Raw genomic sequence first — 144,179 nt, forward strand, 5'->3', positions numbered from 1 at the left:
GTCACACATCGGTGCGTGTATTCGAGTGCAACGGAGAGCGGCTATAACTAAATTATATATCCCACAGCTTTTACTTACAAGGAAAAATCGCTAAGTACGAGAACCTGCGTAGAACTTCCGTAGAGCTTAAAATACAAGTGTAAATTGAAAATTCATAACACCCCCGACAAGTGAAGGTTACAGTAACTAGAAAAGAGCTGATAACTTTCAAACGGCTGAACCAATTTTATTGGATTATAACTAAGAACACTCTCGATCAAGCCACCTTTCAAACAAAAAGAAACTAAATTAAAATCGGTTCATTATTTTAGGAGCTACGATGCCACAGACAGATACACACGTCATACTTATAATACCCTTCTTTTTGGGTCGGGGGTTGAAAACCAAATAAAAGAACCCAAATAGTGAATTTCGTTAAAGCAAAAGTCTCCTATATATTCAACACTATGTACTTGGGAATATATTAAAACATTCCTGATTCATGTTCTTACAGGGGTGTTGGCAAAGCCTTTTTTGCAGATATTCGTCGGCAAACCTGTCTCGCCGATCAAACAACATCTCCGATGGAATATTTGCTTGTGTCGCTCGACATTCTTGTATTATTTGTGGCGTAAGTAAGAAACGAAATGTGAATTAAATTGCTATCAACTACCTGGTGTCTACGACGTAATTCGCGTAGATTTAGGTTTTTAAAAATCCCGTGGGAACTCTTAGATTTTCCGGGATAAAAGGTAGCCTAATCACTCTCTAGGTCTTTTTATTATGCCCTGCAAATAAACACCTCAATCACTGCGACGTGATTGAGGAACAAACTAAGAAACCAATAAACCAACAAAAAAACACAGTTTCGCTTTTATATGTAATATAATATAGATAGTGACAACGAGCTTTAGATCCTCAGAAGAACTAGCATCACTAATAAAAATAAGTTATAAGGCTTGGATAAGTCATGGGAACAATTGGGTCTCAATAGGGCTGAAAAATTCAGAAGTGAAGATCGCTAGTGTGTAAAACATGGTCAACGGGTGTTATGAAATTTTGGCGAAAAAGAAGATCTTACGAATATCATTTAGTTCCCTGGTTTCAATGCAAAAACAAAACAGTTAATCAAAATATTTGATTTTTATTCCAATTACGAAAATAATAATCAATTTTCATCCAAATCGCTGTTATTTGATAACTTAAACCAAAGCAAAAGATAGGGATCGTAGTGTTGAAAATGTTTTCACTTTTCTACACCGTTGAGCCGGATACCATGAATACATACGGGAAGTTTGAAAGTGGGAATCATCCGGGGCAACTGCATTTTGAAATTTTAACGTCCCGGCTTCAACTTCCGGCACTGCGCGTGATGTTGCTTGAACATGGAAATGGAGATTTTTAAGTTGTATTCATATTCTTGGAAGGAAGACTCAACTATGTCTCGACGTGTGGGTGTCATTTGAATAAACAGCAACGCTTACCGTTCCTTGTATTATGTCTTTCATATTATTTCCTACCTATAATATCCTACCTGTGTTTTTATCTAGTATAATTTGAAACTATCTAAGATGCAAAATTGTATGCTTAGTAGGTACTTCCTCGAACCTTATTTTTCATTTAAATATTTATCCATTAAGTATTTTTACTTAAATTTTGGTACCATACTGTACGATAGGTATACGAGCGTAGTCAACGTTTTGAGTTGAGTTGGCGTTGAGACGTTTAGGTATGCATTTAGTTCAAGTAGTAAAAATCAATGAATATTTAATGGATTTGGATGGATAAACCATTGCTTTATTTGAGTCGTCAACACAGTTTTCTGAGTCTGCGGAGTCACTTGTAAAAGTTTAATTGAATAAAAATATATTGTAACACCGATTTTAGTACTCGACCCGAAGACTAGATGGCGCTAGTTACCCGGTAGTTCGCGTTACCGTGAATCATGGGTCAGTTGTATATATCGGCTAGCATATGTTTGTAAATTCATTCCAATCAATGCAAAAGCAATTCTAATCAAATCAATCCAATCAATTCCTAATGAATTCCGAGTCAGTTCCGGATTCCTTCGCTCGGTACTCAAACGAGTTACGAACTCTGCATCCACATCTGTTGGGACAGAGTTAAACGCTAGTTTCAGTAGTACCAACGACATAGGTGGCACGAACTCCTGCATCCACATCTGCTGGAACAGGGCGTTCTGGAAGCCTACGAAGTGTCAAGCTATAAGATTGTACCTAAACTAAGTGGTGAACCAATATATATAGTTTCCGTCTAGTTCGACCTCGTGTTTTCTTCATCGCCTGCCTAACCTCCTCTACAAATTGGCGATCCAACGTGCGGCTGGTCCAACACTTCTACAAATTGGCGCTCCAACTGGTGGCCGATCCGACGCAACGGCCGACGTGACTACAGGCGACATATGAAGAACAATGAGGATCTTGCCAGACAACATCTTTGAACTCTGTGAAGAGAGTTTCTGAACTACTTTGATGTCACTGTTGTCACTATGCGTTCTGTTAGAATGGAACCAGTATCTTCGCCTCCGCTTCATGAAGATAGTCAGACAAATACACTGTCAGACTAACCTTATAGTCCGCTCATCTCTTTGACACTCAGCCCACTGAAGAGGAAACGCTCTGAACTTTTGATGATTACTATCCTGTACTAGATGCTCTATATGAAAATGCGGTGGAAAGCTTGAAAAATTATGGCGACGCACCCAAATTTTTTCTTACCAAGAACGAAGACGTGTTCAATCCTAATGGGAAGCAAGCTACTTTGTCCTTGGAGCAGTTTCAGTGCAGGGGGAGGGTGGATAAGCACTTTGTTAACACAAAGCCTGAACGAAGATTTAAGAGATTGGATGGACGAGAATAATTCCTTACCAAGGCTAACAACGAGAATTCCTCGATGCCATCGAGTAAGATCTCCAAGGAACGACTACAACTTCCTGTCTCTCTCGTCGGGACGACTTCGCAGACAGAGGGGGAGACTGTAACACCGATTTTAGTACTCGACCCGAAGACTAGATGGCGCTAGTTACCCGGTAGTTCGCGTTACCGTGAATCATGGGTCAGTTGTATATATCGGCTAGCATATGTTTGTAAATTCATTCCAATCAATGCAAAAGCAATTTTAATCAAATCAATCCAATCAATTCCTAATGAATTGAGTCAGTTCCGGATTCCTTCGCTCGGTACTCAAACGAGTTACGAACTCTGCATCCACATCTGTTGGGACAGAGTTAAACGCTAGTTTCAGTAGTACCAACGACATAGGTGGCACGAACTCCTGCATCCACATCTGCTGGAACAGGGCGTTCTGGAAGCCTACGAAGTGTCAAGCTATAAGATTGTACCTAAACTAAGTGGTGAACCAATATATATAGTTTCCGTCTAGTTCGACCTCGTGTTTTCTTCATCGCCTGCCTAACCTCCTCTACAAATTGGCGATCCAACGTGCGGCTGGTCCAACGCCTCTACAATATTGATTTTTATTTTGATTTCAAAGATGCGGAGGTCCAAAGAGTGGCAAGCGAGCCGTAGATGGTTTAAAGTGTACTATGCGTGGGCAAGGCACGGTCTACGCGTCGTACCTACATTCTTTTAAGTTATAGAAATTTTACTGTACTATTAAATACTTTGAGCCGAGTTAGCGTTGAGTCGTTTGTGCGACGCGACGGCTCTAATTTAGTATAACAAGAAGTCATTAGATAAATTCAGTGGATAATGGGATAATCCATTGATTTATGCTATCACAATATATTACAATGTTAACGGCCTATATCATTGTAACAGCGTTAGCTAAGTTAGGTTTAAAAGCGGTAATAGCTCTCTAAGTTGCCAAGTAAAGCCTAATTTACGACTCCATTAACTGCACAATGTAGCTAACTGTACAGGCGCTGTGTACAGGCCACAATGTTGGCCCATCATCGTTTTTGTTGCCATGAAATAACACGAGATAGCGCAGTGGTCCATTAATAACCTGGTTCAAGCTCAAATTATGCTTAGATAGGCTAATTAGGACAAGGTAGCAGCAATAACGTAGGTCCATTATCGTAGATACCAGGCCACAGTAAATACATACTTACCTATAATTTTTTATCACACTATCACACTAATATTATAAAGGCGAAAGTTTGTATGTGTGTGTGTGTGTGTGTGTATGTTTGTTACTCCTTCACGCAAAAACTACTGGATGGATTTGGCTGAAAGGAATGGAGATAGATAATATCCTGGATAACAAACACATAGGCTACTTTTTATCCCGGAAAATCAAAGAGTTCCCACGGGATTTCAAAAAACTTAAATCCACGCGGGCGAAGTCACGGGCATCGTAAGGCTATCGTTGTCAACGATCCCCCGTCGATTTCCTACGTATGATATTATTGTTCTTATCTCTATCTGCCCTGGTTCGTGCATTCTCGGTTCCTAGATCGGTACATTTGTGATAACCAATTGAAATTGCTGTGATTGGCTGAATTTACCATGTTCTTGCTGCGACAGTGAGTTTGAGCCACTAGCGGAACAATGTTAGCCGGTCAGAAATGATTGCAATTAGTCAACCTGTTTGACGTCCGTGTTCTGTTTTCGATTACAAAAAAGAAAAAATTGTTGTTGCAATCACCAATTTTAGCAAATAGTGAAAGAGAGTCGGCCAATCAGAGGTCATAACTACCGTCACACTTTCTGTCACACTATGGCAGTAGGCATACCGAGTAATGAAAACAATTTTTAAATTCTGTCTAGGAAGTAGTAGGGTTGCCACCTGCCTCTTTTTGATTTACAGGCTACCACCATCAAAAATACGGGGTTTAGATTTGAAGAAATTTGAAAATTTGAAGTATTTAAAGAAATAGGCGGTGGTTCTCTCTGAAATGCATGGAAAGCCTATTTAGATATTTTAGTTTATTTGTAAGTTTTGTATTTTTTCTCCGTATGTTGCCGTGTCTTGATTGGTGAACAATGTTTGCAATGTGGTTTTAAATAAAAGATTTATTTATTTAAATAGCTTTTAAAAACTCTTAAGTTTTGTAAAGCAAAATGTTATACATTTCATGCATACAATCTTTTCATTTTAACTTAAAATTACATTTAATTTGTAATTCCACCTTCACAGTATCAATACTATGGCCGTAGCCAGGAATCGATTGCGGGAGAGGTTTTATCAGGGCCGGAACTGAATCCTGTCATGAGGAAAAAAACATTCGCTCAACTTTAGGGGCTAATTACCTGGTTAGTGGAATTTCGCCTTTCAATTTGTCAGTGAGATAAAATACAACAATAAAAAAGCGCGAGCGCAGTGAGCGTAAGTGTTTTTGGTTCAATACAGAAAAAATTAAAGTGAAAGGGAAACGAGTTTAGCCATAGCAAGATTATATTTTTAAAGCTTCCTATCCATACTAATATTACGAATACAACAGTATATCTATTTGCCTATCTACCCTTTCACGGCCCATCTTCTTTACCAAAATTTTGGTACTTACTATTCAGAGGTAACTTGCATCCCAGACATTTTTTTTTAGGCGGCTTTTTAGCCCGGAAAATCCCCCACGGAATTTTTTAAAATCTAAATTCATGCAAACGAAATTGCGGAGTTTACACCAAGTAATACAAATTCAAAGCGCGAGTGAAGTGAGCGCGAAATGTTTGATATATTTCCAAAAAAAATTGGTAAGCAAATGCAAGAAATAGTGTAAGTATTATTTTAGGCTTAGGTTTTTGACGGATTCCCAGGCGCAGTCGCCATTTCTAAATTTCTGGTCTGATGGGAGGCTTCGGTCATGGCTAGTTATATGGTTACTATGGCCCTAACGGCCAAGAAATTAGACTGCATCATCACTTACCACTAGAAAAGATTAAAGTCACGGGCTAACTTGTATAAAAAAAGGCTTACATCCTCAAACCAAGCCCCGCTGCCTTGGCTACGACCATGATCAATATCGAGTGGGTTTCGGCTACGCATTGCCGCAAAAGGAAAATATTCTTTCTACTGGACATAACGTCAGTGTTTGATTTCGCCAGCCAGGTTTCTGTATCCCGAAATACGGGGTAACCAGTAAAATACGGGGCCTCTGGCAACCCTATTCGGAAAACACTGTCACATTCAAGTTAATGTCAAATATTTTGTTTTCAATTACAGAAAGCTGCATCAATCATTATTACAATATTTTCTTTGTTATGATTGGCTGAATTTTTGAGTTTGAGCCAATAAACAGACTGTTTGCCAATTAAACGTCATAACAATATAAATGCCAGAAAGTTTAACCAAATAAAACAAACTTAATGAGAACCTAGTGAGAATGCAAACGGCACACAATTTATAATACATATTATGTTAGTCGTATATAATAGATATTATAGTAGTCGTTCACTTTGGTAATAGTCAGATTGTCATCAGTAAAATTGATATTGGTTGATGTATCGTAAATTATTGTTTCGGTGACAAATATTTTTATTATCTATTTATCTTTGAACAGAATGGAATAGAATGAAATGGAATGGAATACAATGATAAATTTTTATTCCTGTAAACTTTTAGGTAAACTTCAAAGTGTTTTTGGATGGTCAGACAAATTTACTACTGGTTCGGAATGCCGTTCCTACGTTTTCTAGGGTTTCGTACCTCAAAATGAAAAACGGAACTCTTATAGGATCACTTTGTTGTCTATCTGTCTGTCTGTCGTGTGTGTCAAGAAAACCTCTAGGGTACCCGTTGACTCAAAACCATGAAATTTGGCAGGTAACCTAACTGCGTAATTTTGGGTAGTTTTTTTAATCGATAAAGAAAGTTTGCGACATTGTTCAATAAAAAATTTGGATTCCAACTCCTCAATCCTGATGTTGCAGGGGACCTGACTACTAAAGCTAATGGGATTTAAAAAGTGTCGATTATTAATTGATATTGAAGGTATAGGATGCTGTAAGAAATTGCATTCCTAAATCCTGGTGATCCCTCGGGATTTGAAAAGGATCATCCGTTTAAATATTCTTACGTGATACAGAAACAAGTTGCATCCCGGGGACGGGCTATTACGGAGAGGCAACTTTTGTTCTGGGAAATGAAAGGATCGGGATTTTTAAAAACCTAAATCCACGCGAGCGAAGCTGTGGGCATTAGCTAGTTGTAAATATATTTAAAAGCTACTATAAGATAATAGATAAGGTACTTATTTCCTTATATTTTTATTGTATGGCAGCGCGCGGTTTTAAATTATAAATTGCACGTCCTGTCCTTTTCTGTAATACATTTTTTTCTCAATATCTACCGCTTTATCTCATAGCAAGAGTCCGTAAGACATAATACAGTGAAAATAAGCAAAATATACAATTTTTGCAGTTTCCACGTCAGTACCTGTCGAATTTTTCTAACAGTATAAGCAGCAGAGCTGAGTTTACCATCAAGTGTTGATATGTGGGTGTTCCATAGAAGCTTTGCATCTAACATTATACCGAGAAACACGGGGTTCTCCTTTATTTTCAACATATGATTATTTATCAATGAATTTATGTCATTTAAGGTCCTGGTATTGGGCAGTGTGAATTCAACACACTTAGATTTCTTTGCATTTGGAAGTAAATTGTTAGCAATAAATCAGAGAGTGACCTGTGATATGGCATTACATATAGTATACATTGTCAAAAATTATAATATTAAAGCTGTGCGTATTGCGTGAGGAATAGGTTGCAAGAGAGTTGCAACTTGCAGGGTTTGATGCATGCGCTATTGCCAGCAAACATGAGACATATTTTTATCTACAGGCAACGTCTGAGTAGGTAACGCATACGTCTAACGCAAGTTGAAATGTACCAGTGTATTTAGTTAGACCTATCGACAAGTTTGGAGTTGGGTGCAGTCTAAATGTGGCCCGTGTGTTTAGACTGTCAGTTTCTGTCAGTTTCACGTGTCGTCCCCCGCACTTCACCACCCCGCTTGCACAAATCGAGACAGCACGAAATTTTCAAGATTTCTGGGTGTAATTTCTGGTTTTCGTAGTTCCCACATAATTATAACAATATAAAATATATAACGATAATTTTTTTACTACATAATATTCATTAAATTTTCTAGGTCTGTGGTTTTTCCAAATTTCATTAAATTGCTTCGTTGTCTAGAAAAACGAGCACAAAGTTGGGCCTTTTTTTAAAGAAAAATACAAATCTTTGAGCCCCTGTAATTTTAAAACTACATATTTTTAGAAAAATCTAAAACACCACAGACACAGATATTAGTTTCTAGACTATGTCTGCAAAATTTCATGGACTTTGGTTGCTTAATATTCAAATGAAATGGGAACTACGATTGTATGGAGTAAGTGACGGAGAGAGTCCTGTTAAATAAACATCCATAGGTACCTATACCTGCTGCTAATATTATAAATGCGATATTGTGATTGTTTGGTGGTTTGTCTTTCAATAACGATGTAACGACGTAAGCAACGGATCTAGGTTTTTTGCATGAATATACTTAAAGATTTGGAGAAATACATAGGCTATTTTCTTCATACCGCGCAAGAAAAGAATTCCCACGAGATTTCTAAAAACCTAAAAGTCACGGGCACCAGCTAGTAGAGTATACTTATTTATGCTCGCGACTTCATCCACGTGGTCTACGCTTTCAAACCCCTATTTTTCCCCTTAGGGGTAGGTTTTTAAAAAAAATCTTTCTTGACGTGTGTCTACCTGCATGCCGAATTTCAGCTCGATTCGTCCAGTAGTTTGAGCTGTGCGTTGATAAATCAGTCAGTAAGTAAGTCAGCTTTTCCTTTTATATGTATACTTACACTATTATTTCAACAGACAATTTACATTGCGCCGTTTTCATACTAACCTCATTCAGTTTCACAGTCCGTCGCAGTCACAAAGTAGGTAATACTCGAGCAGACTTGGAACGCGTTCAGACTGTAGCAGTTAGATCAGGATCGTCACTGCAAACTTGTTGGAATGAAAAACTTTAAGGGTCGTTAAAAGAGCCGAAGTGGGTTACTTCCCGTTTATCTCTACTCTGTAGACCATTACACTTTCCGTGCACAAGCATAATTAATTATTCTACAAAGAATTGGTATCAAGAAATAATAGGTAAGTACCTATTTTCAGCCCTTTACAAATCTATCCTGGAGCAAATTCGTATCAACACTAGACTTTTAACGATTTGGCCAAAGAATTAATTGATAACGTAAAATTATTACGTCATCTATCAATAATCTGATTGGTTTGGTAAACAAATATCTTACTTACTTTGGTGGATACGGGACCTAATGGCGTAAACGTAGTAAAATATATGAAGATGGATAAGGCATTTTTATGCAAAGCTTTTAAAACACTTAAGCACAGAATATTATTAGGCTTTAAAGCCAATTTATCAAAGTAAACTGTAAGTGTAATTTTAAGTATGGATTAGCGTTAAAGATGTCCGTCCAGTTTATAACCAAAATAATAATACTAATTGGTTTGGTCAAGATTTTTCATTAATTATTTCACTAATAAAGTTTAGGAATGAAAATAAAGTAAAGGGTTTATGTCCGGCCATCATGCTAGAGCGTTGACCAATGGCCATTTGCATGACACTACACCGTTTGATCAAAAAATTGTTTGGTACATAATATGAGATATAGCGATTATATCAGTGTAATAGCCTAGTGACTCCTAATTAGCCTAGCGCCTGTAGTCGAAATTCCATGGATATGTACGTATTGATTGAACCGAGATTAGGAGAACTAGAGTAATCGACATAGCTCAATGGGTTGCGAAGCTGAAGTGGAAATGGGCAGGGCATGGTTCGACAGACCAATAGATGATCCCAAGATGCTATGGTGGTATCGCACCGGAAAGCGCAGTATTGGAAGACGACATAAGGTGGACAGACGAGATCAAACCAGTCGCAGAGAGCGTTCTGGTTCACAGTCTTGCGCCGCCGCTTGAATCTACGAATGGATGGGCCGTGTGGTCCCTACAAGAGACTTATGTCCAGCAGTCGACGACTAACGGTTGACTTTGATGATTACAATCATAAATCATGATGATGTAACTGTATTTAATCTTTTCTTTAATTTAATCTACAGGATTTGTTATAAGTGCTTCACAAGCGGCCCGGAAAATAAAAGCAAAAATAATTACTAGTTTGAGCTTATTTCAAATCGTTTTTTAACTTTACGTTCAAGATGTAAGGTTTTATGGTAGGTATTATAGGTGATTGAAGTACATAGATGTGTACTGTATGTGTGCAAATCTGACCACTTGAAAGATGCCATTTTGCTCGTGATTTGTACCACAGCATAATCGCCAATATTAACTGAAGTTTCTAGGTTTACGGCTTTATAACGACGCGCTAAGCGGTGAAATATGTGCCAGGGAATGTGTCGCATGATTATTTAGTACCAGCAGTAGATTGTAAGAGGTATTTATTATGTAAAGTTTTCCCTAACTCAGAAATGAGGTTAAAATGTGAAAGAAGGAAATATTACGTAAGTTTGTAATACTTGCAATGATTTAGGCGCTTAAAATGTGTTTGGGTAGAGATTTTACTGAATTTGCCTAGTACTACCGGAGGCATGACGGGGTATGTTACACAATATATGTAATACAGACTAATTAATTTTTACTGGTTGGTAATCTATCTAATTCACGACTTGAGTCAAAATAAACACATCACACTTCCAGACTGAGGCTCATAGTCAGCGGATGACATTACGTTAGGTGTGAACGCTCACTGCCGTAGAGGTGATGGCCGTTGGATCCAGAAAGTCCTTGAGGGGATACCGAGTATAAGCAAGCGTAGTGTGGGACGCCCTCCAGCACGATGGACTGACGATATAAAGCGGCTGGCGGGAAGGAGCTGGTATGGTGGCGGTCTTTAGAAGGCCTATGTCCAACAGTGGACATCCACAGACTGAAAATGATAATGTTGATGAACGCTCACTATTAAGATGTGTTAAAATATCGCTATATGTAATGTACTCTAAACATAACATTGTAAGTAAATTGAGAGATAAAATTTTGCATTTCCACAATGTTGAGCGTTAGTTCACGTTCGCTGAAGTGCATTCGACAATTTCCACTTTATCGCCAATACGTGTATACTCGGGACGAACCAAGGTAAACTTATCTCAACTTTCAAGTCAACTATCAGGCGATGTAGATTAGAACTTGTGCTAGCTTCGGCAATGTTCGGATAACTTCGGATTGTTATAGAAAACAACGAGGAGAAACTAGTGTTTGTTTGTTTTAATCGTAACGCTTCTTAATTTGGTTTTGTTTTAACGATGTTGGTATCTTCAGTTTTAAACTATAGTAAGCGTCAGGTCGCGATGGCAATCGAGTTTGGGACGCCCCACACAACCACACAGCCACGTGCGGGATTGTAGGGCGCCCCCCACCTCATACCCCGATTGCCATGTCAACCTGTCGCGAACTATAGTTCCGTTTAGACGTTTTCCCGCAAAATGCAATCCGATTTAGGTAACCGCTAGCTGGTACTGACGGCTTCGTAATGGAGGGGATGGGGGAGCACTGATTGCTGGATCACATGAGAATTTAATTTTGTGTTGATATTTATTGAACAGTGCATGGCGTAATGCGGTCACTGATTGATGAAGCTTGTTTTAAAGTTATTGGTTGACTATAAAATATCAGGTAGAGTTGTCTAATTAATAAATTTTTATAAGCAACAATTACTTAAAAAAGATCCACGCACAATTTATTGTAGCCGTACTCATCTCTTATTCTGGATATTAGTTTATATCCGCAACTTCGTCACACGAATTTTAGAACCCCTATTTTACCCCTTTAGGGGTTGAAATTTCAAAAATCCTTTCTGAGCGAATATTTACGTCATAATAGCTATCTGCATGCCAAACAGCCCGATCCGTCCAATAGTTTGAACTGAGCGTTGATAGATCAGTCAGTCAATCATCTTTTCCTTTTTTTGAACCCTATCCTCTCCTCGAAAACAGCAGGAGGCGGCTGGAGAGGGAGAATCGCATAAATGAATGCGTATTGTATCATCACTCAGTTCTCGCTGCCGCTCACTCTCTACCTCTGACTGTCCTTTAAACCGCAGCCTCAGATTTAAGATTGAGCTAGAATCGTCCTACCCGCAAACCCTGGCTTCCAAGAGGACCTGTGGATGATGGATATGGGGCATCATCAGCAGTGGGATGGAACTTCGAGAGTTATTAGTCGGTAGGAGTCCGACATAACCACTGTAAGTACTCTCCCGCGGCCGGTAGTATCCATAATGGGTTTTCCTCACGGGGGAAAAAGCTCTGTGCGTCAAGAGTCTAACAGGTTTGGTTTGAACCGTTTTTCTCATCTCAGTTCGAATCTCAATTTGCTATAACTATGTCATCGGCAAATCGAAGGTGAGAGGTGTACTTACTTGCCGTTGACATTAATGCCTAGTCCGTTCCAATCTAGGGGAGCCGCTGAATTCAGACAGCGCAGCTACCAACAAGAGGCTTATGTCCAGCAGTGGGCATCTTTCGGTTAACTCAGTCACTCAAAATCTACGATGATGAATCAATCATTTGAAATATGCTCCAAATGTATTAAAATAGGTTAACCTACTTCATTCAAAGCGTAATTATTATATGAATAAATAAATTAATGTGCCATTAATGTGCCTAGTGAAAATGGATTCTGAAAACTAGTTCAAAAGCATTCGCGTGAATTTCATAATACTAGGTATATCGCATTACTTTTAGTTCAATAAATAGTTCTTTGAAATCAAATTAAAATGAGAGGCTTCTTTGTGTACAGCGTTTCTACAAATTAATTTAAATCCTGCTCATGAAAGCTTTTAATGTTTCCCAGAACAGTTCTTTCTACTATTTTTTTTACTCCTACAACTTTTGACTGCTGGTTTTTCTGCATTCTTTCAAAGTTTTACCTGTCGAAGGCAAGGCTAACGATAGTCTAATTAATTGAGTAAGACATGATTCTCTATTTTCAGTGAAATTGATAACTTTTTATTTCATCACAGCAGTTTTTTTCTCTCTCCTTAAACAAAAATTTTAATATAAATGTATAGTCAGAGTCACAAAACTATAAGGTAGGTAAGTAATAGAAATGATAGCTAATGTCTTTAATACGGGTAGGTACCAACCACAGATCTTTAGTACTCACCTGTACAAAATACCTACCAATAATTCCGTAATTCCGCATTCAAAGTAACGTTCTAAGGAAATAAGTCTAAGTAATCTTATAATAAACCTTTTTAATGGGTGGTGCGCCTCTTTAATACTTCTACACTCGTTCTGATTTCTGTGGTCAGAGTGACCTGTTTCGTAAACTAAACTCGTTACTCGTTAACTGGAGTAAAAGTTACTTTTTTCAGCAAATTGTATGGTAAAATGTACAGCGTTGAGTGGACCATTTTGAAAGAGCTGGTATTCAAATAGGTCAACTGTAATTTATGATTTCAATTCACTCAAAAGCTCAAAGCTCTTTGATAAATATAACAAGAGTAAATGATTTAAGCAAAGATTATTGTAAAACTCCAGATAGGTAGAGCGCTACATTTGTATTTTAAAAGTGAAGACAAATCTTTTCATAGGATTCTGTACCCGAAGGGTGCCAACGAGACCCTATTATTATTAAACCTCCGTTATCCGCCCGTCATCGGTCCGTCCATCCGTCTATCTATCAGCGGTATCTCTTAAACCGTGATGAGCACAGAGTCCGTCATATTTCTGTTGCCGCTACACCTATTGTCTGTCTGTCTGTCCGTCTGTCGTGTCTGTCAAGAAAACCTATAGGGTACTTCCCGTTGACCTAGAATCATGAAATTTGGCAGGTCTTAAAGTACAAGTAAAGGAATAAATCCGAAAACCGTGAATTTGTGGTTACATCATTAAATAAATAATTAAAATGTGTTTTCAAAGTAAGATAACTATAACAAGTGGGGTATCATATGAAAGGGCTTAAACTTGTACATTTTAAAACAGATTTATTTTTATTTTTATACACATTAGTTTTTGATTTATCGTGCAAAATGTCGAAAAAATACCCGAGTACGGAACCCTCGGTGCGCGAGTCCAACTCGCACTTGGTCATTTTTTTCCAACCCAACTCCCAAGTAAAAGTATACTTTGTATTTACAAACAATTACGTTATTCAGGGCACTATCTTCAGTGGATGTAGTTTGGTTTGCTTAGGACCTGTTTGCTTAGACACGGCAAACATTATCACAATATCGAGCGGACATCTTTATGATAATCTCAGATGGAGCGATTTATATATGAATTTTTGATAGGTTCATAGTTCATACTATTATGAAAAGGAGGATAAGAGAAGTGTCCCCCGACAAGTGAAGGTTACAGTAATTAGAAAAGAGCTGATAACTTTCAAACGACTGAACTGATTTTCTTGGATTATAGCTAAGGGCACTCTCGATCAAGCCACCTTTAGTTTAGGAGCTACGATGCCACAGACAGATACACAGATACATAGAAACACAGATACACACGTCAAACTTATAACACCCCTCTTTTTGGGTCGGGGGTTAAAAATGAAAGAATTTTTAATGAAAAATAACGAATGCTTTTGTGTAAAATATAGTGTCTACTTTGTGGTTGCGAAGCTGAAGTGGCAATGGGTAGGGCATACCTATTTATAGTTCGAATAATTCTTCGGTTTTTCAAAGTATGTGCCCTACCCACTACCTATACAGGAGCAACGTACCTAGGTTGATTCCAAAAATTTAAGATTTTGTATGTAATATTATATTCCCTCTATAGTAATGGCAGGGTAGGTGCATAGTTCGAAAAACCGATAGATGTTGGGGTCCCAAGGTGCTTGAATGGCGACCTCGCACCAATAAGCGCAGTAGTGGAGGACCTCCCACTACGAACGGACGAAATCAGGCGAGGTGGAGCCGCTGCATTCAGGCGGCGCGCAAGACCGTGGGGTGTGGAAGTCCTTACAAGAGACTGATGTCCAGCTGTGGACGCTCGGTTGTTGATGATGATGATGATAGCATAAACGCCTACTGAAAGGAGAAAATCCAATCGAACGTAGCCAGGGTCGGTCAGCAAGTAAGCAATGAACACGGCTGGACATGACTACTAAAAACGAAGCGAGTTCAATATTGTAGCTGGAACGCGTGCAAAGCTAATTGCTTTGGCTTGTGGCTTTGTTTCATATGAACCAGTTGTTCGAGCGGACAATACGCTAAAATTGTACATATAGTGCGTAAGATTTGACAAAGGATTCGCCATTTTTGCTGTAGGTATCTGTTAACTGTCACGTTGACAGTACGGTATACCGTACCAAATCATTATCTTAACAAAACAGTTGACACATTACACATAGAATGTGAAGATTCTGGGGTAATATTAGAATTCATAAAATACAAGTGTAAATTAAAAATTTATAAAACCCCTGGCAAGTGAAGGTTACAGTAACTAGAAAAGAACTGATAACTTTTAAACGGCTGAACGGATTTTCTTGGATTATAGCAAATAACACTTTCAATCAAGCCAGCCACCTTTCAAACAAAAAAAAAACTAAATTAAAATCGGTTCATTAGTTTAGGAGCTACGATGCCACAGTCAGATACACAGATACACACGTCAAACTTATAACACCCCTCTTTTTGGGTCGGGGGTTAAAAAAAGTAAGTATGTAATTTATAATAAATTATATTGATAGCGAAAAAATAATACATAGGTAATATGCATGCATAAGTACTTAAGCCTGACCATAAACAAGCATTTATTAAAAACGCACACGGTGTGCGAAATATGAAACAGTCCGAATATTGTTCCAATAAAGTAGGCGAAGCGATGCGGTTTCGTTTATTTAACACAATAAGCGTAGTGTGTTAAAGGACATAGGACTTTTTTTCATTTTTTTTAAAAATGCTATCTACATTTTAATTTGGAATTTGGAATTGAGATAGATTAAATCCTGGATTAACACATAGGCTACTTTTATCCCGGAAAATCAATGAATCCCCACGGGATTTTTAAAAACCTATATCCATGGGAACGGAGTCGCGGGCATCAGCTAGTAACAAATAATTTTATTGATAGGTACTAGTAAAATTTACTCCCAATGGATTTTGCCATTTATCTAAATACTTCAACTAGGTTTACCAAAAATCTCCATAACCGTTTCACGCTAGGCACACGGAAATCCGTTTATTTGGCCAAGTAATCCCATCCGGGTTGAAGTACCTCTGGTAACACGAGATTTACGACTCGAACCGCCAATATTTGCTCAGGCCTGGCGAAATATGAGATAATGTATTTGGACTGCAATATTAGTTGAGTTGAACAGCGGTGCGAGCTTTCTTCTCAATGTTACTTTTGGATACACTGAGTAAAATCTGAGTTTTTTGATTTTTTAATCAAAAAACTCAGATTTTACTCAGTTGTTGTGAAATCTGTTCACTTTCCAAGTTAACCCACTTCCAACTTTGGCTGCATCATCCTTTACCATCGTGAGATTGCAGTCAAGAGCTATCAAAATAAAATAAAAACATTATGGATGCTGTGTCTATCCAATTCCCTAATACGGCGGACGACCCATTCGGATCAGCTTCTTCATGATTTTTAATAGAAAATTTATATTTTCAAATATTTCAAGCAATAACATTATTCTTTACACTCAGCAATACGTTGGAACCCCCTTGAATTGCAGGAAAAGTGTGTTAAAAATTGAAAGGCTTTCCTCGATGGAGTCTAAAGGGAATTAATTGAGTTTGTCTCAAGGGAGCGGCTCTTCCGCTTTGCATTAGACCCATTCGCGTATTGCTAATAAAGTTATCTTCTCTTTTATGTAACCATAGAGTAAATATTACAGAATTTCGGACCGAGATTTGTGTTTGATGACATCAGTTTATTCTGTGTAGCTTTAATTAATATTATTTATTTATATGATGCATATAACGCCTTTGTCCCTACAAGCGTCCTATGTCCAGCAGTAGATGTCTATCTAAGATGTAATATGAATGTTATATTTTATTATATAAGTAGTATAATTGCCTGCAAGCCAATAAGTACCACGGGAATAAGTTCTTTATTCATATAGGTAGCTCTCCTATCGTAGGAATACTTACGAAATTTTTGTTTTCTTTACTTAACCTCATGCATCAACCAAGTTTTCCTGGAACGTTTACCTCTTGTTTCGAATGTATAAGTAATCGCGAAACCGCGCCACTGATAAATGAACTGGTTAGCTGTTTATCTTTCCACTAGTTACTTGTACAGTCTACACGTTACAGTAACCATATAAGCGATGAGCGATTCATTCGAAAAACAATCGAAGTATTCAATAGGTGTTATTATTCGATAACAATTGAACAATCGAAAAACAATCGATTTTTTTAATTGTTTAATTGCTTTTTTGCAATAATCACCATCGCTAAGTCATTATAATAGGTCGTTACAGCTAAATGGGGTTTTCTGTCAAGAAATTTTCTGTAATTAAGTATTCTGTTTAACTCGGATTTAGGAAATTGGTGGTGTTTCATCCCCATGCTTCAGAGAGCATGTAAACTGGTTGCTCTAATCTCTCTCCGGTCGTGACGAAGTGCCGTCCCTGGGCTGAAACCTATGAAACCGACCAGAGATAATTTAGAAATTCAGTGAGTCTAGTAGGCAAGGGGAAAAATCAGCACTTTCAAGAAATGAAAAAATAACATTTTTTTAATTTATTAGGTACTAGCCGATGCCCGCGACTTCGCCCGCGTGGATTTAGGTTTTTCGAAATCCCGTGGGAACTCTTTGATTTTCCGGGATAAAAAGTAGCCTATGTGCTAATCCAGGATATTATCTATCTCCATTCCAAATTTCAGCCAAATCCGTCCAGTAGTTTTTGCGTGAAGGAGTAACAAACATACACACACACACACACACACACACACACACACACACACACACACAAACTTTCGCCTTTATAATATTAGTGTGACTAGTAACTTATTTGAATATAAACACAATTTCAACTCGGTAATAGGTACTATAAATAACTAAAAAGTCATATTTTTGCCACGCCTGCAAAATTGACGAATTTAAGTTGTTCCCTTTTTTACCCGAGGCACTGAATTATTATTCCCAAATCGCCTCAGCCGGGAACCTACTCGCTCTGTTCTGCTCTCACTTTCAAGGCAACACTGCACCATTGCGCCAGGGAAATAGTCGAATAACCAAGTTACCAACTACCAACTATTACCTCGCAGCTGTGGTGAATGTATAAGTAATTAAGCACGGAAGAACGACAATGATGGATGGAACTGTTTCATAAACAAGAATGTACATTGTACTTTCCTTTCTCCTATCATTTTTATTTTCCTTCCTTATATTCGTGGAGTATTTTTTCGCTTATCGATAAAATCACCTGTACGTTAAAATACCCGAATGTCGTTGAAGATATTGAGCCTATAGACCAATATTTGATCCAATCTATACTAATATTATAAAGAGGAAACCTTTGTATTTTTGTATGTTTGTATTGAATAGGCTCAAAAACTACTGGACCGATTTCAAAATTTCTTTTACCATTACTTAGAGGGATTCTTCCGAATCCGTATAGGCTATATTTTATCCCGGAAAATAGAAAAAATAAATGTCCACCCGTGCGAAGCCGGGGTGGGTCGCTAGTACTGAATGTATTGGATCAAATATTGGTCTAAAGTTTGTTAGAGTTTTTTAACAGGCAAGCTCAGGCAAGCACGCCAAGAGCATCCAGAAACACAGAAATGTTTTGATTTTAAAAAAAAGCCTTTTCATTTAAAAAAAGCTTCCTTTATCGAATATCGACCGAATCGGATTTAAATTAAAAAGCAAAAAGCGCTGTTAACATTAAATTGTTAGTTAGAAAAATATCGTACCTGCGAAGAAAATAATTATTAGGTATAGGTACGTAAGTATAATTAGGAGTCTCCCTTTGAAATAAGTCCGTAAATATTAAATAACATTTTCAAAACGTATACTCATACAAACCAACTCAACTATAAACGCTGTCTTATTTACCTGTTATTCACGAGCATTTCTATTTGCTGTTAGAAACGTACATTTCATATTGAATTTAAGTTTCATAAACATAATTACTAGCATATTTTGTATAATGTATTCGCTACCATATTCGCTACGGATAGAAAGCGCGCTCTTACGGAAAATTGTAGAAACTCACGCGGGCGTGGAGTATGCACGTCGCGTCCTCGCAAACTTTTCGCTTGCTTATTTTTTATGTTTTCAAAAAGGAACGTCTATTGAATAATGAAGCTGTGACGCTAGAGTTTCGAGCTCCAGTGCTTGCAAAATTTTTGAATTTCGAACATTCAATTTTATTTATTGTTCGCTTGTTTTAAATGGCACTATGGCTGACAAGTATTTTTTTTTAATTTGTGTGTGACAATCAAGAATTCATATACCTATGCTGATACCTATCAGGACCATATTAGTAGTCATCCAAGATACACCCAGCTGTTAGAGCTGTTTATTGATATTAGATAAGTATGTCAGATGTCAGTTATAGAGGTTGTCAGCCAGATTTCCTTGTTAACCCCCAACCCAAAAAGAGGGATGTTATAAGTTTGACGTGTGTATCTGTGTATATGTGTATCTGTTTGTGGCATCGTATCTCCTAAACGATTGAACCGATTTTAATTTAGTTTTTTCGTTTGAAAGGTGGCTTGATCGAGAGTGTTCTTAGCTATTATCGAAGAAAATCGGTTCAGCTGTTCGAAAGTTATCAGCTCTTTTCTAGTTACTGTAAACCTTCACTTGTTATAAATTTTTAATTAACATTCGTCTTTTCTTATTTGGATGATAAAGTCGCGGTAAATACAAACATAGTGCATTAAACTGACGTTTTGAAAAAGTTTTTCAATTCTTTGAATTATAACACCGTTCTATTATAAACCACAATAATATAATATGTATAAACGCCGAGTTAGGGGCATGAAAATTTGATTAAAATTATGAAATTTTCATGACCGCCGTAGTTCATACTTATAAAATAATTCATAGTTGATACGAGAGGGCTAGGGTTAAGTGCGCATGTCAGCGACTAACTTGTTGGCTCAGTGTATCCGAACCGCGGCAGTGCGGCGCGGTCGGACACCCAGCGCGCGCTCACGTTCGAAATTCGAACGCCGCGCTTCCGAATTCGAAAACCGTATTGCGAGCTTTTGTTAGTTCCAAATCTTTTTAAAAAATTTTGAGTATATTTTATCTTTATTTTTTTGGATTAAAAAATAATATTTTGTTTATTAAACTCATTAATTTTAGTAAAGTAAACTTAATTTGAATGTTATTTTCTTGATATTTTAGCCCCGACCGAAAAAGACGGGTGTTATAAGTTTGACGTGTGTATCTGTGTATCTGTCTGTGGCATCGTAGCTCCTAAACTAATGAACCGATTTTAATTTAGTTTTTTTTGTTTGAAAGGTGGCTTGATCGAGAGTGTTCTTAGCTATAATCGAAGAAAATCGGTTCAGCCGTTTGGAAGTTATCACCTCTTTTCTAGTTTTCTTATAGAAGTTTTTGTGTTGGGGGTTTTTTAAATTTTGAGTTATACAGCGTGTCCCATAAATAATGGATCAAACTTAAGCGGAAGATACATCACCTAATTATCTAAAACTAATTTGATCAGTTTAAAAAAAAACCAAAGGGTGACCAAGTTTTTGTGTTTTTTTTAGTTTGTCCATTTTTTCTATCCTAAATCAGTTTTTTTAACGCTGTAGCTGTAATAAATAATATTTTTTAGATCTGATTTTTGTTAAATATTGTTTATTAGTTTACCCATGTATTATGAAAACCATTTTAGTAAATAATGTTTTATTTGTTTCGGAAAAAATGTTTGAATCGAATAAATAATTTTCTTTGATTAAGACAACCCAAATTAAAAACAATCTCCTGTAAAAAAAATGTATGACACCGAAGTGTACCATTATTTTAAAAACTTGTACACTTATCAAGGTTTGCAAATTGGTATAAAACTTGCATCTGCTCCTTGTCGTTACAAAGATGCTGCCAAAAATCTAAGGGAGGTGCTGAATTATCAAAATTAAAAAAAATTGAAAAGTGTGCACATTCTAATTATCTTACTTTAAAATGTTTTATAATGTCTGTTTTCTTACCTAAATCACTAAAGCAAGCATTTTTAACCGACTTCCAAAAAAGGAGGAGGTTCTCAATTCGTCGGGATCTTTTTTTTTTATTTTTTATGTATGTTCCCCGATTACTCAAAGACCCCTGGACCGATTTGGAAATATTTTTTTTTGTTTGAAAGGGTATACTGTGCAGGTGGTCCCATATAAATTTGGTGAAGATCTGATGAATATCTTCGGAGATGGAGAACAGAACTCCTCAATGGATAAGAGCAAATTGCTCGCGATCACTGTAATAGCTTAGTAAACAGTAGGGTTTTAACTGGGCATAGCATATTATAGTACAGTGGGGCCACTAAAAATTGTGAAATAAAAAAATTTCAAAAGAAAAATAAAACCGACTTCAAAAACCAAAAACACTAAAAAGTAGAAAATAATTTTTGTTTAGCTACACATGTAATGTACCTAGGTATGAAGTCGAGCGAGCATATTAAAACAAAATTAGAAATCCAAGAGTGAAGCTCGCCCGACTTCATACCTAGGTACATTACATGTGTAGCTAAACAAAAATTATTTTCTACTTTTTAGTGTTTTTGGTTTTTGAAGTCGGTTTTATTTTTCTTTTGAAATTTTTTTATTTCACAATTTTTAGTGGCCCACTGTACTATAATATGCTATGCCCAGTTAAAACCCTACTGTTTACTAAGCTATTACAGTGATCGCGAGCAATTTGCTCTTATCCATTGAGGAGTTCTGTTCTCCATCTCCGAAGATATTCATCAGATCTTCACCAAATTTATATGGGACCACCTGCACAGTATACCCTTTCAAACAAAAAAAAATATTTCCAAATCGGTCCAGGGGTCTTTGAGTAATCGGGGAACATACATAAAAAATAAAAAAAAAAGATCCCGACGAATTGAGAACCTCCTCCTTTTTTGGAAGTCGGTTAAAAATGCTTGCTTTAGTGATTTAGGTAAGAAAACAGACATTATAAAACATTTTAAAGTAAGATAATTAGAATGTGCACACTTTTCAATTTTTTTTAATTTTGATAATTCAGCACCTCCCTTAGATTTTTGGCAGCATCTTTGTAACGACAAGGAGCAGATGCAAGTTTTATACCAATTTGCAAACCTTGATAAGTGTACAAGTTTTTAAAATAATGGTACACTTCGGTGTCATACATTTTTTTTACAGGAGATTGTTTTTAATTTGGGTTGTCTTAATCAAAGAAAATTATTTATTCGATTCAAACATTTTTTCCGAAACAAATAAAACATTATTTACTAAAATGGTTTTCATAATACATGGGTAAACTAATAAACAATATTTAACAAAAATCAGATCTAAAAAATATTATTTATTACAGCTACAGCGTTAAAAAAACTGATTTAGGATAGAAAAAATGGACAAACTAAAAAAAACACAAAAACTTGGTCACCCTTTGGTTTTTTTTTAAACTGATCAAATTAGTTTTAGATAATTAGGTGATGTATCTTGCGCTTAAGTTTGATCCATTATTTATGGGACACGCTGTATTTTATCGCAACACAAACAACACTTTTGTAAAGTTACATTTATATTTATTTGCTTAGATTCAGACGTGACGCTACGTAAGAGATAAAAATTGTCGATATTGGACAGAAAAAAATGGATACTACATAGTTGGTTTTGAGTGGACGGTGCGAAAATGTATTCAAAAGTGAAACTGAAATAATCGAACAGTGTACAATGGCGTCCAAAAGGCTCGTTATCGCTTGGGCGGTCTGGCTCGCGTTGCCCCTGGCAACGGGCCATCTCAACGTGCTTATCAGCCAGGCAGAAGTTATGAAATTGTTAGGTAAGTTTTTTACCAATTAAGTATCTATTTTTACGACGTTAATTGAATTGGAACTGTGTATTTGTCAAGGTTGATTTTTAATTGAATGTTAAGTTTTAAGTTAATTAACTTATGTTTTTTTTATACACCACCGTTCTTGTATTGTGTACCACGTTATTATATATGCATGAGTATGTAGGTATGTGTGTGTATTAATGTGTGTATATAGGTAGGAATGGTTGTTTGTAAGTTCGGATTATGGAGTTACAGTTATGATTTTAGGAAACTTTCACAGGATAAGATTAGACTAGCTGATACCCGCGACTTCGTTCGCGTGGATGTAGGTTTTTCAAATTCCCGTGGGAACTCTTTGATTTTCCGAGATAAAAAGTAGCCTATGTGCTAATCCAGGGTATAATCTATCTCCATTCAAAATTTCAGCCTAATCCGTCCAGTAGTTTTTGCTTGAAGGAGTAACAAACATACACACACACACACATACAAACTTTCGCCTTTATAATATTAGTGTGATTACCTGAATATTTTAAAACATAAATCTACAAATTTTGTATAAATTCATAATCATTATCTCAAATCTATACCTATTTAGGTATAGGTTTTTAAAGTTATGGACCAACAAAAATGTTTGGTCCATAACAAACACCTTTATAATTGTAAGGTATTTGCTTCAGTAGTAATATGAACATACCTACACTCTACCTACTTGTTTTCTTTACATTTTCTTGCCTTTACGCTCCAGCGGGCCAGTCCTTTGAAAATAACTCCTGAAGATGTGACATTTGTGTGGCTTTTACCGTCGTACATACGAAAATTATATTCAAAAGCATTTACCTTTATGACAATCGTTGCTTTAAACTGTGGGTACGAAACTGTGTGTTCGTTTGTTTGGGCGTCACTCATAAACTATTAATTACAATAGATTTTGAAAATTTTGAAAATTAAAAGATGTATTTAGTAACTCAAGAACACAACGCACCTATAAGTTGCTAATTATTTTTTACAACGGTGAAGGAAAACATCGTGAGGAAACCTGCATGCCTGAAAGTTCTATATAGTTTGTAGATAATGATGATAATCAACCCTTCAGTCCTAAGAAAATGAACACAACTCTTTCTTGCGGTTTTTTGTATCGATAAAACTTTGCAAAAGCTCTATAAATGCAAAAATTATGAGCTCCGTGCACTGCAGTGATAAATTGAGTGGCTTGATTGTAACTCGGACTGCTGGACAAAATCATGTTGTATGTGTGTGTGTGTGTGTGTGTGTGTGTGTGTGTGTGTGTGTGTGTGTGCGTGTGTGTACATCTCACTATCACACTAATATTATAAAGGAGAAAGTTTGTATGTGTGTGTGTGTGTGTGTGTGTGTGTGTGTGTGTGTGTGTGTGTGTGTGTATGTGTGTGTATGTTTGTTACTCCTTCACGCAAAAACTACTGGACGGATTGGGCTGAAATTTAGAGTGGAGATAGATTATACCCTGGATTAGCACATAGGCTACTTTTTATCCCGGAAAATCAAAGAGTTCCCACGAGAATTTTAAAAACCTACATCCACGCGAACGAAGTCGCGAATATCAGTGCTACAATAAGAGCCATCATATTCTTTCAACATACTTCAATCAGAAAGCGAAACACAGACTGTCCGCAGAAAATAAATAATTTATTTATTTGCCCACGTCCAATATCTTCGACACTATCAAAACACTAGCACAAAGACTTGACACTCCGTGTGACGTCATCCCCCGAAGATCAAAAAATGTAATTATCTACCCCCGATCTACCCTCAACCATTTATATTTGTTCTACAAATTCGACGTATTTCCTTTACGCAATTGAGTGCATTTCTGTTGTTGCACGACACGACTTTTGCACTCGAAATAGGTACTTTAAGAACCTATTATTTTAATTATTGTAATTTAAATGATCTTACTTAATATTAAGTAAGTAGGTATAAGTTTTAAATCCATAACGTAATAAATACGAAAGTGTGTCTGTCTGTCTGTCTGCTAGCTTTTCACGGCCCGAAAGTTGTACCGATTTTAATGATACTTGACACAAAGTTAGCTTACATCCCGGGGACGGACATATACGTAGCTACTTTTTATCCCGGAAAATTAAAGAGTTTCCACGCGATTTCCAAAAACCTATCCGCTAATCCAATTTATATGAAAGGTACCGAGGTAGCAAGCTAACTGTAATTGGCATAGGCAACTCTTTATCTCGGAAAATTAAACAGTTCTCACGGGATCTCTAAAAATCGCGGGCATCCTCTAGTAAGATAGTAAATTAAAACATACCTAATATTTAGAGGTACCTAAACATTTTTATATACTTACCTAATTAAAATGGAAAAGGAACAAGTTGCGGTACAAATAAATACACAACATTGCGACTAGCTAAAGCTGGAGTCCGTCTTTCTTATAAATTATTCGGGTCGCTCCGAGGAATGAAAACGTACCCACACTGTACCAGTGGTTTATTACTTTAGGGAGCCCGCGACGTGGAATCGGGATCTTATTAGAGATAGGAGCCGTTTGCCACTGCAGTGCATACGCAACGTAACAAGCTGTCGAGATAAATGAGATGGAATAATATGACGGACATGACAAAAATAATGAATTACCATTGTATAGTTAAAAGCTTTTAATAGTAGAAGTAATAGTAGGGTCTGGGACCTACCTGGTCCAAAGGTCAATCGCTATTCAGCGTGGCAATGCTGCCAGCTTCTTGGGCACCTTTGACCCAGGGGCACCCCATGGGCACCCCGGGGGCAACTGGTGGCGGTCTACTTGAAAATGTATAATTTTAATTTATTTTATAATTAGTTAACTAATGTATAAATTTAAGTTAATTTATAATTAGTTAGTTTTCAAGTATTGACATTATTAACTAAAAGCTTTTAATTAGTTTTATGTAACGTTATATCGTTAGAATTCGTGCTCGGTGATGAGTAAGACAGGAGATAAAAATGCATGAGAATAGAAGAGATAGCGCACTAAGTGTAAACTGAGTGTCCAAGTAATTATATTATGTCTTCACTTTAGATACGCATGTAACACAATTATCTACTTTTTTAACCCCCGACCCAAAAAGAGGGGTGTTATAAGTTTGACGTGTGTATCTGTGTATCTGTGTATCTGTGTGTCTGTGTATCTGTGTATCTGTGTATCTGTGTATCTGTGTATCTGTCTGTGGCATCGTAGCGCCTAAACGAATGAACCGATTTTAATTTACTTTTTTTGTTTAAAAGGTGGCTTGATCGAGAGTGTTCTTAGCTATAATACAAAAAAATTGGTTCAGCCGTTTAAAAGTTATCAGCTCTTTTCTAGTTTTCTTGTAGAAAAGAAGGTTAGATAACCCTTAGGTTCATAATATTCAAGTGTCAATTGACAAATGTCAAGTTGTCAAGATGGACGTTGCCTAGATATACATAATTATTTATTTGAAAATGATTTGTCGGGGGTGTTGAAAATTTTTAATTTACACTTGTTTAACATAGATAATATTTAGTTATGAACATGAATATTTAGTTATGAGTTAGAACATAGATAATACTTAGTTATGTTATGTATTTTATCATTTTGACTCATTCGGTATGTCGTCATTCCATTGTAATTAGTACTGATTTTTTGGCTACTTCTAACTGTCTGATTGAGTTAGAGACACGTGCGGTTTAGATGACCCAAAGACGATGCCCAAAGATAATAATTATTATGAGATGAGAGGAGATTAAACTATTTAATTTTAAGCGTTAAAAAGTAGCCTATGTCCGTTTCTAGGGTGCAAGCTATAAAATATTTACTGTTTTACCTGAAATTAAGCTTGGTAAGTATTTAATTAGTAGGTACTTACCAAGCTTTAATTTAGGAAAATTTATAAAATATGCTCCTCAATGTAGAGTGATGGGAGATAGATTTGATATAATTAAGTATAATACCTAATAATGATATAAGGGGAACTTTTCTATGCATAGACGCGCGAAATATAGGCTCATTGTATTCCAAAGTCATCTTAGCAGAATAAGACATCTGATAAATACAATAAATCAAAAGCAAACCATGACTCACCCATTTCTTACTTATAGGTACTTAACTTTTTTAGATGAGTCTCATGTCGTATCAAAATTGCCTTTTCAGCAGGAAAAATCGGTCTACAAATGAGCGAAATAAATCAAAAGGAAATAATGAAAAGCATGAGTCATGTTACGAGTCACTAATAATACTTTAAGTACACAAGTTTTATTGATTTCGTTCTCCGATAAGACTTTCTTCAGTCTGGCCCTGTCATTACATCACCCCCCAACAAGTGGTTGATATCCAGCTAGGAAATGACCTAATAAATACCTACTTGCTATGCTGGAAATACGCCATTCAATAATTTCACAGCTTTAGTGGCTAATAATTTTATGACCATCAGTTACCGAAGCGGAAATTATAAGTATAGGTAGTTAATTCTTGCAAATGTTTGACGATGTTTGTATTGTAAAGAATACCGGGCATATATTTTTTCATGACATAAGATTGATTGGGTTTCAACTCGCTTAAAACCCGACGAGAGTGCGACCAAATTGGTACAATTTGCAAGATTCTTAGGGGTGTGATTGACTGCTCTGAGCTGCACAACAAGCTCTGCTCCGTTTACGCACCCACTGATTATAGCTACCTCCGCCGCCGCCGCAAGTTTTTCGTGAGTCCGTTTAGTCGCACGGTAGCGCGCGCCAGGTCTCCCATACCGCGCACTTTGGCAGCGCTGAACGCGCTGCTGAAGGAGTCCCCTCGCTGTGACATATTTGCTGACAAATGGGCTGACCTCATAGGTCAGATCCTGCACTTTTGTGAGAATTTGTAGTTGACATATTTGATTATTGACTTTTTTTTTCTGTATTTATTTTTATTGTGTAATTTAATTTAATTAGTGTAATTGGACTTAAAAGGTCCGTTCTAATTAAATAAATAAATAAATAAATAAATTAGAAAAATAATTTCAAAAGGTTTTTCTTCTAGAATACCCGACTATCCTGATCCATCCATCCAATTCCATATCCAGAACCAAGGTGCTAGAATGGCGACAGCGTTGGACCAGGTATTTTTTCGACATTTTGCAAGATAAATCAAAAACTGTTTGTGCATAAAAACAAATGAAATCTGTTTTAGAATCACACTAATATTATAAAGGCGAAAGTTTGTATGTGTGTGTGTGTGTGTGTATGTTTGTTACTCCTTCACGCAAAAACTACTGGACACATTTGGCTGAAATTTGGAATGGAGATAGATAATATCCTGGATTAGCACATAGGCTACTTTTTATCCCGGAAAATCAAAGAATTCCCACGGGATTTCGAAAAATCTAAATCCACGCGGGCGAAGTCCGCGGGCATCGGCTAGTGTACAAATAAAAACCTTTCATAATATAACATCCCACTCGGTATAATTATTATCTTACTTTTAAAATTCAAACCTCCGATTCACGCCCCCCCCCCCCCCCTTTAATAAACCAAAAAATAATTTTCGGATTTTTTAATACCGATGATGTTGATGAATCTTGTTTTGGTAAAATTTGAAGATACTTAAATAATCGTCTGTGACAGACGGACAGACGGTTGGATAAAGTCGCATCGCAAGGGTTCCTTTTTACCTATTTTGGAACCCCAAAAACTGAATAGTCTTTAAAATGTATCTATTAGATATCGCAGACACGCAGCAAGATGAAAGAGATCTTAGTAAAAACAGATTTCTCAAGAACAATAAGCGCTAAATAGAAATCATGATGAAATGACTTAATGAACTATTGAAGATTTTCTTTTACATTCATTTGTTTGCCTTTATGGGATGGTGTCTAAATTATTATATTCTTTTCCCAAGGAGCCATCCTGGTTTTGCTCGGGTAGAATTATCTATTTTTTTTTAAAAAGAATTTTAGCCATGCTTATCATGACTAATACTCCCCTTTCCCCTCCAATTAAGCGTAAAGCTTGTGCCAGGAGTGGGTACGTCAACGTGCAACGGCTGGGGTTTGAACTTCCGACCTTTCGGAATTCAGTCCGCTCCTCAACCGTTGAGCTATCGAGGCTAATTATTCTAGGAGGTATTTGGATTTTGAAAAATTTGGACAGGACAACTAGTTCTAGTTGTAGTTTTAAATAAAATGTTTACGTTTAAAATTATCTTTTTACTAGCTGATGCCCGTGTCATATCAAGATAATTTTATGTCTATATTTAATATGCTAAAATTGACCTAATCATAAAGTTGAAGACTAAATTAGATATTTACTGTAATATTTATGCGGAAACGTTACTATTCCACTACTTGATCCAGTGTCAATGTACTGCCTAATATTAACAATTGTAGTTAAGTCCGATATTTAGGAATAAGACAATATGTAAAATATTATGATGTTAATTATCAATACATGTCACTAATTATTAATTGTAAATTAAATACTGTCACTATACTAGGGTTGACATTATACTGCCGGATGTAATATACAGTTGTTAAGTTATTATGTGAAATAATATGTAAACCTTCCATTTATTATATCATTAATTATTGTTGTCAAATTAATAATATGTAATCCATAAATACAATGTGACTAGTGAAATTATTAATGTTAATTAAATATTGTCAACATACTGTTAGGTTGGTAGTTGGTACATTGTTGATACAATGTACCAACCTTCAAATAAATATTAAGATCACGTGACTGCCGACTCCCGCCGTTGTTTGCGATGACAGTAATTATAAAAGTACCCTACCTCGACAGAGGAGGCTCATTCTAGTCTTATAATTCAAACAGTACGCACAGTCTTGTATTATAATCCAAAACGGTGAAGTCCTTCACTTCAGAGCAAACAAGGGCGGCAGGCTATACCAAAGTTAAGTATTCTTATATTTTATTATAATTAATATAATTAACAAATATCTACTATTTATTGTATGTTGTAATGGTTTTTAAAAGGACGTGTGTCGTGGAGTTTCTTTGCCCTTTCTTCTCCACGACTAAACACCTTTGCGAAACGGGCGGTAGATTCATTTTTAAATAAATAGATCTATGCTGAACAATATAACAAAATACAGATAGATCTATAAAGATTAAAGTAAGAAAGATATCTGAATAAACGACTAATTATTTATTATTCTTGGTTATTTTACTTATGTGTTTACTACCTACCCTCTTTTGGTAATTAATTACTTTTATCTATTGAAATGAAAGTATAGGTTAGGATATCAACTTACTTTATTTTGGAAACCAGTTTAAGATTCTTACTTTTACGAAATAATACAGTAGTTGCTTTGCTCTGATTTTAATTGTTAAATGATTTAATATTAAGGCTTTACCTGACAAAATCATAGCTACCTACAAGTTTAAATAAAAGGGTAGATGTTAACTTTAATTAGTCATCATTTAAGCCCACTCAGTAACCCCAAATCTAACATCAGAAGTGGGATACGATAAATTCTTGTCAAGATACTAATACTTTTCAAATACTTTCAGTAATCGTGGATGCGGCCTCTCCTTGAAACGACAGGCTGCTGCCTTTCGTCAACGGCATTTGGTGCTGTCGATCCGATGGCCAGAGAGCGATGGGCAACCCTGTCGTCAGTGGCACTTGGTGCTTGTGTAGCACCGCTAGTTAAAACGTCGCTCCGTTTATGAAACTCAACACTACAGCTAAGTTTTAGTGTTTAATTTTTTTTTTTTTGTAATGAGGATAGTCATAGAAGTTTTAATCAATTAACTAAACCACGTGTTTGTGGTATAATTTTATTTAGATAGTGATAAATCTAGTTAGGCGTCAGATTGGCCGAGCGTTTTGATAAAAGTATATAAACAATGTTGAATTAATTAAAAAAAAAATTATAATGTACCAAAACTAAAAAAAAATAAAAAAAAAAAAAAAAATATATATATTGTACATAAAAAAAAAACAATGTATATTTATACAATAAAGAATTAATCGTTAAAAACAAAAAAAAAACAGTAATAATTGTATATTATGTGGTACATTGTTTTATATCAACAAATAAAACAAATTCTAATCTGTTCTATTTCTGTCTGGCGTCTAGCTCTGTGTAGTCGTAGTTTTGATGACAGTTACATTGACATTGAATCTTTGAATATTGTGTTACGAATGACACAATCATACTTAATTTATATATTTTTTGTTTGTCGGTACTTTGTTACGAATGACACCATTTTTTTTTTTTTTTAAGTCGGTATTTTTGCTACCGCAGTTTATTTAATTTCACTGACTACAATGTTCTTTCTTCCTATGTACTTCGAGAGCGAAGTACTTATAAGAATGGCCGAGCAATATATAAAATATACTAATAATCTAAATGCTAAATGACACAATCTTATATTTTTTTTAAGTTGGTATTTTTGTTGCCACAATTATTAAATTTCACTGGCTGGAGTATTCTATTTTCCTATGTACTTCGAGAGCGAAGTACTTATCAGAATGGCCGAGCAATATATATAATATACTAAATGCTAAATGACACAAAAGAAAGAAAAAAAAAACAAACAAAAAAAAAAAAAACAAACAAAAAAAAAAAACAAAAAAAAAAAAAAAAATTGTGATAAGTACAAATATTAAAAAAAAAAAAACAACGCAATAGTTACAACTGTAACTGTACAAATGAAAAAAAAAAAACCAAAAAAAAAAAAAAAAAAAAACCAAAAAAAAAAAAGAGATTCCCGAATGGGACAAATACTATTGAGATTCCCGAATGGGACGAAATTGAGATTCCCGAATGGGACAAATTCACATACTATTGAGATTCCCGAATGGGACGAAATTGAGATTCCCGAATGGGACAAATTCACATACTATTGAGATTCCCGAATGGGACGAAATTGAGATTCCCGAATGGGACAAATTCACATACTATTGAGATTCCCGAATGGGACGAAATTGAGATTCCCGAATGGGACAAATATTATAAATGTTTTTATTCTCGAATAAGACAAAAAAAAAACCAAAAAAAAAAAACCAAAAAAAAAAAAAAAAAAAAAAAAAAAAAAAAAAAACAAAAAAAAAAAAAAAAAAACAAAAAAAAAAAACCAAAAAAAAAACTATATAATGTATAGTCTCCCGAATGGGTAGATATTTTTATTACTTTATAACAAAGTACTTGCCAGTATGGCCTCTCATATCACGATGATTTTGATGTCTATATTATTTATACAAAAATTTATTTTTCCCTATGTACTTCGAGAGCGAAGTACTTGTCAGTATGGCCGTGTCATATCAAGATAATTTTATGTCTATATTTAATATGCTAAAATTGACCTAATCATAAAGTTGAAGACTAAATTAGATATTTACTGTAATATTTATGCGGAAACGTTACTATTCCACTACTTGATCCAGTGTCAATGTACTGCCTAATATTAACAATTGTAGTTAAGTCCGATATTTAGGAATAAGACAATATGTAAAATATTATGATGTTAATTATCAATACATGTCACTAATTATTAATTGTAAATTAAATACTGTCACTATACTAGGGTTGACATTATACTGCCGGATGTAATATACAGTTGTTAAGTTATTATGTGAAATAATATGTAAACCTTCCATTTATTATATCATTAATTATTGTTGTCAAATTAATAATATGTAATCCATAAATACAATGTGACTAGTGAAATTATTAATGTTAATTAAATATTGTCAACATACTGTTAGGTTGGTAGTTGGTACATTGTTGATACAATGTACCAACCTTCAAATAAATATTAAGATCACGTGACTGCCGACTCCCGCCGTTGTTTGCGATGACAGTAATTATAAAAGTACCCTACCTCGACAGAGGAGGCTCATTCTAGTCTTATAATTCAAACAGTACGCACAGTCTTGTATTATAATCCAAAACGGTGAAGTCCTTCACTTCAGAGCAAACAAGGGCGGCAGGCTATACCAAAGTTAAGTATTCTTATATTTTATTATAATTAATATAATTAACAAATATCTACTATTTATTGTATGTTGTAATGGTTTTTAAAAGGACGTGTGTCGTGGAGTTTCTTTGCCCTTTCTTCTCCACGACTAAACACCTTTGCGAAACGGGCGGTAGATTCATTTTTAAATAAATAGATCTATGCTGAACAATATAACAAAATACAGATAGATCTATAAAGATTAAAGTAAGAAAGATATCTGAATAAACGACTAATTATTTATTATTCTTGGTTATTTTACTTATGTGTTTACTACCTACCCTCTTTTGGTAATTAATTACTTTTATCTATTGAAATGAAAGTATAGGTTAGGATATCAACTTACTTTATTTTGGAAACCAGTTTAAGATTCTTACTTTTACGAAATAATACAGTAGTTGCTTTGCTCTGATTTTAATTGTTAAATGATTTAATATTAAGGCTTTACCTGACAAAATCATAGCTACCTACAAGTTTAAATAAAAGGGTAGATGTTAACTTTAATTAGTCATCATTTAAGCCCACTCTGTAACCAAAAATCTAACACCCGCGACTTCGTTTGCGTGGATATAGGTTTTTAAAATCCCACGAACCAGGGATTTTTACGGGATAAAAGTAGCCTATTTGTTAATCCAGGGTATAGTTTATCTTCGATCTAAATTTCAGCTAAAACAATCCAGTAGTTTTTGTGTGAAAGGGTAACAAACATACACACGCACATACCTAGTACCTACACACATACATACACACAAACTTTCTCCTTTATAATATTAGTGTGTAATGGTGTGATGTTATTTGCTAATGAGGCGTTATACGAGATAAAAACTTTATTTTCTGTCATATTCTTTCAAAACAAAATAAGTCTCTACCCGGTATTTTATCTACAGCGTGATTTAAATATAACCACAGCTCCACAGCTTGTAAATCATAAAAACCATCATCTGTCATAACACGAGACGCTACAAATCACAATAGTAATTAATAACTTAACCGGAGTCAGACCAATTTGTATCGACTACAAACTCACTCTGTAACACGTCGCTATGAATTAGGCTGGGCACACATTGGCTTCCCTATCGCCTGAAATGTTACTCTAGCACTCATAGCGCTTAAACGAAAAAGGTCGAGCTTCTTTCGGCAGGTATGAAATGATCAAAATTTGCCCTCAAGAGTCAGCCAAGGAAGATGGACTAAAGCATAATATAGACGAGCAGACTTTTTGATAACAACTTAAACTTGGCTTTATGTTCTTCGACATATAAGTAAAATTGGTGTACTGAAAACTAAACAAGGAGGTGACTTACAGTAGCCACTGTTATGCCAAAGTAGATAAAGCTCAACGTAAGCTGTTGTTATCAAGGGAGACGTTGCACCTCGGCTCTCCTCCAATAGGATCTGGGTAATACTTAAGCTGATACAAGTGTAAATTAAAAATGTATAACACCCCCGACAAGTGAAGGTTAGAGTTACTAGAAAAGAGCTGATAACTTTCAAACGGCTGATTCGATTTTCTTGGATTATAGTTAAGAACACTCTCGATTAAGCCACTTTTCAAACAAAAAAAAAACTAGATTAAAATTGGTTCATTAGTTTAGGAGCTTCGATGCCACAGACAAATACACAGATACACACGTCAAACTTATAACACCCCTCTTTTTGGGTCGGGGGTTAAAAACAGACACTTCAGCTGCTTTAAAGAAGCGATGGACATTTTCTTATTACCCTGGAGACAGGATTTTTTCTAACGTCATGATTTTTTTTTGGATTGCCTCCAAAAAGAATTCATGACGCTTTGGCTTGTAGGGCAAAAATTTTATGGAGTTAGTAGGTAGTTAAACTAAGTAAAGTCGATTTTTCTTTAATAGTATTTCTAGGAAATGCCCTGATCGGTTGCTCAAGCGATAGCCACCGATATGCGCTCAGCCTTACTACGGGTTCAAAACGTATCAATCTGTCGAACAGTGTCCAATTAAAAAGCAACGTAAAACGTGCTAAATTGACGGGTATTATTCAAATTCTCGTGTGTCAGTTAATATTTAGTGTAAGGGTATTCTGAAATGAACTACGTTTACACTGTAACCCTAAGTTATTAAGGAATCTGGGGTTTTAAAAATTAGAATAATAATAAATAATTATAATTAATGAAATTTTTTGAAACAGAAGATTAGCTTCAGTTATCTCTACTCTATTCCAAATTTCTTTAAATATTTCGATCTGATTTTTTCTGATATTGAAATTTTCGATATTATAATATTTTTAATAGACTTTTTATAGAAAAAAATAAGAATAATTTATGCAGAAGTTAGAAACCTTTGATATTACTTAACACTGTACCTAATATTAGTGTCATAAATTGCAGTAATGAGTTTGCTAAGTTGCTACAAGTAATAATAACTAATTGTTTATTATTATTTAAAGAATAATGCCCTGAACTAAAGGTTCGCGAAAGGTCGACATGGCAATTGGGGTATGAGGCGGGGAGACGCCCCGCACACCCGCACAGCGGCCGCCCTATCCCACACCGGGTTAGGGCGTGGGGGCAATGCAAGGCATCCCTTTCCAAAAATCATCCTTCTGAAAACACGTTCCACCACAAAAAAGCCACAGGCTGTACAACATGACACCAACAAATCGGAATAGCTAATGAAGTCGGCCAGTCAAACCAATTTGTATCGACTACACCCACTCCATCATACGTTGCGATGAATTACGGGTCCGGATACGTTGCAATCTGTCAGCCGGGTGTCCAATTAAAAGGCAACGTAAAACGTGCTAAATTGTTGGACATTATTAAAATTCCTGTGTCAGTTACTGAACGCTGGTAAGGAAAATGCGATTTCGAGGGTCGATTTCAAATAGTTACGGTACCAAAATAGGTAAATGAATTTTCAAGTGAATTCATTTGTTTTAAGACGTCGATTTCCTATTCAGGGATACAGCATTCAATACCAGGTCAACATTATAACTGTGCGTTTTATGCTATTATCACATACTAGACTAGCGACTTGCCCCGGTTTCGCACGGGTAGGTTATTACAATTTTCATCAGGTTCTCAAATTTTTTTGAAAATAAAATGTAGCCTAAGTTACTCAGGAATAATGTAGCCTTCTACTGGTGAAAGAATTTTCAAAATCGGTTCAAAATCAGAGATTACACCCTACAACCAAACTACCTTTTTATAATAATATTAGCATAGATCACTTGCTTTAACGGTGAAGGAAAATATTGTGAAAAATGCGTGTCTGAGAGCGCTCTATAATGCTTTGCCAATCCGCACTTAGCCAGCGTGGTGGACTACAGCCTAATCCGCTCTCTTTTTGAGAGTAGACCCGTATACAGCAAAGCCCTGGCGATGGTTTAGTGATGGAAGAAAATAATTTCTTTAGCAGGTCACGAAAAAATACAAATTATTTTCATTCTCTTCATTTGAGACAAAAATAACAGTTGTATTCGTCAAAAATAATAGACTAAAGCGACATCTGTCGGGGTGGGGGAATTAATGGTAGTTCAAACATCAATTCGGGAGCAGTCTTATCGCGAGCCACCAGCGCGAGGGTGCAATGTACCTACTTGTACTTTGCACATGGGATTTTGTTTGATGCATCTAATTCTCGCTAAGTAAGATATCGGGAGAGGAAACAGGTTTGATCTCGAATCGTATTATAGATGTCTTTATATTAGAGAAGGGCTACTTTTAGGTAGACTAATTCTATATTTTTGGGTCCTGGAGATTAGGGTAATTCGACCCGTCTAGTTACTAGTGCGGTTCTCAAGCTTATGCCAAGATTACCACGTCTTTTATTTAAACTAAGAAAGTATTTATTGCTTAGTTACAAGTGTAAATTAAAAATTTATAACACCCCCGACAAGTGAAGGTTACATTATATAACTTTCAAACGGCTGAACCGATTTTTTTAGATTATAGCTAAGAACACTCTCGATCAAGCCACCTTTCAAACAAAAAAAACTAAATTAAAATTGGTTCATTAGTTTTGCTCTGTAGTTTAGGAGCTACAATGCTACAGACAGATACACAGATACACAGATACAAACGTCAAACTTATAACACTCCTCTTTTTGGGTCGGGGGTTAATAAATTCTTCGAATCAGTGGATTAAGCTATTCAATAAATAAAGTTTGCTCGTAGAACATAATAATAATTATTATATTGTATTATTTACATACCTATTACACACCTACTAGGTCAATATTTAAGACTATCCAGTTTTTTTTGTAAAGACATAGATTACTTACCGAACAATAGGTACCTACAAATAAAACTGAGTCAAATATTAATTTTATTTATTACATCCGTGACATGGAAAATCGTTTAGATTTTCACCCAACCCATCGACGCAAACCACCAACCACAAGCCTCGATTTATAATTCGTACAATAATTCAAATATAAAATCATGGCGACGCATTAATCAGCAAAAGGAGATAATGTATCCCAATAGTCCTTCGTTAGCAAAAATGGCGTCAAAATACACGGGCACAAAATAGCCCGTGAAATATATGGATGCATTTATCGCGCTTATCATTTTTGGAGCGTACACCTTGTCCACTGGGGCTCGTTTGATTTGACAACACGAATTATCAATGTGTTTGGTTGTTTTTCTGTACTCAGGCACTAACAGCTCGTTCACACAGCCTGCGTAAGCGTAGACGTAGCGCGTACCATTGCGTTGTAATGTATGGAACTGTATGAGACATGGCATACCGCTTGTGTGGCTTGTACGTTCGCGTCTGACGTAATGCATGCAGTTATGTCAACGGAGTCACGCGCGGCACTACGCACGTGTCACTTGTACGTGCTTGGTGTGAATCGGCCTTAAAGCTTCCAGCGCATTGGGCGACCACGACCGCGACCATAGTTGCAACGTCCAAAGTTTTACGTTATGATTATTATTACTCAACAGTGGATAGATATGGAATTTTATTGTATAAGAAACGTAAGTGATCCACTAATTAAGCTTTGTAATTTTAATATGGAGATGGTTTAAGAGTGCGCAATGTATGGAATTTAGTTAATTGGATATATCTATCTATACATGACACACTGTGGAGAAGGAAACTGAATAGACTATTATAAAAAGCAGTGACGAGTAATTTAAAAGGCGTAAATTTTCAAAGTAAACAATAAACACACTCGGCCGTTACGCTAAATTTAACGAGGTGCAAACTGTTTACATTTACACCACGCCCGAGCAATACGATGCTCCACTGATGGAAATATTGCTTTGTTTAGTATACTTGCACGTGCAAGTTCATTACAAGGGTTAGTGCAAGATACTTCTTTTTCTTCTTGTTGAGTGGCGTTTCTTAGTAACAAATTAGCACAATGCACCAATCTCAAGTAACTTTAAAGAAATACCTACCTTGGTAGGTATCTCTTTCAAGATCATCGAATCTCAAGTAATCATCGAATCTCGGGTCGGATCATCGGATCGGAGATCGGCTGATAAAAATTAGCTAGTTTTCCTTAAGGCTTAGGCCAAATAAAAGCAGCAATCGACACACCTATCTATGATCCAATCCAATCAACAGGAAGTAGAGAAAAATGAAAGAACACCGCAGCAAGAATCGTATCAAAGGGAATTCACCATCCTCAAAGCTGAGGGGATGCAGAAAGGTTACTATAGCTCCAACATTCTTACATAAACAATGGTTAACTTAAATTTTCATGAAACAATTAGGTTAAAGATACTTTTGGCTTTCCACCTGTTGCAAATGGACGCACTTGCGTGCGAAATCCACTTAACCCTGAAGTAATGTCATTGTTATCCCCAAAGCGGGAATGTTACGACCTTTTATTAGGAAACTAAGCGGAAATCCGATGGAATATCAATATCGGGTAATATCTTCGAGATTAATAGACGACTTTGGCAAATGTCGAGGTCAAAGAGGGAGTTTGTTTATTTGCCGATCGTCGGGTTCCGGCACTGTGCGGCGAGGCGGAACAAATTTGGGCAAATAAAAGCACGTACAGTATTTGATGTCGTGGAGGCATTTCATTGGTTGATTGGACATATCAATTTATAGATATTTATTTTGGTTCGAAGCTAATAAAACTTGTATTAAGTAAAGCATATAAAATTAATAAGTTATAAGCTTTACGCTGTAATATCATTAATAGCTAAGTTGGGCTTATTTTGTTTGCAAGGAGCAAACAAAATAAGCCCAACTTAGCTATTTACTTACTTAGTAGGTAACTAATAACGTATTTTTTCGACTTGTTCTACGTGAATTTACTTTTTTAAAGTTCCCTTTGGAATTTCTCAATTTCTTTACATTGACCATCTCTAGAATGCATAGGAAATATTTGTACTGCAGCATTACCAATCTCTCTTAAGACTCTTTAAGAGCTGGGATAGATAGTACGCTTTTAACCAGACTAAGTGTGGAAGGGCTTAATACACCGTAAATAACCGTCTGTCACTTGCGGTAACGAAAGCTTTCATAAACAATTCAACATCAAATTTAGTTGCACGACAACAATTGTTGCATTGCGATGGGTACTGAAAATGTTTTTGCTCGTTCACAAGATTTGACTAATGGCGCATTTGTCGTGAGCATGCACTTCATGCGACCCACTATTAATTTTTATGATACTTCTGGATACATTCTTTATGGAGTGCAAATACCATAGTTGACAGTTTATTGCTAAATTTGCATTGCAACGTTGGTATAGATACTTACGCTTCAGTAATGAAATATTAACCAGACTAAGTGTGGAAGGGCTTTAATATACCGCAAATAACAACCGTCTGTCACTTGCGGTAATGAAAGATTTCATAAACAATTCAACATCAAATTTAGTTGCACGACAACAATTGTTGCATTGCGGTGGGTTCTATACGTAATAATGTTTGTGCTCGATCACAAGATTTGACTAATGGCGTACTTGTTGTGAGCATGCACTTCATGCGACCCACTATTAATTTTTATGATACTTCTGGATACATTCTTTATGGAGTGCAAATACCATAGTTGACAGTTTATTGCTGCATTGCAACGCTGGTATAGATACTTACGCTTCAGTAATGAAATATAACAAACTAAGTGTGGAAGGGCTTTAACAGGGCTCTCTCCGTCACTCGTTTCATACAATCGTAGTTCCAATTTTATTTGAATATTAAGCAACCAAAGTCCATGAAATTTTGTAGACATATTTTAGAAACTAATATCTGTGTCTGTGGTGTTTTAGATTTTTCTAAAAGTATCTAGTTTTAAAATTACAGGGGCTCAAAGATTTGTATGAAAATTTTTAAGACCGCGTTACTTTGAAACCGAATATTTTAACAGAAATCTAGAAAACCATAGACATATTAGTTTCTAGAATATGTCTGCAAAATTTCATGGACTTTGGTTGCTTAATATTCAAATGAAATTGGAACTACGGTTGTATGAAACGAGTGACGGAGAGAGCCCTCTTAATACACCGCAAATAACAACTGTCTGTCACTTGCGGTGTACGAAAGCTTTCATAAACAATTCAACATCAAATTTAGTTCCACGACAACAATTGTTGCATTGCGGCGGGTTCTAATAATGTTTTTGCTCGGTCACAAGATTTGACTAATGGCGCACTTGTCGTGAGCACACTGCGGCTCCCACGACTCTTTGTAGAATGTAATTTGCGGTTCCTTGTACCTACATGGCAGGTTTAATTTTAATTTTCATGACACCATTTGTTTCATTTCAAACGGGGTCGCGATTCTAAAGCGTGATTTTCACATTAGATGGCTTTGTGTGTTTAATTACGAATAGAAGTGGAGAGCTGCTTTGGTATGAGACGGAGTATGTTTTCACTCATATTACTTAACTTTATAAAAGTTGAGACGTAACCTGCGATTTCATTTGTTTAGATTTGTTTTTTTTTTAAATCCCGTGGGAATTCTTTAACTCTGGAGACAGGTATGTCTCCAGGATATGAACTATCTCTGTACCAAGTAGATGATGCCCACGACTTCGTCAATGTGACTTTAAGTTTTTGAATCCCGTGGGAACTCTTTGACTTTTCGGGACAAGAATTTGTCTATGCTCGTCTCTGGGATGTAAGCTATCTCTATACCTGGGCTGCAGCTGGCTGATTTTCAAATTCGTGAAAATCAGTTAAAAGAATGGGTCATGAAAAGGTAACAGAAAGACATTTCGCATTCATAATATTAGCGTGGATATGGATTTTCTGTAAGCGATGTTTTAGCACTTTTCCATAATACCACATTATAATATATAGATAGGTACAGTAGTCCAACGCCTTTAAATTCGTGATAAATGACTAAGTACCAAGAAATCACACGGTTACTGTGTTTAGATGCCTTTGTCGAACCTTTGTATGTAATTCTAAACTTGACAACGTGTGGGTGGTGATGCATTTACGATGAAACGTGCGAAAGATAACAATTTATATGGAAAGAAGGCACTTAACCAAAAGCAGTTACTCATCTTTTACACAGCATTTTTTTTTTTTGGTTTTTACACTCATATGTTAACATAATTTTTTCTTTTTCCTTTTTTTATTTAAGGGTTTTTATAGCTCATAGTTGTAACATTATTCTATAGAAGATACATAATGGTCAGAATAACTAATAATATTTCACCTTTTCCGAGCAGGTACGGAACATAACGCAAAAATTTACGCCGAAGCCAAAACAGCTACATACATATGCACATACAAAATACCTTCATCAGCATATTAAAGAGAATCTAATTACTTAACAAAATTAAGCCGCAAGCGCCGCGGTGCCTGGAAAGCGTTGAGTCATTTAAGAAATTAAAAGAAAGCATAATACACGCGTTATGAATAATCCATGGAATTTTACGCGCGAGGTCCTTTCTTACACCGTTGGCAGGTTTCATTACAATTACAAACGTGAGTGCGTCATGACACACGGTGTAAGTATATAATTAAGCACCATCATCATTACCATAATCAACCCATCGCCGGCCCACTACTGAGCATGAGTGTCCTATCAGAATGAGAAGGCTTGTAGGCGATAGTCTGCCACGTTGGTCCAGTGCGGATTGGCAGACTTCACACACTTTAAGAACATTATGAAGAACTCTTATACAGGTTTCCTCACGATCTTTTCCTTCACCGTTGAAGCAAGTGATATTAAATTGCTTAAAACGCGCATAGTTCCGAAAAATTTGAGGTGCATGCGTGGGATTGAACTCCCACCTCCCAAACAAAAGGCACACGTCATAAAACTATTAGGCTACCACCACTCATATACATAGTTAACACAGCATTAACGGTATGTAAATTGTAACTACAATATAGGTCCGTGTTAAGTACCTACCTGAGATTGCACAGTTATGGCCCGACATGCCATCACGTATTCGTCCAATTTGCATGATGGCCTGCAGAGGCTTGGTCCAATTCGGTAGTAGTCCAATATATGCTTGTTAGACAGACTGATATTCCCACACGATAAAGATCTTCGCACATTACACAGACTCCAATCCAACACCGTTCCAACTCGGTTGGCTATGGTCATAAGTGAACGAAACGTGGACCACACTAGGTCCAGCATCGTACTTTACATTAAGTGTTGAAAATCGGATTTCAAGGAACACGATATAAAGCTCACATTTCCATACTTAACTGTGAGTTAACTCGGAAAGGTGGGTTTGGGATGATCTACGTCATCCCAATCCGGTCCGCAGTGCAACACGGTCTAGCATGCAGTATCGTAACATGATATTGTAAATTGAAAAGAGCAACCGCCGAGTTTCTTGCTGGTTCTTCTCGGTAGGAACGGCATTCCGAACCAGCGGTAAATTATTTGGCGATTGAAAAGCCCCTGTAAAAATTTATTTGAATAAAAATCTATTCTATTCTATTCTATGAAGTAACATACAATGCCATGTTACGATTCTTTGAGTAATTCTGGCTCGCGCATAGTATAGGTAAGATAAATGCACCCAAACTTGAAGTGTTATGATGAATAGTTCCCACAATAATTGTTCCACGTTCATACGATCTACGTCTGGTATTTTCAGACAAAATTTCGATCCTTTCGAGAAAGTTCCAGACTGGAAAAACCTACTAATAAATACTTAATACAAAAGAAACTTTTTCTTTTGATGTGGCATAAAGTACTATAGGTAACAACAGGTGTTTTGCACAAAGAGGAACTCTACCAATTAAAAAACAAAAAACACTACAACATAATATTTTTTGTTCTGCAAATAATATTATGATCAATTTCCAGTTCCGCGGACTTCAAAAGGACTTTAATTTTAATAAAAATCATCGTAACGAGGCAAAAAACTTTACAAAAGGGTTTCCAGGGAAGAGGCGATAATTTAAAAACAAATGGGACAGGTTCAAAGTGGAACGATATGAAACTCTTCTCTTCACTCTTTTTTACCCGACTACGGCAAAGCCGAAAGGAAGGGTTATGATTTTAGAACTTATCGGGTTTGATTGTTATTAATTAACAAAATAGTTTTGTTTAAAAAAAGTTGTTTTGTAATGATACTAATAATTGAATTGTATATTTTCGCGAACGAAGTTTCTCTGTCACTCTTTTAAATGTTACCAGGTAAGAAAGTAAGAAATAATATGAAAACAATGGAATATCTGAATCATTGACCTAAGAGAGGTAAACCCTAGTGCACTCTTCGTAAGTTTAAAGCCGGTGTAACATTGAAACTACACATAATTTTTGGGGAAATCTGATAAACTACAAACACAGATATTTGTTTCTAGCACGTATCTACAAACTTTCATTGAGTTTGATTGGTTCATATTCAAATGAGAACGCACAATTTTTATGTGGCAAACGATAAGGAGTATCCTAAGGTTTCTCTAAATAGTCGATCATAGCCTCATTTGAGCAAAATATAAGTATTTTAGCTGAAAAACCGATGCCGATGGCCAAAGTTAAAGTCATTTATTCAAATTGAGTGCTATTGTACATTTTCTGATTGCCAAAATTAGCTTGATTCAAGAACTCGATCAGTATTTAAAGTTGTATCCAAAGTTCAGTTTATTTTTACCGACGCTTTCTGGTAGAGTGGTGAAAATGCATCTGAATAACTATCAAAAAACACACAGCTGTGTATAATTTTCTACGAAGGCTAGTTGCTATGAACTTATGAAATCCTATTTCTTTGGTGTATGCGTCAGCCATGCTCCTTTGATGTGCGGAATGTGCTCTACTTTGGCTTGCAAAGCCTTACTTGGTCTAGATTCTAGAACTCTAGAAAGACCAGTCACAGTTTGTTCAGTAAAGGACACCATTAACAAGTATTTTAATCCATACTTCCATACTAATATAATAAATACGAAAATATCTCTAACTGTATGTCTATCTTTTATTTTTACACAGCCCATCTCTTAAATCGATATGACGGAATTTGGTAAAAGAGATAGGCGCCACCTATATCCTGGAGATAAACATAGGCTAATTTTTGTCCCGGAAAATTAAAAAATTCCCACGGGATTATTACAAATCCTGAATCTACGTGGACGAGGTCATGATCATCATCTATTTAGTACAGATATTATGGCTTGCATCGCACATATCCATAGCTTACTTTTGTTCCGGAAAATTAAATAGCTCTTAGGGGATTTTTGAAAAACTTAAATACAGATGGAGAGAAGTCTTCTATTTAGGTATTACAAGGACAGATTGCATCCCGGAGATGGCTTTATACGCTACTTGTTATCCCAGAAAATCGAAGAGTATCCACGGGATTTTAAATAAATCTAAATTCATGTGGACGAACACGGGGGCATCATCTAGTCTAGTATAAAAAAATTACAATTAAAAAAATGCTACAAGTCAAGTCATCCATAATCCTAATAAACCATTATTTGTAAGCTATAAATTAAAAAATTTAGATTACTATCATTACTAACATTAAAGATAAAATTACACCCAAAATTTCTAAGGATACTACATCAAAATGTCCAAATTATAAAATGCCCGGCCACACAATTTATGGAGCCCACCGAACTCCGTTATCATCACGATAAATTTCAATTTGCTTTGGGCCTCATTTTCGGAGATAAATCCTTTATTTTGCGCCGTCTTGTGTACTGTAATTGAAAATTACTGGCGTTGTAACACTTCTAAGTTGTAATCCAGCTGATTTACAGTTATCTTACTTATTTGTATAAAATAATTTATTAATTGACTTAAGATGAAGGTATTACTAGCTTCGCCATCATCATCATCATCATTTCAGCCTGCGGACGTCCATTGCTGAACGTAAGCCTTTCCCAAAGCCTCAATAGCTCAACGGTAGAGGAGCGGACTGAATTCCGAAAGGTCGGCGGTTCAAACCCCACCCGTTGCAATATTGTCGTACCTACTCCTAACACAGTTTTGCGTTTAGTTGAAGGGGAAAGGGGATCATACGCTAATTAATTTACGATTTACGAGTATATTTTGAAACTAAAAATAATTTACGCGCAGAAAAATGTGGTTAGGAAACTCGTAAACGTTAAATACGTCCGGATTTCATACGAAAGGGAAATATTAGCCATGATTATCATGGCTAATGATCTTAAAAAAAAAGAAGCGTCATCCAGCTACTTCCCGCCACTCTTCTTATATCGTGGGTCCATTTTGCTGGAGAGCGCCCCACACTACGCTTAGGTACTTATTGGTGGTCTCCAATCCATAACTTCCCGGCCAACAATCGCGTCTAAGCTACGGGAAGCATGACCAGCTTAACTCGCTTACTAAATATTAAATTATTATGATAAGAAACTATGGAAAGTAAGAAAGCACGAACCGAACTCCGTTATCGTTACGATAAATTTCAATTTGCTTTGGGCCACATTTTCGGAAATATATATTTCCGAAAATGTGGCCCATGTGTGTGGTGAGGCGTAGAGGGGTGAAATTCCAATTTCTTAATTTTCCTGTAGTTTGTATGCAATTTCTAGTCTACATACCAAATTTCAGTCTTCTAGGACTTTGGGAAGTACCCTAGAATTACAGACTCGAAGTTTTGACTGTCAATAAATCTGAAACTATAAAAGCTAGACAATCGATACTCAATGCGTTTAATAAATCTGCCAAGGACATCTTATCCTGAAAATATTCTAGCAACAGAATTTACAGATTTGCTTTTCTCATAAGAGGCGTAGAGGGGGGGAAATTCCAATTTCTCAATTTTCCTGTAGTTTGTATGCAATTTCTAGTCTACATACCAAATTTCAGTCTTCTAGGACTTCGGGAAGTACCCTAGAATTACAGACTAGAAGTTTTGACTGTCAATAAATCTGAAACTATAAAAGCTAGACAATCGATACTCAATGCGTTTAATAAATCTGCCAAGGACATCTTATCCTGAAAATATCAGCATTCTAGCGACAGAATTTACAGATTTGCTTTTCTCATAAGAGGCGTAGAGGGGGGGAAATTCCAATTTCTCAATTTTCCTGTAGTTTGTATGCAATTTCTAGTCTACATACCAAATTTCAGTCTTCTAGGTCTTCGGGAAGTACCCTAGAATTACAGACTAGAAGTTTTGACTGTCAATAAATCTGAAACTATAAAAGCTAGACAATTGATACTGAATGCGTTTAATCAATCTGCCAAGGACATCTTATCCTGAAAATATCAGCATTCTAGCGACAGAGTTTACAGATTTGCTTTTCTCATAAGAGCCGTAGAGGGGGGGAAATTCCAATTTCTCAATTTTCCTGTAGTTTGTATGCAATTTCTAGTCTACATACCAAATTTCAGCCTTCTAGGACTTCGGGAAGTACCTTAGAGGTTTTGATGATCATCAGTGAGGGACGAAAACGGCGTATTTTAGGTATCAATAAATCTGTAACCATAAAAGCTAGATATTTGATACTTAGTATATTTGGTAAATTTGCTGAGGACACCTTATACTGAAAATTTCAGCTTTCTAGCGTCATCCAGACCGAAGTTATGACGGGTCGAAAATACGGCGAAACACTTCGAGAAAAAGGTACGTAGAGCCCCGGCCGCCGTTTGGCTCGTCTTGGCGGGGGCACTGCCGTGCCCCCTGATCAGTAGACAGACCAGATATTTTTTTTGCATACTACTTAGTACCCATATTATTATAAATGAGAAAGTATTCCTATTTTTTGCCGCGACGCAGCAAGAGATCAACGTGATTTTTTGCATGGATATTAGATAGGCATAGTTTGTTAGAGATCTGGAGAGTGATAAGCTACTTCGGATTCCGGGAAATCAAAGAGTTCTCTCAGAATTTTAAAATCGTAAATCCCGCGGACGAAGTTGCGAGTAACAGCTAAATTATATGGATAGAGGAAGTGTGGATTGCTGTGTTACTATAAAAAATATACAATGGAATATATCAGCTAACTTAATTTTATTCGGGTACAGTTAAAATTTCCATTATTTGCATACAAAATTTTGCAGCTTTTGTCACGTCCACCGAAACAAACTAGATAAACTCCGAAATGGTAAATTCAAACGCCCGTAAGCATTCGTTCGCGTGTATTTAACAAAGAACGAAACAATAAATACACGGTTATCGCCATTTTAATAAATGCCCCTGAAACTTTGCGGTGTAAATAAACTAGAGGGGTAATAACGGCTTATCTTTGAATAACGGTATGTAAAGATACACTTGTATATGATGTCTGGGATGGCTTTTGTAGAGGGTAATAAGTGGCTATTTATTTGAGAAGACGTGATTCTAATATTTAAAAAAGAAATACCTTTTCACAAAAATTCGATATAAATAAACTAGCGGGGTAGTAACGCCTTACCTTTGAATAACGGTATGTAAAGACACAGTTGTATATGATGTCTGGGATGGCTTTTGTAGAGGGTAATAAGTGGCTATTTATTTGAGGAGACGTGATTCTAATATTTAAAAAAGAAATACCTTTTCACAAAAATTCGATATAAATAAACAAGCGGGGTAGTAACGCCTTACCTTTGAATAACGGTATGCAAAGATACAGTTGTATATGATGTCTGGGATGGCTTTTGTAGAGGGTAATAAGTGGCTATTTATTTGAGAAGACGTGATTCTAATATTTTAAAATAAAACATACTTTTCATAAAAAAAATCACCCACCCACAACTCCCACACAAACAAACTCGAGTGGTTTTGAGATTTGTGTGGTGTTGCGTGGTGGTGGTGCGTGCTTGGTGGCTGGCTTTTCCTGCATGTTTATCAGCGGGAGGGCGGGCGGTGCATGTCGCATGCTGCATGTTGCACCATACAGATTTCTTTGGTTTGGCGGATTATAGCAAATTAAGCTTTTGGTTCTTTGAGTTTAAAGTACTTTAAAGCCGTGCATAAGTAAATAATGTAAGCGGACTCTGTTATAGCATTACCTATTAAAAGCGCGGACTAGTGCTCAGTAAAATGACCCAAATTACAGACTCAATGGAACCGCACTGTCCGTAATTACGTGAAATGGCTCATTACACTGAAACCGGAGTGCGTGTCGCCGCCTGTTAAAGCGTATTTATGAACACTTTGCTCTCCAGGGCTCTTGAAATCCACTCTTTTTAGATGTCTATTATCCATTATATTATTAAGTACACGTGTACTTGATAATGTCATAGTAAAATTTTCCTTTGCTTTATACATTTAGAAAAGAGGGCGTGTTGACTTACTTTAGTAAAAACTACTTATAAAGAAATTAATTAAAACTTCCAAAGTGTTATTTGATAAGATATTGACTCAAAGGCCGTGTTAAAAAAACCTTAAGTACTGCAAAAATAGGTTATATTTTTACAATAAAAAAAGCTGTGCGTGTCACCCGTTTGCCTACTATTAGAATTATACGTGACATAACTCGTAGTAATGAAAGCTAACATGACTCGATAACGTAAACCAGTAAGTTAACGAGCAAATATACTATGGAAAATGTATGGAAAAACAAAACATGAAATGAAGCTAGCGTAATATAAACTAGCGACAGTCTTCCAACAAAAAGTCGCTGTCATATTGTTTGGTTGTAACAATGTAAAGCACACAATGGTATTATGTCACAAAAAATGCATTATTTCTTTTCATTTTTCTTTTATTCTTTTTACCGTAAGATTTTGAAAAATTCGGCTGTATTCTTTATCTACGTCAGAAATAGAACCTCTGTGCTAAATTTTAGCTATCTGGGTCCAAGGATTTGGGCTAGGTAATGATCAGTCAGTCAGTCAGTAAGTCTGGCTTTTCTTCTTGTATAAATTACGGGCTTTTGCAGGCGACTTCGTTCGCGTGGGTATATTTTTTAGGATCCCGTGGAAATTCTTTAATATTCCGGAATGAAAAGTAGCCTATGTGTTAATCCAGGGTATAATCTATCTCCATTCTAAATTTTAGCCTAACCCGTCAAGTAGTTTTGCGTGAAAGAGTAACAAACAAACACACACATGTATATTGTATACAAACTTCGATACTTTATGATATTAGTGTGATTTAGATGAAACAAAACTCTTTGTCGTGCGTCATGAAGGCGTCATGTCGCTAGTATGGTTTTGCGCTAACTGCACATGCCTAGTAAGGAGGGCGCGTTTTCCGTAGCACCCTGGTAGTACTAAGGGGATCTCATTAACAAGTTCCTAGATTGAATCTTGTAACGAGGTGCATATTCGCGCTGCTAACAAAGGAATCGCCGCGGGGATGCTCATCTGTTCGTTAGTACGTTCGCATATAATTAGAACGTGATTGTTTCAAAGGATACAAATATTCCGTTCTATGGGGTAATGTCTTTGTTTTATTTTTCATAAGTTGTATAATAATCAAGATGTTTAATTAATTATTTTTATCTTAGAACGTCGACGTAATTCTTTTTGTTAAATTAATTGAATAATATTTTATTTCAGACCAAGAAGTCCATATACAAAGTTAGTGTGTTAGTAACAATAATTCCTTATTAATTATGTTAGTAATGTAAGTACAAAGCAAATAAATAGAGTAGCCACAGTTTTGTGTTGTGTTTTTTTTAATAATATATTTTTATCATCATCATCATGATAAAATCATCGCCGGCTTACTACTGAGTACAAGTCTCCTCTCAGAATAAGTAGGGTTTAAGTCATAACCTAGCGGACTGCACTTGCAGATTGGCAGACTTCAGACACCTTTAAGCCCCAATAGCTCAACGGCTATAGGAGCGGCCTGAAATCCGAAAGGTCGGCGGTTCAAACCCAACTCGATGCACTATTGTCGTACCTACTCCTAGCACACGCTTAACGCTTAGTTAGGAAAGGGGGATGTTAGTGATGATTAAAAATGGCTAATATTCTTTTTAAAAAAACCAAAAAAACCTTTGAGAACATTATGGAGAACTCTCAAGCATGCAGGTTTCCTCACGATATTTTCCTTCACCGTTTAATAAAATATACATTTTATTATAATTTAGACTACTTATTATGCTGTTGCCCATAGATGTTATGGTCCCTAAGTCCTAGAATAGCCACCTCGCAACTGAAAACGTAGCGTTGAAAGATTTCCCACTAAGTGGACAGACGACATCTAACAAGTCGCAGGAAAGAGCTATAGATTTCGGCGGCGGAAGACCATGGCACGAGGAAGTCCCTCTAAGAGACCTATGCCCAGTGGTGGACGTTTGTCGGTTGATGATTAAGTAATCAAGATGTTTTAGTTATAGTATAACATCGACGTAGAACGACGTTGTACGTTAATTTAATTTGATAGATCTTTCCATTTGATGTAAAATATAAAAACCAAGGATACTTTCTCACCTAACTACACCTACCTTTGAGACCCCAATAAAGTGGAAAACTCAGTGTACCTAAATCTCAAACTACAGTTTTGTAGGCACTAATTAAAATATTCATTCATTTGACAAACTACAACATCCATAATTATTGTGAGTACCTAATTAGATGCTTGATAAAACTTGCTATTTTTTTAACACAAATAACAACATCAATAATATTGTAATGAATCTCTTCATAAACGTTTAAAATGGAAGCTCATATTATTTTTTACTTTCTGTGAAGAAATAGCTACAACAATTAAAGTGAATTAAAATCTTAGGTTCTTAAGCAAGGAATTTTAAGTCTTGCTTGAGTCCTTGAGAGGTTATTTATTATTTTCTTGATTTCTCGAGTTTACTGAGCACCTTTTTTTACATTGTATTTTTCTGTAAATCATTTAGGTATTTTTTTTGTTTTTGTTTTTAATGCGTAGAATTTTTGTCCTTATGTATCTACATCCTGATGTTGCTTTGCTATAGACATCTTGGATATATAGATAGGTACCTACTTCGGATCCGTGATAATGGTAGATTTTGACTCTTGAAATAATCAATGTTTTCGAGGGTAATTTATGATGATTGTAAATAATAAAGCGACATAGTCACTTAGTGACTAAGCTTTTCAATAAAGAGTAAAAAAAAATGTTAGAAAATTGATAAGTACCTAATGCGTTGAGCATGCATTCTTAAATTATGGGCTATCAGCTGAAATTGATGATAATCAATCTATCTTTAAACTATGCCACATTATTCTTTGTCCAAATGTACTAGTATGATAATGGATTGTCAATTTTTTCTGAATTGAATAAATCAGTGAAGTTACAAAACTTGTACCCTATACTTAAATTGAGCTAAATTCTAACTAATCTCATATACTCTTCTATAGATCTGTAGATTCAACATTACATTAATTGGTTTAAAAAATAATAAATCGATTTATAATTGATTGATTGACATATCAACGTACATAATATCTACAGTGTAAGCCACTAGGTCTAAAAACTCATTATTATACATGTGAGTTTCTTCTGTGACGTAAACCGCGGGTTAAGAATGGAATTTCAGACAATAGGGTATTTTACTCAAATTTTTTAATTAAGTACTTTAATTATAAACTAGGATAAAAATAATGACGTAAACTGAAAAAACCAATTAAATCGATCAAATAAAAAAAAGTTATAAGCATTTATATATTTCAGATTAGACAGAGATAGCGATAATAGCATTATGACGTCACTCCGTCACTAATGCCATAGTAGCTTCGTGCGGTTTCATACAAATTTTCGTTTTGCGAGAAAGGGATAGAAGACCCTCCCACTCCAAAATTAAAATGCCTATAACTTTGTAAATCATTGTTGGATTTTAATATTTTTTTCAGCGTACGTCATTATTTTTATCCTAGTTTATAATAAAGTAATAATATTTATCAAATTCAAAAGTAGGCAAATACCCAATTCTGACCGAGAAAGCCGGGGAAATTTAGCTAGTCAATTATAAATTCATTATCCCCCCTAATGCCAGACAGATGCGTAGTCGTACAAACAGATAAACAGCGTCGCTCTCAAAGTGGCTACGGGGATGTCTAGGGTGTCCGACGTCTATATTGTCTGAAAGTATAAAGGAGAATGGGGTGCGTGCTGTTTAGGGTTGTCGACATGAAAAAATTTATAGCTCTAATTTTTAATTGATCACTATTATTTATCTATCGTGATAATATCACGATAGATAATAATTATTGTTACCTATTAGCCTCGCTTTGGTAACATGTTATATCGGCAAGATTTCTCGTAATAGCTTGGTAAGTACCAAGATATTTTTTTATATAACAATCATGAAACATAATAGTTTTATTATTCCTATGTGAGGTGAAATCGTTTCGATATCATTCATATTTTCACAAAAAATCATATAATAAATTTTGCTGCGTGGGTGGTGGTGGGCGTGGTGGGAAAGTTGCTTATAAAAAATGTACAGTAATGTAATGTGGTAGTTCTACTGGCTGCATTTCCACGCTGGACATCCAGGCTTATTCTTTGCGCAAAAAATTAACCAGTCCTGTCACCGATGAGGCTATTAACTGCGGTGAAATGTCTCGTAAAATTATTGATTGAATGAACTTACCTGTAAATATTATTCATCAATCGATCAGTTATATGGAAGACTTCTGTGTCGTGATTTGAATATGATTTTCCCTAAGCCGTCAACCCTACAAGCTATATGTGTATGTTCAAAGTAGGGGTAGTGATTCATCAATTGTGCAAAGTGCCACTTCATATTCAGTCCGTTTGACAGTCGCGTCCGCTTTGCCGCCTCCAAATGAAGGCTGATTGGATGATCCGCCATTTTAATTTTAACTTTTTTTAATCCTAGGAATTTCAATGCCAAAGCTAATATTTCCGCGAGCACTTATGGATATTCTATACGGGGATTTGTTATTGCCTCTATTAATTTTTTCGGTTGCGGTCATTGAAAAACTTGCTTGTATTTTATTTAGAAAGTATTTTTTTACTACCGATACAAAATGACGTTGTGATAGGTACCTATAGCACATGGTTGTAAGTAAGGAAGTGTTTTGGGGGTTCAACCTTTCTCTACCCGAAGAGAAATAATTTTTAAAATGGATACGATACACACATGTTTGAATTCCATAAATTTATTTTCACGCTTCACAAAACTATTAGGTACCTATATCCGTAAAAAAGTACGTTTAACCATCTCTCCGAAATTGTTACCCTCTCTCGACTCACGTAGCAATTTTGTTGGACAAAAATGGTAAAGTACCAAAATTGTTCGGACGTAGGTATACTCTTTTCTTTTTGGCTTAGCAAATGGAGTTAGTTGGATAATTTGACGCACTACGCCCGCAGGGAATCGAACTGGCATCTGGGGAGGTGGACCATTTGTACGGTGCATTCATTCCTCTGTATCCAACTTAAAATCGCATATCATTTGCCTGAAGATTTTGAACTCTATGCCTGTTGGTTTAAGGGGTTTACGTTTGGAGTATATTTTATCCATTTCCGAAATTAGAATAATGCAATTTTTTGAGCGAATGCATTTGAAATATTGATGAGTTTCTTAACATAATATAGATATAAATAGACGGCGGTGTTAGTTACCTACTTCCATTCCGATATTATTAGTAGTAAATAGAAAGGAATAACATAAACTATATATATTACCAATAAAGTCCCTCACATTGTGATTACTGATATTGAATAAAAATTCAGTTAAATTATTTTTCAGGGGGCTCCCAAAGGAGCCGAAACAAATTTTTTTTTACTCTAGTATGTGGGGTATCATTGTTTTAGTATAGTTGCACACGCCAGGTATCCGCTAGTCTTATCTAAAATTGGGTGTTGTCATTGTTACAGGTTTAGACGCGGAACTGTACTACGTGCGAGAGGGGGTGGTGAACACCTATGCCACTGGCTTCATAGTTCCCGTGCCGGCTCACATCGCTGACTTGGAGTTCATGTGGCAAGCGCTTGGCAGGAGACCGGTAAACCTTTCATTTTTATTATGTTACGGAAAATATCGCTAACTAAACAAAAACTTTAGTGAAACTTGACTTTAGGAGTTTTATAACAAAAAATAGAGGGAAATACAACTTCGAATGTATGGTGAAGAAATTTTAAATTCTTCACCATTTAATTTTTGAATTCCTTAAGGATTTTTTTGCATTGGGAAATTCTTCTTTATTCTTTATCTATGGCTGTTTTATTACATGTTAATAAGTACTTACCTACCTTAAATGTCAATTCATCGGAAAATAGAAACTGCGAAGCGATATAAAAATATTAGCGTTCTGATAATATTCTAGATGAATTCCGCGTCCGCATGGATTTAGATTTAAAGAAAAATCTATTTTTTACCCCCTAGAGATATTTTTTTGTTCGTTACTTATTTAAAGTTTTAATATGCACATATAGCATTGAATTAGTCTTCCATTCAGCAAACACTGTTTCAAATAACAACTTTAATTGTTCCGATGTTGCTTCCGCACTTTCCAATTTGGCTGTAAAGCGATTTAATTTTACATAACAAAAGACCAGATTAAGTCGTCGTTTTTCATTGAAATTCTGAAGCGGATTCTGTGTTCCAACTGTGTTTATTGAGCGATTTATTTGATAGATTGTTTAAGTAACGAATTTAGGTACGATTGTTGTTTTAATTACAGAGCAAAACGATTGTTAACATAAAATAATATGTGTGTTTGTACTTAAATGTTTGTTGAACAATTATTGAGGCAACAATGCAATAATACGTTGTTAAATGTATAATTCATGTGGTGTGATATGTTGTAACTTAGAAGAGTAGTTTAAATGTTCCAGTAATAAAATCAAAATTTTAAAATGCAAAAAAAAAAACATTTTTGTGAACTTTGCTCTTAAATATATTGTTTTTGCAAATGTGGGGTCAATGGAGACTTTTCACAATTCATTGATAATGGTGCCCCCAACATTCGTACCAATATTTTTAGCTCTACGCAAATTATTGTGATCTTGAATGTCTATTTATACCGGGCTATGCAGTTACTAGTACCTACCTATAAAGTCGATTTAACATAAGTAGTATAAGTACGTCATTCTATTCCTATAAAATAAAATCATAGAAATAAAAATTCTAAGCAAACAGCGAAGACAAATTAAAAGTCTAACTATAAAATTTATCACAAAACTAAGAGTTTGCAATGAAAATTCTTCTAACGTCTATATTATTTCACAGCTAAATGCTCGGGGACTTACGTGGGGGATTATTCACTCCGTTGTTTGTAATTCCAAGCACTAGCTGTACGTGATGGGTAATCTAGACCCGCCATTCTGCTGTGCCATATATAGCCATTACAGTATCTAGTATGATCATAGAGTATAATGATGTTGGATATTTGATAGACAATAATTCTTTTTTCTTATTATATCACCAGATGATGCCCGCAACTTCGTCGCGTAGATTTCAGGTCTTCAAAAATCCCGAGGGAACTCTTTGTTTTTCCAGTATAGAAGATAACTTATACCTATCCGTCCCCTAGATGCGGGCTATTCCTGTACAAAATTTGGTAAAAATTCTTCTAACGTCTATATTATTTCGCAGCTAAATGCTTGGGGACTCACGTAGGGGATTATTCACTCCGTTGTTTGTAATTCCAAGCACTAGCCGTACGTGATGGGTAATCTAGACTCGCCATACTGCTGTGCCATATAATATAGCCACTGCAATGTCGTCAAAGATTATATATCAACTTTCAAATAAAGTTTGTTTGAACATACAATCAACCGCAAAACATTTTAAATAGACCAAAACCTTAAAATATTTTACTTCCGGTTAGGTATATCAATCTAAAACAATAAACTGCCTTTTGTCGACCTCCCTATTTCTTTGGTGAGCTATCTGTGTTCTGGTCTGGTCTGGTCTGGTAGAAAGAGGGCGGCTTGCCGTGGATAGTACCTCCCTACCGGTATAGACAACGTTCTTAACCGACTTCAAAAAAAGGAGGAGGTTCTCAATTTGTCGGAATCTTTTTTTTATATTTTTTATGTATGTTCCCCGATTACTCAAAGACCCCTGGACCGAATTAGCGTTCCGGTATGATATACTACCATTTTAGATTGCATCATCGCTTACCACGAGCTATCATGAATGGAAAATACTTGTGACTTGTTTTGCATTGATAATTACTCTGCCGCTTCAAATGTTTGAAAGTAACGGTAATCCCATATTATTGTAGTCACATAACATTTTTAAACATTAGCTCTTTAGCGATAACGTCTTCTTCAAACCTTAGACATTACCTAGAACCTTAGAAACCAGGATAATGAGAAATTCCTCGAACCCGGTATCTCCCATTTATAAAACCACAAAGAGATGCCAATTTTTTTTACTAAATCATAAAATACAAAAACTAATAAATTTTTTATACAAACATACAACATCAGAGTCTTGAGAATTAAAATTTAATCGTCTTCATTAAACCCCGTTTAATTATTTTACTCCGCTAAATGAATCCAGAGCTATGTCAGCAATGCGTTATTCATACAAGTGTTGTTTGTAATTCCGCGCAGTTGCCGTACGTGATGGGTATAGACTACGAGAGCAGAGGCGCCATGCTGCCGCCGCAAGTCAATATCTCCGAGCGGGGCTACGTGCCTACGACGCTACAGACCTTTAGGTAAGATAGGTTTATTCAAGGTCAACTGTCTCCTTACAAATCGATACTCTGCAATAGAATATATCATCAGTGTGGGACGACCTCCTGCCCGCTGGACCGATGACCTGAAGAAGGTGGCGGGGAGCGGGTGGATGAGGAAGGCGGAGGACCGTGTTTGGTGGCGCGCTCTTGGAAAGGCCTATGTCCAGCAGTGGACGCATACAGGCTGATGGATGGATGGAATAGAATATATCATACAGTGCTACGAAAAGTTGAATTTTATGATGGGTATAGGCTACGAAAGCCCAGGTGCCACGCTGCCATCAAAAGTCAATATCTCCGAGTGGGGCTACGCGCCTACGACGCTACAGACCTTGAAAAGTTGGATTTCATGGTGGGTATAGACTACAAGAGCCGAGGCGCCATGGTGCCGCCGCAAGTCAATATCTCCGAGCGGGGCTACGTGCCTACGAAGCTACAGACCTCTACGCTTTAGGTAAGTTACGCTCATTCAAGGTCAAACGTCTCCTTTCAAATCGATACTCTGCAATAGGATAACTTACAGCGTCATAAAATGTTGGATTTTGTGATATGTATTAGACTACAGAGTATAGACTTAAACAATAGGAGCAGAGGCGCCATGTTGCCGCCGTAAGCCAATGTCTCTGTACGTGCCTACGACGCTACAGATCTTTAGGTATGTTACGCTTAAGTTTATCGTCTTGTGACGTCACTGATCACCTTCTGTACAACTTGACGTTAATAATAATTAATTATGTTAAAATTTTCAAAAATCTATTTTATTTTTAATAACGAATTCTAGTCCCCATAAACTACCGCTATATAAAACATCACATTATTTTATTACTACAGTCCAAGACCCTATTGCTGCTAACTAAAAGCTAAAAGCTACTAAAATTAATGTACCTTCTCTTTGTCCAGAGTTCGGCTACCGTGTACGGGTTCAAGAAGTGCAGAAATATTGGTGACCATGCAGTTGAACATTTCGGCACCTGATCGTATGCATAAGGACGTACGGTTGACTTTCAAAAGAAACAAGATTTGCTTGAAAGGTAAGGTCGGTTAACAGGTGGTTAGTAATGATACGTCTTTAACTATGCTGGTTACCTTCTCATTTATTTTACGAATTTTGTAGTGTTACGTGCGCTGCAGCCCAAGTGCGACAATTAGTACGGCAACAATTTTTTTGCATGTATTGCCAAAGCGTTACTAGATTCGCGAAAAGCGTACATCGGGATTTTTAAAAACCTAAATCCTCTTTCTCAACTTAACCAATCGCCGGCCCACTAATGACCACAGGTCTCCTCCCAGAATGAAAATGGTTGAGGCCTCAGTCCACCACACTGGCCCAGTGCGGTTTGGCAGACTTCACAGACTTTTGAAAAGATGGAGAACTCGCAGGCATGTGGGTTTCCTCACGATATTTTCTTTCACCTTTAAAGCAATTCAATATTCAATTGCCCCTGAATCTATATATACGAAGATGAAATTGCGGAAAAAATTTACTAGAGAATGTAAAATAAAAAAATTTGCAGACATACTCGTAGGTATAAAGTATTCGCTAGCCACCGCAGACGTACGGAAATTTAATACATAACCATTATCGTATATCATCATAGAAAATAATGGATTCAAATATAAAATAATATTACCATTTTCTTATCTCCGCAATTTGAAAAATGACAAAACTTATATCATAGGAGGTAATACTTCCCCTCAAATCTCCTTATAACAACCAATGGATACACTAAAAACACATAAAGCAATATAAAACTAAAGTTTTCCCGAACACTTTGTCTGTGGCAATAATAATAACAATAAATTCTCCAGCTCGCAACTGCCGTTGGCTCAATAAGAGGGCTTCTATCATCCTGTTTATTCAGAATAACTGGTGTACACTCGGTTTCGAATAAAGATTCTAATAATAATTTGTCCCATGAAGAATGAAAAATTCGATGCATTTGGTCCGTTCGGGTCTTTCGCCTTGAAAATCGCACTATTTTCAGCCCAAAGTTTTCAGCGTTCCAATTCCGGAGTTTCAAAAAATCGCTGAAAAAATTGAATGTGATTAAATAATGCGTTTGATTTGAATATTTCTTGTGCTTATATGAATGTTCAGTTTGTTACGATCTGGTGAAATTAATTAGTAAAATTAAAAACTTTTACTTTAATAAAAAAAATTAGGTAGGTAGGTAGGTACCTCTTGTCAGTGTAATTCAATTCGATTGCATTAATCTTTCAGAACATTTTACGAATAATATATTTAATACTAAGTATTCTAATATCCATACGAAGCAAGGGCGGGTCAAGTAGTTTTATACTAGTCTTATTCATAAAAATCCCTTATTATAGGTTTTAAACCTTCATTAGCTAAAATGCTCATTAGGCCTATTAAACGTTTCATAACTTTCTTTATTCATAAAGGTTCAATAAACCTCTCACAACTAAATTCTCGCTATAGGCTAGTTTCGCTTTGTTATGTTGTCGTTCTGACGAATTCATAGACAATATTGCAAAAAAACTGGGCTCTACACAGAAAAGTGACGCAGGTATGACATTTGTTTTCGGTCAATTGTCTGAGTTCTGGAGGATAGTTAGGTATTATCGTTCGTAGTTTTGTTCCGATTTATTTAATTGAAAATGGAAACAGGAAGGAATTTAGAAATTAGCGTTAAATTTTACTATACTATTTAAAAAAAACATGTATTAGGTAAAAATATGTATTAGATACACCTGGACATTCATGGAATAAAATCCTTTTTTTTAAATTGAAAATATTACAATAAAACTTAAAGCTAGCCTTATCTAATTACTATACAAATCATGCCCGTGTGGAATGGTGCCAAGAATACTGGCTGCATTTCCACGCTGGACAGCCAGGCTGATCCGTTGCGCAAAAAATGAGCCAGCCCTTTTTTTTACCCAAATCCTTCTCGGTTTATGTAGTTAGGTACTGAGCTGCATCACCGCCATATTTCTTACGTTAGAAGAAATCACATACCTATGTAAAGGAATGATTACATGAAAAGAAACTTCGAAATTAAGTAGGAACTTTTAGGTACCTACTTCCCGACGTCCCTAGCATCTTATGGCAGTTAAAACTTGCAACTCTGGTTAATTACCACAGCCTCTCGAATCCAGAATAAATAACGTACAAATAATAATTACAACGCAATGACACTAGAATCAACCAAAACAAAATAACCTCACTTCAATCTTGCATATCAAACAAATTATCAGCTGTTAAGACAAGACGGCGGCCATGTTGTTCTTTAATAAGGGTTTATAGTAGGGTTCAGCCTGTTATAAGTTATGGAGCCGTTATTGAACACTTTTAGCACTATTGAACGTTTATGAATAATGTTTTTGAGAACTTTGCTTATAACAAGCTAATAAAGCTTCTACAAATTTTTATGAATAAGACTGTTAGTATTTGGATACGTGATCTCTACCCATGTTATAAATGAGAATGTGTGTTTGTCTGTTGGTTTGTTAGTTTATTAGTTTGTTAATTTCTTTCAATCAAAACTGAGCAATGGATCGATGTGATCTTTTATTAGGGTATAGTTAAGGACTTAAAGAGTAACATAGGCTACTTTCATCTCGGAATTTCAAAGTTTCCACGGGATTTTAAAACCTAAACCCACACGGACGAAGTCGCGGGCATCAACTAGTAATATTGTAATCAGCATGGCTTCTATAATTTTTCAAAATGTAGCGGTCTACGAATGAAAACTGAACACAGGACCACAGACACACAAATCGGATTGTCAAAATATTTGCATATACGAAGAAGACAAGTGGAGTCAACTTTTAAAAGCCACTTTATTTCGAGTATTGCTACGACTTCGTGTGTCATAAAATATGGACGAACTTTACTTCTCGTATAACAACTTTGCATCATATTTAATACTAGACAATGCCCGCGACTACGTCTGCGTGTGTTTAGGTTTTTAAAAATACTGTGGAAACTTTTACATTTCTCTATCTCTGTACCAAATGTCAATATCAGTTAAGCAAATGGGCCTAACAGGCAGATGCCTAGATAGATCGAAAGACTTACGCACTTATTCAGGCTATACTCACGTATATAGTCGAAGCCTGACTAGTTTCGAACCCATCCGGGGTTCTTTTTCACAGGGCCTCAGCTCGCTACGCGTCGTTGAGACCGTAAGCGGCTCGCTCAAAATCGGTTGAACAGATGGGCCGTGAAAAGCTAGCAGACAGACAGACAGACAGACAAACACGCTTTCGCATTTATATTATTAGTATGGATGAGAATGAAACTACGTTTGAATGGAACGAGTGATGGCGAGGCCTATGTTAAGTAGGCATAACATGCATAAAGGAAAAGGTTACATAAACCTTTATGACTGATTGTACATTACCGTGTCGTATCGAACGTCATTCTGATAGCATACTCGATTTCTTCTCAGAAAATTCCAATGCATTTTTCGATATTTTAATACTGGTAAAGAGTTCTACTTCGCACGGTTAAATCATATGACAGCAAAGTATGACAACTTTCTCATAACATAACTTATATCTATACAAGTGTAAATTAAAAATTTATAACACCCCCGACAAGTGAAGGTTACAGTAACTAGAAAAAAGCTGATAACTTTCAAACGGCTGAACCGATTTTCTTGGATGATAGCTAAGAACACTCTCGATCAAGCCACCTTTCAAAGAAAAAAAAAACTAAATTAAAATCGGTTCATTCGTTTAGGCGCTACGATGCCACAGACAGATACACAGATACACACGTCAAACTTATAACACCCCTCTTTTAGGGTCGGGGGTTAAAAATAATTTGAATAATATCAGAATCGAAGCAGTAACGCATCCGCGCGGATGAAATCGCGGGATGAAATTATATTATTTTGATAAATAAGCTACCCACTAAACTGAAATAAAGCTAGGTAAGTACCTATACCTATTCTTGCTCCTTGAAAGAACTTGCAAAACTTTTATTACTTAAATCGTAGTAAGAAAAAGTAAAAGAGTGAAGAATTCCACTGCGCTAAAGTGCCTAAATCAGTTGAATCCGCAAACCGCATTGCGTTTTTATACATTTAAATACCTACTTGTGGAGAGATTAAGAAGGTATATTACATTACTAGCTGTGCCCGCGACTTCGTTCGCGTGGAATAGTGACTTTTCGGGCAGCATATACTCTGTACGTTAAAAATGTTCGCCGTGATTCTTTAAATTGACATAACTTTTTTATTTATGAACCGATTGACATGAAATAAACACTAAATGTTAAGTGAAGCTTACTACAATATATTAGTGAAAACCGTATCTAAATCGAATAAGCCGTTTCTAATATTAGCGTGCACAAACACACAGACAAACAGACAAACAGACAAACAGACAAAAAAAAATTAATTACAATTTCGGGTTCGGCATCGAAATAATAACAATCCCTGCTACTTTTTTTTTATATATTTTCACTGTACAGACACCACTTTTCTACAATTTTATTATATGTATAGATATAAATATTAACAGTTTTTGATGTTTGGTTCAGAAATGCTTACATCTAAATTATTACAATAAAACCTAAAGCTAGCCTTATCTAATTACTATACAAATCATGCCCTGGCTGTATTTCCGCGCTGAACAGCCAGGCTGATCCGTTGCGCAAAAAATGAGCCAGCCCTTCTGTCACTCGCTGTCATAAAGGACTGGTTTTCACCAGGCAGACAGGCTGGCTTTTGATAGAAGTCATCACTTGTCAGGAATCTTCAATAAAATCCCCGATTCCTTAAAAATGTGTAAGGTATACCAGAAAAAAAATTTAAAAGAAAATCCCTGTTCAGTTCATACCATTGTTTTGGTTTATCGGTTACCTTTACGATATTTTTTATGTATCAAGGCGCCCCAAAAAACGGTTGATTCTCTCACAGATGAGCGGCTTCGAGTTTACTCGAACAAATCACTCCCTTTGATTCTTTATTAGCATGTAGACGATTCTGTAGACGCAACCCGATGATACACTAAAATCCAAGATACAAAAAAATACTTTTTAACCCCCGACCCAAAAAGAGGGGTGTTATAAGTTTGACGTGTGTGTCTGTGTATCTGTCTGTGGCAGCGTAGCTCCTAAACTAATGAACCGATTTTAATTTAGTTTTTTTTTGTTTGAAAGGTGGTTTGATCGAGAGTGTTCTTAGATAGCTAAGAAAATCAGTTCAGCCGTTTGAAAGTTATCAGCTCTTTTCTAGTTATGGTAACCTACTTGTCGGGGGTGTTATAAATTTTTAATTTACACTTGTATAGTAGTATAGTAATATTTTCAAATAGATTTAAAAAAGTTACATTATATTCTAATAGGTATATCGCCTGTGCGATAAAAATAACTTGTTTGTCTTATTTTAATCAATGTTATCTAATTGCCCGTTACGAAAAGCCTGTAGTTAAATAAAGAAAAAAAAAAATCTCTAAAAGAAAACTCACTGTCTTTCTTTTATCATATTTTTTTTAAATATCAATGATGCAACAGGATATTTTGCAAGGGATGAAGACGTATTATGAGGGTGTACTCCGCGCCCCTCTTTAATGTGTTTACAAGGAAGTATCGATTGTTCTATTGTACTTTTATTTGACTTGGAAATTTACGTTCCCTCCAGCGCCAAGTTTATTGTGCCTTTTATCAAATTCACGTTGCAAATGTAGCTAAGTAAGGGAAGCAATTGAAAGAAGATTGGAAAATGATTGGACGTCGCTTTTATTGTTGTTCTGGGAGCTTTTAGATATGATATGAGTTTCTTCAAAGTTTTGTACCAATATGTGCTGACCAAATGTAGTTAAGCCTTGTAAGGCGTATAATAACGATTTGTTTTTATACCTAATTCGTGAGATGCTTCCTCGTTTCTAATACGCACTGCTAGAATATGAAATGCCCTTCCAGCTTTCGTTTTTCCTGCTAGCTATATTGGTACCTTCAAAAGAAGAGTGTATAGGCATCTCCTAGGCAGGCGTACTCCACCTTAAGGTGCATCATCTCCTGCTTGGTGTGATTGCAGTCGAGCGCAAGCCCATTTAGTTGTAAAAAAGGCCGCCATTCCAGTGCCTTGAGACCCCAAAATCTATCGGTTTTTCGAGCTATGTGCCCATTGCCACTTCAGCTTTTTGATGCAGTGTTATTGTTGTTGTAGGAATTAGGATGCAATGACGCCTCCAGGTGGGTTGTGCTGCCATATTAGTAGATATTTAATCAATCAAAAGTTTTTTTTTTCTTCTTTCGTCTGGCTTTACAAAGATTAGCCAATGTCAAGTTTGTAGTTATTTGTAAGAAGTTAGTTAAACTGTACAAGTACGGACCCCGTCTGTGCCGGTGCTCGCCGACATACGCACGGCACCCCCTTAGAGCTCTTTCCAGTCAGTTTTAACAAAAAAAAAAAACACTCCAAAAAGACAGAGTACGCCCGCCAGCTAACACCAACACAGACGAAGTCCCAATCAAAAGTTACAGCAATATAGTCCAAAATGTGAGCTTTCAAATCTATGACCTAACAAACTACAGCCCTTATAAAAGCCATAAAAGCCTCTAAAGGAATATGATTTAATTTCCATATGATTTAAATTCCATACTAATATCAGAAGTTAGGCTCATAATTATGGGCAGTATATTTTAATTGCACTTTCAAATTTTCTAACGGGATGCGCTAACTAAGTATTTTAGTTTTGTAAATGAGAAATTCCGTACGGAACTAGTTTGTATTGCCGCGTTTAAAACTTTCGATTTATTTATAGCTTCGCGAACGTTCTGGAGATATTCTAGCACGTTTGTCGCTGTTAGTTCATTGATGTTGGTAGAGTTATTTTATGGTTACAACATAAGATTTGTTTTCGTCTACGAGGACCACACAAATTTCAAACCCTTATTTTACCTCCGTAAGGGTTGAATTTTCAGAAATTCTTTCTTAAAGTGTGTCTACGTCATAATAGCTATTTGTATGCCAAATTTCAGCCCGATCGTCCGGTAGTTTCAGTTGTGCGTTGATCAGTCAGTCAGCTTACTTTGAACGACTATTAGTATAAACTGAACCATATTCAGAGGGGTGTTGTAAGTTTGACGTGTGTATCTGTGTATCTGTATCGTAGCTCCTAAACTAATAAACCGATTTTAATTTACTTTTTTTTTTTGTTTGAAAGGTGGCTTGATCGAGAGTGTATAGCTATAATCCAAGAAAATTGGTTCAGCCATTTGAAAGTTATCAGCTCTTTTCTAGTTATTGTAACCTTCACTTGTCGGGGGTGTTATAAATTTTTTATTTATACTTGTATTATAAGTTCTTACTAAATAAAGGTATATCACAAAGACAATAAAATCCTCATTGTACGCTTTTCTACTTAATCTAATCTTCAACTTGTAAAGTTTTTCACTCGGTTTGAAAACGAGACGATATTTAATAAAACCTACCTGGATAACTGCTATTACATCCCGTATTTCTCCCTCCTTTTCTTCAAAGTTTTTCTATTATCCCTAATATTTCATTTACTGGGCTTCACTTAATATTGCAGGGGATTCGCTCGGTGAATACTTTTCGCGCTTATGAAAACAAATTAGGTGGTTTATTGAATGGTAGGTAAATAGTAAAGGTATTAACCGCGAGCTTACAATTTACATAGTTCATTTAACACTTACGATGCAATGGAATAATGTAATCAAAGCGAATTAATGCATAATCTGTACAGACTAAACCTATTAAGAGGGCTCTCTCCGTCACTCGTTTCATACCATTTCATACAATCGTAGTTCCAATTTCATTTGAATATTAAGCAACCAAAGTCCATGAAATTTTACAGACATATTCTAGAAACTAATATCTATGTCTGTGGTTTTCCAGATTTCTGTTAAAATATTCGGTTTCAAAGTTACGCGGTCTTAAAATTTTCATACAAATCTTTGAGCCCCTGTAATTTTAAAACTACATATTTTTAGAAAAATCTAAAACACCACAGACACAGATATTAGTTTCTAGAATATGTCTGCAAAATTTCATGGACTTTGGTTGCTTAGTATTCAAATGAAATTGGAACTACGATTGTATGAAATGGTATGAAACGAGTGACGGAGTGAGCCCTGTTAAAAGGCATTCGTTGTCAATCGATGATCCACTGCTGGACATAGATATAGGGTTTTAACACACGCACAACAGACGGAAACGTTTAAGTGCGGAAACCAGCCCAGAGAGAAGAAGAGGGTTTTAACACATCACAATCTATTCCAGCTGCTCCCTGTGGCTAGTTTGATATCATCTTCCCAACTAGTGTTGAGTCTGCCAACGCCACGCTTGCCGGTGTAAGGTCGCCTAAAAAATTCCAGCACCTAAAAAAACCTACTCACCATTGCTAATAGCACCATAAAGTGTGTACCCAGAACGCTATTAAAACTTAGCGTTTTTATTATAATATAATACCTTAACACAATCCAATGCCTTATCTTGTAGTTTAGTGTACTGATTTAGAATTTTTAAATCTGCATTATATAGCGTACAAAACTTGGGTCAACTCCTCCTACGACGCGATATTGACTTCGAGTGACCCATTTACGGAACGTTCGTTGACCCCTAGCGTCAGTCAGATGTTTTATTTGCAATATATTGCGAACTTTTAAAAAATACAGCGGTTTAAAATTTTATTTTTTCGTGATTTTTTTTTGTGGTACCTTTACAGTAATCATCAGTACTATCACCTGTTTTGGCTAGCGTTTTGGTTACACCCTGTATTTAAACAAAACCTTTTTTCACAGGCCTATCAACAATAGTAACGCACAACGAAACAGCAAGACTAGCAGGCGATGCCAACAGAAGCTCAGGCGGTGTGCTATTCGCCGCTGGAGGCTGTGCTGCAGCAGCTTTGGCTCTGCTGGCAGGAGCCGCTGCAGCTGGGACTCTGTACAAGCGAGGAAACAAGGCTCGCCACCATGATTCCATACAGTAAGCATCATTTTCTAACTCTTTCTCTAAGGTCTAGGGTGGTGTCGTAAGTCCATAACTTGGTTAGACTCCTTAGTGCAGATTCTACTATATGTACTTAACAGCTGCTGGTAGTACTTCACAAGAACGCAAGAAGTACTGCCTACAGGCTGGGTGAAACACCATGGATTTTTACAAAATACCCGATCACCCTCATCTGATGCGTTAAAAGCATCGATGTGTTAAAAGCCATGCACAACTTATGAATGTAACACTTTATTTGACGACCGCTGGTAGTACTTACTTCAAAAGAATGCATTATGTCTTCAATTTTGTAGCATCTGTATTCTGTAGGTATGCCCACTTGAAAAAAATTGAGGTAGCACGTGTTTATAACAACCTATCATCAAAATGGCAAGACTAATGTAACTTTTGATGTTGATGTTATATCGGAACTTTTCAAAATAGTTAACAAAACCATGCCTTTAGAACCCATTATTTATTTATCGTAGTTGTTAAAATTATTTTAAATGCATTTTTGGCAAAACGTAGTTTATTGATAAAGCAGTCATCCACATTTGCCACAAAAATTATACGTATGCTTTAATTCAACTGGGGCAAAAACATGGGAATGGTTTGGACGGCTATAAAGCTCCGACCGAAATAATGACGCTGTTATAATAAAATTTTCATAAGGCACTCCGCCCACGTCAGACTTTTTAGGTTTGATAATCGGGCAGTGTTTCGTCAACTTTTAAGATTTTGCGGCTGATTTAATGCACACGTCCGTCCGTCCATTGTCGGTGGCTATCGTGGGAAGTGCACGTTATGAATTTATATTTTGTTATAATTGAGAAACAGAAAAAAAAGAGGTCTGGGTTGATCCAACAATTTCTCAGAGATTGTTATTAGGGTTGTTTTATGCTCATCATGCAGCCCACTGTCGGTGAATAGTATGCGTTAATGCATACATTTACTTTCCATTTTCAACCGCCAATCAAATCGGCCGGGATGCACCGATTTTGTTTTCGACTGTATTTTGGTAGGACGTGTGCGTTTAAATATTCCCATTTGTATGCCCCATTTATACCGACAAAAGTCGGCCACCAATTGTCGGACGTGGGAGGAGTGTCTTACAGATTCCAACTCCACAGTTGCTCTAGTTTTCAAACATCTACAATACTGAATGTAGGCGCGTCAAAGTTAAAATGTATTCCGCTGAAAAAATACTTCGCATTTTATTATTTTCATAAAGAATTTCTACAGTATATAGAATGAATATTATTTCAGTATTTTTTTAAAACAAAACAAAATAAAAATGATCTGTGGACTATTATAATAGGTTTCGTTTCATTTTGGTTCAAATAAAACAAAGTAGGTAGATAACATTCGTAGTAATTTTGTGAGATTTATGTTAGTTACTAAAATCGTTTTTTAACTATACCTCTATGTTATAACCATTGATTTTGAAAGAGCCATTTATTCTAGGCTTATAACCATAAAAAGATATTTTGATCGTTTCTTTTGTTTTAATGCGAAACTTATTCTTTTCGGGTTTCTGTTTTTTATTTAAATTGCTGGCGTGAGAATGAGTTACACTTAATTCTAAAGAAATAGAAGAGCTCTTAATGAAGTTATCTTACTTTTCAACTTTAGCAAATTAATTAAAAGAACTTTAGCTAGAATCATCTTCAAAACGAGACGCTGTCAAATGGGAAATAATTAATAGGAAATTTTCGGCAAGCGTTTTATGAGTTGTACTATAAAGAATTATTATATTTTATGAAAGTTTTAATAGCTTATCTTCAAAAACTTTTGGAACGACTTTGGAAATTTTTATTTATTTATCTTGTGCTAATTGTGGTTGGTCTTCTGAAACATAGAACATCACGGTAACAGAGAGACGCAAATTTTGTCTATTTTGAAAATTATTATCTTCACCCCAAAGTAAACCTACGTGACTTTTTAACGTATCTGAAAGCATGGTTGATCTTCTGAAACATAGAAAAGAATAAAATAAATATAAAGTCAATGGTCAAAAGCGGGCCTTGACCTGTGTTACAAAAAGAGGTCAAATAAATAAAAATCATAAATTTGAGTTATAAACTGTGTTAGCAACAACAATAAAATGTGTTATAAGTTTGATCTGTCTGTAGTATCGAAGCTCCTAAACCGATTTTAATTTGATTTTTTTTGTTCGAAAGGTGACTTGATCGAGAGTGTTCTTAGTTATGATCGAAGAAACGGCCGTTCAGCCGTTTGAAAATTATTGGCTCTTTTCTAGTTTTTGTGTCGGGGGTTTTTTTAAATTTTGAGTTATATAACTGCAGTCCAAAACTCTATTGTCTGAAATTTTTAGTGATAATGAACTCTATCAAAACGAATGAAGTTGTCTTCAAACTCCGGAAATATAATATATATAACATATAAATATCGCTCACCCTACTTTTAAATTTCACTGTTCACATTTAGATGTAATATAATATTATATCTAAGTGTAAACAGTGACATTTAAAAGTAGGGTGAGCGATATTTATATATTATATTATATTCCGTAGTTTGAAATCAACTTTACTGTTTAGAAGTTTTGTACAAATATGCAGCCAGTCATTAATATACAAAAGTTTCCTTCTCCAATAATCGAGTTGGTACCTACCTACGTACAAACCATTTTTCATTGCGGAACTCTAAAGCGGTGCGCAATTAAACGTCACTGGATAATTTATTATCTATCGATAGAGCCTTCCGTATCATCCATCAAGCAGGGGGTCGGCCAATAATGTTTGTACGAGTAATACCGTATGTTATTCGATATTATAATGTGCAATTTCGCCTAACTTTATTTAGATTTATTTATATAGTTCACCGTGTACTTAGTAGTTAGTAGTTCAGTTAGCTTAGTATTCTGTACATAATAATACAATCCAGTACATGATTAGTTTTAAAGCTTCGCTTATGATGCTAGATGATATCCGCGACTTCGTCCGTGTAGATTTAGGTTATTTTTTAAACCCCGTGGAAACTCTTTGATTTTCCGGGATTTAAAGTAAAGGTAAAGACCTGAAGAGTGAAATAGGACACCTTTTATCCCGGAAAATTATAGTCCAAGCACTATAGTATATACCCACACAAAAAATCATGTCAATCCGTTGCTTCCTTTGAATCGTGACGGAAGGACAAACCTGGAAAAAAATAAATCAACAAACACATTTTCGCATTTATAACATAACTAGCTAAAGTCCATGACTTCGTCCGCGTAGTTTTTGAAATTCCGTGAGAACTCTTTGATTTTCTTTTTTCTTTTAAAAAGTAGCCTATGTCACTCTTCAGGTCTTTAACTATACCAATGCAAAAAAACACGTTGATCCGATCCGTAGATCATTGCGTCGTGATTGAAAGACAAACCAGCAAACAAACACACTTTCGCATTCATAACATTAGTGTGATATTATGATGGGTAGTGATAATAGGCTTCCCGAACTGAAATAAGCAAATTTTCCCATAATATAGCTAGTTAAGGTAGTACTCGTAACAAAATGTTCGCAAATGTTAAACACGATACACATACATTGTACTTCCCTATTCCCTTTTCATTTCCATACAAAGCGATAGCACCAAACCTCAGCCGTGCGGCTTGTCTGGATTTGGAATCCAACCTCAAACCTTGAAAGGTTTCGCGTATCGTTTTTCTTTGGCAGGTTTTTTTGCACTATACCTTTATCATTATTTTTCATGTATTTTTGTGGGATTACAGAATATATGTACCGACTCGTATAGGTATGATATTAATTTCAATAGGATCAATAACTTTTAACTGGCTTCATAGTAAAAAGCAATATGTCATTTCTCATAGAGCTGCATTGTAATATGGGCCTTTGGTAGTAGTTTGGATGACTGCAAAGTGTCGCTACTAGATGGCATTAGCAGTTGCTTCAGTACTGAAGAACATACATACATTTAACAAATTTCGTCACAGGCAGCAAGCGAACCGTGGCTTAGCGGTCAGAGCGTCGGGCGCGAACCCTGAAGACGCAGGTTCGAATCCTGCCGGTTCCGCAATATTTGATAGTAGCTGACGCCCGCGACTTCGTCCGCGTGGATTTAGGTTTATCAAAATCCCGTGGGAACTCTTCGATTTTCCGGGATAAAAAGTGGCCTATGTGCTAATCCAGGATATTATCTATCTCCATTCCAAATTACACACACACACACAGAGGTGTTAATCAAATAATTTATTTCCAGTACATCGTATACTACCGCGGCATATGGTAGCCATCAGAACGTGCTGTTACGGCTAGACACGCTTGGCAGGCCGCCCAGCTCCACGGGCTCCTACGCAACCATAGCCAGTCTGCACAAGTTTCCTTTCGGTAAGTAGCTACTTTTACTATTTTAATGTTTCCTCTTTTTACCCGACTGCGGCAAAGCCAAAAGGATGGGTTATGATTTTAGCAGTCTATGTACTCGTATGTATGTATGCTTGTAACCAGATTCTGCGTGTTCCACCGTAGCGCTTAAACTACTCGGCCGATTTTGATGAATGAGGTGTCAATTGATTCGTCGTAAAGGTCCGGGTGACATAGGCTACATTTTATACGAAAAAAATTGACCTAATGGATGTTACATCAAGAAAGGTGGAGGTCTCCAAAATTTTTTTTTGCTATTGTATCGAGTGCGATGTCAAATGAAAGACAAGACAATTCTGATGTACTACAGCATTAAAATATACCAAGCGACAGAAAAACAATTTTATTATAATTTTTCAGCGTTTATTAAGACGATCTCAGTGGGTTTTAGTTTTCAACTTTATCTTGTCCCATTAGATTTTCACTTTAAAAATATTGGCTAGCCATATAGGGTTCCTTACCACTACACAATAAAAATTTTCTAGTAGGTAAATATCTGGCTAGAAAAAAAATTGGCACCCTATGAGTACAGCACTACATAGTACTCGCGACTTCATCCGCGCAGATAGGTCTTTTAATAATCCCATGGGAACTCTTTGATTTTTCAAGATATTTTTTTTTAATTTTATGAATTTCAAAAAATTTTATAAATGTATTTTATTTTTATTTTATACTGTTAATGAATTAAGAATTAAAATTATATATCTTACTATGGAGTGGTAGACTTCCTACAATCTGACCAATTTTAAAAATTATATATTCAACGTTATACGTATTCAACGAAAATAGAGCGAAAGCCTGAAACAAATATCATTAAAAATGCTATTTTAACCGACTTCCAAAAAAGCAGAGGTGGAAGGAAAATAATACTACGTGAATAGAAGTAGCGTAAATAATTACTTTAATTTTTATGCGAGTGAAGCTTCTGGGAAATTTTATAATCATATGCATTTTTTCACTACTCCAAAGTTATTCCATACTGTTTTAATATATATTTTTGAATCGCTATGAAAAAGAGAATTTCCACTAGCGCTTTTCAAAAAGCTGATTATGAATAATGAATGATTGCACAATATGGACCCCGTACTATCCTTTTATCGATATTAAAACGGGCAGGAATTAAATTTTTGTATTGCACCTTTATCGGCTTTCAGCAGCGCCAGTTCAGTCTATTATTATTTATTCATTTGAGAACAATTTCAGTCGAAATAATCAATTTGCATTTGTATGTAGTTCCTTTGTGATGTTTTAGTCCATTGCCAATCAATGTACCTACCTCTGGCTTACTTAATTTAAATTAGTTATTTATCATTTCAAGCTTTCATTATAATTTAACAAGTGTAAATAAAAAATTTATAACACCCCCGACAAGTGAAGGTTACAGTAATAACTAGAAGAGCTGATAACTTTCAAACGGCTGAGCTGATTTTCTTGGATTATAAGCTAAGAACACTCTCGATCAAGCCACCTTTCAAACAAAAAAAAAAACTAAATTAAAATCGGTTCATTAGTTTAGGAGCTACGATGCCACAGACAGATACACAGATACACACGTCAAACTTATAAAACCTCTTTTATGGGTCGGGGGTTAATAAATAGTAGGTAACAAGTACATTTCACGATTAATTTGCTAACTTTATTTGACGATATTTCGAACCAGTTGCATGGGTCGTGATCACGATTGGACTGCAGTCCTGCGAGAGATGACTTCGAGCCGTCATGGGCAAACTACCCTCTTTCTTGTTCTTTTCGCTGGAACTTCACGAGCTGAAAGAGGGTAGTTCGCTACTGCCCATGTAAGCAGTACTTTCTGTCTATGTAAAGGACTATGTTTTAAATCTTTCCTACTCTTGAAATCTTAAGTAAATAAACAAGATAAAGTTGAAAACTAAAACCCTCTTATCGTCTTAATAAACTCAACTTCAAAAAAATAACTTAATATTATAGTAAAATTGTTTTTCTGTCGCTCAGAATTTTTTTCCTTTTTCATTTGACATCCCACTCGATACAATAGCAAAAAAAAAATTTTTGGAGACCTCCACTTTTTTTCCTGATACATCCGTTAGGTCAATTTTTTCGTATAAAGTATAGCCTATGTCACCCGGACCTTTACGACGAATCGATTGACACCTCAAACATAAAAATCGGCCCAGTAGTTTAGGCGCTACGGTGGAACACACAAAATCTGATATATACCCACATACATACATACATGACTGCTAACCCTTCCTTTTGGCTTTGCCGCAGTCGGGTAAAAAGGTTTTTCACGAAAATATTTCTTTCAGGAAGTCGAAGATCGCCGTCCCCGTACGCTACGACTCACATCGGCGAGCACATCTATGCCAAGCCAGAGTCAAGGGTTTCCTACTACGCAGCTTCCAATCTCACACATGTTTCACAGGTAATGGTGCAGCTTTTTTTTTCTCTCTCGTCTGGCCTTACAAATATTAGCCAATGTCAAGTTTGTAGTTATTTGTAACAAGTTAGTTAAACTATACAAGTATGGATCCCGTCTGTGCCAGCGCTCGCCGACGCACGCACGGCACCCCCTTAGAGCGCTTTCCAGTCAGTTTTAACTTAAAAAACACTCCAAAAAGGCAGAGCACGCCCGCCAGCTAACACCAACACAGACGAAGTCCATGGTGCAGCTTTTTTCGAACGTAAACACCTTAGGGCTCATTCACACGAGAACGGTTCTTGTTTTTGACGTATTGTCATTTTTCACGTTTTGTTCACACTATCACGAATCGTGAAAAATGACGAATACGTCTTAACTTAACGTACTGTGGTTTACAAATCACGAGTCGTCAATGGCAACGAATCGTTTAGTTTCGTCAGACTGCTGAACCCCACTAAAGTTTTCACGGAAACTTTTAAAACCTTAGTGCACGCAGAAAAAGTCGCGTCTAGTCAACTACCTAATGGTAGAATTAATACAGACCTAAATCAGCGGTCTTACAAAATGAGAACACGTGCTATTTATTTAAGGAAAACATAATAAGTTACCTTAGCCCCAAATTAATCTAACACCTGAGTAATGTCCGACCTATAAGAACAGGTAGTTTAAGAACCACAATTACCGACCAACCTTACTCAATTCCTCTAATAAATTAGAACCTTACTACCTACTTCGCGTCTTTTATAGATCGACTCAAATAAATTAAAGCACTCGTACATAGTCTATGGTAAGTGGAGTTATGCTACAAGAATACTAAATCTATTATTCTGCTACGAACTTTTAAATTATTTGAGCAGAGATAGCCTAGAAGTTATTCGAGAGATCAGGGGTTCGACCCCTGGCATATAAATCTACAACTTTTTGGAATTATGTCTGTTTTAGGCAATTAAGTATCACTTGCTTTTACGGTGAAGGAAACTAATAGCTCGGTTCCGTATAACCTGCATTAATCATTATTACAATCGCAATTGTTGTTATTGGCTAAAATGTTATTCTTTTGGCAACAATGCATTGTAGCCAATAGTGAGCGAGCATCAACCAATCAGAGGTGATTGCGATCGTGACATTGTAGCTGTCATTCTACCGCAAACAAACTGCTGCATGTCTGAAAGTTCTCCATTATGTTCTCAAAGGTGTGTGAAGTCTGCCAATCCTCACTTGGCCAGCCTTGTAGACTATGGCCAAATTAAAAAAAAACCCTTCACATTCTGAGAGGAGGTACATATTCAGCCGTGTGCCGGCGATAGGTTGATCATGATGATGATGAGAAAATCAACAGATTATCTACAGATAGGATTGGCCATTAATTTCGGGCGTAATTAACAAACTTATGATAAGATCAGCAACATATCACTAAACCAAGTATTCTAGGCAACAAATACCTGCACCACGTACCTAGGATACCCAATAACCAATAAGTAATTTATTACTTACTATTTTTATTCCTATACAAGTTAGCCCTTGACTGCGATCTCATCTGATGGTAAGTGAAGATGCAGTCAAAGATGGTGGCGGGCTAACCTGGAAAGGGTATGGCAGTTTTATTAAAGCCATACCTTTGGTTTCTTCCAGGTTAGCCCGCTTCCATCTTAGACTGCATGATCACTTACAACCAGGAGAGATTGCAGTCAACGTTGTCCTTGTATCTGAATTTTAAAAAATACAGCAGAATTTTAGATACAGAAGATTTATCCCGCAAAGACGTTAAATAAATAATGACTCTTTTTACGACGCAATAAAGTGCTATTCAGATCGAGCAGCACAGCGGCCGAGTTGATTCCGTTTGGATCTCGGCTTTAACAATAGCCTATCAATTTTTTCACCTTTGTCAGACTGCCAATTTTCACATAGGATACTAGGTACGGTTTGTCTACTGTCTGGCTGTTCCGAAAGTATTTCCCCTGAGGGTAAACTTCTAGCAAAACTTTCTATCATAAAGGGAAAATATTATTATGATGACGTATTTTTCAATACAATCAAGTCTGATATACCTAATTCTGTAGTACTACAAGTATAAATTAAAAATTTATAACACCCCCGACAAGTGAAGGTTACAGTAACTAGAAAAGAGCTGATAACTTTCAAACGGCTGAACCGATTTTCTTAGATTATAGCTAAGAACACTCTCGATCAAGCTAAATTAAAATCGGTTCATTAGTTTAGGAGCTACGATGCCACAGACAGATATACAGATACACAGATACACACGTCAAACTTATAACACCCCTATTTTTGGGTCGGGGGTTAAAAACCGATCAAGTCGGACTCGCACATGTATTAAATATAACACTAGGTATTCATTATTTACTTTTCATTTATTTTTTATTTGCATGGCGACCATTTTGAAATTCGTCATTTGGTATTTTATTATTTTGTTGCTATACCACCAACAGAAATAGGTAGACACTCTATGAAAATTTTGTATCTCTACCTATTACAGTTCATAAGATACAGCCCACGGACAGACAGACGGTTGGACAGCGGAGGATTAGTAACAGTGTCCTGTTGGCAGCCTTTGGTTACGGAACCCTAAAAACCGTATCAATTCTGTTGAACACAAAATACTAAAAAGCATATTAACGGGCGGGCGATGGGTGAATTACCCATACAAACGTATTTACCAAAATAATTTGTAATTCGAGAATATCTCCACCGTATTATGTGGTTATTTGGATTCAGATTGTATAACAAACATGGTTTTGACATGGGTTTCCCTAGAGTTCCAGAATGCAGCATGAATTTAGTAATCCCTTGCATTATGATTTCCTTTCTAGATTCATTCACGTCTTCCCTATCACATTTTTCTCTGTCATCCTTTTCTCAAAACAAATATGGCTTGAATCGAAATTCCGTGTAAAAAAAAATTACAAACACATAAGAAATTGTATTATTTGTGGCAACTGCACAATATAAATTTTCTAAAAGCCCGCAAACCTTAAATGGAAAGATCAGAAGAATGATTGTATCTCTTATGCGTCAAGGGCCACTTTCTTGAAACTTTTTGAGCGTCGTGGAAGATTGAATTGCGCAGAAAATGAGCCCTTTACCTCATTAAGGATCCAATTTGAGCGAGATGCAGACTCCCTTTCAGGTGATACAAACGTAATGCAATTAGCGATCTTCTTGGCTTCGCTCTCATATCGCTCGCTGGAAGGATTAACATTTTCATTAAACTCTGTTTCTTGTGTGTGTTAGTTAAATTGCTAGACTTGTAGCAGATTATACTAAAATATTTTATTAACTCCCGACCCAAAAAGAGGGGTGTTATAAGTTTGACGTGTGTATCTGTGTAAATGTCTGTGGCATCGTAGCTCCTAAACTAATGAACTGATTTTAATTCAGTTTTTTGTTTGAAAGGTGGCTTGATTAAGAGTATTCTTAGCTATAATCCAAGAAAATCGGTTCAGCCGTTTGAAAGTTATCAGCTCTTTTCTAGTTACTGTAACCTTCACTTGTCGGGGGCGTTATAAATTTTTAATTTACACTTGTTCTTTTCGTTATGGATTCCTGCAAAGTGACGCCTGATTCTATTTAACATTAATTAAATCGATTAATATTAGTTCATCGCCAATGATTTTATAATTATATATAAAAACATGGAAGATACGTTACATCTAAATGATACTTTAGAAACGTATGTATCTAAAGTGACGATTAAAAGTACTTGGTATATGGCTAATACCTCTTATTCTATATTCTTCTTCATCTATGGATGAGTTTTTTAAAGACGAATATCGTTAAAAATTCATAATTTACCTATCTTTTTTTAATTTTTGAACTACTTATTGTTAAAGTAAATTTAAAGTTAAGTCTGTCCATAGATGCTCATTATTTTAATACATTCATATAAGTACTTTTACATTGTTATACCTATTTATTTAATTAAACTTGTCTCTTCTAGTGTACTGATATCTCTTGATTATTAGGCTTGGCACGGAACGGCATTTTTAATTTGCAACCCCTTTTGTTCGTGAATTTATCGCGCCGTTGAAAGTCTTCAGGAAATATGAATTAGTGTCCTTTGCGCAAGGTGCTAACGAAGGTGGGAAACGTAACTGGATACCTTTTCCTCACCAATTGCTGCTAATTAATTGCTCTTTCACTGAAATAATATTATATTTGAAAGTGAAACCTAAGGACGTACATAATTAAAAATATTTCTCAATTTCATCATCGTCGTCAATTGATAGAGGTCTACTGCTGGAGAGGTCTCTTGTATGGTCTAATATACGCCACGGTCTTACGCCGGCCGCCTGGATTCAGCGACTCCCTGCGACTCGTTTGATGTCATTTGTCTACCTAGTGGAGGGTCTGCCAAAACTTCCCCACTTTTACTGGTATACTTTTGAAACTTACTGTAACAAGCATTATCAATACAAATTATTAATATTATAAAAAGAAACGTAGTGATTCACTCACAGCGCACAGCCCAAATCCTTGGACTTAGAAAGCTGAAATTTTGCATAGTTGTGCCCTCTATAATGGAGAAACAAAAAAAGAATTACTTAATAGAGGATTATTCGAAATTCCCACGGATTAAAGATTAATATTACAACATAGGGTTATTCAAGGGGCGGACTAACAAATTCCCGAAAGGCCAGCAACGCATCTGCGAGATCTCTGGTGCTGTAAATGTTCATGGGCAGCGGTAATCACTTAACACCAAGTGACCCGCCTGCTCGTTTGCTTGCTATTTTTTATAAAAAAAGATATTGTGGACAAGCGAAGTCGTGATATTTCGCTTAGTATCCGATAAATAGATGAAAGGTTTAAGAAAGCAGGGTTTACTAATATTTTTTTATTCGAGAGACGTTATTGATTCACCTGTGGTGCAGTTATTATAGTTAGAGCATAAATACGTTAGAGTAAGGAAGCGGAGTCTGGCATAAGTCCAGAGATCTGCTTCACGGCGGGTCTCTTGAGTATACATCTGCATTCTGCAGATTAAAAAACACTGCAGCTAGAAAACTGGAGTATCTCCTTGATAGCTTAGGAGATTATCTTTTTAATCAAAAAATCTTGATCTTTCCAAGAATTCTTTTATAGTAACATAATGCAGTTTAGTGACGAATTGCGGAATGGCAACATCAGTGTCATCATCATCAACTCAATACCAGCTCACTACTGAGCACGGATCTCCTCTCAGAATGATAAAGGGTTGCCCATAGTTCACCACGCAGGTCAAATACGATTCACAGACTTTACTCGTTTTTGAGAACATTATGGAGAACTCTCAAGCATACAAGTTTTCTCACGATGAACATAGTAAGGAAACATCGGAAGGAAAATGGATTATTTCTTTTTTTCCATTTCTTTATTTCTTTTTTTTTTTTCTCCACCAGCAAACAGTGACCAAAGATCGGATAACGGATCCAGCGGAACAGCTCCGTTACCTCACGACACCAAGGTCAAACATTCGCCTTGAGATTCTGGTCCATGAAGGTACCTTCGGGAGAGTCTACAAAGGCGTGTTTAAACGAGGCGACACCTATGAAGAGGTTTTAGTTAAGACTGTTTCAGGTAAGTTCTAACATTAGAAGAATTTGAAGGGGTTGTCACTGTGCTACTCCCATTAAGAGGTTTTAATCTTCAGTGATCTATTTAATAGACCTTATTAAAAAAAAACATATAACATATAACAAACATATAACAAACATATAATTGTCTCTGTTGTTCCAACGTTGTTAATCGGACTTTAGAGAGAAATAACGGTTTCGTTGAAACAAACAAAACGTCACTTAGGTAAGTATGAGTAAGTAATAAGTTATCACCAACTCATACCTATGTGACGTTTTACGAAGTAACGTTAACGTTTTGTGACAAGATAACGTTTTACGAAACTGTTATCTCTTTCTCTTTCCTCCCAGGTGACCAGTATTCGATCTGTCAATAGATCAATAAATAGGTAATAATTTTGGTTCAAAAGTTTATACCATATCTATGGTTTATACATATCAATAAGAGCCATTGGCACCTTTGTAACGGAGAATCTCATTCATATTTGTAGTTAAGTAATTAATTATAATATTATTATGGTATTGCTGACTACTGATTCTGTTAAGCTAAAACATACAACACTAAAGTTTTTCAATGACAATATATAAATTATTCTTTCACTCGTTTAGAAGCAGCATCAGCATTGCAAGCAGCGCTACTAGTGGCTGAAGGACTTCGACTTTGCGGTTTGGTTCATGGAAATGTTCTTGCACCGATGGCGGCTTGTGCAGAAGAAGCAAGGAAACCTTTCATAGTTTATTGCTGTGTTTCACATTCTTCTAATCTTAAGAGGTGCGTACGGTCCTTAGTATGACCTTGAGAGCAAAATTTCTAGTCTTGCTCATAAAAGAGTGATTTTATAATACTAAAACTTTCTATTGATAGTTTTATTTAAATTCATTCTTTGTTTTTTCATTCATTGTATGTTAATAATCACCCAAATGAAGTGGAAACTGTGAAATAATTTTCATCCCTCAACAATATTCAAAATCACCGAAAATCCCGTAATGATATAGAATTTGTGTGCAATGGACAATAACCGCCCGGCGACCACACCAGAATAATTAATAGGGGTCTTGTTCAGGTTTCCAAATTTTAGGTATATCTGGGATCTGGTTATATCTGATTTAAAATTTCATATTTAGTTTGAAAGATTAATTTCATTTCAAATATATTAATTGACATTGAGTTTTGATAGGAAACCATACTAATGTTATAAAAGCGTAAGTTTGTGTGTATATTTGTTACTCTTTCACGCAAAAACTACTGGACGTATTTGGCTGGGAATGGACATAGATTATCCCCTGGATTAACACAAGCTACTAAAGTCCCATCCGTTTAACCGATTTATATGGGTACAGAACTAGCTTGCATCCCGGAAACTGACACGGACAATTTTTTATCCCGGAAAATCGAAGAGTTCCTACGGGATTTTTAAAACCTTATCCACGCGGACGAAGTCGCGGGCATCATTTAGTATTTACATATACACAAGAGCGAGGATGCAGTTCCATATTAATACCTACTCGTGTACACAGGTTCCTAACATCATGTCGGCTGGGCCATCAAGCGGCACCGGCCACCAGAGAATTGGTAGATTTAGGAGCACAAGTCGCCTGTGGCCTGGCGTACTTACACGTACAACGGCTTGTACATGCGGACATTGCAGCCAGAAATTGCATGTAAGCATCATAGAATAGCGATATCTAGAATATGTTGAATTTCATTGTAATCTTGCAGCTTTGTTGATAACAATAGATTTTTATAACATTGCAAAATTGCGCGAAATATTATAAAAATAATATTACTTTACGGATATCACAAGTGAAAAAAATTTACCCCAGGTGTCTCACAAGGCACACAATTTGCACCGCTTGCTTACCTATTTTTCACTAAATAAAATACATCACCATTACAATGCCATTATCTTACAAAATTCAACAATTGACAATCAAAAGTGTACAGTGTTAACCAATTTGAGAAAAGATTTGAATTTGACTTTGATCAGTACTAACATTAGTATTATCAAGAAATTATTACAAGATGCACGCTTTCTTGATCAGTTGAACTTTCTGTTTCTTGCATGGCCAATGTTTTTTTTTTAAATTTTAAATTTAAATACTGTAACAGAGTGGACGAGAAATTAAGACTGAAAGTGGCAGACAACGGGTTGTCAAGGGATCTGTTTCCTGACGACTACCATTGTCTCGGAGATAATGAGAATAGGCCAGTCAAGTGGATGGCTCCAGAATCCCTGCTTCAGAATCAGTATACCACCGCGTCAGATGTGGTAAGATTATTGTCAGCTTAGTACCTATTTACAAAGTATTGCAAACGTGCTTTTTGTGGTGGATTGTTCAGCACCAAGATATATATAAGTTCTTGTAGTGTGTTATTTTTTTTTCTATTTGACTGTATGGTAATTGCTATAATTTATTAGCAATACAGTCATACTAAAAGCCTTAAAATTCACAATTTTTATGAATAATATTTGAACTGATTATATTTATTAATTGAAGATATATTTACCTATACTTTTTAAAACCTCTTGATTGGTAAAATTCTGATAAATACGTCTATATCAATCGTTATTTCTGCAGTGGTCGTTAGGAATAACGCTATGGGAACTAGCAACACTAGGAGCATCGCCTTTAGCAGAATTAGATGCAGCAGATGTTGGAGCATTCCTCAACGGAGGGTACAGACCCTCTCAACCTCACAACTGTCCTGATGAACTGTAAGTCTATGCTAACTTGTCTGTTATCATTACTTGACTTTTATTGTCATATTAATCCTTATTTTGCTGATTTCTTCTATTTCTCATACCATTATGCTATTTTTTTAATTTTTTTTTTAATTTAACACTGGTGTTTTCCATTCTATCAGGTATGGTCTGATGTCGTGGTGTTGGACAACATCGCCATCAGTACGGCCGACTGCTCCACAACTTTTAGCAGCTCTTCACGATTTTAGACAAACGCTCAGTACATATATTTAATACTCAGAATCTTTAAAAGTTAATGAATTCCCTTTTATCTTTACACTTTGTGAACTCTCTGTATCAAGACTTTCAAAATTTTATAAGTACAAATATCCATCTTAATATTATAATCTTAAAATTGTATTAAGATTAAGCAGGCAAGATCAGATTTTAAGATAATCTTCTTAACACAGGCCAATATCTTCTATTTGCTTTCCTAGTTTTCATTCTTCTTATTTCAGAAGATACCAATGTGCCTACCATATTATTTTAAATCAAATCAAAGCAATTTTATTATATTTGGTGATGGTAATTTAAATTAAAATGTATCTGATGAAAATAAAATTATCTCAATTTTAAAATCGTTCAACTTTATTTAACGTCCAAGAAAATAGAAATAATTTATTTAAAATGAATAAAGATTGAGTGATAAAATATTAAATGATACATCATTCATTCATACAATATAATATATGATTACAAAACAAAAGATCACAGAATAATGAAATTCTAATGAAATAATTTCTTGAGAAACAGCACTATAAATTTTTAAATTAGAAAGTGATAATATTATGATATGTATGTAATTAGAATAACAAATTATTTAATGGATGATAATTTTGTGTAAGATAGAACTGAATTAAGATAGATAGTACCGAAAATTATAATATGACTTAATGTGAATTCTTAGAATTCTCCTTATCACCTAAAGTGATAATATACATTAAATAAAAAAGCACAAGCGTTTACATAGGAGTCAAAGATGATCGATAAAACCTAAAATTAGGATAAGCATTTCTATGTAGTAAAATGGGTGTAAAAAGGGAGAACTTTGGAAAGTAAGAGGTCGTATGAAAGGGTAATTGAAATTTAAATATTCACAGAAGCAAAGTGTCCCACATACAATGATGATTAATTTTTCCAAAGAATTTAAACCGAAAATATTCATTAAATTTAGATAGGTGTACATAAAAATAATGTTCTATTCAGTTAAGTAAATGAATTTGTAACTATAGAGTAATATACTAAGGCAATGTAACAACATGTACATACAAAGTCGATGCAAACGGAATTAATTTTTTTATGAGATTAATTGAATAGTATTACAGAGTTAAATGTAATAGTTTCAATATATTGATGATATTCAGTAAGGTAATTGTAAGCTAGGTTAGAGTTCCTGAGGACATTCAAGTCCGTCCAGGCCGGCAAAAGGATCAACACCAAAACAGTAGTTAGTCATGGTCTCATTATCGAATGGGTTTTGATGGGTTATTTAATAGCCTTCTCAAAAAATGTTATAAATACCATACTAGTATTAAAATCATCAAAGAGATCAAACTCAAAAAGAAGACATTTATGTATCAGAAGACAATTATTAATTTAAGGCGGGAAAATAATCTCTCAAAGCCAAAATTCGATAATAACCGTGAACAGAAATAATTGTCTATTAACCACAGTTTATACATAACTAATTATCATATTATACCTATTTTATGTAAATGAATTACTGACAAAATAGTGAATGTTGTAAATATTAATTGATGTCATCTATTTATAAATAACACATCATGGAGTTATTGAAATTTTGTACATTAATGCGTTTTATGCTATTGAAAATATTAATTCATCAATCGCAATTTTCAATACAGTAGGTGCCGACTAATAAAAATATTTAACTAATAGAACATACGGAGCAGCAATCAACTGAATTACCTCAATCTCATAAATTATGTGGCAAATTTAAAATCTATCTTGAAACTTTTTCGAAATTAACTTTTGAATTATAACTTTGCATAATATTACGGAAAGCAATTTCATCTATCTATAATGTATGTATGATTACTTGATCAAACTCTTGCCTGGGATATTTTGCCAGAAAGTGCTTTAACGAAAGTAATTTTGCTCTTAATATTCGCCGCATTTTCTATTTGTTTAATATCTTTATTTAGAGGATTTTGTGATGAATCCTAAAGAATCATAGTTGTAAGCTGATTTTCAATCGATTTCGAATTTATATGAGTAGCACGTGTAATGTTTCATGTTCATCTTTTGAAATTAGGTAATTTTTCCATACTTTTATCCCTTACTTTAGACTTAGTGAACAACCAATGACTTTATCATCTGCAGTTATCCATAGACTAAAATTGTTTTTATTAAAATATATTGCAATTATATAAGTACGATTTGTATAATACGATTATTTCAATAAGCAAATTTTATTTTGTTTAAGCACATTACGTTTTGTTTGCTCAGTCAAGTACTACCTCTTAAATGTTCAATAATATCGAAATCATGTACAGAAATATAATTGTTTATCATTTCAACATAACTTAATTATGCAACTGTAGTATTATTAATTTTTGATTTGTTACTGTAACTGTTTTGTTTAAATACATTATCCATATTGTCGTTTGTAGTTTTGCTAGCATTGTATCTATCATTAAACTGTACTCTTAATAGTTTCTTTGGACGTGCTTTTATAATATTATATTTTAAAGTGTTATGGATTATACAGGGTGTTATCGAGTAACTCCTAGGCATTTCATGCGAATGGTAGAGCTAATATTTTAAAAGTTATCTATTAATTTGCGCTCAACTGAGCTTTAGATTTAAGATACTATACAATATGTTTCTTGTGAAATCGGTGTTTTGAATCTGTGTATCTACTTTCATCTCTGCTATTAACTCTACGTATTTTTTTAAATATTCTAATTTCGAATTGGCCATAGATCGCTAGAAGCGCTATCTATATCTAGCTATAAGGTCTATTTAATACTCAAAATGAATTTTAAAATTAAGGTCAACCAAAGAACTAATTATAAGTCCATTTTTTCTAAGAAATCTAACTCATTTTCATAATAAATAAAAGTATTGATACCAAAGATAAATAACAATTTGCTTGTAGTTCAGAGAATTCGTTTGTACTTTAGACATTTCTGAATAATTGCCCAATTTTAACTGGTCTGATCTTTTATCAACATTTTATTATTGTAAATTCTATTTATTTTAATATTTTATTCAATGTTATATTTGGATACCGTGTATTACACTATTTTTTTATTCGTAATATTATTTGTATAGAATTCGTCAGAGATCTTTGTACCAGTGAAATCCTTTCACTATAAAATCATTGTCTTTCATTTCAATACAACTTGTAACAATATCAAATATTGAAATATCAAACAATTTCCTACTTAGTATTGCTGTTCATAGGCTTTATTACAATCTATTATAAAGGGTACGATACGCATATAATTGTACATTGTTAAAGTTACATAGTGATAAAGTACCTACCTACACCATTTCTTGCTCAATATTCATGAATTTCCGAATTCAGCTACGAACTAAATACCGTAGTGAATCCTAAATTATTGTAATATTAATTTAATAATATAGAAATGCCATGTTATATTGTAATAATTTAGTACCTACTGTTATTTTATTATGTTCCTTCTTTGTTTTATGTGATACTAGAAGATACCCACGGCTTCGTCCGCGTGAAGTTCGGTTTTTTTAAATCCCGTAGGAACTCTTCAATTTTACGGGATAAAAAGTAGCCTATGTCCTTCCTCGGGATGTATCCCATGTTTGTACCAAATTTCATTCAAATCGGTTCAACGGTTGGGTCGTGAAAACGTAGCAGACAGACAGACACACTTTCGCATTTATAATATTAGTATGGATTAACTTACTAACCCTGATAATATTATTACTATATATTTTATTACAAAGCCCAGAAATTATGCGCTATATGCTACCTACTATATAATAGTTCATTACCTACTGTAATATGTATTTATTATGTAAGTATTCAAATTAAAAATACTCAAAATACGATTGATACGATAAAATCATTTTTGTATAGTATAGCATAGTAATTTTTATATGGTATAGTAAAATTTATTTGTATGTTTTATTTTTTATGAACTGTTTTTTTTTTTTTGGTTAAATTTGTACATAAATATTGGAGGACCATAGGCTAAATTTTTATCTTGTTCAGACTCCGCTATGCCACAATATGTATCTACCTATATTGTATTAATAATACAAAAAATAAATAGTAAATATATAAAATATTATTTTCAGTCTTCTTTTCCAGCAGTGTATTTATTTTTTGACTTCAAAAAAATATTAATAAAAAAAATTGCATGAAAATCGATATGAGTGATTTTAATGTCAGACAATTCGACAGTGAGTGCCAGATGATTGTGATTGTATGTTATATGTTACGTGTCTATAAAGTTACTAGAGAAATCCACTTTATATGATCTTTGGATGTTTGTCAATAAGTTTACTTCCCAAACTTTCAAAGATAACAATGAAAATCGCGTAAAGTGGGTTCTAAAATATTTGACGATAGTTATAAGTGAATGTATGCAATATAGCTTCTGTGAATTATAAGAACGAAACAAGATGTTATTTTACAATAAAATCTGTAGTTTTATTTGATGACCTATTTTCCCTTGTATCTATATAATATGAACGTAGGATTAAAAAAAAGTTCATTGATTGAGTTGCCTGCAATTCAATACGCGCTCCACGATGAAAAAAAAAACTATGGTAATTGGATAAAAAGATATGTGATTCGTAACTATAATAGCAAAAAAGAGAAAACAGCTGACGACCATTGTGAGGTTTATATTTGCAAAGATAAAGTGTCAATAGCCGGGGCAAATAGTTCAAAGAACCGATAGACGTTAGATTCCCAATGTGCCGCAATGCACCGCAATACAGCGTTGGCATAATACTTCATAGCGTACTACATGGACAGACAACACCTCTGAGAGCTGCTGTATCTAGTACAAGACCATACAAGAGTTGGACGTTTGACGATGACAATGACACGATAAAGTTACCAAAACTATAGATAAGGATTTGTTGATGACTAATTATTATAGGATTTTCGTAAGTAGATGAGGACTGAATTTCACTTAAGGACCTTAACGCACTAACTTAGGGCCTTTTTAGGGCTTGGCAGAGATGGCATTTGTAATAATTTTAAATGTATCTAACATTCAAAATTAGTAGAAACTATACTTAACCACATAATCTTCTACACTTGGAATTCTAAAAGTATCAGTAACTAACCGATGCCCGCGACTTCGCCCGCGTGGATTTAGGTTTTTCGAAATCCTATGGGAACTATTTGATTTTCCGGGATAAAAGTAGCCTATGTGCTAATCCAGGATATCATCTATCTCCATTCCAAATTTTAGCCAAATCCGTCCAGTACTTTTTGCGTGAAGGAGTAACAAATATACACATATACACACACACACACACAAAATTTCGCCTTTATAATATTAGTGTGAAGGGTGGTAGTATGACAAATCTTTACCGAAAGTGTTACATAAACAACTGTATTACTTTATTAAACTTCAAAAAGGGACCTTTATATGGCAGTCTCGTAGAGGCGACGTCGCAGACACAGTCTATTTGATATTGCATAAAGTATGACCCGCGCTCATATAGTAGACAATGCAATACGCCCGTATGTTATATTATCAATACATAACTCAATTTCTGCTTTTGCATTATGAAAAGCAGACATTTTGGGAGAGGAGAAATACGGATACTTTGAATTTAGTATTCGTTCTGAACTTCTGACTGATTGTTCTGTTCTGAGGCCTTATAATATCACTGATATGTCGATATTACATGAGCGTTGAGGCAGAGTGAACTAGAGTGAGGGAACTCGGTTTAATCCTGAATCGACGACATGTCAAATATTAGGCTATGGTGACGTAAAATCAAAGACAAATAGGGCTACTTTAGGGCTACCTGCGTCAAATATGTTAACATTTTGACGCCTGCCAGTGACGTCAAAACCTCGACGCTTTCTAAGAAGTTCCCTGTCGTGAACTGTGTTTGAGGTACATCTTTTTGCTTCTTCTTCTCTTGCTTTATGGCATTTCTCAAAGCCAAACCAGCACAATCCACTTCAGATGTCTTAAGTAACTTGAAGGAGATACAAGGATTGTCCGATGAAAATCTTTCATTTAGCACGGACGGGTCAGACGTGGTGATTTGATTTCTGTCTTCACATAAATTTGGCAATTTAATCATCACGGCGAATCGTAATTTTATCATATTTTTTTACCCCCGACCTAAAAAGAGGGGTGTTATAAGTTTGACATGTGTATCTGTGTATCTATCTGTGGCATCATAGATCCTAAACTAATGAGCCGATTTTAATTTAGTTTCTTTTGTTTGAAAGGTGGCTTGATCGAGGGTGTTCTTATCTTTAATTCAAGAAAATCGGTTTAGCCGTTTGAAAGTTATCAGCTCTTTTCTAGTTACTGTAAGCATCACTTGTCGGGGGTGTTATAAATTTTTTAATTCACACTTTTTTAACATTAAAATTCACTCAAGAGATTGGTAAATTAGTAAAAGGTGACGTCATAAGTTCGTACGAACAGAACCTAAAAAAGATCTGCTTTTGGTCGGTTAAACAGTTATTTGTAAAGTCATCAATTTGGAAAATTGTGCCAGTGTAGAATAAACTACTTTCATGTCTCTAGTTTTTCAAATTTTCCGAATCTTCTAACGCGAACTAGTTGAGCGCTTCTCTAAAAAAGCACAATCGCTTTAAACCGCTCAACATGTGAAAGGAATTAAAACGCTGCAGAAAAAAGCAATCGCTTATAGCCTTTGGTGCTACGAGCGCGATGAAAATTTCGCCACGAGCCAAGTTCGTTAACCCAGCAATTCACTAAGCTAGGAGCCATTTTCTTCGCTTTGTGGAACTTTGAAAATTTCCGAAAACGTATTTTCCTGCGTGAACGCTAGAAAAATTGCAATCTCTCTGTGTACAAACAGCCCGCGGGAGGGAACGCGACAAAGTGGCAATATTCTGTCTCCACGGGGCTCCTCAAACAAGGGGATAGGAGTGAGAGGGAAATATGCAATTTCCGTTAACGCAAATGCGATAGAGTAGAGTTATTAATTGGAGAGAATTGACGGAAGTTCGGCTGGAGCCGTGTTTTTGACAAATTTCGCTTTGATACGGCGATTACTTTCACCTCAACGCTTCGAGGGTCGACTCTTAAGTGAGTTGAGATAAATAATGTCTCAGACGACTTGCTTGCAAAAAGTGTAGACGTTTACGGGGTAAATAAAAATTGATAGCGACTTTGACGTTAGGGTCATAATAATTTATTAGTTTGTTGTACAATTATATGTAGAATTAGAGTTTGGTAAGTATCTTCATAATAATTTGCATGTAGGTATAATTTAATTATTATTATTAGTTGCAGCTAAAGAGTATGCAAAATATGTGTAAAGACAGATGTTATATTTTTTCTTGACGAGTTGGAATAAATATTGTTTTTAAGGGTTCCGTACCTCAAAAGGAAAAACGGAACCCTTATAGGATCACTTCGTTGTCTGTCTGTCTGTCCGTCGTGTCTGTCAAGAAACCTATAGGGTACTTCCCGTTGACCTAGAATCACGTAGGTAGACTTCTCATTCGGAGACCCGTGCTCAATGCTGAGCTAATAATAGGCGACAATGATGATGATGATGAATTAAAAACAATTGAAGCATAAAAACGGATTTAGGTGCATAACCCGTTGCGCTATGAAAATTTGAAAACAACCAAATCGAACACTCTCGTCACCCTTGCCCGTCCGATTCGCATCGTAATTTAATTAATTTGATATAGACAAAGCTTCGCTCCACTGTGACGTTCAGCGGCTCACGTAATCTGATTATTTTGATTGGTCTGCCGTTTAAAACCGAACCTTTTTTGGTCCTCTGATCTCGGTTTGGTTCGTAATCATACAAAATGTCCAAATACTTTCAAAAGTGGTAACTCTTTGATCTACGTGCAATGAATTTAAATCCAGCAAGCTCATTCAATAATAAGCTTACTAGACAATGCCAGCAACTTCATCTGCATGGATTTACCAGCAACTTCATCTGCATGGATTTAGGTTTTCAAAAACTCCCTGGGAACTCAGATTTTTCGGAATCAAAGGTGGCTTATGTCCTACCCCGGAATGCGAGCTATCTCTGTGGTCTGTACAAAATGTCATCAAAATCAGTTTAACGGATGCTCGTTCGGACAAGTACGTAAAAGCTTGCAGACAGACACATGCACAATTTCGTATTTATAATAATATTAGTATGGAAGGATGGATACAGTGTGTATTTATTTTTAAATAAATTTCCAAACAACAATCCAGAAAAGGTGGAAAACCGGAATTATGTGTACATAGAAGCTTTGTTAATTAGTAAAAACTAAATGTGATTAAAAATGTTATTTTAACATTATCTAAACCAATAGATATAATAATTAATTCCAACGTGTGTCTGTGTGACTTTCTATTTGGTGCTAAGCGCTGAAGTCTCAGTACCTAATGAAGATCTCATCTTTATACCTAACATAGAAAAACACCCTGACCATGTAGTTAGGTTATAACCGTTCATTACGAAAACTATCTAAGTATCAAACAGAAATTCAACAGGGATGAATTTGCGAGCAAAGGAAATACTTACCTAATAATATAAAAAAACCTACTTTGTTACTCAAACTAATTAGGTTCTTATATTATTTTAAACGCAAACATTTTAGGTTTAAAATCTGTACTGCATTGCGGTATGTAATTCCATCCCATGACCACAGAACATGTAATTTTATATCTGCGATTATAACTACACAATACATCATAAAACAGCATTTATCATTACTGGGATCATAATAAACTGAACAAATGAAGTATTAACGATAGGCGACAAAATCAGGCGTATTTTCCTCGTTAAAATATTAATGGCACACCAAGAGATTGGTCAATAAAAAGTGTATTAACTGACACCATGTCGCGATAGGAAAAGTAATGTTTTACTGAAACAGCTTTTTTATACATAGTTAACAGGACTCTCTCCGTCACTTACTGCATACAATCGTAGCCCCAATTTCATTTGAATATTGAGCAACCAAAGTCCATGAAATGCAGACATATTTTAGAAACTAATATCTGTGCCTGTGGTGTTTTAGATTTTTCTAAAAATATATAATTTTAAAATTACAGCGGCTCAAAGATTTGTATGTGAATTTTTAAGATCGGTAACTTTGAAACCGAATATTTTAAGAAATCTGGAAAACCACAGGCATAGATATTAGTTCCCGGAACGTTTCTACAAAATTCCATTGAGTATGATTGCTTAGTATTCAAATGTGAGACGAACTACGTTTGTATGGAGCGAGTGACGGAGATCCCCTCTTAAGGCTAACTCATACGCGGATTTGGTTTAAGACACGTCCTCATCTGCGCACACGCATGAACTGTGCACACGTCACGCATCATAAGAATATGGTGTGTATGATGTGTATCAGAGAGTGTAAATTGTTGATTTGTTGGTTTTTTTTCAGTCACGCCGCAACGGAGCACTGAATCGGCATTGTTTTTTTCATGAATGGACCTGGAGAGTGCCATAGGCTACTTTTTATCCCGGAAAATCAAAGAGTTCGTATGGGAATTTAAAAACCAAAGTCCACGAGAGGGCATCAGCTAGTGTTAAAATTCATGGATTGTCAATTTTACCAATTATTTATTATTAAAGGCAGTTCACGCTTGACTAAAAATTTAACTATGCCAATCTCATAAAAGAAGAGGAGAAATCTGCTAAACAATTTTCTCTGTATTTCATTTGGTGTAGAACAGATAAAATCCCACAGGAACAAAATAGACTCAGTTTATTAATAAAACAAAACCTATAAAATGTGCGACCTATTTTGTACCTTTTAGGTTTTGGGATTCGTTGTTTATATCGGTAGGTACACTATGTTTAAGACATAAAATTTTAAAATGTGAATAAAATAGAAGAGTTTCTTTTTCGATCGACTCTAGCAGTAAACTTTGACACAGCTTCCGCGATATTGCAGTGGACCATAAAGTGGACAAACGTCGTCTTGTCGGCTTTGACAAAATCGCTCGTATTTCCCTCGTAAAAGCATTTATGACTCGCTGTGGCTTTATGAGCTGCGGAATAGAGTTACAGAATAGCCGTACATGTGTTATGGATTACTTAAATCTGTAACGACTGACCTGAAAATATGAAGTCGGGGTCCTTTTCAGAACGTTATGACACGAACATACGCTATGTAGTACAAGAAGTTAGTTGAAACCTATGGCACGCGCAAGCTTTGTATTTGTACCTCGATAATTTTTAAGGGTCCTTAAGGCACGCACTCCTAGTTTAGGGCACAGGACTCCATGAAAGTTACCTATAGGTATGTACCAAGTTTTGAGTAATAAAATCTCATGTCATTTCATTTCATAGGTACTTAACCTGTATACAATTTTTCAATCAACAAACTAATCATAAGCAGCGTCCACGGTAGGTAGGTAGCACGGTAACCTTGCAAATAAAATAAAACAAAATAAAATAAACCTTTGCATTAATTACACCACGGAATACATCGTTTAATCAACGTGCAAAAGTTGTTTTAATAAATAAATACTATGACGCAATAAAACAAATTTTACAAATTAACGACATCCTCGGGTAGAGTATTATTTTTACTGGAAACTGGAAATAACAATAGATGGAGTGTTTTAGAGATGGCTTGCTACCGATGTGAAGTGGGAACTATTAATAAATATATTCACAATACAATATAACATATACATTTTATATACTATAAATAAAATTAATCTTATCTTATTATAATTAAAATAATTAAAAATAAAATAATTAATAATTAAAATAATTATAATATAATAAATACAATATAATATAGGGTAATATTTACACATACAGATGTACAAACAAAAGATACATGCTCATCGTACAACTTTTGAACAATATTTCATTATTGCCTTTCTGAAGTTCGCAACAAAGTTGGCCAACAGTTGCGGAGTTACAATTAAAACATCGGGAGCTGTGTCGTTGCGTCTACGTCTGTTCGTTTGCGTTTTGTTGTAGATGAACTTTGCAAGAAACACGGCAGATAATGAACAGGCTTCCTGCTTCGTTTTGATTGCCGTTCGCTAATTAGTTTTCTTTTAATTTAACAAAATTAACAAACAAATCTTTCTTTTTATATTAATAAGGAAAGTTTTTATTCATATTTTTGTAAGTATCATACCCCTTCCAGGTTAGCCCGCTTCCATCTTAGACTGCATCATCACTTACCACCAGGTGAGATTACAGTCAAGGGCTAATTTGTATATGAATAAAAATAAAAAAGGGAAGTTGTAAAATAAAACAACATATTGTATAGAACTTTGCCCACGTGGATAAGGTTTTTCAAAAAAAACCCGTGGTACTAATATTTTCCAGGATAAAGTATTTGTCTGAGGGATGCTAGCTATCGGGTTGTACCTTTCGTCAAAATCACTTAAACGGATGGGCCGTGAAAAAATAACAGACACTCACTTATTAATCTCTCATTACTACCCATTTATAATATTATTAATAAGGACAATATTAAATAATATATCACCTTTACTCTCTGATATTAGTATAGATTGTACTATACCCTAGAACTGGTATAAACTGCACCGTAAACAAGTCACTGTGCACGTAGGCTAGCTACGTTATATTCTACATTCTACGTTCTGCGTAGACATTCTACGTCGTGCGTAGACCAAAAATACTATTATAAGTTTTGTGATATGCACCTAATTTCGTACATATACAATCTAAACTACGCCACGTGTAGACAATCATATGGTCATGCGTCACTGTGTATAGGTGTGCAATCAAATATTATCGCAAAGGTAATCTTGGAAATTGATATGCGTCGACAATCAAAAGTTTTGCGTAGGTAAACACTTCGACGGGCAAACAAAACTCATATAGGAATATTAAGTCGTAGCTACGATAGTCTAGTGGTTTAGACAGCCGCCTCCTAGTCGGGTATTGGAAGTTTGATCCCGGGCACGCATTTCTAACTTTTCGGAGTTATATGCATTAAATATCACTTGACGGTAAAGGTGACGGTCGAAAGACGGAGAGGCTGCATGTATGAGAGTTCTCCAAAATGTTCTCAAAGGTGACTGAAGTTTTCCAATCCGCACTTAGCCAGTGTGGTAGTAGTTTTTATTCTGAGAGGCGACCCTTGCTCAGAACTCAGAAGGGACTCTGGGATTGATGAGGACATACAGACATACAAACGGGCATATGGACAGGCAAACTAGACGAAATTATAAGGTTTCTCGTTTTACTACGGAACTCTAATATCAACTGAACGTACGGGGTCATCGCCCTGAGCAAGTAGTAAAATTTATGAGGGCATCCTAAGGCGAGCCCATCAATTCCGGTTACCAGCTAATGGCGGACCACTGTACATTTGTCACTGCGACGCGTTATTACCACCACGTGTTGACTTAAGATGTGGTACAGTTTTGACAGACAAATTTTCAAAATATTTTCCAATAGGTACTTTAGCTCGTAATTGACTTTTGTTTCACCACTGTGATAAGCTGTAAAGTTTATGCATAATATTATCACACAGTTAGTTGATCATCTACGAAATTCCTTCTATGATAAGTTTTGGTCTGGTGGGAGGTTTCGGATGTGGCTAGTTATCACCCTACTGGCAAAGCTGTGCCGCCACCAAGCGATTCAACGTTCATGCTCAACCCTGATGCTGTAAGGAATTGCATTACAAAATCCTGGTGATCCCTCGGGATTTTTAAAGGAATTTTCGCTTAAATGTTTTTACGTGGTACAGAAACAAGTTGCATTCCGGGGACGGACTATTACGGAGAGGCTACTTTTGTCCTGGGAAATCAAAAGTTCCCACGGGATTTTTAGAAACCTAAATCCCCGCGGGCGAAGCTGCGGGCATCAGCTAGTTACAGATAATTTTATTCAGATGTTTAAGTGTTTTCACTTTTAACCCACCAACTTCTACTCGAACCCTTATATTAACCCTAATTTAAATCCAGTGCATTCGCGGTATACCGTAAGCTGTAAAATTTATAGACAAACAGACTGTGCAACGTGCATTTTACGATAGTGGGTGTACCGGCCCATAGTCGATGGTGAATTTATGACGCGTTCCGGCCGCGGGAAAAACTACCTGCGTAAATTACGCCCTGCTCGATAAAGCCTTTACGCCTCTGCGCTTTGTGCGGCTGTGTAAGGGTTAGATGTTAAATCAAAAACGCTTTTGTATAGAGTCTGAGAGTAGTAATGCATGAATTTGTATGAATTGCATAATTTTTCAGCGTCACAGCGCGTAGCGAAGATGTGGCGCGAATATATTAGGTATAATAGGTATTTTTTTAGTTATAATAGGTAATTAGGTAATGAATGATAGATTTCAATTATAATTATAGATCGTTACAGCTACACTCAAACGCGACGCGCAGCGAGCTGAGTCCCTATGAAAAATGATAGGATGGGTTCGAAATTAGTTGGGCTTACATTGACTAAATTATACGTGAGTATAGCCGTAGCAATCTATACTAAACTTATAATGATAGATTTGTGGCGTTGAGTCACTTCCTGTTTAACAAACATTTATATTAAGTACTCAGTTAATAAAAAAACACCTGAGAAATATATCGTCCGGCCTAGTTACAACTGCACCTTTAAAATGATTTTGAATTCTTCTAATAATGACTGGTCAAATGTGAACTAAAACACTCATAAGGTAGGATTACGAAGCCATGCTATGTACTTAGTTGCTAAAAACTTTGGCGGTCACTACTTCTTACTAAAAGTATTTTATTCCCAAAAACTGTCTAAAAAGCTCAGCGTCATTTTAAAATAGGTATTTAAAGTGATCACTGAAGGGATAAACCAAATTTTTTTTCACACCCTCACCTTTCTGATTTTTTTTTTTTAAATATGTCTTTGTGGTGGGGTAACAGGTTTTTGGAACTAAATTGCAACTTTAAAGCTCTTATGGGACAGATGTATTGGACGAAACTATGAAGGTCCCTTGTTTTACTATGGAAACCTAAAAAGGTACGTTTACAGAAGAAAAAGGCACAGTGGTAGGTATACATTGTAACTGGGAACAATCGATGCGTTACCAGCAGGGTTATGCTGTATCTCAGTGGCACACTAATTTCGTGAAAATTTCTAATAATTAAATGTCAAACTCAAATTTTCTATTCGCTAACGTCAGTTTTTAACGAAGATGACGTCATAGACAATGACTCTCGATCATAGCCATTAATGGGATGGAATAGAAACCGGAAATGCTTTTTCACGTATGTTTTCGTATCGATAGTTTTTAAAACTCTATTCACTAAGCAAAAATGACAGTTTGTAATTAGAAACTTTATTAGGTGGCTACGATCGTTTTAACAACTAGTCGGGACCAGTGTTTTGCGACTCGCCACTATAATCCGTCCGTTTTATAGAGGTAATAATTTTTTAGCAATCTCAACGAATGTAGAGATGTTTTAATTTCGAAGGATTTTTATTAATTACAAATCGGCTGAATTCCGCTCGGTTTTTCAGAAAAATATAATAAAAAATTGATACCTAGTACCTAGGTACTTACCTATTAGTTGTAAAAAGGTAAGTAATATAAAGTAAGGTTGGTTCGTCGGAGTTAAATTATTGTTATTTTGTAAGCAAGTAGGTACTATATTTTGTGGTTATGTTAATGTTGTCACACTAATATTATAAAGGTGAAAGTTTGTATGTGTGTGCGTGTGTGTGTGTGTGTGTGTGTGTTTGTTACTCCTTCACGCAAAAACTACTGGCTGGATTTGGCTGAAATTTGGAATGGAGATAGATAATATCCAGGATTAGCACATGGGCTACTTTTTATCCCGGATAATCAAAGAGTTCCCACGGGATTTCAAAAAACTTAAATCCACGCGGATGAAGGGAATCATCTAGTAGATAATAATTTTAAAAAAATATGGCTCGTGCCGTATTGATGGGGCATGCTGAAGAGCAGCGCCAACAAAAGGCGCTACGGGTTCACAGGCGCAGGCTGCGCGATATGTATAACCCAATGGAGCTGCCAGAAACAGAGTTCATTGCGAACTTTCGTTTGAGCAAGGCTGGCTACCAGCAGGTGTTAGAGGAACTCGGGCCTCACCTCCAAGCCGCTCGACGAAGGACAGCTGTTCGCATTGAACTAAAGGTGTCTCATGTAGGTACTAAAGTACCTATTTTTATCTTTGTACCTATTCTACTCCCTTTACAACCTCTCGCACTGCCAAGGGTCACTGGTAGAGATCTCTTATAGAGTGCTTCCCTGTCCACTTTTACTTTCTTTGTCTCTTAATTGTTACAACTTTCTGGTACAAAATAAAATAACAAATAAAAATAAAATTCTGATATTTATATTGAGGAAGAAAATATTGAGATTAATTTAACACAAAAATTGGATTTTATATTTATTGCAGATCCTAGCAGCTCTGCATTTTTATGCCACGGGTACATATCAGCGCCCAATGGGGACATCTATCTTCAATACGATGTCCCAACCATGTTTGATCCAATGAGATGACCCATCGCAATATCGCGATGGGTCTCTGCAAACTCGACCAAGAGTTCGAATTGGCGCACAGAGACTTTTCTTCTTGGAGGCATCTAAATAGACAAAATATGCTTCATGATTTCGTTCAAATTGTGTGCTGAAGGAATAATTAGGTAGGTACACAATAAAAGCACTCAAGAATACTGTAATTCTATAGTCATTCTATAGTCATAATTCAAAGTTAGGTACTACAAAACACTAATCTATGCAAAACACAAAACCGTTTAAATTCAAGTCAAAGTTCAAACTGATGTAATGTCAATGTCAAATGTCCATAGATAATAATTAAAAACTAGTCGAAGTCGTACAATTTAAAAAGTCTTACATTTCTACTACGCTACCTGTCAGGCAGAGATATTTAATTTGGCCATATAAAGTCGATAAAATACGCTACTATGTTAATGTTGGCCAACTGCCAAGTGTTAGATACTCGTAATTAGTTAGCCACGCATTCGATACGGAATAGAAAAACACGTGACCTAAATTTCATGGATTTCTAACTGGACTCAGTGTCTAACGAAAACTTTCAAAGATACAGAATAGCCATGCTGCACGGTTATGCTGTATCTCAGTGGCACACTAATTTCGTGAAAATTTCTAATAATTAAATGTCAAACTCAAATTTTCTATTCGCTAACGTCAGTTTTTAACCAAGATGACGTCATAGACAATGACTCTCGATCATAGCCATTAATGGGATGGAATAGAAACCGGAAATGCTTTTTCACGTATGTTTTCGTATCGATAGTTTTTAAAACTCTATTCACTAAGCAAAAATGACAGTTTGTAGTTAGAAACTTTATTAGGTGGCTACGATCGTTTTAACAACTAGTCGGGACCAGTGTTTTGCGACTCGCCACTATAATCCGTCCGTTTTATAGAGGTAATAATTTTATAGCAATCTCAACGAATGTAGAGATGTTTTAATTTCGAAGGATTTTTATTAATTACAAATCGGCTGAATTCCGCTCGGTTTTTCAGAAAAATATATTATAATAAAAAATTGATACCTAGTACCTAGGTACTTACCTATTAGTTGTAAAAAGGTAAGTAATATAAAGTAAGGTTGGTTCGTCGGAGTTAAATTATTGTTATTTTGTAAGCAAGATAATAATTTAAAAAAAATATGGCTCGTGCCGTATTGATGGGGCATGCTGAAGAGCAGCGCCAACAAAAGGCGCTACGGGTCCACAGGCGCAGGCTGCGCGATATGTATAACCCAATGGAGCTGCCAGAAACAGAGTTCATTGCGAACTTTCGTTTGAGCAAGGCTGGCTACCAGCAGGTGTTAGAGGAACTCGGGCCTCACCTCCAAGCCGCTCGACGAAGGACAGCTGTTCGCATTGAACTTAATGTAAGTCTCATGTTACCTACATGAGACTTACCTTAAGTTCAATGCGAACTAAAGTACCTATTTCCTATCTTTGTACCTTTTCTACTCCCTTTACAACCTCTCGCACTGCCAAGGGTCACTGGTAGAGATCTCTTATAGAGAGATAAGTGCTTCCCTGTCCACTTTTACTTTCTTTGTCTCTTAATTGTTACAACTTTCTGGTACAAAATAAAATAACAAATAAAAATAAAATTCTGATATTTATATTGAGGAAGAAAATATTGAGATTAATTTAACACAAAAATTGGATTTTATATTTATTGCAGATCCTAGCAGCTCTGCATTTTTATGCCACGGGTACATATCAGCGCCCAATGGGGATATCTATTTTCAATACGATGTCCCAACCATGTTTGATCCAATGAAATGACCCATCGCAATATCGCGATGGGTCTCTGCAAACTCGACCAAGAGTTCGAATTGGCGCACAGAGACTTTTCTTCTTGGAGACATCTAAATAGACAAAATATGCTTCATGATTTCGTTCAAATTGTGTGCTGAAGGAATAATTAGGTAGGTACACAATAAAAGCACTCAAGAATACTGTAATTCTATCATTCTATAGTCATAATTCAAAGTTAGGAACTACAAAACACTAATCTATGCAAAACACAAAACCGTTTAAATTCAAGTCAAAGTTCAAACTGATGTAATGTCAATGTCAAATGTCCATAGATAATAATTAAAAACTAGTCGAAGTCGTACAATTCAAAAAGTCTTACATTTCTACTACGCTACCTGTCAGGCAGAGATATTTAATTTGGCCATATAAAGTCGATAAAATACGCAACTATGTTAATGTTGGCCAACTGCCAAGTGTTAGATACTCGTTATTAGTTAGCCACGCATTCGATACGGAATAGAAAAACACGTGACCTAAATTTCATGGATTTCTAACTGGACTCAGTGTCTAACGAAAACTTTCAAAGATACAGAATAGCCATGCAGGGCGTTGTAATATGCCCACGTTTGAAACAAGGGCTGCGAGAGGCTTCTGTGTGCGGCCCTTAAAATAACGGGTTAAAAACCAACAAAACAGTAAATACTTCACAGAATTTTTTTTTTTTTTTTTAAATTTATGGCTTCTAGTAAATTAAGTTATACTTAATGTAACTTTATTTTGTTATTTTAGAAACCAATAGTAGGTGGAACGATATTTTACAGTTCTGTATGTCTAATTATTTATGCGATTAAAAGTCAAAAAAATCGATTAGATAGAAGAGAAAACAATTAGGAACTGTTAGTAATATAAGTATTCTGGCTACCAAAGTCATAGATAGGTATTTAGCACTTCCATTAAAAAAACGTTTAAAATAAGTTACGTTAAGGGACTTTTGAAAACCAATAAAATTGGCATGTTGGTGGCTGAAACTTAAATCCATTACCCATCCCATAATTGCCCAATCGGCTAAGAAAGTTTTCACTCAATCCTACTAATATTGTAAACGCAAAGTTTGTATGTATGGATGGGTATTTGTTACTCGTTCACGCAAAAACTACAGGACGGATTTGGCTGAGATTTAAAAAAAGATAGATTATACCCTGAATTAACACATACCTAGGCTACATTTTATATCAGAAAATCAATGAGTTCCCACGGGATTGTTAAAAATCTATATAGCCACGGGAACGAAGTTGCGGGCATCGGTAGTAATATATAAATAAGTAGTTAAAACGAACACGCACGTTTCATAGCCTCGTGAAAGCAATCGTTCAATGCTGCAAGATCAAACGTTGCTAGGTCTCCAAACATTTGAGAATAGACACTCAAACTTCTCTTATTTCGTAACGTTATACGAAGACATTAATTTATTGTTTGATGGCAGCTCCTTCCAATTTTCTTTTATTTGATAAACGAAATACAAGGAAACTGTTATTGTTCTAGCTTTTTTTACGTTTTCTATGAATTTAGAAGAAAAACAAAGGCTTTTGTTTACCGAAAATATTCTTGGAAAAAATTGGTATTTGAGGCATAAGGGGCATGCTACACCCTTAATACAGGATGAATCCTGAACCCTAGCAAAAACTTAGCGTTATTATTATACTACCTTACCGCAATCGAATGCGAATAACCATTATAGTGGCTTATTTTGTAGTTTTAGTGATTTAGTATTTTTCAAACCCGCATTGTATAGCGCATAAAACTCGGGTCAATGCCCTACCTACAACGTGGCATTGACTTCAAGTGACTAATAACTATAAACTATAATGGACCGGGATAGCCACCTAAACGTAGTGATAAAGTATTGATTGTGTAATATGCCTTTAGTTTTCTAAGTAAACAAAATCATTACCAATAATTTGCCAATTTGTATGGATGATCGAATGTCGTATTATGATTCGGCAACTCGATATTTCGACTTAGCTTGGGCCCAATATATTTCAGCTTAATTTGGATAGAAACGATCACAAATTAAGTTGAAAGCTTGTTTACTTGAAAACTTAGTAATACTAAATAAAGGTTTGGTCTATTGAATCAAACACAGATTTAAAAATTAAGGAGTGATTTATCGACAACATTTGAGTAAAATTTATGATTTCTGAATTATAGAGCAATATTAACATAGCTTATTGGAACGTTACATTGCACTATATCTTTGTAGCGTTTGTCTGTTACAAATTCACTATTTTTTTACCGGCAAACGCAGCGTAGGACGACTTCTAGCCCGCTGGACTGGCGACTTTAAGAGAATTGATGAGGAAGGCGAAGATCATATTGTGTGGTGCCAAGCTCTCGGGAAGGCTTGTGCCCAAAAGAAAAAATATAATGTTTAATAACTTAGCTCATGTATAAAAGCCACAAAAATGATAATACATTCTTACTGTACTTTTACATCAAAAGTACATGAAATAATCCTCAACGGTAACCGTCTTAAAATAAAAGTGATCTAAGTGAAACTTTTACAAGTCTCTCAAGAAGAGATCTTGTAATATTTTATTTCATCAGAAATAACAAAGGCCAATCCCATAATTGAGATCGACGCCAGGACCGTCCCAAACAACGCTTTATTATCTAAACAATAGAATTTAGATTAAGTCGCCGGCGTACATTAAGTTACACAGTAAAGAGAAGGTACGAAGCTCTTGTCCAAAACAAAAAGTACTGGAATAAGAATGTATAATGCTTTTAGCAAACCGACAGATCGGAACTCGGAAGTGAAGCATTAACTCCTTTGAACCTAGACACAAAGATGTTAATCGTTTCGCTACGGCGCGGCTTGCGAAAGCATCGGTCTAAAGCTGTAAGCGGCGGAAAATTACAATTTAGCACCTACTACCCATAAGTTCAAGTTGTCATTGCCATATATATGCCTAAAGAGTAGGTATACCAAGCAGATAGGTTACTGAAGGTTATTTTAAGCTATCAAGTTGTCAAATCACGATAAACATTAATAATGTTTAATGAAAATAGATACATTTTGCATAATTGGTGGCTAAAGTAACGTTTGTTTACTTGCAAAAATGTCAAGTCTAAACAAAACTTGCAACGTAGAACAATAGACAGACGCATAAGTACCACATTGCGATGTCACTCGTATGATACATAATTATTGTTTGACCCATTGGTTCAGTAATTTGGCAGAGACAAAGATTACGTATAGCAACTCCTTCTTAAAAGAAAAATCCACATTGCTTATAGCTAGCGTAATAATAGTTTTGTTTACGAGCACTCGGTTAAAGTTTAATTGAATCCGGGTAAGTGTTGGGTCGGGAAGCGAACCAAAGCTTGATGGAGATTTAACGATTCTGTTATAGGCACTATAATGTCGTCGGTTCGATTATCACTTTCTTACTTGCCCCAGGGGAAGGCGAAGTTGTTTGTTGCGTCGCCGGTAATTTCTGGTATATTCTCTACCATGTTAGGTTGGGATTGTTAAGAGCTTTTTAGTGTAGTAAGGGATAAGTATAAGTATGAGTAGAATAAGCATGGTTAATGAATTGTTGCTTGGAAAGGTAACTTTACAAGTGACAAGTTTCTGCTGGACCATAATTATTGATCGTAGGTAAGTGATGAGAGTGACCTACGCATGATTCTGTGTCAAGTATTGCGACAATATAAGGTACCTTTACCCATACATACCAGTCGCATCTGATTCCCGGGATGATATGCCTCATAGATAATGCGGACTGTGCCGCTGGTCTTTATAAGTGGGTAAATATAGTTCGCGACAGGTCGACATGGCAATCTGGGGGTGAGGTGGGGGGACGCCCCGCACGCCCGCATGTCACCCGTGCTATCCTGCACAGGGTTAGCATGGAGGCTGTGCGTGGCGTTTCCACCCCGATTGCCATGTCGATCTGTCGCGTACTATATGTTATGCGTAGGTAATTGCATTTTCCCCAGCGAAAAATAAGGTTGATAAAATAAAATATATCTAAAATATCTTCTCGCTAAGAACAGCATTCCGGACTATAGATTATTTTGACGATTCAAAAGCACTTTGAAAAGTTTATTTGAATAAAAATCTATTCTATTCTATTCTATAGAATATTTATTTCATGTAAGACACCTCAAGATCCTACCACCGGTTTGGTACATACACCGAACGGTAGGTTTAACGATGGTTGGTATATTTTTACTCATATGATCGAAGCCTCCTATAGAAATATTAATAATTTTAAGTAGAGAACTATTTCGTGTTATAGATATCTAAATATTTTCCGTCTTTAGATAATACTGAAGATAGATTCTTCAGAGTTTCAGAATTGCGTGTTTAGCTTAATATACCTTAACACAATTATTTAAATTATAATCATCATCAGTTTAAAAAAGTTAAAAGAATGATCTATTCTCTTTTTAATCAAGATTAAACTCAGAAAAAACTTATTCTTTGGAATCTGAAATAGGTACATCTGCAAGGCAACAGCTATGCCAACTATTTAACTAACTTTCTTCAAGATTTCAGTGTTACTAAAGTAACTGTAGCTACTGGTTCTCGCAAATTTTCTCTCTTGGCTGACCATTACTCTTATTAAGTGCCAAAACAAAAAAAAGCACAACACAGTTTTCTAGTTCATTCTAACTTATAATCTAAAGATTTAAGTCTATTTTATAAACTTTTCAACACATGTTTTTAGTTTAGTTTCTGTAGGTCTTTCTGTAACTTTTTTAAGTTATGTAAGCTCGGCAATTAATTAACTGTGTGGTTAAAGTTTAAAAAAAATTATGAAGTTTAACAAAAGTCTCAAACGTGGATGATTCGAAGTTTTATTCACCTTTTGTTTTTCTTGTGCGTATTTTATTTGTGTGCAATAATAAAATTTTAAAATAAATAAAATATATACTCAAGACACTGACATCAAATTATATTATGATCCCGGGTAATTCGCGACAAATATGACCTTAATACGGGTATTAAGAACGTATTACTATGCTAAGTCATCCAAAATGACTTAATTTCCAAACTATTATCGTCTTAACACCTGAATAACATGCAAATTGCGTCCCGATCGAGAATCAAGTCGCTTTAAATGACGGATAAAACCGGTTTAAACCAGTTTGAGCCGCTCTAAACCGGATTACACCGCATCGAGGCGGAGACGTTCATTTATTATGTAAATACGCGACAAATTAAATCCAATGGGTGTTTCCTTTGACAAACGGGTAGGCTGTTATATATTGCTCGTGTTTGTTACTTGTAGGTGGGTTCCTGTCTGGGAAATGATTTTTTATGTAGCAGCTTAATTTGGGAAAATAAATATTTGAATGTTTATTTTTCAAGATGAAAGACACCCATCATGTGCCTCGCTTTTTGATTGGGTTTATTTTATCTAAGTTTAGAGAAAATAAATGCAAGTATTATTTGAGTCCCTTGGTAAAAGTAAAAGTGAAGTAAAATATTCTTTATTGTACACCAACAAGACATAGTAATATATGAATAACATTATAGATTTATGTACAAAAGGCGATAGTAATGAGGTGAATAAGCGAATAAAGCCTCATAAAAGTTAGTTTTTGGTAATTTTTCGCTGTCCGAGTGACTCTCTACCAAAGTAGACTGGCCTCGGTTGCCGCTCACGGTTGGAGGTCCCGGCATTGAAATAAATGAATGAAATGACCATTCCAAATAAAAATCATAAGCTTGATAAAACTAAAATGACACTGGTCATCAAGTTGTAAGCGAAAATGAATTGCCACCCAGATTATTTTTTTTGTTTTGGGTATTACCCGTTTAGTGTCTCGTCCTTGCGTAGACATTTAGGTCGTTGGGTCCTAGACATTATCTGCTTTGCTTTTTATATCTCGCCAATCGGCAGTCTCACGAACTAAGGGGTCTTTACTATCGATCTAGCTCATCCCAGGGTATTTTACAAGTTTCCTCAATTCAGTTTATCCAAGGTTGTCCAGTATTATATTTCAATCGATACAAAATACACAACCAACACCATCGTCATCGTCATCGTGATCCAGCGCCAGTCCACTACTGATCACGGGTTTTATCTCAAAATGAGAAGGGTTTAGCAAATTGCCCATCCCACTGGCCAAGTGAGGATCGGTAGTCTTTACACATCTTTGAGAACATTGTGGAGAACTCTCAGCCATAGGATTCTACTCGATGTTTTTTTTCACCATATACTTAACCTTAAAACACACCTACTTAACTCCGACGTATTGGAGTGTTCCGGAATGGAGCCCAAACCAACCGAATAGAAGGTCAAAGTTTTTTAGCTACTAGACTATCACTTCGCTTGAAATATACAATATTTAAACTAAAGTATAATTTCATGTAACATTATAAACTCCACTCTCCATATAATTCTGTGTGCAAAGCCGACACGCACGGCTTCCTACAAATAATTAAAAACCAATCACGGACACCTCTCAAAAAGCCCACTAATACGGAGCATTATTCCCTTGATCGGATCCCATTAGAGGTGTGGTGTGACTGCCAACGGAAACACATAAGAGTTTCTTTTGTATGTCAAAGTCTTATTCAAAGTTGATACCATTGTACACTTTTTGTTGAATTTGCAAGATAATCATGTGATGGTGATAATTAATTATGTAAACTTTGAACTAATGCTACGACGGTTCCTAACGCTCCCAGGTCCGAGAAGAACCCACAACAAATTCAGCTGGGTGTTTATTAATCACCACTTTACAAAATCAGTTAAATTTATTAGAACAATCAAAGCTGTTACGCAACTCATTCCCAATTAATGTTTCTTTGAATTATTTCAGAAAACAAACGCGACATAATGGGGACTAAGAGGCAAAAACTGATTTCAGAGAGCGCCACAAAAAGTCCGGCCAATCTTTCATCTTTACCTATCTTCACTAGCTCTTTTGTGTGTTATCTATGACTTAGGCTAAGGAGGTTGCTAAGTTTACATATTTTTTTAAATTATGGCATGACCGCTGAGTATAATCAGTTCCACAGATGATAATACCTCTATTGCCGGTTCGCTTATGCGCCACCTGTCGGGATAAATTGGCAGTATGGATCCCCATTGCGCTCCGCTAGTACTAGAGCCACACCACTAATCCTAATTGGATAGAAAGGACTCGGTAGGTGTGTAGTCTATACACGTAATTGAAACGATATTGCGTCGTGTTGTTCCATACGAATTTAATGTTCAGGAAATTGCATTGCTTCTGAAAGCATTACTCTAAGTACCTACGTTCTAGTTCAAAAAGTTTAAATTCTACAATAAAAATTGGTCCTTAATATATAAAAGGAAAAGGTGATTAATTGCCTAATTTAACAACGCACAGCTCAAATTACTGGACGGATCGGGCTGAAAGGTATACAGATAGCTATTATGACGTAGACGTCCGCTAAGAAAGGGTATTTGAAAATTCAACCTCGGAAGTTGAATAGGGGTTTGAAATTTGTGTAGTCCACGCGAGCTATGTCGCGGGCATAACTGAGTAAAAGGCAGATATAACACTATTGCTTCTCGTTGCTCGTAAACTCGTTTCTAGTTTTTAGCTCAACTAGTTTTTCATTAATCGTTGGCGATTGGACAACTGCCTTAACTTGAAAAGTTAAGTAACTCAGGGCTCTAAGGTTCTAGTTCACTGCTGGGCCTTGTATTAAGTACTTAGGTACTACACTAAAACCTAAATCAAGTCTATTACAGACTATAGAACATCTTTATCAATATCAAAATTATAGAAGTTTGACTAGATATTCTCGGGGACCACTATTGTACCTAAGTTCGATAGTTATAGTTCAGTCTAGTCTAGTTAATCGCCCAAGTCCATTTAACTTAAGTTACAAGTTTGCTATTGACATCAAAACATGATAGGGCATATGCCTTAGGTATTTGCACGAGCAAGTTTATAATAGGTCGTGTCAGCGTTTAAAAGCTTCTATCGCCTGAGGCTGGGAGCAAATATAAGGCAAGACTGAATAACTAACTCAGTTTACTTCAAGATAAGTAGTTAGGTAAACCGGAAGTTTGTCTCAAACGCGTACCTACCTATTTATGAAAGAAAACGAAGTGAACAGTATGTATTACTCTCTCTCTCTGCAATGTATTTTCTCATGGTTAAGTAATGTGGAATTCCTACCAACATAACCTATGATAAGAAAAAACCACATGAAACCACCACCAAGCCTGATTTAGTCTAGTTTGCCATTAGTAATCAGGCAAAAGAAACATTAAACCAAGTACTAGCTTGTATCATCTTAAAATTTCCAACACGTTTTCGGTTCCTCATCGAACCTAGTTGGTTCTTATGGTAATCATATTACACATGTTTCCAATAAAAGCAATCTTGACCCGGCGTTCAGCGTCTGGAAATATTCTGACGGCAGAAAATATATGGAATCAATCATCGTCGCGAGCCGACGAGTCGAGAATCGAGATAAAATCGAGCCATTCGAGTGTTCTCGAATAGTTTTATTCATTTCAGTAGATTTCACGGGTGATCGGATCGCAAATTGCGCTCCTCGTTGCCGCGCGTCGTAATCGATTGTTCTGCCATCTGTTGGCAAAATAATGACTTCGTCTGATCTCTCCTATTTTTAGTGACAGTATAAGGAAAAGAGTGAGATGCTTCTATTTTACTTCTTAACCATACATAAATTATCCTAAGGTGGTGAGGTAAGCCTCAATAGCTCAACAGTTATAGGGGCGGACTGAAATGTGAAGGTCGGCGGTTTAAACCCCACCCGTTGCACTGTTGTCGTACCCACTCCGAGCACAAGCTTAACGCTTAGTTGGAACGGAAAGGGGAATGTTAGTCATGATTAAAATGACTAACATTCTTTAAAAAAAAAATACAGTACGGGCATACAAACAATTACCAAATTCATCGTCGCCCGCAACGAAATGGCACAGCTACCACTTGGCGTTAACCATTTTGAGTAACCAACCAATCACAAACGTGTTTTCAAAAACATTCGAAATTAAATTCGAAAATGTTTTCAAAAAACATTCGAAGTTCAAATAAAAAATATAGTCTCGTTTGTGATTGGTTGGTGTTCCAAATGGTTAGCGCCTACGATTTCTTGCTCTTTCATTTTTATGAGACTCGTAATAGACAGAGTGCTATATTAACTTCATTCCGTGGATCTAAGGGTTAATATTTAATAATCACTTCGTAAAATTTCACATAGCCTATCAGATAGTAGGCAGCGGAAGACCAAAGGCCTGGAGTAATGAAACTATTTATCTCCGAAACACCCATCGGATGCCATTGTCGGAGTGATCACGGCGCAATACAAACCACCCCCTTCATTGGCCTAAAGGTTCCACCACATAAATACCGACTCATACCTACATAGAATATTCGCTACTCTATCCATCCATACTATCTATACTAATATTATAAATGCGAAAGTGTGTCTGTCTGTCTGTCTATCTGTCCGTCTGTCTGTCTGTCTGCTACCTTTTCACGGCCCAACAGTTTAACCGATTCTGACGAAATTTGGTAGTGTTAGCTTATATCCCGGGAACGGACATAGGCTACTTTTTATCCCGGAAAATCAAAGAGTTCCCACGGGATTCCCAAAAACTTGTCCGCTTAACCAATTTATATGAAATTTGGTACCGAGGTAGCTTGCGTCCCTGTAATTGACATAGGCAACTTTTTATCCCGGAAAATCAAACAGTTCCTTCGGGATCTTTAAAAACCTAAATCCACGCAGACGTAGTCGCGGGTGTCCTCTAGTAATCTATGTATAGAAAAAGACTTATTATTTTATAACAAAAATATTCTAGAAAGTGAAAGTTAGCCTGCAAATATCCATCAACGGCTTAGCTGTTATAATTTACTAGCTTATGTCCGCAACTTCGTCCGCGTGGTCTACACAAATTTCGAACCCCTATTACAACTGTAAGGGTTGAATTTTTAAAAATCATTTCTTAGTGGATGTCTACACTAAACTACTACTAACACTTGTAAGGATAGTTTTAAGGTCTGTATACTAACCCAAATTCGCAATAAAGATGATTCAATTGAATTGAATTGAAGGTTTCATTAAACCAAACAAGATACAAGATTTTCAAATCAAATGTGATCCTCTAAATGTTGCCAGACCCTTATACCGACAAGCTGAGAAAATAACCTGCAAATGAATGTTATTAGTAAACCAAATTTCGGCAATTCGGCAAATTGCCGCCATTTGAAATATAATCAAGCAGGGAAATTGTTAACGTAAATAACAATTAATTTTATAAGATATTCCTTTACTGTTAATGGTGCTTTTAAATTATCTAATAACTCAATTGGTGTCAGATTATTTCTGCACATTTTATACATATAAATGTGCAAAAATAATAAGATAATAGGATAAGTTCTTCTTTCTTTATAGCCATATTTCTCATTGTTGAGGGTAGTGACTCCTTTCCATTAGTCACAGTTAGTTAAGAGTTATATTGGAATTATATAATGCAAAGGGTTCCCAGATCTACCAAATACAACTCGATTAAGGAGGCATACTAGGTAAGAATTTATATCAGCTAAACGAAACGAGTATTGACTCTTCGGTTTATACCTACAGGTTGTTGGGTGAGTAGGGACCGCGACGTGCTCTCCGAGGCACGGGGGAAACAAAAAGATCGTGGAGAATAGCTATTATGACGTACTCGTAGACATCAACTAAGAAAGGATTTTGAAAAATTGAACGTCTTTGAAATTTGTATAGTCCGCGCGTACGAAATCGCGGGCATAAGCTAATCACATCACACTATCACACTTCACACTAATATTATAAGGGTAAAAGTTTGTATGTGTGTGTGTGTGTGTGTATGTTTGTTACTCCTTCACGCAAAAACTACTAGACAGATTTGGCTGAAATTGAGAATGGAGATAGATAATATCCTGGATTAGCACATAGGCTACTTTTTATCCCGGAAAATCAAAGAGTTCCCGCGGGATTTCAAAAAACCTAAATCCACGCGGGCGAAGTCGCGGGCATCGGCTAGTCAAAAATAAGATACCAAGCTGCTAATTTCTTAATTATATAAATTGTGTTCCGTCCTACAACGTGTTATCAATATTGAATATTTTACTGAAAAATGACGTGGAACTGAAATCTTGTTCGGCTCAAATCACATAACATAATTATTACATGAAACAAAGACTTCACTCTTCTAAGACAAAATTACTTATACTGTTACATACTTACTGCGCCAGAGTAAGTTGTAAACAAGTAAATACATAATGTAAATTCACTGCCGCCAAGTGGCAATATAACTTTTGATTAGAGTTGTTTACATACACGCGCTCCCACAGGCTGTATGTATATAAATAATAATCATTACTGTTCATTTGGTTACAATCATAAGGGTTAACGCACACTTCACTAGGCATCAAGCTGAAACGCTAATGCTTGCTAAGTGCCCTTGTCAAGTAGGATTTTGTAGAAGGAAAATTTGTTTCTTAAATTAACACAATCGGAAATATAACTTGGGTCATCTAGCGAGGGTTTCATAGTAGTGATAATGTTTTGTGGTTACTTATTAAATCATTAACTCAATCACTGCATTAATAAATTACTCACGGATAAGAATCGTAACTTTTCATTAGAAAATTAAATTTCGTAATTTACATAGGTTTAGAACATGTGGTTATTCAAGGGGCGGACCAATAAATTCCTGTAAGGCTGGTGTAGCATCGGCGGTTCCTTTGGTGCTGTAAATGTTTCATAGGCGGCGGTAATCACTTGACATCAGGTGACCTGCTCGCTATTTTTTTTTAAGTTTTGTGATAATATTGTGGTGGACTCTCAGATCCTTACGTATATCCACTACTATTCCTAATGTTATGTCAATATAATGTGTAGATATAACGCGTAAAAAAATTGGGGCGATAGTTGTTATGTATTTTTTCTTATTTTTATCATTATAATATGAACTTTATGCTTTGGTTTTTAGGATTCCGTTGAGAATGCCAACAGAACCCTTACTAAGACTTCGCTGTCTGTCCGTCCGTCTGTCTGTCAGCGGGCTCTATCTCGTGTCTAATAGGTAGACCTAAAATTTTCATAGAAATGATATTTTTATTACCGCTATAACAACAAATACCTACTAACCATTTCAAAATTATCGCCATGAAAATGAAAAGTAATGAAAAAGCGTGATTTCTTGTACGGTGGTACGGAACCCTTCCTGTGCGACTCCAACTCGCACTTGATCGATTTTTTATAGGAATTATCAACTATTACATAATCTGTAAACTCATAAATAGACAAACAAGGTTATAATATTTGCGAGTAATGTGCGTAAACCTTTATTCGTCTCCCTGGCGCCTTGGGAACGCAAACTGTCTGACCCCAATACAAAGCGTTTGATCTTCGTCGAGAATCAGGCAATGAGTTAATTAAACATCAATTTGACATCGTTTCGTCGTATTCTCGAAAGGTATTCGTTGAGACGTAAGTAACCTTGTTAAATGGTATATTTACTCAATCTACCCTATAAATACGAATACCTACCCCTATAAACAAGGTTTTGGGTTAAACATTTGATTTCAGTTGATATTTTACTGTCAAAATTTACAGCATTTCCTACAAACTAACAGTACTACAATAATTGGTTCATAATAATGGTTAGTAAGTATTTGAAAAAAAGCATTTTGAAAATCAAATTCGCTAAAGCAGAAAATATTATGGAAAAAAACCATGTTACTTTAAAGTATAAAAAGGTTTTTGCATTCATATTATTTAAATCCCTACTAATATTAGAAATGCGTGTCTATCTGTGTTTTTCTGTTACTTTTTACGGCCATCCTCGTAACTTATTTTGATGAAATAATAAGCTAAGATTTTTCTTAACTACATTTTTAACATAGCTTGCATCCCGATACAGATAATGGCTACTAATAGAAAATAAGAGAGTATCTTTCCCACGGCATTTAAAAAAGCCAAAATCCATGCAAGATAGAGTCGAGGGCAGCATTTGGTAGTTTAAAGCTGAACAAGTGTAAATAAAAAATTTATAACACCCCTGACAAGTGAAGGTTACAGTAACTAGAAAAGAGCTGATAACTTTCAAACGGCTGAACCGATTTTCTTGGATTATAGCTAAAAACACTCTCGATTAAGCCACCTTTCAAACAAAAAAAAAACTTAATTAAAATCGGTTCATTAAGGAGATACGAGCCCACAGGCAGATTCACAGATACACATGTCAAACTTATAACACCCGTCTTTTTGGGTCGGGGGTTAAAAAATAGCTAATACAACGAAGCTCGGTTATTCAGCGTTTCCTAATGCTGGACAGGGGTGCCAAATCGCCACTAACACTGTAACTGCCAAAACAATGGATACTCACCAAGAATCGTGCCAAATGCCCGGGCGGGGCGAATGTAACACAGTGCATTAGTTTAGGAGCTACGATGCCACAGACAGATACACAGATACACACTCCTTACAACGATACAAACTTATAGCACCCCTCTTTTTGGGTCGGGGGTTAAAAAAGCATGCTTAGGACCATAGACTTATAACACTCGCTTAGAACATTATCTGCACCTACTGCCATATACCAGCTATTTCTCTTTTGAAGGGATGATAAATACACGCATAAGTATAATAGCTACCTACCCTCGTCATTTATAAAAAAGTACCAAGTCATTTCCGTCACCATCCGTTTAAGGTCATTGAACCGTACCTCCCCTGGCGAAATTTTTACAAACGACCGTTGTAATTAGTGATAATCAGAAGGAATTTGCAAATTTGCCGGCCCCCTTTATAATTTTAACGAGAAAAACTTCGTTTTGTCAACTGTTTTGGCGCCTGCAGAGTGATTAAGGTCTCCTTTATTGTGAGATCGACGAAGCGTTTTTATGTTTATTATGAAAACAAAAAAAAAATTAGTGTAAGTTACATAAACGAAGATGTTTACATAGGTACTAAAATTTAAGTGTAGTGCGATTCCGGTTACCATAAGTACTCCATGCAACAGAAGTTTGATTGTTATCTGAATTAACCAATCAAACTCGACAAAAGTAAACAACTCAAGAAACTTATATCCGTGCCTGTGATTTATCAGATTTCCTTAAAAATATAGTTAATATTCAATGGCTCAAAGGTTTACATGAAACTATGAGCCCGTGAAACTTTAAAACTACTTATTTTTACTAAAGACAAACAATTACACAAATATTGTTAACAAGGAGGTTTAAATAATTGTTAATTTAAAATTGGCTTTGAGCTGGTCTGGTGGCTTCGGCCATGGCTAGTTACCAACCTATTTGTAACGCCGTACTGCCAAGCGATTAAAGTTCCAGTACGATGCCGCGTAACCAGATGAGATCAAAGTCAAGAGCTAACTTAGATATAAATAAATAAATTAAAATATCAATACTGATATTTTAAGCATGTAAGGATTTATAAGCATGTAAATGGGTAAATATTATTAATATTATACGTAAGATCACCTATGTAAAGCCGGGGCAAGTCAACTAGTCTCAATAACTACATCCCTATCCCGTGTAACATCCTATTTTCTCTCAAGCGGGCAACAAAACAGGTAAGTAAATCCAGGGGTAAACACTTTAAGGGTGGAGCGAGGCATTAAATTGTCATTAAGTAAAAGCCTGAAGCCGGGTATCATTTAATTAGGGCCCAGGAGGTACACAGATTGAGATTTATTTCGTTTACTTGATGCATTCGTTTAATTGCTTCGATAGCTTACCGGTGAGAGCGCCATTCCAACAAATAAAATTTACAACTTTATTGCAAAATCTTGTAACCTCAAACACCTCACAATAAAACAGACAACTGACACTATCACAAACCTATTAAAAACATTTACATATAACGAATCAGAACAAATATTTACCGCAAATAATATGTAATAGAACATTTTATGAAAATATTTATGTTTTATAACCAAGCTTAAATAATATGTAACATGTAGTAACAAATATATATATATATATATATATATATATATTTATTTATTTATTACACCTACCTCATTATATATATTTGTAATTTCGTATCTAAAATAATATATAAAATTATATAACTTATAAGGTAAACTTATAAAATATTATGTACGCAAAAGGAACTCTCCTAGTCCTCAGTGAAATCTTCTAGGAAGTCTTACACGGTCCCCACAATACAGGTTACCTAGTGTGGAGACCACAAGCAAACGACATTGTTAAAACTGTTTGAAAATAAAGATATTTTATATTTATATTTTTATATAATGCAGTTTGAGCAGTTCATGGAGCGCCTGAGCATTAGGAACTACACGAGTAGCTTCTTGAATAGTAGTTTTCAACCACGGGGTAGTTGACAATTCGACTGTGTCGTGCCTGTGGAGTTGTGTTGTTGTGCCATCATCATAGAAAATCATGAAAACAAAGGCAAACTCAGTAGGTACCGATTTCACCAACGTCTTAGGCGTAATGAGTCGATCAGTTTTTGTGTACTGAAAACCTGCCAAAATATCAAATTTATTCTCGGATAAGACTAATTTTTCGTTGGTGAATTGGACTTTAAGTCTACTTTATCTACTAGAGCTTTGTTTTGGAGTAAGGCTGGTTTTACAGTGACGCTTACCGCCCGCGAGGGTGGTAAGCGCGCGGGTGATAAACGCGGTGGCCGAATAGCCGTCAGCGCGGGCCATCCGCGCGACTATGTAACGATCCAAGAGATGCAAAGCTCGTGGCCCGCGACGCTTACCAACCGCGCTGGCGAAAGCGTCGCTGTAAAACCACACTAACCGACATGGTAGGGATGCGTCGTACAATAATGCAAATACGACTACTGACAAAATGTACCTTTCGATACAGCCTTCGATTCAAGATGCAAGAAGTCGCCGTGGGCGATGGCTTTTTAAAGTGAAAATAACCATTAGAATAGTAAAGTTCTTTCGCGTACATAGGTACTCGTAAATATCTCAGCAATGTGACATCATTCACTATACTTAGGTACCTATTGGGGGTGTAAAATTGATGAATCACCGATGACCCTTAACCGCTCCCGCGGGACACCCTGTTTGCAGACATACGATACTGCACAGCTAATGCAATAACTGTGTGCTTGCCATTAGAACATTCTATATTGTATAGCGTGTATACAGTTTAAGCTCCAATGGTTCAGCACACAGAATTCAGATTATGTCTATGCATAATCTGAATTCTGTGTGCTGTGTGATAAACGAGCGTGAGCTGATCGCCTGTGCAGGTGACTAGCGAAACATAAGTGTACTTTTAGTTATAATTTACGTTGTTTTGGATACTAGAAAATATCATAATACCTAATACCTAATTTGACATTTTAGTTAGGTAGTCCAAATGTGTATCATATGAACGTAATGCCACGCTGTGTGTAATATTTTGACTGCAACCCAGCTTATAATACTTATATTATTTACAATTATCCCCATTTAGGTAGTACCTACTAGGAGTACTAGGTTCATGTTAAACCCCATGTAAGGATAGGTTCCAATCAAATCATTTCCATGCAAATAAGCCCCCGTCCGCCATTTTATATTCTCGCCCCGGGGTTATACACTAAGTGAATTAAACGCTGATGGGACACAGTTCCGTACCATCTATGAATATAAGATTTTTATATCACAGAAGACATTTTCTTATCATATTCGAAGGTATTATCGTAATATTACTAGAGCTATCGCTTGGTTTGATGTAATTTTCAACGCTTATACCAGATTCGATCTGCCGATCAAGAAAATGTTATGGAAAACTTTAAAAAGATATTTTTCTTATACTTCGAGTGTAAAATTATAATTTTGGGGGACGTGCAGCCTAGTTGCGACAGTGCATATCAGTTGGTTAGGCTGAGTTATCAATATTGAACCAAGTCAGTAATTGTATGGATGGGCGTATTTGGAGGTCCCAAGTAGAGTGTTTCATTAATCTGCTCACTAATCACTAGTAGGCCGGGCGATAGGTTTTTGATGACGATGATGATGATGATGAATGTGCCTTGGAGAACACAAATATTAAAGCCGTTAGATCTTCAGGCACTGGTTACTGGGAAACTTTTAACCAAACTAGTTATAGAAAAAGCTTCTTATCAACTTGCTGATCAATGTTGGTTCTCTGGTACGACTAAGCCTGAAATTCACGTGAATGGTATCAGGGAAAAAACCAATAAAATATACGGAGCTAAACAATAAAAATAGTTAGAGATTTTATTGCGCTGTATAAATTTGTTAGTCAAATTGAATTTAAAAAATCAACAAGCCACAAAAAAGTATTCGCTTCATTGTTTTGTAAAAATATTGTAGAATTTGACCGTGACCAAAATGAAAATTGCTGAAATTACTAAAAGGGGGAAAAGTCGACCGAGCGAGGCTTTAGGTAATTGTATACCACTAATGTGCCTACATCTTAGACACCACTGGTAAATTCAAGTAAGAAATTATCGGATTTTACTTTAAGTTATGCTCATAGTTAAAGGCAACTCTAGAGAGCAAAGCTGACATTATATAGCAATAAATCGAAGTCCCATACTCCATAGAGAGTGCTTAGAAAACACATTTTGTACAAGTGTGGCTAAGTGGCTATCTTAGACCACGGCCAGAGTGCTGTTGTGGACTCACCGTAATGATATTTACTTGCCCATCCGTGATACAACATCAAAACATCCTACAAACCATCGACACTTTACTGTAAAATCAACCTTAGTTTTACGAAATACAGTTGATATTCCAAAGGGAAACAGCCGCCAAGTGTAAGTCACCTCCCAAGGCACGAGCTACACTTTAAGATTTCTTGCAGAAAACTCTACAATTTAGTTGTTTGAAATTCATTCTGACGTCCAAAGTTTGGTGAGGAACTAAATAAAAGTTTAATGTTGCAGATTGGCGTTGACGGCGAAATGTATTACCTTTTGAATATAATTTAAATAATTTAGCAATTTATGTTCCTTTCCTAGTTATTTTGTGTGTAATTTATGGAAGATAGACTGTAAATCAGTTTTCAAATATCCAGGATTTATTTATATTGAAGAAATATCAACAAATCAAGTCTAATTGCTACCAAATTTCGGACTTTCTAGTGTTAGTAGATACGACTTTTCACTGGTATGGTAGCAGATATTCTAGCCTATACTAGCTATTTATTACTAGTAGGATAAGTGAAGGAAAACATCGTGAAGAAAGCATGCATGAAATTTTTCTATAATGTTTTCAAAGTTGTGTGAAGGCTATCAATCCGTACCTACTTGGCCCGCGTAATGCACTATGGCACACAAACTATGGCCTAAACCTTTCTCATCGTTCTCAGTAGTGAGCCAGCGCTGTGTTGAAATGATGCTGATGATGTTATAGGAGTTAGAAATAAAACAATAAATTCTAAAAATTCAATTTTTTTTTATTCCATTAGACTTTTACAAGTACTTTTGAATCGTGAAGATCATCCACCACTGGTTCGGAATGCCTTTCCAACCGAGAAGAACCAGCAAGAAACTCGTCGGTTGCTCTTTTCAAAGATTTGATATACAGTATTAAAGGTTCTATTTTCCGTTTTTCCCTACATACTATCCCAACGAATAATACATTTGAATTTTTATTCAAATGTACTATTCAAGTCTTACTTTACGGGTTGAAAAATATGAATAAGTTCTTTCTCTAGTATTGGGGATGATTTATTAAAACACCTCCCTATTACGTCGTCACACGTCGCTACTGCCGGAAAATCCGCTAACGACTTCCGCGGTAAACGACACCGAATAAAGCGTCAAAATATTTACAGTATGACTCCTTTGACATACTCGTAAGGTGATTACGCACTGCATCCGATCGGAATCCGTGAAAATAAAGAGGGTTGCGGGAGGGGAATCATTTAAAAAAATACTTGTGGTTCAATAACAAACAATAATTAATTAGTCATTTCTTGTAGATAAAGAAAGTGAACAGAACCAAAAAACAGCGCTTTTTCAAAATTACCTCGTTACCTTGCAAGTTATGGCGTAGTAAGGCAAACTCATTGTACTTGAAAGCATTTTAATTTATGCCACTAATGAAGACATTCCAGACATCCAGGCATTGAGGGAAGACGCGACGCAATTTCCGGTTTTTAGTTTCAAAGAGCACACCGGGGCGCCGACTTCCTGTACCTCTAAGACGTTGGTACTATGGTTTCTCGATAGAGAAAAAAGCTGATCGTCAGCCGTAAGAGCCGCAAGTGCCGCTAGCAACGAATTATGCAGTACTGAAAACGGGAATGGCGTATGCAGCACCTGTAACACATTTACTGTCGTCATCCATCATTTTATAGTACTCTTGTGCTATGTATGGCTGATGCATCTTTTATGGTTCTTCCTGTTCAGATATTCGTCTCCGGTCTCATGTTGCAACCGTGCAATAGGATATAGTCGTGCGCAAAATGTGGATGACATTACCGGTGATCAGTATGACACGCCGCAATGGTGATTATGTAAATGCATGGTAAACGGTGTGGCGAGGTGATCAGCGAGCGGAGCGATAAGTGGTGCGGTGAAGGAAGACTTCTACTAGCACTGAGTAAAAGCCGCGCTTATGATAGCAGCCACACGGATAAGATTCATTGTGATTTAAAAATCTCGTGGGAATCCTTTGATTTTTCGAAATAAAAAGTAGCCTGTGTCATACTGACACTGTGATAATATCGTATTTAAGTTCCATGCAAATGCAAAAAAATACGCTGATCTGTTGCTCTGTTGCGATGGGCTTGAAGAACAAACGAAACACACTTTTGGATTTATTATATTGGTTGTGATAAATTTGTTTTAGCTGCCATTTTACTACAGCAAGGTCGTAAATAGGCCTCAAAAAGTGAGATAAAAGTGAGTTTAATATGTTTCGCTTCGAGAACCGTAAGTAGCCGTGCAGGAAGCACTTTGACAAACACGGATGAGCTCGCAATAGGTTCCGCTGTTTAGGCTACGGCCCCGTTTGCCTTGCCTCGCCTTATTTGTGAGAACATAATTGGATGTAGGTAATTTGTGATATTATATGGGGATGAAGACGTGCTTATTAACTTTTAATAAGCTATTAGGTACGAGAGCACTTACAAAAAGGTAGAGAAAGAAGTTCGTAATTGTACCTATTTCGCTTAATTAGAGGCTACTATTGAGTTGAAATATCATATTCCACACACTGTTTTTCGTTTGACGTGGGGTCCGTAGAATGACAGCTACAGTGTGGATCGCACTAACCTGATTGGCTGAAACTCGCTCACTATTGGGTGAAATTGTCAATAATGTAAATGTGAAAGTGTGTCTGCTAGCTTTTTATGCTCATCCATTTGACCAATTTTGATCACATTTAGTACAGAGATAGCTTGCATCCCGGGGAAGGTCATAGACTACCTTTTGACCCGAACAATCCAAAATAGTTTTTCTGTCACGAACCAATATTGGTCACATAGTGATAAATCACACTAATATTATAAAGGCGAAAGTTTGTATGTGTGTGTGTGTGTGTGTGTGTGTGTGTGTATGTTTGTTACTCTTTCACGCAATAACTACTGAATGGATTTGGCTGAAATTTGGAATGGAGATAGATAATATCCTGGATTAGCACATAGGCTACTTTTTATCCCGGAAAATCAAAGAGTTCCTACGGGATTTCAAAAAACCGAAATCCACGCCACGAAGCCGCGGGCATTTTCTAGTATCTCATAAGAATATAATTTTTGAAAAATAAAAATCCCTCTAAAAGGTTATTCTTTTTGAAAAAATCACCGAAACGATGCAGACGATCGTACCGGTAATGACAAAAATTGGGAATAGCTTTGTTTTGCAAGTAGATCGATAGCCCGCGGCGTTGTCGAGATTACAATCAGGGTGATAGGACATTGGTATCCCGTTTTTAATAAATGAGAATATGCCTAGGGCTACACTTTGCTCGTTTACTTGACTTACCTATCAGATAATGCGATATCGATTCATAAATACTAAAATTTTGGGTATTTTTAAAAGATATGAACATATTTTACTGGCATTTATTAGGGATTTAGGTTTATAAAAATGCCGTGTGAATTCTTTTATATTCCGATGCCTATGATACTCTCCAAGTCTTTGACTATATCTATGCTAAAAATCACGTCGACCAGTTGCTTCGTTGTGGCGTGATTGAAAGACAAACTAACAACAAAAAAATATACTTAGCCTACACACTTTTGCATCTATAATATGAGTAGAGACTAGCTAAGCTGGCTCGGCTTTGCTCGGATGAAAATCTTTCATTAGTAGGGCTCCATGCTATAAAGAAAACTTATATCAACGTGTGCAAAAATTTGAGACCATGCTAATAAAATTTTGGAGCCAGTTTAAGAATTCTAAATAATATATTGCATGTACATCGAAATCGGTTCAGGCCATTTAGAAGTATGGTGGACCACGGAAAAAAGAAACTCACATGTGATCAATTGGCACGAACCCTGAAATCATTATACTTCTTTTTGGACACTAGTGTGAAAAGTTTGTAATGTCATAAAGGTTGTAACAAAGGTTGTTGTAATTGTCTTAGATTAAGGACTACAATTGTAATAGAAAAGTTAAACTTTTAAAACTGAAAGTTTAAATTTTGATCTTTATTACTGCTTCATGAGAAACAGAGAATACATAAAGTTTATTTCAAACTACGAAATATAATATATTATAGTGATATTTATATATTATATTATATTTCCGTAGTTTGAAGGCAACTTATAAAGCGCGTCGGTATTTATAAACTTCAAAGTAAAGGCGGTGGAGGCATTTTTAATGATAATAATGCCTTAATGAAGACCACATTTTGTCCAGAAAAATGATATTCCTACCTAGTATCGAAAATTTCATTAAGCAGAAAGTAAATGGAATGAACGCGAATTTCACACTCGAGGGCGTTTCAAAGGACTCTCTCGAAATACTCAATATTGCTTTTAAAAGACCGCATAATAAAATTGTGTTTAACCGACTGTTGCAGCTCTTTGCGTATAGATCCTGTTTTATTTCAAATACCTATCTATTTGTATTTTTTAATATCTGTTTGTTTAGTAAGCCGTGCAATTTTGTTTTCAATTTAAAATGTTTTTATTTTTATTGTTTCTGTCCAAGTTTACAACCCTTACATAAAAGCATATTTAATCTTTTATCTAACTACATCGTTCAATTCATCGTGCGAACAATTTACTTAATAGACGAACGTATTAGATGATTAGACTAGATTAGATTAGACGAGATGATACTACGTCCAAGTCAATTCAGTTTTTTTTTTTTTTTTTTTTTTCTTATATGAAGGTACGTGCATGCTGACGGACCTTCTTTCCAAAAACTCGATTTACCGCCAACGGTGCTTTGGATTATGGAACTAAGAAGTACTTGACAAGTTATTCTGTACTTCGTAACTCCATGACAAACACTAAAATAAACACAAGTTTATTTTTGAATTACGTAGGCACTCTTTTAGAGCTAGCCCGCACAGCGAATAAAAATCACGCGATTTTTTTTTTCATACTTCTGTAACACTTAGTAAATAAAATAAAAAGTTTAATCTGTGATTTGATACAAACACGCGCGCGAATATTTTGTACAGAATGGAGCAGTATGAGCTCACCGCATTCGCAGTGCGTGCAGGTGAAATTCCGTATGCGGGAAATAAATCGTGCGAATAAAAATCGCTGTGCGGTCTAGGCCTAAATTTTCTGAATAAGAAGTGGCTTATGTGATTCTCTAGGTCTTTAACTATATCCATAAAATAATCAGATCAATCTGTTGCTCCGTTGTGGCGTAATTAATATACCTAAAGGCAAAGATACAAACAAAAGCACTTTAGAATTATATAATAATATTGAGAAGGGATTAGTGATAAAGTCAGGGAGGGTCAAGGGACAAATCTAATAGAAATTCGAATGAATTTTTACGCTCCCAAAATTTCATAGATCTGTCTCTTATTCCAATAATTTTCAAAATATAAGACATCAAGTACTAAGAAAGGATTCTCAGAAATTCCAACGGGATCTTTAAAAACCATAACAAAGCCGACAAAGTCAGAGGAAAAAGTAGTTTTCTTACTCGTACATAGAGAAATCTGACGGCCATCAAAAGCATCAACAAGTGTAAATTAAAAATTTATAACACCCCCGACGATCCAAAGTATTTGAGTTTTCAAAAATATTATTTTCAAATAAATAATTATGTATTTAGCCAACGTCCATCTTGACAGCTTGACATTTGTCTATTGACATAATATTATGAACCTAACGGTTATCTAACCTTCTTTTCTACAAGAAAACTAGAAAAGAGCTGATAACTCTTAAACGGCTGAACCAATTTTTTTAGATTATAGCTAAGAACACTCTCGATCAAGCCACCTTTCAAACAAAAAAAACTAAATTAAAATCGGTTCATTCGTTTAGGCGCTACGATGCCACAGACAGATACACAGATACACAGATACACAGACACACAGATACACACGTCAAACTTATAACACCCCTCTTTTTGGGTCGGGGGTTAAAAACAGTTTCTGAGGGTCGAGTAAAGTTTGGAGTTGCTAAGAGATTTCCTTATATTAGCATTTGGGATGCTGCACTGGGGAAAATGTTAAGAAATAAGCGCCATGTGTTGTCAGGCGGAGATCGGGTTTAGGGTGCACAAACTTGTGAAGTGTTGAAGTATGTTAAAAAAAATGTTGATATGACTTCTGAATATGACACTGTTGAGCATTAGTTCCCAAAGTGGTCCAGGTGGACCTCCAGGGGTCCATGGGAGACTCGTTAGCGTGACAAAAAAATGGGGGTTCATAATTCGTAATCAGGGGTCCACGAAAATCACGGATGAAGAATTGAAATGTTCTATTTTTATTTTTACCACTCCGAACGAGGAGTTTTTAAATGAAATAAGTGAGAAGTGATTGGGTCCTTGTGTGTGATAGATGTCAAAAAAAGTAAAGTTAGTTTTAGTTTCAATTATTTATAAGGAACATGATACTTTTCCATTATTTCGTCATTAAAATAAACAAAAAACTTTCAATTTAAAAGTTCAAATAAGGTAATTAAGCCTTTGATTTGAGTAAACACTTGAATGGAGTGATTAATTAATTATACATTAATATTAACTAAACTTTGTTCTCGTCAAGTGAAATAGCGTGTCGAAATAAATTAAAATGCTTTTAGCTTTCCTCAAGTCGAGACTGACGGTTGTGAATAATTATAAGTTTTCAAGTTTAATAATAATAAAGACTTACAATGGTGTTAATCAATCATAATTTTAGAAAATCTTTGCGACTTTGAGTAGGTATTATAGTTAGGTAATCCATCCATCTATCCATCAGCCTGTATGCGTCCACTGCTGGACATAGGCCTTTCCAAGAGCGCGCCACCAAACACGGTCCTCCGCCTTCCTCATCCACCCGCTCCCCGCCACCTTCTTTAGGTCATCGGTCCAGCGGGCTGAAGGTCGTCCCACACTGCGCTTACCGGTACGCGGTCTCCACTCCAGAACACGTCTGCCCCATCGACCGTCGGTTCTACGACAGACATGACCTGCCCATTGCCACTTCAGCTTGCTAATCCTTTGAGCTATGTCAGTCGCTTTTGTTCTTCTGCGAATTTCCTCGTTCCGGATTTTATCCCTGAGAGTGATACCCTGATATATGAGAGTTAGGTAATGAGTTAGGTAAATTATTATAGATGTAAAATAATTTGAATTTGAATATTCATTTAAATTTTTTTCCTACTTAAATGAACTAACGGATTTTCTCATTCAAATCAACCTTTCAAATTTCACTGTGCCAATATACCTACCTAAGGTTGACTTGGTGATCAATTCTGTTGTAGGTACGTAGGTACGACAATCTCTAAATTAAACTATCTATCTTTTTCAGCACGAGCATTATGAAAGGGATAGCAATGCATATAGACCTATCATTTTAGTTTGGAGATTGTGTATAACAGAATTAGCCACATTATTCATCTTATGTAAAATCTATATAATTTTTAGAGTTCCGTACCTCAAAAGGAAAAACGGAACCCTTATTTATCTTTGTTATCTGTCTGTCTGTCCGTCGGTCGTGTCTGTCAAGAAAGTCTATATGGTACTTCCGTTGACCTAGAATCATGAAATTTGGCAGGTAGGTAGGTATTATAGCACAAGTAAAGGAATAATTCCGAAATTTGTGGTTACATCATTTAAAAAAAAATGTCTTTAAACTTTCAAAGTAAGATAACTATACCGAGTGGGGTATCATATGAAAGGGCTTTACCTGTACATTCTAAAACAGATTTTTATTTATTTTTATGCATAATGGTTTTTGATTTATCGAGCAAACTGTCGACAAAAATACCCGAGTACGGAACCCTCGGGGCGCGAGTCCAACTCGCACTTAGCCGGTTTTTCTAGTAAAAAACTTCAGTCCAGTCTCATGAAAAGCGATTAGAGTTACGGTATGGTTACCGTTAAACTCCAATGAAGAAGCAAAATGGGTTGCACAATATAGGATTTGTTAGCTTTGGACCAATCTTGTACAGCCCACTTTCCTTTTTTTGGTGGTCCAAGTTTAACGCTAATCGTAACGTAACTTTAACCATCTATCATGCAACTTTAACTATCGGTCGTAGTATGAACTCGTTAATGTAGTTTAATCGACTCAATATAATAATAGCTATAACCAGATTAGTGCCAAGCCGAACCTAACTAGGTAACAAATTATATGATTTCTGAAATTAACCATACTGGTACTTTAATTTTTTAAACGATGTACCGCATCGCAACAGGACTTAAGTACTTTATAATAATAATATCTATTACCAGCACTTAAAAATATAATCTGTCATACTAGCACAAGCTCATGAATACAATATTCTCTTCATTAGAGCGAAAATAATCACAAAAACCTAGTGCATAAAACTAGACGCTGAGCACCGCTAAATAAGTTCGTTTGAATAAATTTTCCGTCCCCTGACAGCCAAGGGTTGCCGAGCTGTTATACTAGTGCTTCATTTTTATTAAATTTTAGTTATGTAATTTTGGTATCAAGTTTTGAAGTTATAATTCACTGTTCAGACTTGTCTTATTACAAACTATTAGCAAGCTGAAGTAGCAGTGGGCAGGCCATGCCTGTCGTAGAGGCGATGGCCGTTGGAGCCGGAAAGTCCTTGAGTGGAGACCGCGTTTAAGCAAGCGTAGTGTGGGACGCCCTACAGCACGATGGACCGACGATATAAAGCGGCTGGCGGGAAGTGGCTGGATGAGGAAGGCTGAGGACCGGGTGTGGTGGCGCTCTATAGGGAAGGCCTATGGCCAACAGTGGACGTCCACAGGCTGATGATGATGAGACTTGTCTTCATCTTATTCAGGCAACTCTCAAGGCAAGTAGCAGATAGCTAATGAAATCACCGAATTAAGGCTGCAATTGAAAGAAGAATTGAAGAATATATGAGTGTTCTATAAAGGCAACTATTGCGGAGGAGTGGAGAAGGTGACCCAATTCCTCAGAATTCATCTAGTCTTCCAAAAAGCTTGAAGCCTAAATTAGTTATGACCATTTCAAGTGGTCGTTTGTAGTACACTGCAGCTAGCAGTTGACAATTCAACTACAGTCTGACTGAATACTTCCATATACGAACTGACCATAATATGTGGCTGATCTAAGATGAAATAGATTTTGGCGCTAAAAGATGCGATTAAGTAAAATAAAATAAAATCAGTGGAAGGTTTAATTGATTTTGATTAGGACAAGTACATAGAAATATTGAGTATTGTATAAAAATTGGATTTAGTGGCAGCCCTGCAACATTTGCATTTTCGTTCGATTCTTAACGCAAACATTGCATTAATTCGCTGAGAAGCGGAATTAAAATTCCTATCAACTTGTTTGTAGAGCAACTTCAGCGATGAAATATGAGTTCGATGGCTTTGCTGTAATTAATTTTGTGACGTTCGAATTCATAGTAGTATTATAAATTAATGCGAAAGTGGGTCTGTCTGTCTGTCTGTCTGCTACTTTTCCACGGCCGAACAGTTTAACCGATTCTGATGAGCTAATATCCCGGGGACGGACATATACTACTTTTTATCCCGGAAAATCAAAGAGTTCCCACGGGATTCCTAAAGACCGTCCCCATTCATCCGTTTAACCGATTTGTATGAAATTTGGTACCGAGGTAGCTTGCGTCCATGTAACAAAATGAAGCTGGTAGTTCATGGAGTTACTAGTAAAATAATAAAAATTATGTGCCTAACTTGTGCGTAACAAAAAGAAATTAACATTTCCTAAACTGTTAGCACTCAATCCAGGCAGAACTGACTTAACAATAATATTCCACTTATTTTGTTAAAGAAAGTAAACTTTGAACCGTGGGTTTTGATTGCATAAACTCGGAATTAAATTTTCATTAAGTGAATTTTCGAGAATCGTTATTAAAATTCAGGAAGCTTTTCATTAAGTTTTTCACTAAAAGGAATTAAATGTACAAAAAAATTGAGAGTACAGAATTATTACAATCCAAATAAAGGAATTTTGAGTAAATATAGACACATATTATTGTATATTTTTGGGGTGTAACCACATTTTCACGGTGTTTACATTTTTTCCACTACTTATGGTATAAGACCTACCTACCTGCCAAACTTCATGATTTTAAGTCAACGAGAAGTACCCTATAGATTTTCTTCACACAACAGACAGGCAGACAAGAAAGTGATCCTTTTTTCCTTTTGAGGTACAGAAACCTAAAAATTGAGACAGTCACGTTCAAAATTGCTTCCTGATGCATCTGTGGCGATTTCGAATGAAATTGGTAGAGATGAGAATATTTTAGCGGTTTTCATAAGCGCTTGGTAACTAAACAATCCAGTTTGATGCGTAAAAGTTGTTTAATTAATTCTGTAGGTACTTTCAGGAAATTAAACTCTTGTACAAATGATTCTAGCAACTGGTAAGAGTAAATATTGAAATTAACTTTTGTTAGCGTCCAACAAGCCGATTTTGTTTTATGTTATTCTAATAACTTTCGAATAATTATCCATCTTTAGAGTTGAACACGTAAAAATATAAAAGATTAAAGGGGTTTTTCTGTTTGTCCTGTTACTGTTCTTCGTATATAACCTTCAATGGATTCAAAGTAAATGTCAAATGAGCTCGGTGGCTATCATTAATCGTTGGGCACTGAGTTAGCGAATCACCCCACTGATCGGGGGGGGGGGGGGGAGAGGGGCTCTCAACAAGTCACACTCAATCGTGTCACAGTGTGACTCGTTGGGAACTCATCGAAATTTTTTCCTCTTCATATCACAATGTAAAGTTATCATTCAGATATATATTTCCTAGTCGAAATAACGATTATCGAGCTAACGAGTGTCGATATTGACTGTAGAAGATCAGTGTCGATTGTAGAGGTCACGAAGGTCGATGTCGACGGTCGAAATAAGGGAGTTTGATGTCGACTGTCGAGGTTACGAAGAGCGCTGTAGACTGTCGAGATAACCAAGGACTACTATCAAGTAAACCAAGGGTCTACTGTCAAGTAAACGAAGGTCGATCGATGTTGACTGTCGACATCGAAATGTATCATTTGTACAAACACAAGAGGGTCCTAGCAGAAAATCAGCGCGTAGATTTTCAGCTAGAACTCTGATCCAGACGATGTCAAGTGTTGAAAATTCTGATAAAGCTGACTGAAAAAATTAAGTAGGTAAGTAAAGTAATTACAAATGCGAAATCAAGAACTTGAAACGTAGTCAGCAAGTGCTCCCGAGGTGTGAATTTAACGGAATGTAAATTACGTTCTGACAGACAGAAAGGGCCACGGCGCAGGCACGTCCAAGTTTTATTAGTTCGCCCGTTTGTGCGGACATCTTAGAGCGAGTTTGCGCATTCGTAACTGCCCAAAGAGTGATTATCAAGTGGTAATAATTTTATTTTATAGGGTAGTTTAGATTAAGAGAGTGTTGGTTAAAAAGAGCTTTCTCATTCGATTCCTTTGCCTTTTTGGACAAATAACGTATCGAAGTTACTACTTATCGACAAATTAATACAAAATATAGGTAGATATTAATTTTGGCTATACCCTACGGCTACTGATAGTTATTAGATATTACTTACAAGCGAAATCCTTAAAATACAAGTGTAAATTAAAAAATAACACTCCCGACAAGTGAAAGTTACAGTAACTAGAAAAGAGCTTGATAACTCTCAAACGGCTGTACCGATTTTCTCGGATTATAGCTAAGAACACACTCGATCAAGCCACTTTTCAAACAAAAAACTAAATAAAATTGGTTCATTACTTTAGGAGCTACGATGCCACAGACAGATACACAGATAAATACGTCAAACTTAATATAACACCCCTCTTTTTGGGTCGGGGGTTAAAAAGGTATACATAAAAATAAATAGGAACTATTGTATTATCCATGCTGGCCTCAGAATTAGTTTCGTTATATAACTAGTAGTCGGGTTCTCACGTATACCTATACATAATAATATAACGTTATATACTAGCACTGCGACATTTGGCCGTTACACCGTGAATTACTGCTAAAATACTGCAGTACTTCGTACCTATTACATTTTGTATTTCCCGCAAAGAGAAATGAGATTTCAGAAAATACAACATTATTTTGTACAACTAATTTGGGTAATAAAGATAATCTAATAGAAAAGCTGCTCACAGAGCTGTGAGTAGGAAAATGTAGTCTCTATTATTCTAAAACTAGCTGATGCCCGCGACTGCAACTGCGTGGATTTAGATTTTAGGGTTCCGTACCTCAAAAGGAAAAACGGAACCCTTATAGGATCACTTTGTTATCTGTCTGTTTGTCCGTCGTGTCTTTCAAGAAACCTATAGTGCACTTCCCGTTGACCTAGAATCATGAAAGGCGGGTAGGTAGATCTTATAGCACAAGTACAGGAATAAATCTGAAAACTGCAACTTTTTGGTTACATCATTAAAAAAAATTAAAATGTGTTTCAATTTTCAAAGTAAGATAACTATACCAAGTGGAGTATCATATGAAAGGGCTTTACTTGTACATCCTAAAACAGATTTTTATTTATTTTTATGTATAATATTTTTTTATTTATCGTGCAAAGTGTTGGAACAATACCCGAGTACGGAACCCTCAGTGCGCGAGTCTAACTCGCACTTGGCCGGTTTTTTTAGTTTGATTTCTTTGATTTTCCGTAATAAAAAGTAGCCTATGTCACTCTCCAGGTCTTTAAAATGCCAACCGTATTGAAGGACAAATCAACAAGCCAATAAATTAACAAAGCAAAATTGTCTATTTATTTATTTATATTTGTGCGCGTATCACACTAAGGCCCCTGGAGCAATTTATTTAGAGAACTGTTTCCAGTTTAAAAATCAAATAATATTTTGTAGTCCCACTTATGGACTCGTGAGGACTAGATTTTCGTTATTTTATAAAAACTGAAAGTTTCTATGCACATTGTTCCCAACACAGGGAGGAACGACACGCGACAAAAGTTTGAATCATAGTGGCTTTGGCAGATAACAGGTAACAAAGACAGGTAATCTTTCGGTAAAGTATAAAGTCAATTTTTTTTAATATTTTCTTCGGAATAGTAATTATTAAGTATAAGTAGAATTATTAATCACGTTGTGTAATGCCAGATACTTAATATCGTGGCAACCCCCTACCAGTTACCCTTAAACTTTGATAAATTGTTAATTACTGAGAGATTGTTTTGCATCGGTACTTAGATGGGTAAAATTCAAGAACCGTAGGTTTACATATGCTACTTTTCTACCCAGAAACAAAGGATTTTACAGGACAGTCTAGATCCAAAATTTCTATATTATTCAAAGGGGATATTATTTTACTGACCAATTTTATCTTGCTTTACTCGTGGCACATTGTGTATGTGTATGTGATTTGATGCAAAGGCTCCCAGACATAAAGAGAATTTCTGAAATACGCTTACTTTAGACTACTAATTAAACTATAGAGTCACGTGTAATCGAATACATTAACATACGGATACATTATTATACAGTTCGGTCGAAATTACAGCATGTGATAGCGTGGGCGTGGCGGGACCGGAGCCGCGCGTTTGATGTCATGACCTTATTGGAAACTGTGGAAATTAACCTTAGAGGGAACCAACTCTGTGACATTTACATTGTGTGAACAATACTCTATCATTCGCAGAACAAAGGTTGGGGTGCACTTCTTTGTGGGTGATATTGAATGATCGAATTGATAAATCAATACTTCCATACTTATATTATTAAATGCGAAAATGTGTCTATATATCTGCCTGCTGTCTGTCTGTCTGTCTGCTTGCTTTTCACGGCCCATCAGTTTAACCGATTTTGATGAAAGGTACAGAGTTAGCTTACATCCCGGGGACGGACATCGGCTACTTTTTATCCCGGAAAATCAAAGAGTTCCCACGGGATTCTTAAAGGCCCATCCGTTGAACCGATTCATATGAAATTGGTTCAGAGGTAGCTTACGTCCCAGAAATTGAGATGGGTAAATTTTTATCCCGGGAACTTCCTTCCTCTTTCAGCAACTTCCACTTTTATCTGTCATCCTTTTCCATGTTGCTCCTCCTACTTTTCCTATGTCGTCTTCCCATCTCCTGTATTGTTTTCATCTTTTCTTATGCCTATCTCGAGATAACCAGTCAGTTATTTTCTGCGTCCCTTTTCTTTGCTTTCCCTTGTCATAACTATGCCCTGTCAACCGTCATTTCTAGTTTTTGACTGTCTCGTGTATTTATTTTGTCCCTTTAGTAAAATTTCTTATATCGTTCGCTCTCTTCCCGATCTTCCTGTCTTTTTTAAGTGAAAGAAATCTGACATACTTCTTTCCATTCTTATTTTCTAAGCTTCTCTAAGTTTTTGTGCGAGAGGGCCCAAAAACGTCTTAATACTTTCCTTTATACAAATCACGTATTCCTACCATAAACAATCTGTTATGGTAGGAATATGTGTGTGTATGTGGTAGCAATATAAATCGAGTCTTAGAGTGAAAACAAGAAATTTCTTAATTCAGTTTGTTAGTTTCCGATAGTCGTTAGTTACTGAAATCCACAACTCAATTAAACTTTAAAGGCTCTTGATAGAGCCTTAATGAAAACACCGCTGAAACAAGCCCGAAACCTCGCAAATACACGGGAAAATATAACTTATTACCGAGTGGAAACCGTCAAAGTTGTGTGAACAACGTTTAAATAGAATCGAAGCGAGAAATGTGTATATTAATTATTATGGGAAGTCCTTTAAATTTACATGGCAAGTGTAATTATATTGAGATTTTTTGCCGCCAATAAAACTTCACTTGTCGTCACGTTTCTCTCTCGTTATACTAACAAGGCTAGAATTTTATTGCAATTGCTGTCTAATTGACTTTTTAAATCATTTTTTTTTTATTACAAAATTATTTACTATTTTATTTATAAATAGCGAGCAAACAAACAGGGGGCTCACCTGATGTTAAGTGATTACCGCTGTCCATGAACATTTGCAGCACCAGAAGAAACACCAATCCGTTGGCAGGAATTTGTTGATCCGCCTGTTGTTAAAATCTAGTGGGGACATTCCCGAAAGGAGTTGGCATGTTGAAAAAAAGATCTAGAACAATTTGGGTAGCCAAAGTCACTCAGCCTGTGAAGATGAAATTGCTTTCAGTGATAATAATTTAATGTTAAGACTTTTACAAATCGTTCAACATCTTAAGAAACTGTCGCTTAACTGTTAGGTCAAGGGTAAGATACAGAAGGCAGTGGTTCTTGAGACGGCACGCATTGTGAGGAGGTTCCTCACTCTGGAACCCTGGCCACTGGCGGCTTGGGTCCAGCGCACCCCACTGCTAGTGGGACCCATTTTACCGTCCGTATTTTTATTCAATTTTTTTTTCTTCCGTTACTTTAGTTTTCTGTTGTTTCTGTTATTTTATTTCTCTTCTGTTTCTGTTATTTATTTATTTTGTTGTTTCTGTTATTTAATTTTTTGTTGTTTCTGGATTTTTTCTGTTGTTTTTGTTATTTTATTTTTGTTATTTCTGTTATTTTAGTTTTGTGAACATTTTTTAAAAATAGGGTAAAATGAAAAAAAAAAAAAATGAGAGTTATCAAAATAATGACGCCAAAACATTCGTTGAGTGCAAAATTACCAAAATGACCCGCCAGTACAAGCAACTAACGGGTGAAAACCTAGTTTTGTTGCTGACTGTACCTAAAATGTTCGCCGCAAAACGCCATTTGAAGACAACTTTAATATTACCCCAACTTTTATATATTTGATTTTAAAGCAAGCAACGAAAATAATATCTGAACTCGTTAGCGTCAGAACGCAAACGAGGTAGTTTAAATTTGCATAGAGAAATGATAATATTATAGCATACTAGCGTCACGTTATTACTCCATTGCGACTATTATAAAAACTATTCGGCGACATTTACATTTCACTAGTATAATAACTATGCTTAAATCATACAGTAATATTATGACAATGGTTTAAATCTGTTAACTTCATTCTTTCATTTTTTTCTTTTTAACCCCCGACCCAAAAAGAGGGGTGTTATAAGTTTGACGTGTGTATCTGTCTGTGGCATCGTAGCTCCTAAACTAATGAATCGATTTTAATTCAGTTTTTTTTGTTTGAAAGGTGGCTTGATCGAGAGTGTTCTTTCTTAGCTATAATCCAAGAAAATCGGTTCAGCTGTTTGAAAGTTATCAGCTATTTTTTAATTACTGTAACCTTCACTTGTCGGGGGTGTTATAAATTTTTAATTTACTCTTATTGGTGTATATGTTTCGTGTAACGTATTTGTATGTATAAAATTAATATCTGAAAAGGCTGATGAATTTTCTAGTAAAGCATATTCCAATACCTTATCGTCTTTACATCGGGACTGATAGTACTTAGTAAGTATGTACCTACCTACAAACATAAAAACATTACAAGATTTGAAGTAATTAACTATCACGACTTATATCACCTTACAAATCTAACAATTCTTACCATCAAAAGGTGTACAATCGTACCTTTTTTGAATAAATGATTTTGATTTTGAGTTTGAGTTTAAGGAAAGATATTATCAAAGAGCTATTGAATGCTTGGGATAGTATTATAAAAATTATAGAGCTTTTAAAATTGCAGCTTTGTTGTAAATTCTAATCGGAATAGTGCTGAAAGTAATAAATCATCGATACTTAATTACTCCTTCACGCAAAAGCTCTTGACGGATTTGGCTGAAATTTGGAATGGAGATAGATCGTGAATTAGCACATAAGATACTTTTTAACCCGGAAAATCAAAGAGTTCTCACGGAATTTCGAAAAACCTAAATCCACGCGGGCGAAGTAGCGGGCATCGGCTTGTTTAAAAATAAAACGGAAATTTTAATAAAAGTATATCCTCACACAATCTCGAACACTCTAAAAATACTATCCAATACAAACACTAGTGCATTTCCACTTTTATTTGCGGATAAAAGCGGAATTTGGACACTCTCCAAATTAACTCTTAGCTGAGAATTGCAATTATATGCGGTGAAACTATTACTGCAATTGAGAGATAACCAAAAAGAATATACCTACTCGCAAAATAATGTGCTATGCTTGCATAAATACAATTTCCATAATAAACAGGGAATTTCATCATTATTTTAATTATTATTATTAATAGCGTATGCCCGCGACTTAGTCCGTGTGGACCACACAAATCTTAAGCCCCTATTTTGCCCCTTTAGGGGTTGAATTGTCAAAAATCCTTTCTTAGTGGATGTCCACGTCATATTAGCTTGTCTGCATGCAAATTTCTGCCTGACCCGTCTAGTAGTTTGAACTGTTCGTTGAAATAATCTATCAATCTATCATCCCTTTTATATATTCTCATTAGAACTAAAAATTATGTGAATCAAATTTAAGACGATTTTTAGGGTTTCGTAAATTAAAAGGAAAAACGGAACCCTTATAGGATCACTTTGTTGTCTGTCTGTCCGTCCGTCCGTCCATCCATCGTGTCTGTCAAGAAAACCTATAGGGTACTTCCCGTTGACCTAGAATCATGAAATTTGGCAGGTAGGCGGGTCTTATAGCACTCTATCAATAATAATGACGATGATTATTCAGAGTACCATTTAAATTAACATTGGAAACATGGTAAAAGAAAATAATATATTGCATTTTTGAGAGTTAAAAATCAAATTAGAGGTCAAAAGTCCAAAGGATTAACTTTCCCAGTTTATCTACTCTTAAGCGCTTAGCCTGATAATTTTTCTCAAGTTGAAAACTCTTAAAGTGAACTCAAAACTGTTTTATCTTTCGTAAAACGTTAATTATACTTTTTAAAGCCAACTTCCTTGTGAAATTTTTAAAGAGTTACTTTCGGTTAGCTATCCTTTGCGATGATAAAATTTTAAAAAAACTTTTTCATATTTAAATGCTACACAGTTTTTAATTTCTGTTTATAATTCTTTTTTTGTTATAATGGAGCTGCAGTCTCCATTGGATGACCCAAAAACTAGGTAAGTAGGTAAATATAAAGAAAAATATGACTAGATTTTTTTCAATCAAAATAATGAGAATTACCTACATGTACCCAAGCTTTTTTCATCAATCATGAATCATCCTCACTGTATCAGGAGATTTCTATTTTATAGATGAACACATAATAATAAATTCTCTCTAAAATATCGATTTTGTGATCAATTTATCGCTCCCACCACTAATCATTCGATGATCTAGCTCTACGCTGTTCATTGTTCGTCGCTCAATTGTTGAATGGCAAACAGAGTAATAAATCAATCAAACGCGCAATGGATATAGTCATGAGATGGTGGAAGTAACTAGCCAGCAGCGGGGTTCTTTTTAAAAAAAATGTTAATTTTGAACTAACACAGTGACAAAGACACTAGACAAAGTGTTTGCAAAAATAATTAACAAAAAAGTAGGTAGGCACAGAATATGTCATTTAATAATACCGGATAGAGGAAGGAATTCTGGAATATTTCATGAAATCTCTACGATACTTGGACTGAAGAATATTTGGAATATAACAATCCACTTAAGCAAAATATATTTAATTCTATCCATCCATAAAAGTTGTTACTTTTGTAAACGCTGAGTTCCTTCTCAGCAGAATCTGCTTACCGAGCTGTGGTAGTGTTAGACTGTCAGACTTATTGACTTGATTTTTTTTAAAGATAAAGATAATTTTTTTTTTCACAACAACAAATATAACATAAACATAACAAAACAATTAATTATAATAACAAACATTACTGTGCACCTGTTTCCCGAACTAGTAAAAACTGTGTCTTGGAAAACAGAGGATTTTATTATTCACGTAAATGGGTTTTCTAATTTCCTTAGTATAATATCCCAGATCCTTAGCATATAACTGCAAACATAGGATTATAATAACTATTTATATGCACAAAAAGCACATAAGTTCCCACTTCCCGCAATCGCTCTCAACTTAGGCCAAGAGCTGGCGTCTAGTGTCCGGTAATCCTGTCACGGCGCGACAACCATCGATAGGATTATGTGCATTGTATCTGTTGCAGAGGAATTAGAAAGTAAATAGGGGGATAATGGAATTTGTAATTGGACGATAATATTATAATCCACGTAGACTTACCAGAGTAAAGCTCGCTGGGAACTAAAATTGTAGCGCCGTAAGCGTGAAACGAAACCAAGTATAGCCTTAAGTGAGATTAACCTAGAATAAACAATACTCTGCGTTAATATTTTAACTGCATAAATAGGTTTAATTTTTGGCGGTTCCATGTAGTTTAACAAACGTTATTACTATTTTTTAACCCCCGACCCAAAAACAGGGGTGTTATAAGTTTGACGTGTGTATCTGTGTATCTGTCTGTGGCATCGTAGGTCCTAAACTAATGAACCGATTTTAATTTAGTTTTTTTTTTTGTTTGAAAGGTGGCTTGATCGGGAGTGTTCTTAGCTATAAATATAATCCAAGAAAATCGGTTCAGCCGTTTAAAAGTTATCAGCTCTTTTCTAGTTACTGTAACCGTCACTTGTCGGGGGTGTTATAAATTTTTAATACACTTGTTTGAAGCATGTTAGTAGGTGCTTTGTCGCTACGCATAATATGTTACACACACAAGCGTACGTATTTGTCTTCATTTAAATAAAATAAAATTGTATGGGCCTTGCCTATGAAAATACGATTTTAATATTTCTTTGTAAGTTGGTACGATGTTTGATTTCGGATGTGAAAGACTAGAACAGAATTCGGAAGGAATCTAGTAAATCATTTACTATCAACGTAATTTACTCAACAGTTTTTAGTTTCAGTAATTTACTAAGCACCTAATTTAGTTAGTTATCATTTAGGAGCTTCTCGTAATTTCATGACAAAGGAAAATAAAATAATTTCGCCCGGTGCATTCAGTCCAACGAATGGAAGATTTAAAGTCCATCTCATACCAATTTTCCTTAAGCCGTGCCGTCGCTAAGACCTACGTATGATATTTTCCGGGTACGAGAGCCAAAGTGCTTTACAAATCCCGTCTGTCCGGACTCGTATTGGATTAAAGGAAGTCAGATTGAATGAGCTTGACCGTAAAACAGGATAGCAATTGCTGGGAGAACGGGACAGGGTATACTACGACTATTAAACTCTGCAGCGTAAAATTCAATGGTATCGTAAACACTTTTTTTATTTAAAAAAGACTTAACATACTTTACGACCTTATTGCAATTTGAATTCTAGTAGCGAAACTATAGAGTCGATTTTGTTATAGAAGGTTTAAAACAACGATTCTTTGAGCGAGCTTAATAATTTCAAAGGCGTGCCTAGTTGGCCGTCGGAGGGATTTAGAGATTTGTCGCTGATTTTTTATTGCTATTGCGGAATTATTATCGCCGCAGGGCGGAGGTGGACAAATAGTTTTTTTGCAGCTTCCACGGAACCCCAATGAATGGGGTAAGCTTTCAGTATTTCAGGTTTATTGTTCGGAGCCGTTTTTGCTTCGAAAATGTCGTTTTAACTGGTGTTACGTGAGTTATTGACGGAGTTTTATTTGGTAAATTATTATTTACTCAAAACTTGAATATTTTTGAGGAAGCTGCTTTAAGATTTTAGTTGAGGTTTAGGACATGCTTTGAAATTGATATTGGACTTACCTACTTTTCTAGATGAAAGTTTTCTAAATCAATTAACACATATTTGCCCGTAATTTTCCCGTCCTTACTAAATATCAGATTTATGTACAGTTAGTTTTCTCAAAGAATAAAGACAAAAGCGACAGTATCGTGTATTCTTTTTTCTTTTCTTTTTTTTAAGATAAAAGTTGGAAGCTTAATCAGGCTACGTCACTTTAACCCCACTAACCCTAAAAAAACCTCCTCGTCATCTATCAACGCGTCACGTAGCGTCTGTCCGTGAAAAGAGGCGTAATACAAAATACGACCTTTTTCAATACACGTCCCCTTGTCATATGACAAAGCGATCTACACACAAAATTATGGAAAAATGCGCACACCAATATCGACTTTCGCTTTTTTAATATAAAGATTAATATTTCGTGGCGATTTTTCGCTAAGTTTTATGCTTGCATGGTTGTAAATACATATAGATCTATATTGAGGGCAGGGGGGTTCCGAGATGCGGTTATTAGCACCAATTCAGAGGGGTGAATATCTGAGCCTTAATTTGCTTACGGGGCTTTGAAAATATGTACATACATTAGAGATATTATGTGCGTGACGTATTCTCGTATGAAATCCGGACGTTTTTGACGTATCAGCTTAACGTTTGATGTTACATAGCGTACGAGTTTCCTAACCACATTTTTTGCTCATAAATTATTTTTAGTTTCAAATATACTCGTAAATCGTAAATTAATTAGCGTAGGAAAATATGTGATGTTTTCGCTGTAATTTGTTCGCTTCATTGGTCGTGTTATATAAAACTAGTTTTGAACCGAGGCTTTCCAAGTATTCAAACAACACTATGATTTAATAGCTAGATGATACCCGCAACTGCATCCGAGTAGATTTAGGTTTTGTAAAAATCCCTTGGAAACTCTTTGAAACAACATGTAACGAAATGAACACGTTAGTAATAGGTACTATGTTACATTAGCCCCACTCGAGCGTTTGGCACGAGTCTTGGCAAGGCTCCGCTGTTGTGGTAGTTACAGCGACGGTGGCGATTTGGCACCCCTGTCCAGCATTAGTAAACGCTGAATAACCGAGTCTCTTTACGATGGTTATTTTGTTTTAAGGATCTTTACCTCTCTAAGTGGCATTTTAGCCAATTGTTCGGAATTTACAATTAATCTATTGATACCTAAGTCAGGTATTTAGCGATCTTGTTAACATGCCATATAATTACAAATGCAAAAGTGTTTAATTGTTGTTTTGTTTTTCAAACACGCTGTAACAGAGCAATGGATTGATTGATTTTTTGCATGTATATGGTTGAAAACCTGGAGAGTGATAGGCTACTTTTTATTCCTGAAAATGCATGAGTTTAAATTTTATGTGAAATGAACAAAATCAGCAACATTTATGAAACAAAATGAACACGTTAGCAATAGGCACCCCGAGCGTTTGGCACGAGTCTTGACTGAGTATCCACTGTTTTGGCAGTTACAGTGTTAGTGGTGATTTGGCACCCCTGTCCAGCATTAGTAAACGCTGAATAACCGGAGCTTCGTTGTATTAGCTATTTTTTAAACCCCGACCCAAAAAGAGGGGTGTTATAAGTTTGACGCGTGTATCTGTCTGTGGCATCGTAGCTCCATATTGAACCGATTTTAATTTAGTTTTTTTTTTTTGTTTGAAAGGTGGCTTGATCGAGAGTGTTCTTAGCTATAATCCAAGAAAATCGATTCAGCCGTTTGAAAGTTATCAGCTCTTTTCTAGTTACTTTAACCTTCAGTTGTCGGGGCTGTTATAAATTTTTAATTTACACTTGTTTAACAAAGAATCTTTACCTTCCAAGGTGATTGTACTGATAAAAAATCGCTTTCTAAAAATGTATAAGAATTGGAGGCAATTTATACGGTAAGTTTATACAACAGTCAAAAGTAAATAAAAATGTAAAATAATCACCAAAGTTTAGCCGCTATTGGCACACCAATTTTTAACATATCAAAACACTTATTGCGTACGCTATTTAAGTAGGCATTAAATAATATCTATAGTCTATACATACCACACTTCTCGGTAGGAACGGCATTCCGAACCAGTGGTAGATTATTTTGACGGTTCAAAAGCACTTGTAAAAGTTTAATTGTATAAAAATGTGGCATATATTGTAACCCCATATATAAACGAAATAGATAACAAACCTGCAAGAATCACACTGATTGGGCATCTATATGGCTGTTATACTCATACCTACAATAACAATATAGACGCTAAAATTTGAAACCCAAGCATGGAATCAACTCATTAACTCCATGTGAATATTTGGCACGTTCGTTGGCATCGTTCCGGTGTCCATACCGATTTGGCAGTCATGTTGACTATTAGGAAAACGCTGATGCGAACTGCTATGCAACTGCCTCCTGAAATGCCTTGAGGGCGGGTGCAAATTGCAAGACTTTTTGATCGACCGGTACCTTTTTTGCAAAACCTCCGCGTAGTAGGTACCTACTACGCATAGACGGGTCATTCCGAATATTTTTTTTTTCGGTTTGCCCCTAGTTTTTGTTGCTTGTCTGTCTCTACTACTATCTACTAAGTTTGACAGTTTTTCAAAGCACATTTTTTGTTTAAAATGCCATTCTATACATAATATTTTCATTTTTATGCTTTAAATTAAGATAAGAAAAGTTAAGTTAAAAGTATTAAAAGTAACTATAGACAATTCCAATTTTAATATAAAATACAGTAGTGCTTTCTAGGTAGTTCTGGTAGTCTGCTAATTTTTTTTATTGATTTATTGAAGAATAGTTCTGCATTCTGATCTGGTATCACCGCCTTGTTGTATTGACCTGTAATAATTTAAGTAATAAGCGCTAAGTAATAAAAATTGCCTACCTAGACCTACATGAAATAAATAGGTATTTTTCAGTACATTTAATTCATGGTTATATCAAGACTTTGATTTGTCGAATATGAAGTCTTAATACCTATAAGATTTTACAACGGTTTTATTCATACACAAGGGAAAAATTTACAAGATTTGAAAAAGTTTTAATGTTGTTAAAAGTATTTGTTTAGTAGGCCATCGTTCTAACAGCGGTTCTTTGATGTGAGCGTTAAAAGTTACTACACACGCGGGCCTCATAACGTAATTCAAAAAGATTACCTCACGTAGCTTACGTTTAGAAAGAGGTGTGAGAAAGGACATTACCACGGTTTCGGTTTTGATATGGAATTTTTATTAATAGAAGTATACCCGAAGCGACCTCCTACAAACGGAGTTTGATTACTATTTGAATAAATCGGTCAAACTTAATGACACCACTGTTTTGAGAAATGAGAAATAGATGACCTCTCTGACACAGTGGTGAGTGCTGTGGTCTTAGTAGGGGGAGGTCTCAGGTTCGATTTCCGGCAGGGGAATACCTATAAAAAGGACCCCGGTTGGGTTTGAAACTAGTTGGGCTTACATCGACTAAATACGTGAGTATAGCCGTAACAATCTATACAATAAAAATATAATCTTAATAATATAATGCGTGTATCTTCGAGTTAGCGTAGTAAAGGCAATAATATAATGCGAGTATTTTGTATGCGAAAGCCATGTAATCTGTCATGCTAGTAGGTACCTATGGAAAAAGCAAAATTTTCTTGTAATTCCACGTTAAATTAATGTTATTCATACGTTATACGCTCTTAGAAGGAATTTGGGAGGTCTTTGATCTAATAATTATAATAAAGTAACAGTAAATTATGGCAAATAAAATATTTGAATTGACAAAAATAATATAAAACTATTAATTTATCTAATGAAGGTACCTACCGAAAATCAAGTCGATTGGTCGCTTAGTTAGGGCGTTAAGGAACGACAAACACACTTTCGCATCTATAAGTAATATTATTATAGATTACTTTCATTGACACAAAATCCATACCCTTTCTTTAGGCACTTGCCCCACCGGTGACGCTTCCTCGTCACCGGTGGGGCAAGTGCCTAAAGAAAGGATTTTTTTAGAAATTCCCCCCGGGTGAAGCCGGGGTGGAATATTGTAACTTGCAAGGCTCTACGGCGCTTTAGCATTAACAACTTGGCAGTGAGGCGAGCAAGTTGCGACCCACCGCAACAGATGCTACGAACATGGGTTACACTAGCCCCCAATAATCCTTGTACTCGTAAGAGACTTGTATCTGATACTTGAATAAATATTTTCTTCCACTAATTTTTCGTAAACTAAATTCGAAATAATAATTTTTTTCTTTATAGTTTACTGTTTCAAAAAAGATACAATTTAACTATTATTTTTTTTGCTTTTATGTACCTATACTGGTTTTTGTTCATACATGTTGCATATTTTTAAAAGAGTCAAAGGACTTAAAATATTTTAAGTAATACAAATGTATGGAGGATTATTAATTATTTGAAATTTTCAGAAGCTTGAGCATAAAAGATAATATAAATTGAAGTATATAAAATATAAATAATAATATAACGATAATATTAATACGTTTGTATTGATAGGAAAAAGAAGAAAAATAAAATGTAGGTAGGTATGCTTTATAAAATAATGGAATGGGTGTTTTTTATTTTATTTTAGATTTTGTAGTTCAAAACAGAGACACTCCCACAGAATTCAATATTTTTTTATTTGATTTCCTAAACACAACAATAACACAAATGTATCCCTCACAGCGCAAATAAAAATCAAACCAGTAATATTTTCTATATTCAACATTTTTATTGCTCTCCCTCGATAAAGCGCAGTCCTAAATGTTTGCGACAACTTTTTCCGCGTAATTAAAATTTGGCGTAAAAAAAAAAACAATAAAAAATCAGACAAGTGCGAGTCACACTCGCGTACGAAGGGTTCCGTACAAGAATTCTTGTTTTTAATTTTTAAGGTAGCTTTGCAATTTTGATTATTTATTACTAACTAGCTGATGCCCGCAAATTCGTTCGTGTGGATATAGGTTTTTTGAGAAATCCCGTAGGAACTCTTTGATTTTCCAGGATAAAAATAATCTTATCTCTATTTTTTCTATTCTTAATTTCAGCTAAATCCGTCCAGTAGTTTTTCTGTGAAAGATTCGCTTTCGCCTTTATAATATTAGTGTGATTATTGTTATAGTGGCAATGGCAATACACATTCTGTGAAAATTTTGACTCTCTACTTTTACGGTTCACGAGATACAGCCCGATAGACAGACGGACGGATCCCGTTGGCACACTTCGGGTAAGGATTAGAGAACCCTAAAAATGTAGGCAACACAGTACCATACATACGATAGAAAAAATGAAGTCGTCAAAGGAAAATTGTGGACCAGCACAAATAATGCGGGCAAACAACACGGCAATAAAGATTTATTGCAGAGATTTTTCACGAAACTGGGAGTCGTGGTACGAACTATGCGCTGATAGCGGAAGAATAAGAATTTATAAAAGCGGTAAGTTGCCTTTGCGTTATTTTGAGGGTTCTGTACTCGAAAGGTATCAAAGGAACCCTATTACTAAGCCTCCGCTGTATGTCTGTCCGTCCGTCTGCCTGTCAGCGGCCTTTATCTCATGAACCGCAATAGGTAGAGACTAGAGAGTAGAAATTTTCACAGTGTTGTATTACCCCTATAACAACAAAATAATGAAAAACCAAAAACGCCCTTCCGGCATCAGTTTTCCCCTCCACTTTTAATATAGGTCAAGTCAAGAGTGAATAGGCATTTTCTAAGCAAGCTCGCTCCATTTTAGGCTGCATCATCACTTGCTAGCAGGTTTGATTGCAACCAAGTGCTAGTCTATGCCATAATTTAAAAAAAAATAGGGTGGTGGCTTTCAAAATGGCCGCCATGTAAATTAAGAAAAAATTTTTAAAGGCCGATTGACGCCAATTGCGTGTGCAGCACGTACACGTGACACGTGTGTAGTGAGGCGCGTAAACACCTAACACACCGGGTCACGCATACGTCCACGCTTTATGCAAGCGGTATGCCATGCTCCATACAGTTCCATACATTACAATTTACAACGCAATGGTACGCACTGCGTCTACGCTTACGCAACGCTTACGCAGACTGTGTGAACGAGCTATAAGTGCGTTGAGAGATAATTATAATAAAGATTTGACTGATTTTATACTTTTACACAGCCCTTGTGCCTTGGGTCCTCATGTGAAACACACGAAAAAGTTAATGAACTGACGAGAGATGGCGCAGGCGTCACCATGGTGACAATTTGAGAAAAGAATCGAACAAAATTGTGACTTATTAGATTTTTGTAACAAAAATCATTTATTATGCTTTATTTAGTAGCGAACAATTTAAAAGCTATTTTTCTACGAATTCGAGAGTAAATTATTATTTATTATGAAACCACTCTTCTGGAAACATTTCGTTCATGGATGGTAGGATTTGTCTTTAATGATTATTATTATATAACTATAGGAATATTTATCATTTTATTTTCGGTGTGATATATTATTTTTCTTTTTATTGTAATATTTAATTACTCCACATATGAATATTTTCACAAACAATACGACCAAGTAATTTACACAGCAGTTACACCATAGATCGTTGAGTTACCGCTAAGAGGCTCTTCAGACGGGTGCATAGCTCGCCGTACGTAATAAATGACAATTAACATGCTACGGATACCATGTGTTGCGATGCGTAGCTATCCCAAATTTACCTGTTCCAGTATTGTGAGATATAGAAGTTACAGAGTAGCGTTTTCCTATATAAATTAGATTAGAATATCTACTTAATGATCATAAAGAAGAAATAGATAATTCAATTATGGATTACAGCTATCAATTTAATCAGATAAAACGAGTGTATGATTTTTTCCCTGTACCATGTGTGTGTGTGTGTGTGATGTGTAGACCCCGTTATCTTGTCGCATTGACGTTGCAAT

General features: G+C 35.8%; 1 protein-coding gene, 1 long non-coding RNA gene and 1 other non-coding gene across 4 annotated transcripts; all 3 read left to right on the plus strand.

Annotated features, from left to right (window-relative positions):
- Window positions 1-20,036: 20,036 nt before the first annotated feature.
- LOC123874156 (tyrosine-protein kinase Dnt) lies at window positions 20,037-82,284 on the plus strand. 2 transcript variants are annotated; one of them, XM_045919379.1, is made up of 14 exons: window positions 20,037-20,117; window positions 22,635-22,879; window positions 53,908-54,035; window positions 56,596-56,702; window positions 57,624-57,754; window positions 66,466-66,652; window positions 70,874-71,001; window positions 73,323-73,438; window positions 78,838-79,015; window positions 79,621-79,783; window positions 80,530-80,673; window positions 81,122-81,281; window positions 81,592-81,728; window positions 81,878-82,284. In XM_045919379.1, the coding sequence occupies exons 2-14, from the start codon at window positions 22,771-22,773 to the stop codon at window positions 81,987-81,989; spliced, it is 1,800 nt and encodes a 599-aa protein (XP_045775335.1). In that variant the 5' UTR covers window positions 20,037-20,117; window positions 22,635-22,770; the 3' UTR covers window positions 81,990-82,284. The 2 variants fall into 2 exon arrangements, with proteins under 2 accessions (XP_045775335.1, XP_045775326.1); XM_045919370.1 differs by having other exon boundaries at window positions 20,052-20,117; window positions 22,641-22,879.
- On the plus strand, window positions 70,616-70,687 carry Trnas-cga. The gene has a single exon. It is a non-coding gene; the product is annotated as a tRNA-Ser (tRNA).
- A 32,374-nt stretch (window positions 82,285-114,658) lies between the features above and the next one.
- Window positions 114,659-128,842, plus strand: LOC123874232. Its single transcript, XR_006797868.1, has 3 exons — window positions 114,659-114,735; window positions 116,565-116,570; window positions 128,832-128,842. It is a non-coding gene; the product is annotated as an uncharacterized LOC123874232 (long non-coding RNA).
- Window positions 128,843-144,179: the final 15,337 nt, after the last annotated feature.

This window comes from Maniola jurtina, chromosome 2 (genome assembly GCF_905333055.1).
Source record: "Maniola jurtina chromosome 2, ilManJurt1.1, whole genome shotgun sequence".
In the NCBI taxonomy this organism is placed as follows: Eukaryota; Metazoa; Arthropoda; class Insecta; order Lepidoptera; family Nymphalidae; genus Maniola; species Maniola jurtina.

Coding starts and splice junctions, on each gene's coding strand:
- LOC123874156 (XM_045919379.1), top strand. CDS start 22,771: ATGGCGTCCAAAAGGCTCGTTATCGCTTGGGCGGTCTGGCTCGCGTTG. Junction 57,755..66,465: donor AAACAAGATTTGCTTGAAAG/GTAAGGTCGGTT, acceptor CTTTTTTCACAG/GCCTATCAACAATAGTAACG. Junction 71,002..73,322: donor TCTGCACAAGTTTCCTTTCG/GTAAGTAGCTAC, acceptor TATTTCTTTCAG/GAAGTCGAAGATCGCCGTCC.